Below are 114844 nucleotides of genomic sequence, written 5' to 3'. Positions count from 1 at the left end.
CCTTCTGGAGGATGTGGAGATCTCTAGCTCACAGAATGCTGGGGCTGGCTTACCTGGAGGCATACGTCATCTGGAAATACAGTGCTTCCTGTGTTGGCTAACACCTTGAGCCACAACACACAGGACCCCTGCAGGAGTCACACCTGGTAAGGGGCCTTTTTCCAGGGCTAACTTAAACAGTTTGGAGCCATGCAGCATCTGCTGCCCAGAGGTCAGGGGGATAGAAAGAAGATTGATTTGGATTGTGGGAGAGTCTCGATTGCTAGAGGTGCACAGACTTTCATTAAGAAAAGGCCTGGCTCATTTTCTGAGCAGTTGCAGATGAGTGAGTGCACCCAGCTAAGGGCAAAAAAGCTAGAAAATGGAAGCTCAGCAAGGATGGGTGAGAAAGATAATGGTGTAATAAGGGCTTGCCCTTCTCTCAGGTCCTCCATAAGGAGATTTCAAAGGGCATTTATGGCCCTGACCAAATTAAACTTCCCGCCATCTTAGGGAAGTAGGGATCACCCCTGTATTGGAGACAGAAGCTGAGGCATAAGAAGGTGAAGGGACTTGACAAAAGAGCCTGTGCCCAGAGAAGACAATGCAGCACAACCCATCCCAGTACCAGACTGTGCCCAAAGCTATTAAAACACTGTCTTGAAGACTAGTGCCTTAGCAGTGCTCAGGTGAAGGAGCCTAGCCGGGTACCAACCAATCACCTGATTGGCAGGCCCACCTGGTTGGTTAGATGGAGCCTACAGTGCTTCATCTGAACTCTGCAACAGCAGACCCCTGGCAGCTTAGTGCTTCTAGCTCTATTTGCTGCTGTGCCTTGGTTAGGTCAGTCAGCTCCCTTGCTTGCTGCCTGATTCCAGTCTGAGCTTTGGCCCTGGTTCCTGGCTTCTCACTCTGACCTCAAAGTGTGACCACCCATCACCAGTGTCTGTAACAGCTCTAAGCGCTCCCCCATTGTCACAGACCTATTGCTCAGCAGAGAGCAAGGCCTGCTGGGGAGTTAGTTCTGACCTGGAGTTTTCCCTTTACCCCAAAGCTACTCAATTCTGAGCAGGTATCAGGCTCTGCTGTTTGCAAAACTTCTCTTCAATCAGTAACAACCACAGTGTTGTGGCCCATAAATCCAGCACTAAGACGAAGGCTGCTGCTTGGAAGCTTTCAGAGCCCCAAGATAGGGGCACTTCTAAGCCAGATTTCAGGGGTGGCGAGGGAGGAGAAGGCAGATGCATCGATCAATAACTGATGCATAGGAGCCTTCTCCATGACCCTGGCACAGAACAAACTGGGCTCTGTGGTTGGCTGTTTAAAGGGGTCACCAGTTATGCAAGTCCTTCTGCACCCTGATATAAAAGGGGAAGGAGCAGGCTGCTCTGGCTGCCACAGAGAGGCAGAGCAGAAACTGCCAGGGAGACTGTGAAAGAAAAAGACGTGAACTGTCTATACAGAATAAAGCCAGCAACAAATCATTTGTTTGTGCACTAGGCTAGTGCCAGAAAGCAGAGCGAGGCCAGTTAACAGTCCCCACCCCAAGCCAGACAGAGCTGTTTGGGGCTGGGAGAGGGACAGTTTGCTCTATCAAGGCTAACTGCTTTTTCTGCTGGGCTGGCATGACTTTGCCATTGCTCAGCCCACTCTGCACTCGTCTTGCCAACTCTAGAAACAAACATCTGGCCAAGGGGCGGGAAACAGGGTTAGGAGACAAACTGGGGCTGTCCCATCAAGCTCATCACCTGATAAACAATATTGCTAGTCTTTAAGGTGCTACAGGACCAGTTTTTTTTGTTCCACGTGGCTGGACGTTTTAATGAGAACGATGCAGATAATGGGCCACGACCAGGGCTTGCAGCTACCATTGCAATATGCATCGTGATTAAATAGTAATCTATAACCATTTTATGCTAATAGGGAGACTTCACACTGTTCCAGCAGCAGCTCATTCACCAGTTGTGTTCCCCGCCTCCACTCCTAGCCCCCCTCCTCACTCTTTTGGAGTCCTCTGCTTTGTTCAAACACATTCCTCCCCAGGGTGTTAATACCACCTTAGATTATTCCCACACAAACAAGTGAGACTAGTTCATTTGCTTTATACAGATGTGGTTTAGTGGTTTTGCACTTGGCTTAGTTGCGGGGTGGGGGTTTGGAAATGCCCAGGGTCACATCAGGGCTAACCCACTGGCATGGGGCTGTGGTGTGCGTTGGTTGGGGGGCCCCATTGTGGGTTCAGTGGCACATGGCTGCTAAGTTAAACTCCTCTCCTCTCCCACCTGCATCCCCAACACACATGGCTTTTGGCCCCTGGTAGCCTGGGGTCTCTGAGTCGCAGCCCTGCTCAAGGAGATGAGTAGCAAGTAGGCACTTCCCTCCCTCATTACTCAGTTGTTATCTCTGAAAGAGGATTTTTTTTATGCCTGACTCCTAAAGGACCAGAGTCCTACCCTCTTCCTGGAGAATCAAGTCCCCCCCACCCCCTGCCTTGGGAATGCATCTGATTGCACAACAGTACGTGTGCCAGCTGATTTCCAGGTCATGTTCTCCTCCACTGGGCTTCGTTCCCCATCTCCTTCAGTCAGCCTCTACCTGGTGCCCAACCCTCAGGCATCTGTGTTTGTTGGTTGTGATTCTTGGGTGGCAGAATTGAAGTCACTTCTGTCAGATTTGGGTGGTGGTTCAACTCCTAAGGGAATTCCTTACTTCTCAGAATTCAGCTGAACCCCCCTATAAATAACTGATTTCGAGAGATGGGGGGCCAATGTTCTCTCTCACTGTTTATGTACACAGTAAATTTTGTTATACACACTGAAATGTGCAGATTTACACCACCAGAGGAAACACATGCTGTCAGGTGCAGGGCACTCTGCTAACCAGCTGGGTGGCTGCTCAAATTCTCAGCTTACAGGTAACACTGAGTGGGTCCATGTCTGACTGGCCAGAGCACATTGCAGGAGCTCTGTGTCATAGGTTGGAGGGCAGGCTCCTTGAAATAGGTACAGCCCCCCTATACCAGAGCTGGGCTCCCTGTTCAACAAGTTGACGGCATGGAATCTGCAGCAGGGCTATAAAAGGTCAGTTGGAGCTCAGAACTTAAAAGGGAATGGCAGAGTAAAGCTGCAAGGAAAATGGATTGCCTGCCGTGGTCCTGGAAGAAACCTGGGGACGGGTGCAGAGGTGAGGCTGAAAATGGTCTTTTCTTTGGGGAGAAGGCAAAGAGCATGAACCAGGCCTTGCTTCTCCTCAGGCAGCAGAGAGAAAGGCTGGAGGGGCTTCTATTAGGGCAGAAGATTTGAGCTGTGATAATAAAGAAACCAGACCCCACAGATGAGCCAGACTGGGCAGTTTGGGTTAGGGAGCCCTGCAGAAGAGGAAAACAGGGCATGGGCACTGCAGAGGCACCTCTGGCAGCCAGAAGGTGTTTGGGGTTGGTAAATGTTACACTGTGCTTGTGCCTGTTGCAGATGGCCCTAATACAGGGCCAGCAATTATTAATTATATCACAGTGGTGACTAGAGGCCCCAACAGGGGCAAGGTGCTGTATCGAGTAAGCAACAGGCAACACAATTATCCTGCCCATTTTACAGATGGGGAACTGAGGCACTGAATGACTAGGTGACTTGGCCAAGGTCACACAGGGAGTAAGTGGCAGAGCCAGGAACTGTGGCCTGATCTCCTCTCTTCCCACCCTCTGTCTTGCACACAAGCCACCCTTCCTTTTAATCATTTGGTGCTGATGCTAACCCCCCCACCCCTCCCACACATACCCCATGTCCTGTTTCAGTTCTGCTGGCTCTTTCTCCCTGAGTGCCCTGCACCAGGCAGCCCAGGAAACCCTGGTTAGACCAGCCTCCCAAGGGGGATTGATAGTGTTCCCAGGCCCATGTCAGGAAGAAGGTGTTTCCTGGTCAGCCTTGGGTGGTTTCACACGAACTACTGGTGACCCTCGGCTGTGCGGCTGGCCTGAGTGTGGAAGGCGTCTGTGCCCTGCAAGCAAGCAGCTGAGAACAAAGAGCGTCTGCGGTTTGCCTTCACTCAGTCCCAGAAGGAGGAAGGGGCGGAGGCCAGGGGAGGAATATTATGGCTCAGGTCTGGGTCTGTGCTTGCTCTGTGCTGCAGTCAGACAAGTCGCTGTTGAGGAGCTGTTCCCGCAACTGCTCCTGCCTCCCTCCCCCAGCTCTGTCTATAAAACCAAACTGTCGGCGTGAAGCACCTTTTGAAAACAACATTTTTTCCCCTCCATAAATGTTGTCAGGGACCTGCTCAGAAAGGGAGAACAAATACCAGCCTGGCCAGCGGCACAAAGGGTTGGCTGTGGAGGACAGGGCTGCAGGCTTTCCCAGCTGGGGAGCTCAGCCTCTGAAATGCAAGTGACAGGGAGGCTGGATTCTGCTCTCTGGGAGGCCAGTGTAAATCCTGAGCCACAGCAATTGGCAGAGGTGCTCCAGATTTCCTCTGGTGTCATTTTTGGTTGGATGGCTCCAATGACAATGGCTAAACTTCTTCCCAGTAGGTGGCACCATTAGGCAGAGCTGTCCCAAGGGGGAGCAGCACCTGGGGCAAAACAACCTTCTGGTCCTGCCCCTTCCCTGCTCTACCCCCACCCTATCCCTTTGCCTTCTCTGCCAGTAACATGGGTTTGGGGTTGTGCGTAGCAGAAGCATCAGGGGGACACTTGCGCCAGTAGCTCCCCGGTCTGGCCCAGACCCCAGATAATCTTCCCCCTCCCATCCATAGGACAGCTGGGGCAGTCACTGGAGGGGCCCCCAAAAGCTATGGGCCTTGGGGGCCACTCCACTTCATCCTATGGAAGGGCTGACTCTGCCATTAGGGACAGCAGCAAGATGGGACAGATTCAGGGCTTGCTCTGTAGGAAGTCGGTGAAGGGATTCAGCGACACTGGCCAGTCTCTGCAGGACTCCTTGTTGTTTTTATGGGCCAGGAGTTGCAGTAGCAGGAGAAAGGCAATTTCCAAGGTGCAGGAAGCCCAGGGGGAGCAAGAGCTGTGGTGACTCCCACCAGAAAGCCTTTTCTCCTGAGCCTTGCCGATTTCCTTTGCAGACTCGGCAGATTTGGAGAACCAGGGGGCTGACTAGAGGCAGCCTCTGAATCTCACTGAAGATCACCTCATTAGTTATGACTCCCCGGGGATGGCGAGGGGCAGAGCGAGGCCATTGGTAGAGCAAACTGATCATACGTGCAGGTGCTGCAGCTCGGCTGGGTGGAGGGTATTGGGAAATGCATTTGGGAGAGGGGAGAAAGGAACAAATTCTTCGGGCTCCCCTTAACAGACCTGGGTTCTCGCCTGTGCCAGGTGATGGGATCCCATCTGAATAATCCCGTTTTCTTGTGCCACAGCTGGAATTTTCAGGACTAGCATCACCAGTGGAGAAGGTGCTTCCAACGTGCTGCCCAGGCTGCTGGGACCTCGGCCCAGTGCCAAAGAAAGGCCAAGACCATGACTAGGGCCAGGTAATTGAGTAGCAGACTAACTTGGTTTAAACCCTTGTATTCCAAGTGGAGCATCGGTTATCTCCAAGTCTCCTTCACATCACTTTGTCTCAGGACAAAACTTGTAGCTGACCCCAGAAGCACCCCAGCGGTTGTCCTTCAGTCTCAGTAGATTTCTCCTTGTTGTCTGAGGTCTTCCTCTTTTGCGTTTTCCTTGCGGGTTCCATTTGAGGCTTGGCAGACTATGCTGGGTGATGGCTGTCTGAGTGTACGGCTGTAGATAGTATCTGTAATCCCTGTTACTATTGTCCCTCCCTCCTTGTGGCCCCTTGGATCTGTCTAGACTCTGTTCCCCCTTCTCCAGTGCAGGGTTCACCTTTCACAGCTTAAGATCCATCCGCTGGGGACAGAATAAAACTGGCTCCTCTAACGTGGGATTCTCCTGCTCTTTTGCTCCCCAGACATCATTTCTTCTGCCTCCGCCTCCCTCCTAACACCCCTGGCTTTCACAGCCCTGAGCTGCTGCAGGCGCTGGGGGTAAAGGGATTCTATTCAGCCCCTGACAGTTATTGATGACTCCCCTTTATTCTGGGCCTTTCATTCCAAAAACTGATTTGCCAACCCACAGCCAGATTTTGTTTTCACTGAAGTCAATGGCCACTCTGCTATAGGGCTGGCCAAGATGTGGTAATACTCTCCTCTGGGGTTCTCTGGTCCTCTGACGAGCCTGCTGCACTCAACAGGAGTAAAGGGTGCTCAGCACCTTTGGCAGAATTGAGCTCCGAAAGAAAGAGAGAAATCCCCAGGAATAGGTGTTTTGAAGCAGGTAAAAACAACTTCAGCATTCTGCTTGCAAGTAGTCACCATTGCAGGCAAATTCACGCCCCCTGGAACGTCCCCATTGTTTTTTTGGGAAATGTAACAAGATGCCAGTGTTGGGAACCCCAAACCCAAGACTTGTTGCTACGTGGTATTGCTAAGGGAGCAAAATGGCCTTTGTGACCGAGCAGAAAAGCTGTATGCTATTTCCTGTTGCTAACAGGCTTGGTGTGAAAGGAAAGCAAGACAAAGAGAGAAAAGCCGGAAAAGAAATTGTCCTGGATGACTTGCTGGTGAAATCTCAGTCAAAATGTTATACCTGAATCTAATCCATCCCTCTCTACATGATTCCTTCTTTTGTTTGTTCCTCTTTCTCTTAGGCCATGCAATGACAAAGGAAATTTACACCAGTGTCTGTATATTGAGAGCAAACCCCATAAGGTAGATCCCCTGCACCAGCCCAATGAAAACACCATGTTACACTGGTGCAGTGCATCTGTACTGAGCCCGAAGTTACGTCCATTGTACACTGCCCTGGTGTAGCTACACCAGTGCAAAATATTAGGGCCTCTGAAGACAAAGTAGCCTGACAGTCTGTTACTTGGCTCTTCTGGGATTTGTTCCCTTATTGTTTTAGTCCAATTTGAAAGTTCCTGCAGGACCCATGTCAGGAGCATGAGCAACAGCAGTAAAAATAGCTTCCCGGTCACAATTCTGCTTGGTCCATATTATGCCAATTTTGATCTTGAAAGAGGGGAGTTGGCAGAAGTCGTTCATTTAGCTGGAGTTACTATGTCAAGTTGCATACCATATTACTCTGGAATATCCTGCTGTTCAGTGTAAACCCTTGGTGTTTTTAGAAAAATAGGTTTTTTTCCTGGGGAAAAAAGAGTGGGGTAAAAGTACAGACAAGCCCAGTGACCATTCACTGGTTTTTAGACAGGCAATGAGCAATAGCAGATGGTAAGGGGTGCAGTTTTGGTTGAGCAGTGAGATTGCCAAGGGCCGGAGGTATGTGGCAAGCAATGTAGGCCAAGACAAGTGCCTGCCACTTACCTGGGACGTCTGGGTGGCCCTTTCCAGCAGCAGCTCTTCAGACTTGACCTGTTATTGCCTTTATGAAACACTTGGCATGGGAATCTGGTGAAGGGCACCAGATGGGCAGCCCTGGGGACTATAATATTCACCCAGTGTGGCAGGCCACTGATGCACCTGACATGGGTACATATGTCTGTGCCAGGTCTCTGCGCAGGGCTGACCTCCACCTGTCCAGTGCAGCGTGGGCCACATCAGTGCATCTATATATGAGGTTGTCTGTGTCCATTTGAACCATGACCCTTTCCCTGCAGACTAGCCACTAGGACTGGATAATGATGCGCTCTCTGAGGTGGATATCTGTCCAGCATCCTCTTTTACTTGGATCATGGACAGCAGATGTCACCATCCCAGCCACCTTCCTAGAGGTGAAAGGCTCTGCTTCCAATTGCCAGCCAGCCATAGCCTTCCTTTGGCTTTTTGCCTGGCTCATTTAGTAAGAGACAGCATATCTAATGGACAGGCACGCGCCCCTTGTCTCCATGGTCTGCGAGTGACCCAGAGCCACCTGGGAGCAGGTTGGAAGATGGAACAAAGGATTGAGGAGAGATCTGCTCCTTGTGCATCCATGGCACAACCAAGCCTGTCTTCTGTTTAGTGTTGTGAGGCAGGACAGGACCTGCCTGTCGCTGGGTGAATTCCAACCTGTGGACAGGCCTATGCACTGGGCTTCTTCTGCTTACGTTCCCAAAGCAAGACCAAAGAGGTGCCCAAGCCTCATGTTGCTGTCTGCATAGAGCCACGTTTCACCCAGACGGTTCCTCCTGAGTTGACATGGCCGAAGGCCGCTTGTTGGAAACTCTGGGAGCGATTAGCGTGTTGCAAACTGCCTGCATGCTGACAAGCCAAACAGGCATGAGGCATTCTGGTGCTGAGGGCCAGACTCTGCCCTTCTCTGAAGCCCCGTTCATTTCAGGGTGAATGGAGCTCGGGCAAGCAGCTACCCAAGCACCTTTCTCCCAGCGAATGAGTGAACTCACAAACTCCTGCCACTTCCACCACCTTCAGACCCTGATGGAGCTGGGACTGAGGGAATCTGGGTCCAGTTCACCTTGGACCCGTTTCTGCATCTGTCTGTGCCCCATCTGGAAAATGGGGATAACGACCTTTTCTCCCATGACTGGTTTATTTTGTCTAATCGGGCCATATCCACTGTATGTTGAATAGTAACAGAGAGGAAGTCGTGCTCGTCTACGCACTATCAAAACAGAAAGCAGTCAAGCAGCACTTTAAAGACTAGCAAAATAGTTTATTAGGTGAGCTTTTGTGGTCTGAAGAAGTGGGTCTGTCCCACCAAAGCTCACCTAATAAACTATTTTGCTAGTCTTTAAAGTGCTACTTGACTGCTTTTTGTTTTCATATCCACCGTGTGTGTGTGCAGCACCTAGCACCATGCAGCCCTGATATTCACTGACTCCTCTGTGAAGAGTTCCCTGTAAGCTGAGTGCTTGGGCGGCCACCCAGGAGAGAGTCCAGGTCTGCCCAGCTGATTAGCAGAGCGCCCACAGCTAGGTTTTGTGTTTCTACTGGTGGTGTACATTCAAATATGCGCTAGTGCGCACAAAAACTTATTCTGCACCTGGAGGGAAAAGATCAGAGAGAACATTGCCTCTGCACATGATCATTATATCAATAATAGCTGATGATCATTTTAAAATGAATGACACCAGCAAAGCCAGTGCTTTGGCCTTACACCCACAGGTTGAAATAGTTTTGGTCGGCCTGGTTGAGAAGTGCGGGGGGCTAATATTTTCACTAGGGATAAGAGGACATAACAGTAGGAAGGAGAAAGCTAGCTCTCTCCCTTTCTCCTTCTCTCTTCTTTGACACACCTAGCAATTACTGTACTTGCATCAGGAGTGGAATTTCCAGACAGCGAAAAAGAGACTTCAGCCTGCAGTTGGCCCCAGGCTGCTGACTGGGAGGTGAATCACACACCTTTGAAGTGCCTCTTGTATCCTCTTGTGTAGAAGACCCTGGCTTGGTGGTGTTCTGTATGTGGACCAGTGAGTGTCTGAGACAGTACTGAGTGGCTGTGGGTAAGAATGTGGGGAGGGAGGGGGTTTGTACAGAGGACAAGGTGTGTGTGTGTGTGTGTGTGTGTGTGTGTGTGTGTGTGTGTGCGCGAGGGTGGCTGTGTATGTTGTGTGGGTGGGTGGACATGAATCCCCATTTACTGAGGTAACCTAACTTCTGTCAACCAATGCTGCATCCTGCCTGTAACTTTTCTGTCAACATTCCTAGCTAAGGCGACGCTGGCGTTTTACAGCACAATAATTTCTGGCTCAGGGGTGTGAAAAACACACCGCTTCCCAGCACACAAGTGACAGGGCTATGAAGTGCCTATGTGAACCAGGCTACAGCACAAGCACTATTACTACTCCCCTCCAGGGTTCCTTCTCACTTTTTTTTTTTCTTCCACAGGCAGAATAAATTTTGTGTGTACCAACACACATGGGGATGTGCACCACCAGTAGAAACAAATGCTGCTGGCTGTGAGTACTTGCTAATCAGCTCGGCAGCACCTGCTGCAAGGCTGCCTAAGCATTCAGCTTACAGGGAACACTGTGCCCCCTCATGGAGGTGGTTTACAGGCAGTGACATGTGCCGCGGCCACACTTTCAGCTTAAAGTGCTCTAGAAGTATAAATAAAGCCATTGTTAGATATAAAAAACCACATCACATAGGTGCCAGCTAAACCAAAACATTTAGGAGTGGCTGCAACAACTGAACCAGCTTGTTCCCATCAGTCAGCCAAGGACACGTTCTGATTCTAGTACAATGAGAACTGGCAGTAGGACCTCACAGTCTGTCTCACTGCTGAGTGACTTCTCCACAATGCCCATGGGCATGGAATGTACTTAAGAAGTTGATTTGTCTCCTTCTCTTAAAAACAGAGCCCAGGTAAATGGAGTAGTAGAAAATGCCCCAGGATTTCTCTCACATTGGTAGTTCTTTATCCTGCCACTGTGTTCCAGTCCATTGTCATGAACTCTTAAATCGTTCAGACTGAGCAACATGAACTATTATTAAATCCTCGTTTTTTTTCCCCCCCACCAGGGTTTATGATTTAGCACTTACATGTTTTGTGTCTGGCTGACACACAGTAGACCTGGAGGCAAATCTATTTTTAAGACACCATGTAGTAATTTTTGCCCAGAACAACAAAGTTTTGAGTGTGTTGCTTTTAGTGTGCTATTTTTTTTTTGAAGGTGGGCTTCCTGTATTCCCTGTTTGATTATTATCTTCCTTTGGAGATCTAATGCTGAGGCACTCCCCCATGAAGTGGGAGAATTTTCCAATGGCACATTGCTACAGCCTAGAGCTCTGACGGGGAAATAAGAGGTGTGTAGTGAAATGTTAAGGAAGGTAGAGAATGTGGTTGAGGTCTTACAGACCCCACTGACCAAAGACGTCACTCAGAGCCTGTTTGGTGACTGTGTGAAATGATTCACCTCAGGTCGCTGGGGCTTGCTGACCGCAAGGAACCATGCTCGTTACTGGTAGCCTCGGCAGAGGACAACATAAGTCACGCATTTGCACTGCCCTGGGTTATGTTCCTACTGGCTTAGAGCTGAGGCAGATTGTCATGGTGTAGGGTGGAGAAGCTTTGCATTGCTGCTACCTCTACTGTCCCTGCTGAAACTAACAGAAGACCTCACGCTCCAGGCCTGTCGGTCTGGGGCCTTTTCTGTCCGCACCTAGGCAGAGCTCCTCTAGGTGGGGTGAGTCCCCTGGCTCCTTTGGAGGAACGGTGGCCTCTGCCCAGGACTCTCTCCTAAGGGCCTCCGTTTGTTTCACACCTTTAATGCCCTGCTCCCCTTGCTGTGTTGTCTTTTGTGGTCACACTTGTTTGATTGCTTCGTGGCTGTGTGGCCTCTTCCCTGTTTGAGGGGGGCAAGCCTACATTCCCTTCGTCTCTGCCCATCCTTCCAGAATGCAGGCTGAGGCCTCCTCTTTGCACACATCTGAGTAGAGTTCCTCTGAGAGTCATTCACACCCTCCTGCAACAGCTGGCTGTTGTCCAGGGTTTTCTGTTCGGTAACCCCCAAGCATCTCCCTCACTTTGACCTGCTTTCTATGGCTGTCTTTTCTCTTTGTCCCCATAATCTGGGTTCTGTGGCCTGTCCCTCCCTTCAGCACATAGGCCATTGACAGTGGGACACTAAGGGCCTGCCCTCTAGCTCACTGCAGTCAGTCCCACCAACTGCTAAGGGTTTGGATCACGTCCTAGAAGAGAGGGACTTGCTGAATTCTCATCCCTGGAAGGCCTCTCCTTCATCCAAGAGCTCCCGTTGGTTGCTGGCCACTGCCTCTCCTGACTGTGACCAGCTCTCCTCTCCAAAGAGATTCAGCCTACGCTTATGTATCTTTGGTACTGCTGGGACAGCGAGATCGCCACCTGAAGAGATGGGTCTTGTTCATGCAGCTTACCTTCTCCAGGGCAAATGTCTGTTTCTGTCTTATCTGGAAGAACTGACGTAGGATCTAAGAGTCCTATGAACGTGTCTGGACTGTGGTCAGAAGGACCAGATGTGTCCCATTTTGTTCTTCATAAAGACAAATGGTGGGGGGGGGGTGTGGGATGAGTGGGAGAGTGGTTTGTTGATTTCAATTATTATTTTTTTCATTAGCTGTGAAAAGAATCACAATGTCTGGAGCAAAACCAGTCAGCAGATTAAGGCCCGGTGAGTGAAGGACTTATGAACGCTCCTAGGGCATGGGGGAAAAGGGAAACATACAGCTATAGATGTATGCTGATACACACCCCAACTGAGTCTGCCTGAGGCTGTTGTTGTTGGCCGGGGTACTCAGTCATAGAGGGCAGGCTGCAAAAGAGGAAACTGTGGGAAGGTCTCTAAAACTGCCAGGAGAAGGAAAGGAGGAAGATTAGGGAGAGAGCATTCGATTCTACTAGAACTGCCTGTGCACTGACCTAATGGGATCATATCCCCTAACTGGTTGGATTGCTCTCCAGTCTTCCCCATCTAGAACACCCAGACACATCTATGAATCTATCTAGTGCTCTGTCAGGTCCTCCCTCACCAGTGTTCCCTGTGAGCTGGGTGCTGGTATGGCTGCTCAGGAGCAATTCAAAAGATTAGCAGAGCGCCCAATGTTAGGTTTGTGTTTCTCCAGGTGGTGCACATCTGTACATGCCTTGGTATATATAATAAAATTTATTTCACAGGTGGATTGGAAAAAAATTTGCCCCTGGATGGCAAAGATTCCCCGGAACATTGCTCTCCAGCATGATATTGGAGTGCCAACAGCCGTGAGGCTGTCTAGGAAATTCTTGGGGGAAATCTCTACTTCTTTGAATTTAAGTGCCTGCAGTTAAAGAATTGTGATATTATACACTCACCAAAGCACATCCTGTTCATCGCAACCCACCGCTTTCGGAGCCTAGGCTGAGACCAGGCACAATGACATGGATAACTCCCATAGCGAAACAAAAATTCCTTGTGCTTCTCAGACATTTCTCATGTCTTCTGGGCACACAAGGCAATACATAAATTTTGACAGATCATCATGTTAAAACAAACACTGCACAATCAGAGCCAGACACATTTGCGAGACTGAATAGTGGGATGCTCAGTAACCTCATTCTCGACAGCTTCAGGCTACCAGCTGTTATCACCTGGCAGAGACAGAGATGTGAACTGATTTAACACAGGATGTGTGTCGTTCCCAAATGCTGTCTCACTGCCAGATGGCTGAACTGGGCCCACCCATTCGCACCAGACTAAGCTTCCCTGCCAGACTACAGGCTGGTCTCTGGAGGGGAAAGAGTGAGATACAAAGAATGGGCTGTGATTTCACACGGGGCATCCCTGGCTTGCCCATTGCTGTGTGTTCCCAAGCAGGCAATGCCATGAAGCAGTTGTGCTGGCAACTGCCTGTTTTATGTGTGGATGCAAGTTTTGTCAGTATAATGGCGGCAACAGGCAATGCTGCTGCAGCCAGCAGGATACCCACGCTTGCAAACTTGCTTTCAAGTATCATTACTGTGAGGCTTATTCCAGCGTGTGTGCAAACATTACAGATGATCAGTGCTATTTTTTGTACAAAAAGAGATGCTGGTACTCAGCCAGCTACCCGCCCCACACCTCAGCCAGCCCTGTGGCTGGAGCTACCAAGGTGCCCGTACTAGTATCAGCACTAAAAAAAAAAGCACCACAAATGGATAATAATCTGTGAGGCAGCTGTCATTCCCTTCATTTTGTAGCCAGGGAAATTAGAGGCCATGGAGACCATGCACGGATTTTTCAAAAGTATAGGTGCCTAGTAAGATTGTCAAAACTGGTGCCTAAACCCCATATACACCAATGGGAGTTAGGCACCTAACCTCCTTAGGTGCCTTCAAAGATGTCATGAGGCATTGTGACCTTTGTGGCAGACACTTCTCTGCATTCTTAGGTGCCTGAATATCGGGTCCTTGGGAACTTGCTCAAAATCAGTGTGTCGATAGCAGATCTGAGATTCCAGTCCCCTGTGACGAACACTAGGTCTGTGGTACCCAAAATGCTAGCCATCAGGGTTCCCTATAATTTTTTTGATCCATGGATGGAATAAATTTTGTGCGCATCAAGGCATGTGCCGATGTGCACCAACAATAGCAACACGTGCTGCCTGCTCTGGGTGCTGTGCGAATCAGCTGAACGGCATTGGAATCTCTGCCAGGGGCCCAGCCGAGCGCTCAGTTTACAGGGAACGCTGCTAGCCACATGAGGCTATCGGGCCAGTTGAATGTGGCTGGTTAGCTTGAACAATAAATATATTTTCAGAATAATGTGGCTAATTAGCTAGAGTAGTAGTCAGTGCTGCATCAGAACTGGTTGGACACCATGGCCCTAGGCTATACTTATCCCAGAGTCAGGAATAGGAGCCCTCTGTCAGCCTCAGTCTCTTGTACTAGCTACTGGACCACAAAACAGATAATGCAGCATGTTGCAGTTCTGCAAACATCCTAGGCTACACTGTGCGCTGTCTTGTTCTCTTTGCAGGCTTGGGGGAGCTTTGCACTGGTGTAATTCACAGCGAAATGTGACCCTGTAGGTACACACTTCTCAGCCTTGTTTCTTGTGGTTGTTACTTCCATGATGACGAACCGGGGTCAGCTGAAATGCATATTTAGCTTATCGATCCAGTTTGCTGGGTTTACAACTCCTCAGAGCTGCAGCCTAGTGGTTGGAGTCAGTTTGCATCATGCATGTGCAAGCACTCTTTAGAACTTACTAGGCATGCAAGCTGCAGCACTTCAGGCCCAGGCTGCTACACTGCATTGTTTACTGCACCCCAGGGTCTTGAAATCTGAACAAACAGCTGATCTGCTGTAGTCTCAGATACAAAGGACCTGATTCTGTCCCCTCCAGCCTTGTTTTACATCCCCATTGACTTCAGTCATGAGCTTTTGTGGGTAAAACCCACTGTATCAAATGAAGATTATCCCACAAAAGCTCATTACCTAATAAATGTGTTAGTCTCTAAGTGCCACAGGACTGCTTGTTATTTGTGAAGCTACAGACTAACACAGCAACCCCTCTGAGAGCATTGACTCCAGTTGCCTTACTCCTGTCCTCCTGCATCAGAAGATTAGAAGGATGATGGATGTAGCTTGGATGTGCAAGAGGCTAGATAAAGAATTGTTGAAACCAAATGCACACCATATGGCTCCTAGGCTGTCTGAGTCAGGGATGTGTCGTGACTCGACCTTCAGACTAGCCACCTGGTCTCTCAGCAGAGCTGCATCCCCCATTGCCTAAAGGTAGAATTCTAGCAGTTTGTAACCAAACTGTAACACTCCAGCAATTTGCTTACATGCCCTGATTATATCCATCAGCAGTCACCTGCCTGCCTGAGGCTCCCCCTGGGAGAGACCAGGTCCTTTCCTCTTCTCTACCCAGGCTATTTTAAGGCTTGAGTAGTGTCAGCCATGGTAGAGGTCAGGGAAGTTCAGCTGATTGAAAAATAGACATCCAAAAATCAGGGGGCACTGGGAGAGAAACAGTATCTCAAGGCCTACTTTAGCTAGAGACAGTGAAGGGGAAGTTTAATCTTTGGTGTAACTAGTTCCACCAAAATGATCCTTGGCCAGTGATCTTCATTGGCAGTAGGCTCTTCCTCTATGATAGAAATCCAGAAAGAAGGCACAAACTCAGGAGCAATGTCAAATGAGCTAGGTATATGGTTTCTCTGGTCAGCTCCATTGAGAGATCCACTATATCTGGAAAACTCTGTTTAGAAAATCGGTGTCTCGTGCACAAATTCAGAAGGTGGAGAGAAGGAATTCTGTCACCAAGAGTTGTAATAGCAGGAGAGCAGGAGAAAATGTGGAGGAGGGAAACATCTCTTAACTCCCCCTTCTGCTTGGTTGGTCAAATGAAAGCTTCCCCTTTGGTTTCAGTCTACAGGTTAAACCTCTCTACTCTGGCATTCTCCTGTCCAGCAACATCTGTGGTCTGGCATGATTTTAGTTAACTGGACAACCGCTTATCATAGGTGTGGCCAAGCTTTCCGCGGTCCCATAAAGTTTGTTTCCAGCCACAAGGCCTGGCTCTCAGTGTTCTGTGCTGTTCTTTAGCTGTAATTGACCCCAAAATGTCTCCTAAGAGCCCAGTAAGCCATGGAAGTGTTGGTAATGCTGCTAGATGATATTGACCTGATGTGGTGCTGCAAATTCTCTCGTTTGGCACCAGTCTGGTCTCAAAGGTGCCAGATTAGGGAGGTTCAGCCTGCACTATAATCACTGCTATAGAGCATGAAATGTGGCGTGTGATCTTTCTCCCATGTCCACCTACAGAGGCAATCCCATTTACTATGTCAATATGGAGAAGTGAGATTTGTAGATTTGAAGGCCAGAAGGGACGAATATGTTCATCTTGTCTGTCCTCCTGCAGAACGGAGGCTAGAGTATTTCACCCAGCCATTCCTGCATGAAGCCCATAAGTTCTAAATGCGCAGAACATCTCTATTGGAAAGACATCTGGTCTTGCATTCAGGATCATCAGTGATAAAAACAATTGTCCCTTTGAGCATGAACGTGGTTCCTGAGAGCAGCTTCTCCAAATCTTTTCTGTCCTTACTAGAAATGCCAGAAGGTTCAAATCAGGCAAAAATATGAGACCTGAGCTGTAGAAGAAGCACAAATGTTGGCTCTGTAAAAATGGCACGAGTCGTTTGTTTGCAATATAAATCCCACTGCAGTTCAGAGAGTCTGCAGCCCCTCTTGGGAGTTCTGATCACTAATCCCCATCTCATTCATGCTCTGTTGCAGCAGTCAGTCCAGGCAGTAATTTTTTATGCTCCTGCTGCAATAACCTTTCCCTGATTGATGCCAGAATCAACAACGCTTCAGTTCTGCATATGCAACACAGCTAAAGAAGGTTTGCCAAGGGAAAGTCATCCTACACCTTGTTAGGGTTTTGATTCTACATTCCTGCTTCAGTTGTGCTTTAATGCCACAGATCTTTATTTTGGCCATGTATGTAACATTGGGAAAGAAAGAAAAAGATCAGGCACTGTTATTGCCAGACATAGAAAAATCTTTGCCGGAGTTAGAAGTATTGGGGCCTGATTCCATCCCAGAGACAACTCCTTTGGACTGGGAGCAGAAGCCTAGACTGTCCATGGTAAATGTTTGTGGTACCAGTAGCTGGGAACCATGGGAATTTGTAGAAAGAAACTCTTCACTGGATTTTCATGGCTGCCTAAAAAAGAATCGAGGAAGCGATTTACAAATACCTGTTCCTGTGAGGAAAGTGCTGGTTTGACCCCCAGGCCTCTGCTCATCACTGCTGAGTTGCTTTTGTACATCATTAGACTGAATCCTAGGCAGCCTTCCCAGAATCCACTCCCCCAAGACTTGGGAGCATGGTAGAATCCAAGGCTTGCACATGCTCCAGAGTCTTACAGAAGCATCTCTGGCTGCCCCATGCGCCTGGGGCAGGTGAACCAGAGGAGCCTACAGAGTCAGGCCTGAGTGTGAGATGCCACAGTGTTGGCTCTGCATCTCCACAGAGTCCGCTGGTCCAGGGTTCCATGCCGTGACTGTCCTCTCGCACCCATCCCTATGTAAGGCACACCCCTTGCTGCCTTCGTTTGGCCCCACACTGGCAATAGAGCTGTTAGAATGCTGTGTCATTAGCCAGCAGTTGCACATTGTAATTAGGTGGAATTGCACCATTCATGATCATGCCTGGGTTTGGACTTGATGCAGCTTCCCCGAGTGGTGTTTCCATTTAGCATTTCACTTAATTTGTCAAGGAATCAACTGAGTCGTGTATACAATTATGCTTGACGCTGGTTTAACTGAATTGGCTTAGAAACTGGGGTTGCCAGGACTCCAGGATTCTCCTGAAGTCTCCAGGAATTAAATTATTTTAAAGATTATTTTGAAATCTCCAGAAATGCGTGCAATCAAACCTGGCAACCCAGTGAAGACCAAATTTAGTTAGAAACAGTTCAAGTGTTGTAAATTAGTGTCACTTAAGTCTAAATGACATGACTTACAGCAATAAGAACACGGGCATGCATTTAACTAAGCAGTTTAAAATCCCACTTTTTGTAAAATTGGCACAATTTTGCATGTGGACAAGGCCAGGCTCAATAATTTTCAGGGCCTGATCATCCATTATTCTAAGCCAGCCTTCAGCTGCATTATGGGTGTCCCCAGGGGGTTTTGCATCAGTGGAGCTGCACTGGTTATTAAACAGATGGAGCTGGTGCGATTCTGAATACAGGACAGGCATGCTTCCTGTGTGCGTTCTTTCCTTCCATGCTTCCACACCTCAGCCTGTTGCTCTCGCTGGAAAAGCGAGGGACAGTCAGAAAGCAGGTGGTGGTGGTAGCAGGTGAGAGAGCCTTGCGCTCATATGCTCCATCTCACCATACAGGCCGTTTGGCAGATTATAAACAAGTCCTGGTGGAGCTCACCAAGTTGCATGACCAATTATTTTCCTAATCTTATCTTGCTGTCTTTGCCCTGCTTTCACTTGCATGCTCCCAACCTCTCCTTGACTTTCCCTCCTTCTCTCACTGGTACTTTGTACCCTTCTGACAATAACAATTCTCGCTCTGCCAGTAATTTCCTTTCATCTCAGGAAGAAGCAATTGATCCTCCTTATCTCAGTTGTGGTAGAGACATTCCTGGCATTGGCTTTAATTAAATTCCAATGCGTGTTCTTCTACAAGCATTTTTTAGTCCCTCCCCCTCCCCAGACTCAAGTTTATTTTTAAAGGTGCAACTAAATTATTATGTTTGTCAGGAGAAATAACAGGAACCAGCTGTCCCCAAGGTTTCATTTTTGAGTTTCCCTGAGATGCAAGCAATTGACTCTGGGCATTGCTTCACAATCCTCACCCTGCTGTATTGTCTGCCCCTATGAAGCCAAACAAGATATTCTGCTGCAAGAAACCATTTCCAGACAGATGCTTCCAAAGGCATTCGAGCCAATAGTCCATTATTTGAAATGGGAAGAGCCTGTGCAGTTGATAATCTTACCTATGTATCTATTCCTTCCCAGACTCACCCATCTCTGTAGTAACTAAGCACTGAATACAACAGGATTTGCAAAGCATTTGCCATCCAGGATAAATGGTTATCCGTAAATGTCCCCCGCCATGTCTGGGCTAGAGTTGCCTCTAACTTTTTCTTTTGACACAATAAATTTTATGTGCATCAAGGCATGTGCAGATGTGCACCCCCAATAGAAACACACACTGCTGGGTGTGAATGGCCTGTGTTATGTGAGGTGAGGCGAAGAAGACTGTATTGGTTCCCTATGGATTTAAAATCTCTCTGTAGGCTTTCGTGCTCTGATCATCACCAGCATTCCCTGTAAGCTGAGCACTTGAGCAGCCACCAGGGAGAGATTCAGGGGGCGCCCAGCTGATTAGCAGAGCTGGCAGTGTGTGTTTCTATTGGTGGTTCACATCTGCACATGCTTTGGTGCACACAACATTTATTCTGCGCATCAACAAAAAATGTCAGAGGGAACAGTGATCAGCACCCTGGAACACGGGACGGCTATCACCTTTTCAGGACACCGGCGCTCCCACACAATGGTGAAGAATAACCCTCTGTGGGATACTGAGCCACTGAATGACTAGAGCAGAGGATTCATGAGTCAGTTTCCCTTCTCCAGTGCTTCCCCTCCCTATTTTTCTCTCATCTCAGCCAGGGGGCTGCTTCTGCTTTCCTTATCTCACAAGTGTTATGAAGGGCTTTGGCTGCGTGGTTGAATGAAGCGGTGTTGCAATGCAGAAGCGGCCCACACAGGGTGTTGAGCTCAGAAGGGAAGACACACAGGGTAGATCTGCTAGTTTCCCTTTTCCAAGTTCCTGCCCTGCCCTCCTCTCTCTGCAACTTTGAGCACCAGGGATTACAAACAGAGAATGACACATTGCTCTAAGAACAGGCTGGAGCAGAACATGAAAGCACCCTGGCGATGACATACCCCTGTCTCATCACTTCCCCAGCCAGCAGAACCTGCTCCTGTCGCCTTTCCTTCCTCCACTAGCAGACTTGATTCACACACAGATCTCGGTGTCATGCCTGGACATTTCCCTTTTGGGCAAAGCTAGCTCCATTTCCCTTCCCTCTAGCCTGGACGAACCAGGACTCTTAGGAAACACTCTGTGGTGTCTGCATACAGCCTTGCTTTCTGAGAACTAATCCATACCACCCCCTGCTTCATTTCCCCCACTAGATGCACTCTGTGCATCTCTGTCAACATCCCTTGATTTATCCCTGATTTACACTGGTCTGACTGAAAGGAGACTCAGGCCTAGTAAAGAGAATGGGCCTGATTTCCTGGCTCCTATACATGGGTATGAATGAAGTGTAATCCATTGAAATACACAGTATAAGCATAGGTTGACACTCCCTTGTCCAGCAACATCCCTCACCCGGCATGACAAAGCATGTAGCTGGACAAGAGAGCACCAGGACCAGAAAGCTGCAGCTGTGCAGGGCACAAGAGTACCCTGATGGTGGCAGGGAGCCTCGCTGGCAGCCTGCTCTGGAAACCCCAGGAGCAGCCCCAGAGCTGGGCGACAGGTCGGAGAACCCCACTATGGAAAGCTGGGCTGGGGTTGGGAAGCCCCACTGTGGGGAGCCCAGCCCCAGTGGGGAGCCAGGGGGCACAAGACAGCAAGGCTGTGTGAGCCCAGCCAGCAGTCTCAAAGCACCAGGGACCCCTGCCACACTGGGGGAGCCCCACAGCCCTGAGGGGGAGCCCTGCAGAAGTGGGGGGGTCTCCTTCAGGCAGCCGGCCTGACCGCCCCTAGTCCAGCAAATCACCTTATTCAGGACCAGTCAGCTCCTGAGAGTGCTGGACAAGGGAGGTACCTCCTATAAAGCGAATAGAGCCAAACCTTCTCCCTCCTAAGACTTGATTCCACAGGACTTGGATTCATGGCTCCAAGCAGTGCTCGAATACAGCCACCTAGGCGAATGGCTACAGCCAGTCAAATCCTTCAACTTTCAAGCCTATGAGGATAGGCTGAGGGATTTGGGCTTGTTTAGTTTACAGAAGAGAAGACTGAGGGGTGATTTATTAGCAGCCTTCCACTTCCTGAAGGGGAGCTCTAAAGAGGAGGGTGAGAAACTGTTCTCAGTGGTGTCAGATGGCAGAACAAGGATTAATGGTCAGAAGTTGAAGAGGGAAAGGTGTAGGTTAGATATTAGGAAAAACTACTTCACCAGGAGGCTGGTGAAGCACTGGAATGTGTTGCCTAGAGAGGTGGTGGATTCTCCATCCCTTGAGGTTTTTAAGTCCCAGCTTGACAAGGTCCTGGGTGGGATGACTTAGTGGGGGTTGATCCTGCCTTAGGCAGGGGGCTGGACTAGGTGACCTCCCGAGGTCCCTTCCAGCCCTGGGCTTCTATGATTCTATAAGCCTCCCTCTCTGGCCAAGAAGCAGGTGAGTTTCCTATGTTGCCCTACAAGGTTCTTAGTTCAGTAGATGAAAAAGGAAGGATGTGTGGTGCAGTGGTCAGAGCACTACCCTGGCACTTGGGAGATGTGGCTTGGCCCCCCCCCTGCTCTACCACTGGCTCCCTCTGTCCTTAGGCAAGTCACCTAACGGCTCAGTGCCCCAGTTTCCTTCCCTGTAAAATGGCAGTAAGGGCACAGGGAGGATAAATACATGAAAGATGGTGAGACACTCAGCTGCCATGGTAAAAGGAGCCAGGCAAGTACCGAAGGCAGCTTCTTCTCCAAGGAGATGCTTGTGTATGAATGGACCCCAGCGGGGCTGGCTATGCTGGTGGCACCGGGACTCCATCCAGTTATGTGGCTATGCCTGTGTCAGTTCCCAGACAGTGCGAGCTTTCCTTCCCTGGCAGGGAAGAGCAGCATTGGGTCCTGGGGTTGGCTGTGAGGGGGTTAAGCTCTTCCGGAGGGCAGAAGGACAGTGCATTTCTAACAGCCGGCACGCGCAGGCATCTGTCTTATTAAAACACAGAGTCACAGGAGCACCTTGTGTGCTGTGCTAAGACACACATGCCTGATGCGCTCTGACGTGCCTTTTGTGTTGGCAGATCTACTCAGAGAGTTCGTGCTCGTCCTAGTTAATGCTGCAGAAAGCCCTTCTGTGACCATGAGCATCTGCCTTGGAGAGAGAAGGAGAGATGAAAGAGTTGGTTGTCTACCTGCCCCGCGACTCACACCCCCAGGCTCACACCAGAGGCTGGGTATGGAAGTGTGAAACAGCCCAGTCCCCCAGTTCCTCCTTTCCTCTAATGAGGGAGGTGGATACACAGCTAAACCACATCAAGCTGGGAAGAGTCTGAACAGCTGGATCAGCTGCAGGCTTTGTTTTTTTCCAAGACAGCCAAGCCCTGCTTGAATCCTCTTCACCTTCTGCCCCAGTGTGCTGCCCAGTGCATAAGAAGGCAGTGAATACACAGGTGTGTGTGTGTGAGCCCAGCCAGCAGTCCCAAAGTGGCAGGGACCCCTGTTGCGCTGGGGGAGCCCCAGAGCCCTGTGGGGGAGCCCTGCAGAAGTGGGGGTTTCCTTCAGGCAGCCGGCCTGACCTTCCCTAGTCCAGCAAATCCCGTGTGTGTGTGTGTGTGTGTGTGCGCGCGCGCACACCCATGCACCACAAATTCAAAGGTGCTAGCCCCACATAGCCTTCAAACAAGAGGCAGTTTGTAAAGCTCCAGGCTGTGGGGTTTACTGAAGCAGATTGGGGTTGCTGAGTCCTTGGCAGCGATCGCTGGAGCGGTTTAGATGCTGGACATCCCAGCTGGGCAGGGATCTGATGCAATAGCAAAAAGTAGACTCGGGGCCCCAGAGTGAGAGGGCCTATGCCGTCCACCTGCAGCAAAGTGAAATAAGACGAAAGGCCTGGAAAATGGACAATACCAATAGAACCACCAAAGCAAAAAAAGCAGTCCAGTAGCACTTTAAAGACAAACAAAATAATTTATTAGGTGATGAGCTTTCATAGGACAGAACCACTCCACCAAATAAATTATTTTGTTAAAGTGCTATTGGACTGCTTTTTTGTTTTGATAGTATATCGACTAGCACGGCTTTCTCTCTGTTACAATAGAACCACAAAGCAGTTGCAGCGTGGGCAGGCTCAACCAAGCCCGACAGCCCAGCCCGAAGCCCTCCAGTGTCCCTCCCACTCCTCCGCTGCTTTGTCCTGGAACGTTTTCACTCCGCAGCCAGCCAGGTAGGGCTTTTGGTTTGTTCTAGGAATGGCTGCATGGCCTAATGGCTAAGGGACAGGCTGGCAGTTAATGCTTTAGCCCCAGTAAGTCAAATGAAGTGTAGCTGATGAGGCATTTACTGACACCCCAGCATAAATCGGCCATAACCCCACAGGGTGCTAATTCCCCTGTCTCTCAAGCCCTGCTCCACTCCACTGGGTTCTGCCAGAGAGCAAAGTGACATCCAGGCAGAGCTTCTTTGGCTTCAGCAGGGCTTTGGCAGCTCATACCAGCTATGACTGACACCCTGTGCAGTTGTGGGGCCCAGCTCTTGTTTGACTGCTCTGCCAGCATTAGGGTTATCCACCAGTGCTCTAGATCAGCTCCCTCCATTGCTCGGCTAGGCACTGCAGCCTTGGCACAGACCTGTCAGGACAGCCTCCAGTCAGAGGTTAGATACTCCATGGGGTTCCCCCTTCTTCCTCCTTCAGGGCTGGCAGTTGAAAGGGCTTTCCATGCTTACCAAAGCTCCTACAAAGAGCGCAGGTGCGCGCCCAACCTTGGAGAGGAATGTGGGCTGCCTGCGAGAGGGGAGTGCAGGAGAGCGGCGGGCTTTCCCTTTGTGTAGGGTTTGTTTTGGATCCCCCTTGCCCACTGTGCAGGTGCGAGCCATCAATCAGGTAGGCTGGAAGGACGGAGAAGAGGGAAAACTAGCCCAGAATTCAAGGACAGGAAGTTCAATGCATAGGGCTTTGTATGGTTATTCTCCCTTTTTGTTGCAGCAGAAAAGCGAGGGGAAATTGCTCCAGGGAAAACACAGAGAGGCCCCTATCTCCTCCCCACTCAAGAGCAGCAGGAAGAAGCCAAGAAGAGTAGAAAGGCAGTTCCAGAAAGAATTATATTTGCATGTGTGTCCTGCTGAATTGGAGTTTGAAGAAAGGTGTTGCAACGCCCAGAGACCAGATGGCAAAGGACCACAGACCTGATGGCCAGCCTGTGAATGGGAATCCTTCCAAGGGCTTTGCATCAGACCCCTAAAAGCTTCTCTTTCTCCTACATGCCCCTGTGAAAGCTTCTCCCCCCTGACCTGGTAGTGCCCTGGCCTGTAGCCTTTACTCACAGGGAGGGCTGGACTTTGTCTCTCACCAGCTCCCTCTTATTGGCTGATGTTTTCCATTGCACTGTTTCCTTCTCTCCTTCCCCAGAAATAACTTGCCATCTCCCATTTCTCTGCCCCATGCCCCCCCAGACTGCATTTAACACATCCCTGGGCAGGCCTAGCTAGAGGTATCCCCTCTTTGGGGTTTGTTGGGTCAAGACCAGGCCAGGTGAACTGACCCTGGCCCAGACCTGGATGCTGACTGGGGCTCAGCTCTGACTCCATTCAGCCTTTCCGCTAGGAATTTTTTCCTTCAATTGCCTTCCCTCTGGCAATTTTCATGCAGATCAGTCAAAATTCCCCTGGAGACAGCAGTGGAATGCGAAGCATGTTATCCTTGGTACCAGCTCTCGCTTTTTACTAAGCTCGCCCAAGCTGGCAGGGTGGGGCAGGATTCCTTCACGTCTGGGGTCTCAGTCTTGCTCATTGGTGCAGTCTGTCCTGAGCTGTCAGCCCAACCACACACATGCAGCCCCCTCCCCACGCTGCCTCCATCCGCCCAGTGCTTCTTGGGAAGTGCAGATTGCTGAGCTAGGAAAGGGAAAAAGACCCTCCCTTTTGCTGGGAAAGTTACAAGTTTCTTATCACTAAGTATCAGAGAGGTAGCCCTGTTAGTCTGCAGCTTTGAGAACAACAAAAAGTCTTGTGGCATTTTACAGACTAACAGATATTTTGGAGCATAAGCTTTCGGGGCCAAAGACCCGCTTCATCAGTCTGTTAGTCTATAAGGTGCCACAAGACTTTTGTTATTATCACTAAGGTGTCTCCTGGGTAAACAGGTCAAGGTCTCAGGCCTCCTCCCCCCACTCACTGGTGGTACAAGTGCCTGTCTCAACAATTAACCCCAAACAGGCTCCTCCGCAGCCTTGCACCCTGCTGGGATTTGTCAGCGTTCCCAGACCACAAGGGCCCACTCTGGGTGGTGGCGATGTTTTTGCACAAAAGTGGGGAGGCAGGGGAGATTCAGGCCCAGTGTGTTTCCCCTGGGGGCAAGGCACAGCTCTCAAGAGCCACAGAGAGGAGAGAGAGCCTAAATGACAAAAATAAGAACATCTACACTGGGTCAGACCCAAGGTCCATCTAACTCAGTGTCCTGTCTTCCGACAGAGGCCAATGCCTGGTGTCCCACAAGAAAGAACAAAACAGGGACTCATCCAGTGATCCCTCTGCTCTTGCCCATTCCCATCCTCTGACAAACAGGCTAGTGACACCATCCCTTCCATCCTGGCTAACAACCATTGATGGACCTAACCTCCATGAATTTATTTAGCTCTTTTTTTGAAACCTGTTAACAGCCTGGTCTTGACAGCTTCCTCTGGCAAGGAGTTCCACAGCGTTCAACATATGGATCCCCCAGTCAGGTCAGCGGACAGGATGACATGCATCAGAAGGTGGGTGGTACCATTGGTCCCCTTCCAACAGTGCTCCATGAAGACACCATGACATCTGAGTGGATCTGGAAACCCTGCCGAGGGCTGGCAGCTTGTCACCAGGGAACCAATGGTACTGGCTTGGATGCCTCTGAAGAGCCCTCTGATTCTGCTGAAAGAGCTGATGGTGCCCTATTGCTTTCTAACCCAGGGTCTTTTCTTGCTGGGTAGCTAGACCTTCTGGGCTTTGGCCTGGCTTTTGGCTACAGGTGTATACAGTGCCTAGCACAACAGGGTTTGGACTGGGTCCTCCAGGTACAACTGTAATACCAGGGAGCATTACCAGGAATAATTAAGCCCTGTCCTGGTGAGCACATGGCTATCCCATTGTTTATCAATGAAAGTGGCCTGGCTCCCCAATAAATGAAAGGCTTATCACCTGCCCAGCCTGCAAGGCTGCACAAGGAGCTGTTGATAATGGGTTCATTAAAAGGCACACAGAGGTGGTTCTCTGGAGCTTCCGGGTCACTGCAGCTTCTGCAAGTAAACAGTGTCCTGGGTGCAGGGTGCCACAGCGGATACCTACGCATGCACTCAGTCGCGCTGGGATGCGTGGAGACAGCGCTCCGCTGTGCGAGGATGCGCAGGACAAGGCTGATGGTGGTAGGACTGTTACACAAGTGGGAAAAGGATTGAAATCCAGGGGGGAGCGTCACTACCAGATGGCAATTGCCCTGCGTGAGGATCCCCTCCAAGGCTACTGTTCCAGCTGTCTTTTGCATTCCCCACTTTCCCCTGTCTCTGTTTCACCCCTGGCCCGTTTCTATGGCTCTTCCCACCTCCTCTGCCTTTGTCCCCCTTTTCTCTCCTTCCCCTGAGCCAGCGTCAATTCCCATCTCAGCCCAGAACTCGCTCCTTTGTGCTGAGACGGTGGCAGGCATCTGTCTGGCTTCACCCACTGAGAGTGCTTTGAATGCTCATGTTTCCTCTCAACAGCAGGGGGAAAGGTCCCTGGGAACTACCTGGCAGTGGCAGCCCTTCGTGGAGGCGTCCTCTGTCAACAACTGTGCACAATAGTCTCCCAATGGGCAGGGAGCGCAGGGGCCACAGGAGCAGCAGCCCTCTTGTCTGTGGCCTGCACAGGCCTCCAGTGTGGGGTTCCATGTGTCACCACCTGCGGCTGCCGCTATTTGGGCACTTGTCTAGAGATGGCCTCTGCGGACTTTTCCAGCTGCCTTGGCCCCGTCCCAGGACCCTGATGCTGTTGCGCAGTCCCTAAGCCCCTGCCCTTTGTGGTTCCCCTGGTCCCCACCCCTCCTTGATGTGGCTCTGCAGAAGCCCTTGATGCCCTTCTCCGGAGCTGCATTCTTGCAGGCTGCAGCACTGCCCTGAGAGCCCCGTCTCTCCAACTTACGCTGCTTTCAGTAGAGGAATGGGCCCCCAGCGGCCACTATTACATAAGGTGCAATTAGCAACACAAGCCAGGGAGGTTTGAAAGGCTTGAAGGAATTCTACCCAGGATGACGTCAAAGCCTCCACTCTCCCGCTGCTGTCAGGACAAAGGGGGCCGTTATGAGCCAGCCTGGACCCTCAGCGCGACCACAGCCGTGGAGAATGCAAGTCATTAGGAAGCTGGGAGCAGCACAGGCAGAAGCAGATGAGTTGTTCTGGGGGACGAGCTACTTAAAACAATGGACACATCAGCTCTCCACAAGGGTTGATCCATCAGGGCCAGCACCCCATGCCCCAGCTGTGCATATTCAGAATGTCATTGGTCATTGTCAGTCAGCGGCTGGGGGTTTGTTGGTGGGATTTTAGTCTTGCAGCTGGTGGACAGGTGTTCGCATTGCAGGCAGGGCCCTTGGGTGGCTGAATGGACCCAGGGCACTGAGTTCCACCTTTCAGCCCTCTGGGTCAAGTGGGAGGCACTTTGGTGAGGGGAGGTGTCCCTTGCTGCCAACTCCGCTGGCTGAGCAGCGGCCTTCTGACTCTATGCAGTGTCAGCCTGTGCCCTTCACACAGCTCCAGTAAAGCACTTAAGTGCTTAGTTCCTATAGCTGGGGGGGGGGCTGTCTCAAAGGGCTGAAGTGAATCCTACCTCGCTGCTGCTTTTTGCCTGTTAAGTCTTGAAGGATTTTACAAAACAGAATAGTCTCCTTATCCCCATTTTACAGATGGGGAAACTGAGGTACAGAGAGAAGTGACATTTCCAAGGTCACCCAGCAGGCCAGTGGCAGAGCTTGGATTACAGCTCAGGTCCTCTGAGCTCTGGCCTGTACTTTATAACATGCCTGCAACGTCATAGTTTGCATGTAAGCACATTGGTTAGTGCTTTGTTGGGCTGGGGCTAAATTAACACTATTACTTAAAAACAAAACCAAAAAAACCAAAAAACAAACAAAGAACCCAACCAACCAACCATCCAAACAAGCAAACAAAAAATAATAAACGGAGCAGCTGCTGCAGCTTCACTTGCCCTGGCTGGTGCAAAGAGAAAGGCGTTTCAGGTCTTCCAGAGCTCCCCCAGAGGAGGTCAGCAACAAATTCCCACCTGTGGCATAGCCTTGCACGACAGAGTGCATTCTGGAAGCATTGCCCTGAAACAGCCCCCAGCTCCAGTCCCACTGTTCTAACTCCAAGGCTGGAAATACTGCAAGGAAACCACTAGGAATTCTGAGAGCCTGAGAGCTACGGGGAATGGTAAGGAACCAGCCCATTGGAGGCTCTTGAGATGCCAAGGATGCTGGAGAGCCCACTGGTAGAGGTGAACCTGAGGCTGGCCTGGAAAACATGCAAGAGTGAGACAAGTTTGGGAAACAGGTGGGTATCAGGGGACTGGGAATGCATGTTGGGCCTGGTGCTGATGGATAATCACGGACTTCTCAGCATTAGAATTATTTCATTACCGTAGCGCCTATGAGGCCTGTTAATGGACCAGGAGCCCTCTGTGCAAGGCTCTGTACAAACCCAGACCAAAAACCCACTGGCCTCTCAGCACATGCAATAACGCGCTCTCTCTCCTAAAGCACCGTTTGTCTGAAACACTACCCAGTGAGAAACATTCATCCCTGCCCCCTGCATGCCTGGCTCTATCTTTATTGAAAGTAATCATGCACCCTGTTGTTTGGCTGCCAAGTTGCCCTCACATGCTACTGGGATTGCTCAATGTTTTACCACCCACACCAGCTACTCTGCACTTGAGATTTCTTCCACTCAGAGCCTGCGTTGTATGATTCTCTACCTTCATTCTGCTACCACCTGAACTTGAAGGGATCATCTCGGTATTTTCTCCTTCTGCCCAAGGTTCCACGAGAAGAGAAGCAAGATCCACTGGTGATGCCCCCTGTCTCCCAGAGGAAGGACCTGGATGGTGTAAGATATATGCAACCCAGGGTCCTGAATCCCTGCTGCAGCGGCATACAAGCAACCCAGCCTCCCCCAGCAGGAAGTCTAGTGATCGCTTCTCCCTTTGCCACGTGCTCCTGAGTCACCAGGGTTAACAGCTTTGTGTGATTTCACAGCATTATAGAATCTACAGGTATTATTAGGGTCCATCTAGTCTCTCACCCAGTGCAGAACGGGGCTCTACAGTCCTGTCTGTTCCCGAGAACATTATCCAAATCTGTTTGTAATGTCCCAAGTGACGCAGCTCCCAAATTTTCTCATGAACCTCACAGTAGGCAGAGCCTCGCTGAGGCCTGGGGCACTGGTCCCTCCCCCCGCACTCAGCTTCCCCTACCACTGTTGGCCCATCCATCAGCACCTCACCACCCCTGGGCTCCACTCACCGAAGGGGGTGCTGTGAGAAGGGGGGGTCCCACGAGCAAAGACAAGTTGCTAGCTCCAGTTCTGCCCCTCTCTCTGACACAGCGTCCCTGCCAGGCATGACCTTACCCATGTCTTCTGGAGAGGAAACAAGTCTTATGAGCATATTCTCCTGCCCACACCCCCAACGCTAACAAAGAGACCGTGCAGACGCCATGGGCACGCTCACTGCTGGGGCTCACTCTGTTGCCATGCTAGTTCCTCGCACCACCAGCCACGGGAGAGCACACCAGGAGGGGAGCCAGCACTCCCCTATTATATTAGAAGTCCCTTATTTAAATCAAACATGGCCCATCTCCTACTCCATCGCGCTGGGGCCCCTTCTATCCCACGTCACGCCACTCAGATGTGGCCTGACCACCGCTCCATCCTGCCAGAGGCTCTGGCATAGCTCCCTGCACTTGCACAGAACCTGAACCAGAGCTCAAGTGGCTTCCCAGCCTCGCACTGGTGCCCTCATTTCTGTGCAGTGCCCAGGGCTGGGGTGAGAGCTTCCCTAGAACCGAGAGGGGCTGCAAAGGGCCTCATCCTCCCACCCCCAGGGTTTAAGTGGAGACATGAGATGTCTGTCCGCTCCATGTTTGAAATACACTGCAAGCCACCATAGGCAGCAGAAGCTGGTGCACAGTCTCCAAAGGGCAACCTGTCAGGCCAGTGTGTTGCAGATCTTGGTACATCGATGGGCCCTCCCAAAAATGCACTGGGGTTAACACACCCGCGCATGGAGAGAGCGTGAGGGGCATCACTGCCACTGCCAGCACACAAGGGGAATATTTCCTCTGAGCCACCAAGCCAAACACAAGCCTCCCGCCCCAGACGGAGCTTATAAGAGACAGAGCTTTCCAAGAGGCCAGCCCTGTGCCTCAAGGGCCAGGAGTGTCTCTGGACACGGCTGTTCTGCTGGATTAGATATTCAAAGGTGGAAGGTTGGAGCCCTCTAGTGGTTACTGCTGAGGCACTTCTGAAAAGGACCCTTTTTTAAAACCTACCTGAGCCGCCAGGCCCGTAAGAAACTAATCCCTCTCCTTACAGGCTTGGGGGCGGGCGGGGCGTGCGGCGTGGATGCTGGCTCACCAGGCTGGCTTTCCAGGGAGCTGGCCTCAGTGCCCTCCTCTGCTGTGCCCTCTCCCTTCATGCTGCCTCCCTGACATCAGGGCAGCTGGCAAAAGCGGCCAGAGGGTGGCCCAGCCCCTGAGGAGGGCACTGTGTGTATTCCCCCAGCAGGCACAGCCTGCTTCCCACACTGCTGCCCTTGTGTGAACCACAGGGAGCCCTTCTGGGCCAAGTGGGGGGTTGAGGCTCACTGGCCAGGTGGAAGTAGGGAGGCAGAATGGTATTGACCTGCTGGCCATATGGGCAGATGCTGAGAGTAGCCCCTTCTCTTCTCTCCCCAACCCCAACCCCCACTGTTCATGTCCCAAGATCTTCACTCCCATTGCAGGGCTGGCCCTTGGTTTTACATCTCCCTTGCAACAGGCACTGCCTAGCAATGCCCTGGGCATTCACTCAGTACTGGCTCCAAGGGATGAGTGCAGCCAGCAGCCTTGGAGATGCTCTTCTAGAGCCCAGAGCTACAGGTAGCGACAGAAGATGCTCTAGTGTAGACGAGGCGCCACTGTTTTGTTCCCACCCTCGGGGCACAGCTAGATGACATGGTGCAAAGAACAGAAGGGGAAGTGGAGGAGGAAGCTCAGGTCAGGCAAGGTCTAAGGCACTCTGCTACTCTAGCAATGTACCATGCTAAGCTAGGCCAGATTCTCACCCACAGAATTGAATTGCGATATCATCCTTCAATGTGGCAATCCCGCTAGCTTTATATCGTCCTCCTTGTTCTTAGCCTTCCTCCTGGGTGACACGCAACACAACTGAAGACATGAGCATCCCGTGAGTTCCCACCCACACTGCTCCTTATTGGCTCACATTCCCTCCCCGCAGGCCCAGCTGTCTGTACTCATCTGTTGTCTCAGGCCTGCTTCTTGTATGGGAAGGTCTTTGGTGCACAGATCCATTGTACAGCTCTTAGCTCAAAGGGGTGGTCAGAGTTGTGCGGGGAGGAGGGCTTAGTCCATGCCTAGATGCAACCTCAAGACAACTAAACAAAATCATAAACATAAGAGCTCCTTATAGGTTTGAACTCGGGCTTGGCTGGTGAAGAGCTGGTCTGCACGGGGTGAACATCAGCCTCCCCAAAAGGAATTGTGTTCAATTAATCCACAACAAATCAAGGGCCAAGGACTCTCGTTTTAGAGATTTCAAACTTTGAAAGTTTATTTAATTTTTTTTTTTACAGCTATTTAATGGCATAAAAATCTGACAGTGGCACAGACACTCGGCAACCACTCTTTTAAGCCTGCGGAGCAGACTGAGGCAGGTGCCTGCTGCCATGTTATCAGCATTCCCGAATGGGAACAGGGGAACCCAAATTGGGGAGGGAACAATGTGGGGGAAGAATTCCATGCTGAGAGCCAGCGACAGCCTGCAGAGAAGACTAAAAAGCTTCGGCTCATGTTGGATGCACAGAAAGCACACGCAGCAGAAATATAAATGCTGTACAAGTGGGGTGAACGTAACTAAAAATTCTTAGTGGTACTGTCCTTTTGCAACAGAGGTCCCTGCCAGCTCTTTCAAGAGCTCCCCACTGGCTTTTGCTGCAACTCAGCCAGCACGTGCCAGAGCTGTGCACCAGGGCGCACCCTGCTATCTTTCACCTCTGCATGTGCTGCATCCAACTCTGCCGCCCAGGGGTGGCGTATAAAGGACTGGATCCTTGGCTGCTATAAACCAGCACAGGGTAACTTCAGTGGAACTGATTTGCACCAGCTGAGAAGCTGGCCTGAGGATGATGCTGTGCAGGGCTGGGGGGGCAGCGGTTCCTGTGTTCATCCACCCTTCTTGTTGGGGTTGTGCAGTGTGGCATTGTCTGCCTGGGTGTTTGCCCCTCTCAGCTTCACCCCCCCCATTCTGGCTTATTCTGTAGGCAGCTGCTGCCCGCTTCCCTTCATTCAAGGGCCCCCTCTCTTCTTCTTTGCCCCCTTCACTGCTTGCCCTGCCTCCAACCTCTCTCTGTTGCCTTGTGTTGGGCCTGCATTTCAGCGTGAGCACATGGGAGCCACCACTTTGCCCTGGCTTGACCTCATGTCATGCCCCCTGTGCTCCCAGGCTCAGTACACGCCTTCTAGCCAGCACACAGTCCCTTGCTGCCGACCAAGTGGCAAAGATGAGCTCTGGGAGACAGGCACAGGGGAACAAGTCCTCCTATGCCCTTGGGGAATAAAAGGACGCTAGCGTGCCCTGCCCCACAGACATGCTAGGAGAGACACGTTCGGGGCATGGGCAGGGTCACATGTGCAGAGGAGGCGGCTGTCCATTCAGGCCCTGAACTGCAAGGGCAGCCCAGGCACAGAGACAGACCCTTGCCAGTTAGTTTCTCACCATTCTGTTGCTCTGAGCAGTGGGGGCTCAGGCGAACACAGAAAAGTGGCCTTCTCCACCCCAGGCCCCTGACGAGAGCAACTCCACATGGAGCCCCGGCTCCTTAGCTGGTGCAAAGCAATGTAGCACTGCCTACTCTGCCAGAGTCAGCAAAGCTCCATTCAGATCAATGCAGGGGTTCTGATTTCTACCAGCCACTGTAGCACAAAGGGAACCCATCATGCTCAAGCAGCAAATTTAAGTCTAGGCTGCACTGGACTGGCTCCCTTGCCCAGGTGGCGCCTTGTATTCTGCCCTGTCACCTCACCCTCCTTTGGCTGGCTCGGAGTGGAAACACTCCTGAGGGTGGGGTGGGGGGTGTGTGTGATAAAATCGCATCTGGAGCCCACTTGACAACTCTCCTGTGTCCTCCTCACCAGCCAAGCTGATTTCATATACAAGCAGCCTGGTAGGGAGAGGTCCTGCCCAGTCACAACCCCCACCAGGGCTCTCACAGAGGCTCAGGACCTGCCACAGGCAGAGCAAATGACTGCTTGTCTGCCCCACCCCCCGAGATTTCAAACGCAAGAGCCCGGCTGATGTGCTTCTCCAGCAATGGGTGGGGCACGGGGGAGTACCTCCCTATCTGATTTCCCTCTTCAGCCACAGGATCGGGCTGCAGGGTGGAGCGTGCCACTCAATCACCCTTTCCAGTAATGGATATGGAGGCAACACATTCTCTACTCCAGCGCTGTCCGTAGAATGGACAGGGAGAGGGCAGCAAGGAACAGGGACCAGTGCACCCTCCCCATCAGCTAAGCCAATGGCTTGCTTTGAACCACGAGGCCCCAAATCCCCAGTCTTGTTTGCTCAGCTGCTATTTCAGATGGCTTCAGTACCTTTCTAGCTCAAGGCAGGCTGCTGAAATCCAGCCTAAGCTGTGGCTACCTTATCACTTTCCACTGCTGCTTCATAAATAGCATAGGGTCCCACAGCAGCCGAGGACTCAAACAGATCCAGTATGCTGGATCACTGCTCCTCCACGTGCACAGAGCAGAACATGGCCAGAGACCCTGGCTGGTTATGAACACAATCCCCTTGGATCCAGCCAACAACCTGAGGGGCTTTTTCTCAGTGCAAAAAAAAAAACAAAAAAACCCTTTAAATGCAGTCATCCAAATCCCTGAAAAACCCTATCAAAGCCTTCACTCATGTCCAACCTCAGATGGTGTAAAAGAACAGTCCCACAGGGCCTTGGATGTAGCCTTGCTAAACCAGAAACACCAGGGTCTGTAAGAGAACGGCAAAGGGTAGCTTTCCCTTCCCACACACCTTACTCCATCCTTTTAAACATTTCCTCATTCTCTTGTCTGCTGTCCTCGCCTTTCTGCTTTTCAGAATTGCAGTCAGAGGGATTTAATTGCAGGCTTTGTTTTGAAAAGTACTTGCCGTTTTCACACAATCTTTTGGATTGGTTGGTTGTTTTCTTACACCTTTATTGGAAAAAGTCAAGGAACAAAAACCAAAATAAATAGCAAGATGAAATCATAGCTTCCCGGGCCTGGCCCTGCTGAGGGGAAAGAGCCAGCACACACAATAAACACAACCACCAGAACAGCTCATAGTGTCAAGGGTATTCATGCTTCTTTCAGGGCTCAGCAGCAAGGCCCTGATCCTGAGGATGCTTGCACATGTTTAAGCTACTGAATAGCTCTCACTGACTTCAGCTGGATTTTCAAAAGGCCCAAGAAGTATGACATTCTCGCCTTATATTCAGAGGAAGGGCCAGCTTTGTAACAGTGCAGGAAGGCACCTAGTGGAATTTACAACAAAGCTTCAGCGGAGTATAAAGGTTGAACCTCTCTAATCTGGCACTCTCTGGTCCAGCAACATCCATGGTATGGCATGATTTTAGTTAGCTGGTTGTCCACTTATCAGCGGTGTGACCAAGTTTCGTGGTCCCATAAAGTTTGCTTACAGCCACCAGTCCTGGCTGTCAATGATTTATGCTGTTATTTAGCTCAAGTTTACCCCCAAGTGTCTTCCAAGTGCCCAATAAGCAGTGGAAGTGTTGGTAATGCTACTAGACAATATTGACCTCCCACGGTCCAGCAAATTCTCTGGTTCAGCACCAGTCAGGTCCCCAGGGTGATGAACAAGAGAGGTTCAACCTGCACTAAGAGGAGAGCTTGAAATGTAAGCCCATGTATCACAGGCCTGATATAAGAGCTAAGGCCCCAGCCTCGATGCTCAAGCCTTTGTTAATATAAAGCCAAGTTAAAGCTGTGAGCAAGCAAAGTCTTGACTACTGCAGCCCAGGCCTGTGATACCTGGGCTTATGTTTTAGGCCCTCTTCTTACTACCTAGCTTAGAAATCAATGGGCGTGAGGTAGCTAGCTCACACACACTTTTGCAAACCACACCAGATCTCTAGATGCATCTTTGGGCACCTGAAAAGCTGGCCTCAAGCTCTTGGTGCAGGCCCCATCTTTTCCTATGTATCTGGACAACACCTATTGCACTGGGACACTGCTGATGAACGGGGCCCGTAAGTAAAATTGTAACGAAAATAATAAATAGTTAATAACTAACACATTAATGACACTTCAGTGGGGGGTGCTTAACTTCTCAGAAAACCACAGCCTTCAGTGGGATTCCTGGCAGAAGTAAAGCTACTGTGGGGCCTGTCTGGGTATAGGCTCAGGGCCTTCCTTTCTTCTTGCTCTGTGGCATTGGCGCAGCCGTTGTGTGGGTGATAAAGGAGGGCCAGTGCAGTTCTGTGCACCAAGCTGATGATAAACCTTGCAGTTTGTTCACTGTGCGGCTGAAGTCCCTAGTGCAAAACGTGCAATTAATGAGAATTTTGGTATAATAGTTTCAGGGCTGATGCCGCGAACAATGACCAGCTGTGACGCAGTCTGTTCCCTCAACAATGACTGCGGTGGATTTTGAATCAAGACCATTGTGATGATCACCATGAGCTTGTAATGGCTGGATGAAACCATCATAGTTGTAACACTGACGACTAAGCTATCCAGCTATCATAAACCCTACAAATCACTGAAGCACCACAATTTAAACCCTATTTTGAGGTTCTGAATGGTGACTTGGCCTTGTGCTGGGGTGAATTTCACCCTTTGTTCCCTGCTGCAAGATGACAAATAAAAATGATTTAAAGAAGCAACAAAAGAGCAATTTCCTCATCATTAACCTCCTCTCCCTGTGAGACACTTAGTTCTGAAACCTTTTTTATAAGCTAAGTGGACTTTTTGCCATTTTCAGAGTTTGTTTACTTTTTGCACTTGGCTCCTTTTGCACAATGGAGACAGACTGGTAAATTTAAACTGCTGGGTTTTTTGTTTTTATTTTTGTTAGTTTCAGTTCCTAGTTCTGAGTTTGGATTGCAAAAACTGCTGGAACCTTTGAAATCCTTCAGCAAAAATCTGTTGTAGAAAACATAAGCAAAACCAGGAAACATTTCTGTAAAACCTGAAACAACATCTAAACTTGGACACTGAACCTCCCTTGCAGAAAGAATATTTCTGAACTTGTAGGCCCCAATCCTACAAATACGTAGGCACTGCCGAATGTTACTCATGTAAATTGCTCTGTTGAGGTTAATGGGAACTATTCACGAGTACAGTTACCTGTGTGCATGTCTGCAAGGAAGGGGCCACAGTCCCTGAAGGACAAGGACATAAAACTGCCGCATAATATCTATTAAAATCCTTTCTAACATTTCAAAAGTTCTCAATTTTTCATAAAATAAACCATCTCCCCACTTTGAGAAATAACTGCACCTCTTGCAGAATGAAATCAAGCCAAATATGCCATGAAAATCCAATGGACTCAGAGACTCTGACACTGCCCTGACATGTGACCATGGGAATGGCAGTTTGCACTCTCTGTGCCTGTTTCGCTTTGTCTATTTACATCATAACCTCTCTGAGGCCAGCTCCATCTCTCACTAAGGGTGTGCACAGCATCTAACCCCAGGGGTCCTGATCTCAGTTGGCTGATACCATAATGCAAATAATAATGGATGATAAAACAGACAGTGACTGTGATGGGGGGTGCTACCTCTTTAAGGGACAACCTGGTCTGGAATTCACAGACAAGCTGGGCTGGGCACAATCAAGGAGCACCTGTCTCCCAGCCCCACCCTTTCAGCTTGGCTATATAAGCAGGAAAAGGCGGCAGCATGCCTGCTAAGAGGAAGATGGAGGGGTTATGGTCAGCAGTGATGTTGGTTGCTGGAGCTCGCTAGCCTGTCTTAGGCCCTGGCAACTGAGCTGTTTCTGACTGAAGTGTGGTTGCTTGGAAGTCAGGGTCATGATCTGGGTTAAGCAGTTCCTGCCTGGATGTGGTGTTGGGAAAAGGAAGAAAGCTGACCTGCTTCCTACAACGTTAAGGGTATGTCCATATTTGAGCTACTCTGGTGTTGCTGGTCTAGTGTGAAGTGTTGTACCTACACTGGGGATAGGCTGACCTAACAGTGGTGCTTAGGGCTGTGCAGTTTTTTATAGCTTATTGCTTGGCTGACCTGTGGGCTAGGAACTCTGATGACTTGTAATGATCTGGAGGCTTTTTTAAAAGAGACTTCTTTTATGAGCTTGGTTTTGGCCTCCCCTCAATTCTGGACTCCTGTGCAGCCCTGAGAAGATAGATTTGCTCAAACCAGCTGTGACTTCTCCTTCTAAAACAGACTTTAGTGACTAAGGGGGAAACTGGTTAGCCAAACCAAACTCGAGAAGTTCTACAGTGCAGCCTGATGGGCAGCCCCAGGTTAGTGCCCTCCTGGTCTAGCTAGCCAATATTTTCCATTTTAGGGCTGTGTCTGAAGTTTAGCTGGAAAGAGCTAATGGCTGTATGACCATAAGGGAGAGCATGGGGCTTGATTCTGTTTTTTTATATGGGTGTGAATTACAAGCAAGCCAGGGACAAGTATGTAAGAGGAGAATTACAGCTAGCTAATCAATTCATGGGGCTGATGCTACCCTGTACCTTTGCACAATTTGCACTCATGCAAAGTGGGTGTAACATACTTGTTCTGGTTGGGTGGTGCTCCCTACTTCCTTGGCATGAGTGTAAATGAGATGTGGTGCAGGGCAAGGGTGAATCAGGCTCTAAATCCCGAACTCTAATCTCCATGATATGTCTCTTTCAAAACTTCCTCCTGTAGATAGCCACATGTTCCATCCCAGATGTAGTTCTGCCCTCTCCATGCAGCAGGTGTTGTGTGTGGGTGGGGGGGGGGCTGTCAGCTCTCTTAATGTTGGACACCAAGTCTTGGAAAACAAATTGTGCTAGTGAAAGACGCAGCTATGAAAATCCACATGATGCCTGGTCTACTTATTCGGTGTCTGTGGCGGCTGACTGGCAGTGCTGTGTGCGGCATTAGCTGAGCTTTAACTAGGGTGGCCCTTGGGGGGGAGGGGGAGTGGGTTTGGAGGGTAGTTTGGAAATCTTCCTTGGAGTTCTCATGACTCGGGACAGCTTGTAATGCAGGGGACAAAGGGTGACTGTGTGGAAGCAGTCAGACCTCAGTGATCTTGCAGCCTGTACAATAATGGTGGTGATGGTCAGCTTAGGGATGGGCAAGCAGGAAGGTCCCACAGATCTCCATCCATTGGGCAGCAGGAGAGTAGCTGATGATAGGGAAATGCCTTGTGCTCTAACTGCAAGAGACAGGAATGAGGCCAGCATGAGGGATTTGAGGCACCAGAAAATGGTGTAATGAAAAGGGACCAAAACTTAATGGAGAGTTTAAATGGCCCTGGCTGCTGCTACTCACTCCTGGTGCAGCACCTGTGACCTTAGCAGCAACAACCAGTATTGCAGCCTGAGGTTCAACCCAGAAGTGAGTGGGAGTCTCTACTGAAGGGATGTTCCCTCAGCACTGTTGCAGACTATGATCTCAAACTGGATTTGCACATGTAAAGTCCTGCTCAAGGGGAGGCCTGGTCCAATGGGTAGGACATTGGGGCAAGAAACTTGGTTTCCCAGCTGCATCTGCCTTGTGTGACCTTAAGCAAATCATTTCACTTCTGCCTCCCTTCTATTTACACTGTAAGCTCGTTGGGGGCAGGGCCACCCTTACTAAGTGTCTGGCCCTTGATTTGGGGCCTTTAGGTATTACTGAAATACCAACAAAAATACTCGCCTAATGGGGTGGGGCGGGGGAGAGGGGGAGTTGAGGCTTACTTCTAATTTACACAAGCATGAAAAAAGCAGCTTCTGCCTGCCCAAGGAGCTAAACTCTTTACCAAGATAACCAGACCCCCATCCCCATTACAAAAGGCTGAGTGGTCAGTGCTGTGGAAAGGCATGCAGCCCATTCACTAGACTTTTTGAACCACAGTTTGACATAAAAGAATTTAGTTTGCTGCCTACTCCAGGTGGCATGCTCTGCTGAAACTGTGGTGCTACACTTAATGAAAGTGAACCCCGTACCTTGATTTTCAGGCTGTGATGCATGGAAGCATTTAAAACATATGCTTAGGATTTCCCTTCTGCAGGTCAGCACTTATGGATGGGTTTAAAGCCTGTAAACTTCAAGAAGATGTTAGCAAGTACATAAAGTTGAGCACCTTGCCAGGTGTTGTCTTGAAGCAGGCTATTTTCCTGATTCTGGGTTATAAGTTGTAGCCTTTTGAAATTACCAGTGTATTAAGATTTCTGTCCCTTGGGCCTTAGACTAACAAACCTGATGTGAATACATATATTAGCTTGCCACTTCCAGCAGAATCCTAGCATCCTTGGATTTCTGATAAAACCAGGAATGTTAACTCCAGGTAAGTCCTTACAAAAATACAAAATAGATAGATTTACAAGAGAAAGATTGGGGCTTATGCCCTCTGGCCCCAGTCTGAATAAGACAGCTTGTCGTTCATTTCACAACAGCTTTTAGAACAGGGTTCTCTACGGTAGACAGCTGATCATTTTGAAAAGCAGTCCTCAGCATCCAACTCCAAAGCCAAACAGGGTGAGGTATTATTGCAGAGGTGCCCTCTCCCTCTGCCAGATTCTAGCTCCAGCTCCTAACCAGGGTTCATCTAATCAGGTCCATTGATGTGCAGAATAAATTTTATGTGCACTGAGGCACATGCAGACATGCACCACCATTAGAAACACATGCTGCCGGCTGTGAGCACTTGGGTGACATTTGAATATCTCCTGGGTGGCTGCCCAAGAACTCAACTGAAGGGAACTCTGGTCCTAGCCAAGAGTACTTGAGTCAAATGGACACTGGAGGTTCCTGGATGCAGGTCTAGGTGCTGGTATAAGCAGTAGCAATGCAGGAGCCTAGCTCATGTGCCCTCCCCATGTGTCACCCTCCATAACTGGCACATGAAAAGGCAGAAGGAGGTTTTGAGCTTTTTAACGGGCGTTTGCAAGCCTCTTACAGGAAGGATTGCTGTGTCAAGGGAAGCAACCTGTCAGCTATGGAACTCCTGGTGTCTGATTCTCCACCCCATTACATTGTGTGCTGCCCTTTGCATTGCTACTGCACCACAGCAGAATGGGGCTGGTTCACACCTGTTTTGCACAAATGTGACTGCATAATGTAGAAGGAATTGGGCCCAGTTCTTCTTCCTCCCACTCTATCCAACCTCTGGTCACTCATTCTTTATCCTGTGCTGACTCTGGCAAAGTTGCAAGGATCATATATGGACAAAGATCTGGACTGGCACATGCAAGTATGTCTTATAAGCCGTGTTTCTTCCATATGGTTCACAACAACCCTTTAGGTGACCTTTGTATCATACAAATGTGATCCTTGCACTGCTGCCAATAGGAGCAGTAGCCTACAAAATGCTGAAGTCAATGAAGTTACACCAGGAATGAATTTTCTGGTTAGATCATTACATGCCAAACTCACAGCCCATCTCCAGTACTCAGCTGAACAACAAAGAGAGGCTGAACAAGCCTCTACACCCATTTGGAGTCAAAGCCTAAGAAACAAGGGGTGAGAGGACAAAGGTAGTTTTCCTTTCATGGACGGACAGAGGTGACTGGCTGCTCAGCCTCTACGACTATCCTTCCTTGCAAGGACTCAATCCTGCACTCCATGCACACGACACAACCCTTGAATTCTGCAGTATATCACAAGCATTTGTAGAAGTGCCAGCTGTGTCAGGAAAGCAGAAATGAGCCACTGAAATCATTGGAACTGCTTGCAACAGAAGAGGACATAGATACACACTCATAGATGAACTCATTCAAGTAACTTTCAAGACAACATGCTCTTTTTTAGAGACATGGAGGCTGTGAAAACAGCTGTTTTACTCAGTTTGATTCACAAATGGGACTTCAAAATAAATTAAAATGCAGGCACAACACTGCGTAGATTGTACAGTTCATGGGCATGATGTTGGAAGGTCCGTGTATCCCTGAAGAAATCAAACAAAAGCCAAAGGAGAGAAAAAACAAGCCAATGTATTTCATCAGCGTTAGAAGTATGTGTTTTCTGATCGGAACCAGAACAGGTGTCCACCAGCCACAAACCAACCATCAGCTGAGTAAAGGAAGCCGTCAGAACAATAAAACAACCCCAGTTCTCCATTCGGCCATTTCATAACAATGGGAGTGAAGGGTGTGTGGTTTGGAGAAGCTGGTGTGATGTGAACATTCTGCTTCTTCAAATACGCAAGCTCTCCCGGGAGCAGAAACATTAGGTTATTCGCCTTGAGCGCCACTCCTTCCTTTGGCTGTTGATTTCTTTATTGCATTCCAGGCATGAGCTTCCTGCCAGCCTTGTCTTTGGGGGTGGTGGTGGGGGAACCTTCTTTATCTAGAGACAGTTTCCCAGTGGCTGGGTTTAAAGGCAAACTCTGATCTGGATCCAAAACTTTCAAATTTCAGGCCCGGTGGTGGCTGGGATGTGAAGAGAGCCTCACTCCCAGAGACTAACAGTAGTTTCAGGCTTCTTTCAAACTCTCCTTTGCTCTCCCCATCCTCATGTCCCAGGATTTCCTGGAGGAGTGAACAATCCTGGCTCAACAGCTCATGCTCCTGGCTGCAAGGAGGAGGTGGGATGTGAAAATGGATGGGTGCCAGAGTAGGAAACCAGATTGAACCAAATGAATGAAGACATATCACAGAAGGCTCCAGTTCCCTGATCCTTCCATCCCCATTTCCTCAGTAGGAAAACAGAATTCTGCCCCAGGGCACTGGCAGCTGGCCAGGGAATCAGCTGGGGAGCAACACATGCTCCAGGAAGTAGGTGATGGAGTCCCAGTGCTTCCAGAGGAAGAAGAGGAAGAGGAGCAGCAGGGCTGTGCTGAGGATACGCATGCGGGTCTTCATGAGGGGCGTGATGAAGTTGGCGATGGTGGAGACGAAGACGAGCAGCACAGCCATGAGGGCCAGGATGACGTTGATAAACTTGCCCAGCAGGGCTCGGGCATTGGCGTTCTCCACCCCTTCCAGCTGCACCACTTGCTGCTGCTGCTGCTGGAGCTCCAGCTTGGTGACACGGGTGAGACACGACTCCACTGCTTCCTGCAGAGGTACATGTAAGCCAGCGTTAGTTGGGCCATTGGGTGAGAGGGACACCACTGCATAGCCCCCACATCTGGGCCTCACGTTTTAGGAGAGATGTAGAGAAATTGGAGAAGGTCCAGAGAAGAGCAACTAAAATGACGACAGGTCTAGAAAATAGGCCCAATGAGAGAGAATTAAAAGAACTGGGTCTGTTTAGTTTGGAAAAGAGAGGGCTGACAGGGGACATGATCACAGCTTTTAAGTACCTAAAAGGGTGTTACAAGGAGGAGGGAGGAAAATTATTTTCCCTAGCCTCTGAAAGTTGGATAAGAAGCAATGGACTTAAATTGCAGCAAGCAAGGCTTAGATTGGCTATTAAGAAAAACTTCCTGTCGGGGTGGTTAATTATTGGGATAAATTGCTTTGTGTGGTGGTAGAATCTCCATCACTGGCAATATGTAAAACAGGATGGATAAATATCTACCAGGGATGATTTAGCTGGTGTGTGGTCTTGCCACGAGGGCAGGGGACTGGACTTGATGACCTCTTGAGATCCCTTCCAGTTCTATTGTTCCATGATTCTATGTGGCAGATGGCACTGTCTTGTGGTTAGACACAGGCCTCCTGGGTTCTGTGCCTCTCTCCCTGAGGGAGGGGAAGCTGGTGGGTTAGAGCAGAGGCTGAGGAGCCAGGTTGCCTGGGTTCTGAACTCAACACAGGGAGAGCACAGCTCCTTGTTTTTGTTGCTGTCCATGACATGGTGGGACAAGATGCTGTGTGCCTCTGTGTACCCATCTGGAATGGAGGAATGTTATTTGCCTACCTCTGGTAGGCTGTCAGACTCAATTAACATTCTCAAAGTGCTTTGAGAGCTGCTGCTGATGGTGCAAAGATCTATCACAATGCACAGTTGGATGATTATCCAAAGTTCTGATGTTTCAGCCTCATGCCACTGAAAGCATCACCCTGAAGAGCCCTAAAGTGAAGGTGCATGAGTCAGAAAACCATGAGCATGATGGCAAGAGTCCATTTTGGGACCCTGGCTGATGTGACTCTGTGCACTGGGCAAAATACTCCTTTCTAAAAACCTTCCTCACCTGCATCCGTGTGAACCTGCTAATTCTAAGTGTTAGAGCAAGAAGGAGGCTCTAGTATGTACAATGTAGTAGGGAGAGTAGATGTATCTAAAGGCATGTGGGTGGAGTGCATGTAAGGAAAGCTCAGAGCTCTTCCATTGCTTTGCAGGATAGCAAGTTATTGGTTTGTTCTCAATGTATTTGCTTGCATGATGTATGTCCTATTTTATCCAAACCTGAGCATCAAATAGTTCCACTGAAAAGTTCCTAGAATAACCACGTGGGGGCAGAAATGTCTCCTGCAGACTGTGCTGAACAGCTACAGTCAAAACCACTCCCTGGGGGCCTCTGACCCAGGGGCTGCATATTATTGACACAGGAAAGGTGACACTGCAAAGGGCAGTATGATGAGAGAGTCCTAATCAAGCATTTCTGGTAAGTACCTACATGAGTAGGTGCAGTACAAAAACCTTGATGGAATACTCTAACAAAGCCACAGATTTCAATGGCCTACCTGATGCTGTCTGTGAGACCACAGCAGCTCTTGTTTCAGAGGTGCTCCAGAGAGCAGCTGCAGCAGAGTGCCCATGAAAACTGGGCTCAAGTTGGGAGCAGCAGAGTCTCCCATGGATTTCTAAAGGGAATGTTGTACATGAGACATGGGGTTGATGGAGCAGTCAAGTGGCACTTTAAAGACTAGCAAAATAGTTTCTTAGGTGAGCTTTTGTGGGACAGACCCACTTCTTCAGACCACAGCCAGACCAGATGGTCTGAAGAAGTGGGTCTGTCCCACGAAAGCTCACTTAATAAACTATTTTGCTAGTCTTTAAAGTGCCACTTGACTGCTTTTTGTTTTGACGAGACACGGGGTGTAACTATCCCATTCTCCTTGGCAATGGTGAGCCTCAGCTGGGGTACTGAGTCCAGGTCTGGGTGCCAAGATTCAAGAAAGATTGGGAAAAACTGGAGGAGAGCAGCAAAAATGATCTCTGGTTTAGAAGGGTAGGGAACCTTTGAGTGGGGGGCCACTGATCTATCTATAGAAAAATCAGTCAGAGGCCATACAAATGAGACAACCCCCCTTCTTCCACAAAAGACCCCAACCCTCACTGATGTGGTCCCCTACTGAGACCCCGCACTGCCCTGGTGCTCCAGCCCCACGGTGGGGCATGGGGAGAGGAGACTGGGAGGACTAAGCTTCAGGGCTTCCCCCGTGCCAGATTAATTCTTTTGAGGTCCCAGGGTTAGACTGAGCCCTCTCAGCCTCTAGGGTGAGGGCAAACTGAGGGGTTTAGTGTGCAGCGGGCTGCCAGGGAGTGCCATAGGAATGGGGGTGAGCGTGGTGGTCGAGGTGGGAGGTGGGCTTGGAGTAGTCTGGGCAGGAGGAAGGATGGGGTGCCTGGGAGGGTGCAGCAGTGACCAGGGGCGGGGTGTCTGGCCAGGATGGAGGGTGCAAGAAAGGACTGAAGGTGGGAAGTCAGGAAGGCTGGGATGGTGCAGCAGCAGGTTGGAGGTGCTCCTTCCCTATCCCATTGCTAAAAGAAGTACCACTTCAGCTGAGTAAGGACAGCAGCATGGGCTTTCTGAGTTGACCTACCTGGATGTCCCTGGCTCTCTCATAAGACTGATAGGCCACCTTCTCCTCCATGCTGGCCAGCTCTTGCTTCAGGTTGGTCATTTCATTCTGGTGGAGCTCTGTCAGGTCGTTCAGCTGCTCTTCCAAGCGCTCATACCTGTGGGTGGGGAGAAAGTGTGAATGCTGGCCAGCCTGTTATCACCTGACTCATCTCTCCTTCAAATTCAGATTCTGTGAATGCCAGCTCCCTCCCACCCAGTCCAAACGTCACTGGCATCTCACATACAGAGGCGACTTGGATGGTGTGGAGGTGACTTTGGGTGACTGAGACATTCCACATCGGAATGGCTCCCCGGCACCTCAAACAGAGGCTCCAGGGTGGCCTAGAGTCACCAGACGGACAGTTCAAAGTATGCAGATTCCAAGCAGAGAATGATAACGTAAAACTTATTTAATCTCCCTTCTCTTCTGTCTCTAGGTGCCGGGTGTGTGCTGCAGTCCCCAGGGAACCAGCCTCATCTTTGGGAGCAGCAGCTTTGGATTCTCCAGCACTCCCTCTCCTGTGGATGGAACTCAAATGGCCTGAAGCCAGAGGTCAGTGGAACTTAAGGGTCTCTAGGGTGTGTAGCTATAAGCATCTCCTGTCCTCTCCGCTCTGAGACGAAATGAGTGGGACGGGGACCTTGTGTTTAATGGGTGGGGGAAGCAAACCATCTACACTCCCTTGTCCTCAGAACAGGCATAGCACAAGAAGGAGCAGTACCAGTGGAGCTGAGGGCCTTAACCCTGATTCCTAAGGGTGAGAGAGCCGATCAGCTGCCACTGCCAACTGTTCAGTGCTCGCACTGTCAACATGGCCATCCAAGTGCCCACCAGAGGGGCAGCTGCCACTTGAGCTGCCCTCCCACCTTCCTGCAGAGCCATAGGACGACAGCCTACAGAACCTGCATCCCTAGGCCGCATTCAAACCAGCAAGCTCAGCTAGATGGGAAAGGCCCTTTTGAGCCTTTACCACCCCAACAAAAGGGACTGGGAGCTGGGGGAGGAAGGAGGGCACGGGAGTTTCTCTGGCCACTTAGGACTCTCTCTGCATTTGGAAACAGGGTGTTTTTATTTCCATTTCCTCTCTTGCCGGCTGATCTATTTTGGGACACTTTTCCAGCTCCTGAGAAGCCACTTCAGAGAGCACGGCTGGGGAAGGAAAGGAACCCCAGTGAAGTCACAAGCCTGGCTGTCAGTGCACTCCCAGCTGAAGATGTATTTTTAAACAGTGTTTTAGTCAAAAATCTCTAAAGAGTGCCCAAGCCAGCCAATGCCTCCTTTGGAAGCTGGCCCTTGTTTCCCATTCCCAGACATGAGAGGTCTGGTCCTGCCTGTCTAGCAAGATGATGCATTTCCTCTTTCCCTGTTATAAATAGCAAATAGCCTTTTTTCCCCCCAGGCTGCTGGGCAGAGGGCAAGTGTCACAGGATCCCTTCTCAGCTCAGAGCTGCTGGTTCCTTGCTCTGATGGGAACCGGTCCCCAGGATTTCACTTCTCCTGGAGAACAGAAGGCTTGCTCACTGGAATGAGTACAGAGCCCTTCACTGGTAGATTTACCCTTGTGATTGGCTTGGTATTATATCTCATTCCCTAAGCCAGTGGGTCTCAGTCTTTTCTTGGTCTGTGACCAACTGCTCTGGCCCCAGAGCAAGTCTGGGAGGGGGGCACTGATCTTTGCCTTTGCAAGGGGCAGGGCCTAGGGCAGAAGGGGCGTGGCTGAAGCTAGGCAGCCCTGAGTGCAGTTCAGAGAGTGCCACGTCTGCCCCAAACAGTCCTCAGTGCTGCCCAACCACAGTGTGGTGCCTTGGCAACAATTTAAAGGACCTGGGGCTCCGGCTGCTGCTGCCACAGTAGTGGTGACAGCAGCTCGGAGCTCTGGGATCTTTTGTATCACCAGGCCCTGTCTGTGACCTACTAAGTGGCCAATAGACCAAGTTTACCCCATTATCCTCTGTAGCTGGCTTGTGGGTTTAAACACTAGTTCCTTCTGCTTAGCAAAACAAATGGGAATTTACATCCCCCTGAAAAGCCAAGTGTGTCCGTAACGGGCAATTTTTGCATCAAAGAAGCCTTCAAGAACTTGGCATCACAGTTGTGAATTGGTTACTTTCCATACCGGGAAGCTTGAAATGTGAATCTACTTTTGTACCCATTATCTTCATCTTCTGTGCATGCACATTTGTTGTTGAAGAGCACACCATGGTTTCTCATTGTAGGGTTGCTTTTGGGGGGCCCGGCTGCATAGATGGCTTTGTTACTGTAAAACTGCAAAAGTTCTCTAAAGCCGTGCACTCTTATTGCAGGGTTGCTCAGGTGCGCGGTGGCAGTGGGCACTGAAGGAGTTTGCTTTAAGTGAACAGCTCTGCACAACGAATTACAGAGAACGACCATATGAAATAAAAGTGCTATGAAGGGCCAACAGAGATGCAGGCATATGGGTGGGAGCCACATAGGGGCAGCGAGATGGCACCCAGGCACACCCCCACACACACCTGTGCTCAGGTGGTTCCTACCTGTACCGCTCCTCTTGCAAGCATTGTGTCATGTAGGTATAGTCCCTTTGCAGCTGTGCCTTGAGATCCTCCATCGAGTCCTCCAGGTGTGACTGACTGTCCTTAATCTCCCGGAGCTCCTCCAGGATGGTGTCAAAGTTATTGTGGTGACTGTCTAAGGTATTGGACTTGGGGCTGCCCAATCCGCCAGGCCCTGCACCTGAGTTGCTGCCCCCTGCCGATCCCGAGGTGGCACTGGAACACTCATCGTCGCTGCCGTACTTGGGGCTGGACACCAGGGTGGCACTGCCACTCAGAGTCCTGGAGGCTTCCTCGGGGTGCCCGTCATCCAGCGTGTCCTTCAGGTGGGCAATGTTGTCGGCACTGCCAAACTTGTTACGGATCAGGCTGGCAAATTCTCGGGGCTTAGAGACCACTGCTGTGTGGGTGGCCTGCGACAAACCCGACAGGCTTCCCTTGACACCTTCTACCACCCCGCCTCCGAAGCCACTGATGCTGGACCGGACGTTGGCTCCCACATCCTTGAGGCCCTGGTGCATGTCCCTGAAGACATCCTTGGGCTGTCGCGAAAGCCCATTGTGTTCGATTTCCTTTAGCTTCTTGTGGTAGTGCTCCAGCTTTTTATGGAGCTGGGCGATAGTCTGAGCTGACTTCTGGTTCTTTTTCTCAAAGACCTGCTTGATGCGGGAGGCCTGCTGCTTGTCCGCATTGTTGGCCAGCTTCAGGTACTCAGCAACATTGTCGTCCCGAGCCTCCTGCTCAATCTTGATCTGCTCAGTGATCTTGAGGATCTTCTGGTGCAGGTGGTCGATAGCAGCTTTTGTCCGGTGTGGGTCTGGGGTGCCATCCGGGACGTCCAAGCAGATGTTGCCATCAGAGTCGCCGTGGCTGGTGTTGGAAGGCAAGCTAAGGGTGCTCACGTCCCCTTTGTCCAGCTGGGAGTAAAAAGAAAGTAGAAATCTAAACAGTGGAGTTTTAAAACAATATACACAGGGAATGGGAGTATGCTCAGACATAGCAATGGACAAACAGAGGCAGAGAGAATCATACAAGATTACGTTTGCAAGAGACCTCTGCAAGGCATCTAATCCAACTCCCTGTTCAAAGCAGGACCAATCTCGACTAAAACATTCCAGCCAGGGCTTTCTCAATCCCAGACTTAAAACCTCTAGGGACGGAGATGCTACCACTTTTCTAGGTAGCACATTCCAGGGCCTCATCACCTCCTACTGAAATAGATTCTCGCTGTAGTGAATAGTTTTTTCCTAATATCCAATCTAGACCTCCCCCACTGCAACTTGAGCCATTGCTCTTTTTTCTGTCATCTGCCACCACTGAACAGCCTGGCTCCATCCTCTTTGGAATCCCCTTCAGGTAGTTCAAGACTGTTATCAAACCCCGCTTCATTTTTCTCTTAAGCAGACTAAATAAACCCAGTTACCTTAACTTCTCATAAGTCATTTGCCCTTTGCTGGACTCTCTCCAATTTTTCCACATCCTTTCTACAGGCATAGAGTAGTGGTGTGTTTGTACATACTTACTGTAAATCAAAAACACAAGTACTTGTGCAAAAAAAAACCAGATCTACTTTCAAGCTGCAGTCACTTCTGTGAGTGGTCTCACTGGTGTCAACTCCTAACTGGACACAGTTCCCCACATGTGGCCCCACCAGTGCCAAGCAGATGTGAATCATCAGAGACAAAAGTAGCTTGAATCCTGGTAGATGTTTCCCATCAGTAACTCCATTATTACCACCATATGTAGAAGACAGTAAGAAGATGCAGCAACAAAATTGTTGCACTGAATACCCTTAGAGCAGGTAGGCTATTCTTTGAGTAAGTTTCTGCTCTAAAATCACTGGCACAGGGGAGCTTGTCTCTGATCTTTTTCCCCTTGTTCAGTGCAAGGATACCATGCAAGATGTTTCGGTGTTTTGCTGGACATACAAATCCAAACTCTTTGGGGAAATAGGCCAGCTAACTGGGGTGCAGGGAAGGGGCAATTTAAGTCATCACTAGAGCGCTGCATGTGGTGCTCTGGTTGGCTCTCAGGCTCTGTGGGCGGAGGAGTGGGCACAGCGAGCTCTAGGGTGGCACTGGGGACCAGCTGCCCCAGCCACACCCCTTCCACCTAAGGCCCCACCATTTCCAGGAGCATGGAACTAGATCCGCCCTCGGCATCCCACCTTGCCCAGAGGCCCAGCAAGACTTAGTTCCCTTCTGAGGAAATATAGTTAGAAAGTTACAGGTTGAACCTTTCTCATCCAGCCTCTTTTAGGACATGAACGAGAGAATTTGCTGGACCATGGGAAGCATTACCAACACTTTTACTGCTTACTGAGCTCCCAGAAGACATTTACGGGTAAATTAGAGTTAAATAACAGCACAGAAAACAGAGCCAGGACTCATGGCTGGAAACAAATTTTATAGGACCACAAGAAACTTGGCCGTGCCCATGGACATCCAGCTAATGAAAATCACGCCAGACTATGGACATTGCTGGACCTGAGAGGTTCAACCTGTACAAGCGTGGAAGGACTTCAGGTTCTAATAGTTTTGAACTCAGGATTTATCTCATCTCATCACAGAGAAGTTACTTAGCAGAACAAAGCTGAGCACACAGCTGGGGAAAGGGCATTTTGCTCACTTTACAATTGTAGTCTTTAAGGTGCCACAGGACTGCTTGTTTGTGAAGCTACAGACTAACATGGCAACCCCTCTGGCTGTTCACTGAGTCAGTGTTCCCTCTGTAGCAATGGCCACTGTCAAAAGACAGGATACTCTGACCTAATATGACCATTCTCATGTTCTTAGCTGAAGCAGTACAAATTTGCATTTGTCACATTTGCTGAATCAGGCTGTGCGGGGAAGACCAGGAAGCTGAAACCAATGGTCAAAACAGGAGCATGTGCAGAGATTAAGGAACCAGATTGTATTTTGGCCTGTGGTTTTTATTTATTTTTTGTTCCTTTCAGGCTTTAGTTTCTAACAATGTAGATTAACTCTGGATTTCACAAACAGGAAAGAAACCCAAGAGTGACCTGGACTTACAAATGGGGAAGAAACTTCCTTCTAATGTTGCAATATCAGAAGGCCAAAGACACATTAACTGGCTGCCCCATCCCAGTGACACCTTCTGTAAGAGAATTCCAGAACACATTACAAACATTCTCACCCCCCATGTACTCCTGGAAGGAAGGGAGCTCTTCAACTTATACTTTTATAGACAGACAACCTGAGGCACAAAGCGGGAAATGACTGGCCACACAGGCCATGAAAAAGTCACTGGTTGAACCAGGAATAGAAACCAGACCTTTCTTGTGTTTGAAAACCACAAATCTTCCAGTGGCTGAAGTCTTCTATGCAAATTGTTACACAAATTTAGGTGAAGCCTAAACAGTTCACTTCTTCCAATGAAGAGTTGGAAAGTGAAAGTGTTGGCAGGCATGGCTGGATTTCTAATTTCTATCCTGTTTTCAGGGAATGAATTTATAATGCAGTATAATGAGTATAATGACGCTATAAAGACAAGAGGGAGTCTATTCTTGGGCAGTGGCAGATTAACAGAGTGGCAAAAGGGGCAGTTGCCCCTGGGCACCCAGGTGTGACGTACCCCAAGCTCCATAACTCCACTTTGTTTAAACAATTCACTTGAATGGAAGAAAAGAGGAGTCATGTCATTTTTATTTTAAAATGAAGTGTAATTTTATTATGCATCTTGAATAGTAAATCTCAGTTTTTATAGCATAAATAATAGTGTTACATTATTTTTTAAATATGCTGTGTGGGGCCCTTGTGACTGTCATCTCAGGGCCCCACCTGTTCTTAATTTGCCCCTGGTCTTGGGTAGAACACCCACTGACATCAGTGGAAGTTCAGCAAGCAGAAGGGCTGGGAGGGGGCCCTCATCTTCCAGGAAGTGTCTGGTAAGTTCTCTGACCACCCTGGATGGCTGGAACCAGGGCTGGGGCCATGGCACAGCTGCTCAGCTGCTGTGGGAGGGCTGGGATCAGAGCCACGGCTGCCTGGGAGCCCATAGAGAACTAGGTCTCAGGACAAAGCTTCAGGCTGCCCAGGGAGGGTGGGTGCTGTGGCCCACCAGGAAGGATTGGGTCACCATCCGCTAGGATGGGAGACACTAAGGGGTCTGGGGATTGTCAGGGTTGGGGGCTGGGCTTGGCTGTGTGTGTGTGTGCATGAGGCCTCAGGTGGAAGGGTGGGGTTGGGACCTGCCTTCCCCAGCTGAGTATTTTACTCATGTCCCCAGGCTCTCCTTAGGACATTCGAAGGCCCTAAATGGTGCCAAGTTTAAGACGCCCCACGGCACTACCATAAAAAGTGCATAATTCTGACAAAAGAGAAATAAGTTTTGTATTTGCAGATCTACTAGTACACAGACAGGATGCACTAAAACGGAGGGTTTTTTGTATTTTAGAGAGCCCTCATCATGGGGCTCTGAGCGCTGTGTGTCTTGGCTCGTGCGGCAATCGGCTTCTGCCTGAGAAGCGATGATGTGCACTGCTTCACTGGATGTCCTTGCTCCCCAGGCTGCAGCCGTTCACCCCGGCAGTGACCAGCCAGGCCTTGACAGCTCCATGCACAAACCCTGATGGCCAGTGCTACTAGGTAAAGGTAACTGGGGCTTGTTACGGGACCTGCAGCTGGTAGAGACTCTTAGGGAACTCGGTGAGCTTTTCGAGACAGTGGTACAGGGAACACGTTAAGGGCCAGTCCATGCTGGGGCGAGCTGTAGCAGTGTAGTAGCTACGCCAGGGCTCATGCATTGTCAAATTCATGGCTTGCACTAGTGCAGATTACCATATATAACCCTGGTGCAGCGCCCCCAAACGGGACCTTTGCCCCCAGGACGGACAGACTTTACTTTGAGGATTGAGATGACCTTTGACTATATGTGGAAGTAAAAAGTTTCCCTAAGATCAGACATGCTGCTTCAGCCTGTGCTCCCATCCATGGGTGGGGGGAAGATTACGAGTGGATGGAGAGAAGGTGAAATGAGTGTCCCATTTTGGGGCTGTTATAAAGACCTCGGTTTCTGAAGAAACTTAGCTTCTGTGCCAGGCTTTGAGGATATACGGAGAGCCTGTCTCCCTGGCTGACAGGTTTTGCCAAGTGCTGGCACTCAGCCAGTAACAACATCATGCCATAATTGTTATATATGGTAATAGACTAAAAGCAAGAGAGTCTGAGTTACACACTGTTTGCAAAGAACTGAAAGTCACCCGCTGCAGTACACACCGGACGGAGTTTTACTGCTGCTTTTGAAAATTTCTAGGTGCAATCCTAGCCCCTGTGCATTCAGTGGGAGTTTTGCTGCCTACATCCCCGGGGCCAGGATTTCATTCTTTGCCTTTCTTTTTCACAATGAGCCTTTCCAAGTCCCAGTAGGCTGACCAGCTGTGTAACCCTTTCCAGCGTTCCCTGTATGCTGAACGCTTGGGAGGCTGCCTGGGAGAGATTCAGGTTCTGCTCAGCCAATCAGCAGAGCACCCACAGCCAGCAGCATGTTTTTCCATGGGTGGTGCACATGCCACAGTGCACATAACAAAATTCACTCTACTCATGGATGGAAAACATTGAAGGGGACACTGTCCCTTATTTGCATTCGGCTCAGATGACAAGACCTCAACCCAAGTGGGGGCCTTGTTGTGCTAGGTGTTGTACAGGCACAAAACAAGAAGCAGCTCTGCCCAACAAAACTATCAGGATTGTTACCTCATTTCACAGACAAGAGAACTGACACACAGGCAAGAGATTAAGTAACTAGAACAAAGACCCACATGGAGTCTGTGGCAGAGCCATGAATTAAAAGGAGGACTCTAGTCTAGTGCCTTAACCTCAAACCATTCTTCTGTGTCTCACTTTGCTCCCAGCCATCCTCCACCATATGCAGAATACACAGCTGTGCAGGGGATCCAAAAAATGTGGGACACCCTTGGGTCTTAATGTCCACCCATCTGTCTCTTCCTATGCCTGTTCTGGGGCTCTGCTTCCTCTGTAGAGGAGCTAATTAAATTAAAAGTGAAAAAGCCGGCCAGAGCTATTAGCTGAACCTGGGAAACAGCCATTCAAGTGGTAACGGGGGAAAAAACAAGCAGTCCTGTAGTACCTTAAAGAGTAACAATTTTATTTATTAGGTAATGAGCTTGCATGGGTAAGGCCCACTTCAGCAGACGAATCTTTGGTTTTTGTGAACTGCTTGTTTTTTTGGTGAAGCTACAGACTAACACAGCTACCCCTCTAAGACTATTTACCAAACAAGTGGTGGTAAAGCCATTGAACAGGTATTTGCCAGCCTCAGGCATATGCTGTCACTTTCTGAATTTATGGTAAACAAGCAGTCCTGGACCACCTTAAAGACTAGCCAATGTATTTAAGTAAGAGCTTTTGTGAGTAAGATCCCTCCCCTCCAAAAGCTCATTACCTAATAAATACATTGGTTAGTCTTTATGGTGCTACAGGCCTCTTGTTTTTTGTGAAGCTACAGCCTACCAGGGCCTCCCTTTAAATAGTGTTAATTGACAGGAGCTTAGTTTAAAATTCCTTTAAACTATTTCAACAGTGTTGCTGAAAATAATAAAATTGTATTGCTAAAAATTGTTCCTCCCTGTTGCTCCAGCTGCCAGGGGGCACAGGGGCACCAGTTAACAGTACTATATAGGGCCCCACAAATCCCTGGGGCTCCAGAAATTCTAGAGGTGGCCCTGCTCCATCCTTGCAAATAGGCTAAGAAACCTGTGCCTATGCCTGGCCCTTAGAGCACTGGCTCCCAATGTTTCTAGACTACTTTACCCCTTTCGGCAGTCTGATTTATCTTGCATCCCACTCAAGTTTTACCTCACCTAAAAACAACTTGTTTATAAAAATCAGTTGTAAACCTATGAAAGGGTCACAGCGCACTAGTACTGGAAAAATTGCTTAGGTTCTTGTTTTTTGCCATGCAACTATAAAATCAAATGGCATATAAATATTGTATTTACAGTTCAGGAGGTCATTTCTACAGCAGTATAAACAAGTCACTGTCCACATGAACTCTTAGTTTGTCCACACATTGCTAGTGCTTTTCATATGGCCTTGTTGTAAAACTAGGCAAATCTCTAGTTGTGCTGCTATGCCCCCTGCCCTCCTGGGAAGCTCATTGCATACCCAAAGAGGTATGTGTACCCCCAGTTGAAAACCACTGCTGGGCACTTAGTACATCTCAAGCTTATACTCTGCCCCGCCCCCCCCATCCTTTGCTGCCGGCAGTAACCAATGGTTTCTCAGTTCAATCCAGCCAGGTTGGCCTTTAAACGGTACCTTCCATTTTTCGTCTGGCTCCGCCACTTTCTTCCTTCTCATGGTACTTTAATCCTCATCGCTGATCAGCGAGGAAAATCCAGGTAAGCAAGAACTGGGAAAGGAATAGACCGCCGGAGGTCTGAGTGATGCTCCCGTCTCTTGTTATTGTTCTGCTTCTGATGCCTTACTGTACACTGGGCGGGGTAAGAAAGCCACAGGAACAAAATGCAACCCTGGAGAGAACTACAAACTTGCTTCACCCTTTTTTAGATCAGCAAATTTAAAAACAAAACCAAACCTTGCAGACCTTACAAACTGCTCCTGCCAGGCTATTCTTAGGCATTGGGTTTCTCTGGTCCTTTTCCAGGCCCAGCGCTCAGGGAAGGTTTCACCCTTGCCTCTTATCGGCTGGCAGGAATTGGAAGTTGCAGGAAATAGATTTTTTTTTTGGACTGTTCATTTCTAGGCACACTAAAGGATAAAAGCCATTTGAAAAGAGAGAAAACAGCCCAAGATAGCAGCTCCAATGAAAGCTGAAAGGGGAAACTTGACTCGGCCAATTAGCAAGAATAGTTGCTCAACTATGTTTCAATGAAATGCATAATTAGGCCAGAGACTGGGTCATTTAGTTCCCCTTTTTGTCAAGTACGCAGCCTGTGCTGTGACAGGGAAGTGGTCACTAGAAGTTACTCCATGGATTTAGAAACCAGACCACCAGCACAACAAACCTATGTCGGTGGGAGGTGGGCTTGAAGAGCCACTGGTGTCTAGCGTCCAGTAGGTGGGACATAGATCTTGTGTAGCAGAGGGGGGTCATTAACAGGAGAGCCCCAAACTTCTGGATTGGATTAATTCAGTGGAGTGATGTTAACTTATCCCAGTCAATGTGGTCAGCTAAGGGACAGATCAATGCTCAGGGGAAATCAGAGGCTGTAACAAGAGCAAATGAAGGGAAAATATCCTATGTCTCAGATTTTTAAAGGGACTTAGGCACTGCTACACTGTGTTGAAACTCCTTATTTAGGAGCTTACATGTGAAATTCAGGTACTTAAACAAATCTCTTGACTGTCAATGGGAATTTGGCTCCTAAATCTCTTTTGGAATGAGATTTATCCTCTGAAATCAGTTAGGCATTGCAAGGTTCAGCTCACTCCAGGTTGAACCTCTCTTGTCTGGCACCTTCAGGACCTGGCCTGTGCCACATGAGAATTTGCCAGACCAGCAGAGGTCAATATTGTCTAGCAGCATTACTGTCACTTTCACTACTTGCTGGGTTTTTAAAAGGCACGTAGGGCCCAGTAAATCAGAGCTAAATAACAGCACAGAACACTGAGAGCCAGGACTAGTGACGAACAAAATTTTATGGGACCACAGGAAACTTGGCCATACCCATGCTAAGTGCTTGTCTGGCTAACTAAAAATCATTCCAGATTATGGATGTTGCGGGACAAGTGTGTTCTGGATTAGAGAGGTTCAACCTCTATCACCTTCAGAAAAATCTGGATCGAGGTCCCTAAGCAGTTTCAAAGGGAGGTGCCCTAAATTAGATGTTTAGAGTTACATCTGGGTTCCCAAAGCACTCGCCTCTGTGGAAGCTGTTCTTTAAATGCACAAACTTGGACAAACAGGGCTGGCCAGGGTTTGCACCTGTTGAACTAATCAGGATTTATTAATTACAAATAAGGTTGCATCTTGACTAGCCCAGTCAGTTTTTAAAAAAAACAAACAAACAAACAAAACCCTGAACTTCATTGCCCTAGAGGCACAGTTACACTGACTGCTGTATGAGGGTTATTCCTAAGTGTAGGAAAGGCCAACCAGCTCCTGTGGCATTATCCAGGATAAAAGGCACTTGTTTAGAATTCTCTTTCCACATGCATGTATGTTCACCCCAGATGTATGTGCAAGAGAGCCTGCACCCCCAGGAAAAGTTCAGGATACAAAGATTAAGGGTTTGGAACAGCTGCCCTATGACAGGAGATTAAAAAGATTGGGAGTTCTCATCTTAAAGAGGAGACTGAGGGGGGGCGGGGATGGGGCTACAACAGGTTTATAAGATCCTGACTGCTGTCGAGAAAGTAAATAAAGAAAAGTTGTTGTTTACTTGTTCCCATAACAAGAACTAGGGGTCACCAAAAGAAATTAATAGGTAGCAGGTTTAAAACAAACACAAGGAAGTACTGATGCAAAGCACAGTCTACCTGTGGAACTCCTTGTCAGGATGTTGTGAAGACTGACAAAAACTGCCCCATGCTCCTCAACAGCTGCCAACACTTGCCATGGCTCCAGAATTGGGCTGGTCATCCAGCAATGGACTCACAAATAGGAGGGTGACCCAGGAAGATGTCCCACATATTAAGTGACCACTAAGTAAGCAGTGTGTGAAGAGCAGGACTTTAACAAGGGTCAAAAAAGAGCTAGATAAATTCATGATGGATAGGCCCTTCAATGGCTGTCAGCCAGAATGGGTAGGAATGGTGCTCTAGCCTCTGTTTGGATGACAGGGGAGGGACCACTTGATTCCCTGTTCTATTTAGTCTTGTGGGACACCGGGCATTGGCCACTGTTGCAAGAGAGGGTACTGAGCTAGATGGCCCTTTTGGTCTGATGCAGTATGGCTGTTCTTATGTTTGAACTACCCACTCTAGGGGAGACCTACCACTACGCACACATGCTCCTGAAGACAATGCAACACCACTCACCATCGGATGGGGAAATGAAACAGCATCATGGAGCCACGAAAGCCACATGGCACTTACTGCTAAACAGCATGGTTAATGCTCACTTTTCAGAGAGAGGTCCCTGGACTCCAGCTGCACATCAAAAAAGGCAGGGGTATGGATGAAAGGGGGATTAAAGGAGACCCCCCCCACACATGGAAGTGGCATGTATTATTCAAGCTTCCTGTTCTTTTCAGAAAGAGCAGGGCACATCCCACTGGACAAGATTCCATCAGGGTCATGGCTCCAAAGTCAGTGGGTTTCTATGTTGATTGTTTAATAAGCAAAACCATCTCGTGCTGCTTGGTTAAATTAGGTTGGGCATCTGGATTTCCAATGCAACTGAGTCAACTAATAAAGGCTACATGGAAATGAGGCAGAGCCAGACAGTGCAAAGTCACTTTAAAGCAGCACGAAGGGGAGCACTTTGCTGTGGCAAGGGGAAAGAGTTGCAAAGAAATCACCATCTCTTGGAAGCAGGAGGGTAGCCTTTCTGTCTGACTGTGCCCCTACCTCTGACTGTACACAGTCCTGCAGGTTACAGACTTAAAACTGCGAGGCTGGCATGGCTGAAATGCTTCATGCAGGCAGTTGGCCACCTTTGGGTGGGTGTGTGAGAGGAAAAGATAAATGCTGCATGTGATGTAATTGGATGAAATGGACTAATAATCAGGTTAAAAATAAAACAGCAGCAGGACCAGCTTTTCGGGGTAGAGCTGCTTTAAAATCATAATGATCAACCACATCAGAGGAGCAAGTTTGCTTTTCATTTATAGACAATAAGTATCCTAATAAGTCTACTCTGCCATGGGCGTTTGATCCAAAGCCCTTCAACGTCAATAGGAAGGGGGAGGCGTAGTGCCTCTGAAAAATCACTCCATTTCTAATCACATGCACAGCTCTGGGAAGCTTTGGGGCTGGCCCTTGACACCTGAGCATCTCCTTTTCTTTGCCTGGTGCTCTTGTTGTGCGGTTCTGTTCCATTCCGTATCGCTTCTTATACTGTGGTAAGACCTGAGTGCCTTCTGGTTGCACAGGAAGCAAAGTTACTGGTATCTGTCACATTGTTTGTTCTCTCGCACTCTTCCAATGGCAGCAGGGTACATGATATCTTCCCTCCTAGTCTACCAGGTCAGCTGGCTCTTCGGGAATGTCTGTGAAATGGATTCAAGCCAACACTTTTGGAAAGGAGGTCTATCACCTTAGCTCTATCACTGGCCCTGATCCTGTTTCACAGGGAGGGTATGTCTATGCTGAAACTAGAAACCCACAGCTGGTCCTTGCCAGCTGACGGGCTCAGCGTATGGGACTGTTTTGAGGTATAGACAATTGGGTATGGGCTGGAGGTCTTGTGTGGCAACCCAAGGCTGAAATAATGAGTGTCTTGGCCCTGCAAGCCTACATGAGTTGGCACAGGTCAGCCAAGTGTGTATGCAGCCCGAGTGCCCTCAACTCCAGCTACAGTCAATGAGAGTGAGGCCCTGAGACACTTCACAGCCCAGGGCCTACCTTCAGTGCTAGCTGACCCTACTGCTGGCAGACCCAGCAGACAAAATGGTGTCTGGTGGAGGTGGAAACTGAAGTTCTCCCTCCTGAGAGGGCTTCTCCCAGCCAGGGCTAAAACACAGCAGCTGGGGGACTCTGGGAGTCATGCACCCTCCTTCTACCCACAACACAACTTGTCCTGAGGCCAGAGGATTTTAGTCTCCATGGCTGTCTGCCCAGCCCCTCTCAGTGAATGCAGGTTGCAATCACAAAGCTCTGTTCTGTCTCAGGTACCTAACAACTCAGCAGTAAAATCAACCTGGCTATTGCTTCCTAAGCAAAAGTCCAGTACGGCTTTCAGCTGTATTAAGAGGCCATACCATGTAAATCCCAGCAAGCCTAAAGGACGGCACAGTGGATTTAACAGAGGGATTAATGAAAGCTGCCTTTCCCATGCACGGGGAAAACCTTTCCAAAGTCAAAGCAAAATTAAACATCCCTTTCATTCCCACCTTTTCTCTTCCGGGGGGAGAAGGGCAGGTGAGAATGTGGTACGGAGGAAGAAAAATGATTGTTATAAATACAGTTTGAACCAGGCAAACTGAATTCTGCCCAAGGCTACATCTAATAAGCTGAGCAAACATTCCTTTAAGCAGAGTTATGCAATGGGGGTTTACTATCACTACTCCACTATTAATGCAGTTGGATGTGGGAAAGCTAGGAGGGTAGAGGTGGGGTAGGTTGCTAAGAGAGCTGTTAAAAGAGCTGGGAACTTCCCCGGGTTTTGTGCTGCCCTGCTCTGTCGCCTGCCTGGCACAATGGCTTGGGTCCCTCAGTGTGCAGAGGGTGCATGTATGAATAGTTTACACAGCATTTTAATGAATGGTCAATCTGCAGAAAGGCCTCAGTAGCATTTGTAGTGGCCCAGAGCTGTGCAAAGGGGGTTATAAACTGGTCATCATCCTGATCCAGTAGCACAGCAGGGCCATATGCCATTGGCATGATCAAGTGGTTTTGATGATAACATCAATGTACAACAGGGTCTTAGCTTGTGCATAGAGGGAACTAGGATGAACCTTTGAGGCCCTTCACTCTCAACTTAGCAGCTCCAAAGCATGCAAAAATTACCGTTGCTATGGCCTGCACATCCTGTAGTCGATGCTGCTTTACTCTTCCATGGCTCCTTTCATCTGAGGGTCTCAGAGCACTTCACAAATGTTGTTAATACCACCAGCAACCTTGTAAGTTAGCTTATTATAATTAGTCCTGTATCAAGATAGGTGGCCTGCAGCACAGAGATTTGCCCAGGACAAAGGAGATGAATGGGGAATAGAAGCCACGGGTCCTGACCAATAGTCTTTCTATTTTTTTCCATACAGGTGCAGAATACTTTTTATGTGCATGGAAGCAGGCCTGAATGTGCACCACTGGCAGGAGCAAAAAAGCCTAGTTGTGGGCACTCTTGCTCAGGTGGGTGGCACGGGAACCTCTTGAGAGGCTGCACATGTGCACAGCTGACAGGGAACACGGGTCCTAACCTGCAGGCTCAACAGCTCTGACCAGGGGTGACTGGTGAGGCAGAGCACAGTGAGCCATTGGCCACATGCTTGCAGCCCCTGCTGCCTGGAGAAGGGCTGGGACAAGCCCTCTCTACCCCAGGCCTTGTTTCTCCACACCTGAGCTAAGTCCTATGCCTCCCTTCTTCCTCGCCCTTGCTCCACCGCCCCGCCCAAGCAATGCAGCCTGGGAACCTAGTGGGACTGTGGGTCTGGCACCTGCAACAGGGGGCTGCCTCCCCATCCACTGGCAGTGACAGGGGATGTGGATTCAAAGCACTTCAAAATGTGCTCTGCTTCCCCCTTCCCCCGCATGGTGCTCCACTTCCTGCCAATGAGCGCAGGGGCAGTCCTATCCCCTCCCCCAAGCGAGGCTCCAGGACAACAGAGTGAACTGGGGCTGTGCAGCTTCGCTTCCACTGCCACTGAGTTGGGGGGCAGACTCCTGCTGTGGGCACCAGGGCCTCTGCTTGTCCCTGCCCAACGCCCAGAGGCTCTGACTCTGCTGGCCTCTGGCCCATCCTGTGTCGGAGAGCTCATGACCCCTCGTGCCATCCGTACGCATGGCTCCCAGTGCTAACCATTTCTACCACGTTCACCTCACAAAGCAGACAACAAACTCCACTCCTGATTCCTGGTTCCTCACTCTCCTTCTGGGGCCAGGTGACCCCACTGCCTTCCCTCTTGTGCTCTGACTACCTCAGCTAATGACCACAACTTTGCCTAGCCTACAAAAGCAAGCACTGGAGAAAAGTTAACAAATTTGATAGTAGCAGATTCCCCTGCCAATTCACACACCTGAGATTATTTCTCTGATTTAATCCAGGGAGAGTTTCAGCAGAAATCAGAGCTTTCTGCACAGTCAGAGCTGCCTTGAAATCTAATATGCCAGCCAATTTTATTTATTCATGGAAGCCAGTATCTGTTCTGCAGCAAGCATCAGAAATGTAATGACTGATTGCCCTGCAAATCCATGTCCCTTTGATAAAGCTCCTTCTCTCTCCCCACTGCAGTAAGGTCCACCATTGCCAAGACCTACCTCCATCTCAGGAAGGACACAGGAAGCCAAAGGTCAGTCCACATGAGCTGTTCTCCTGCTCCCCTTAGGCAAGCTGAACTGGAGAGTGATGTGCCAGTGTAAAGCTGATACATCGCCCTGCTAACAGCTCTGCCTGCCACGCTGGGAAATGCCAGCTCGGGGAACATGCCCATCCAATGACCTGTGAAGTTCATAAGAGAGGGAAGGAGCTAGGGGTACAACTACATCAAAGCCTCTACATCCACACAGCGCCGTCATGGCCATGGCGCAGTGCAGGTGCTTCCTGCATTGACAGAAACAATTTTTCGCTTTCTCTTTGAGAGGTGAGAGCGAGGTCAACAGAAGCGTTCCTCCGTCAACACAGCCCTGTCTACAGAGAGGGTGAGAGCAACCTAGCTACAACGCACAGGATGCAAAATGTTTCACATTCAGCTAGGTGAATCTGACCAGAAAAAGCAACGAGGAGTCATCTTAGCCACAAATTTCTTTGGGCATTGGCTTTCGTGGGCTGGGTTAGACTTTAAGGTGCCACAGAACTCCTTGCTTTTGCTGAAACAGACCAACATGGCTGCCCCCTCTGAGTCGAATCAGACTGACTCCAGATGGAACTGAAGAATACAGGTTCCATTCTGCAGTTCCAATGCGTTTGAGATCCCATTTACTTCCTTGAGAGTAGGGACTACAGGGTTGGAGCCTGGGTGTCTGGCCAGAGTCAGCACTGCTGCATCAGTACATCTATTCCATCAATGCTGTTGGAAAGCCCAACCATTGTCATAGCTACCCACTTAGAGAGGTGCAGCAGCTACCTGTCTGCCTACACTGCCTCTCTATTGCAATACTACTTGAGCACTTAACACAGCTGTGACCATTACATGCCTAGGGTCCTGAATGAGTATGTGCTCAAGGTGGCTAGCCCATCCCACCCCTCGTGCTGCCACACAGCTTCATTCTATTTTTAGTGCTCTAGCTCATATGCAGCTAGTGTGTGTACACCTCCTGGAGCAGACAGCCGGAAGTGTGAACCTACCCACCCTCTGACACTGGTGCGACTCCACTGAATTCTGTGGGACTTACTCCAGATTGACCCTAAGAGCCAAAGCTGAGCCAGCTCCTTGTCACTCTTCCAACAGTTGACTTCATTGCTTTTTTCCACAGTCAATCAGGACAAGACGCAGCCAATAAGGGATGAAAGGAGGGAGAAAATGCCTCTGCCACTCTCAGAAGCCAAGTGTGCTTGTTTCAGGCATAGCTCATGGGCACCCGAGCCGGTCTCTGAAGTCACTAGGTTTGTGCTTTGCCAAATGAACCCTTTGACGTTTCTTCAGCATACAAACCTCAGTTATTGCCCAATGCACAGAGCAGCAAAGACAGTAACTAGTCCTGACACAAGGGGCTGGGGTTGGGTATTTTTCTGATGTCACGTTGCTATGGTTGGTTTGGCGTTTCTCAGGCTGAATTTTGTTTTCTAAGCAAGGGAACACATGAGATGCTGGAGCGCTTGGGCGTACGCTGCTTGCAGAATCACTGTGCCTCTTTCTGCCCAGTTGCCGAATTATGTCTCCTCAGAGCCGTGATCCCCCCACGTCAAGCACTGATGGGCCCCGAGTCAGACCAATAGTTAAAGATGGCCAATATGGCCAAAGTGGCTAATGATTACAGAATAACAAGCAGTCCAGTAGCATCTTTGAGACTAACACATTTATTAGGTCACAAGCCTTCGTGGGTAAGACTCACTTCTCTGTCTTTGGATGACAACCTTGAGATGTCTGAACTTCTGAGGGTGGGCGCTGAGAATGTCCTGTAAGTAAGGCCATTTTAAGGAGTCTCGGGTTGGACACCAACAATCACTAGCCCCTTTGATAATCTAGGCTTAGATTTGAACATCCCCAAACCTTAAGGGAGTTTGGAATGTAAAACCAGCTCTTTACTGAGCCAAGCCTAACCTGTTAGTGTCAAAGCCCTCAGCTGTGGGTTGTCCAAAAATCCTGATCAACAGAGTACAAAATATTAGATGCTTCTATACACGCTTATTGTGCAAGCAACAGAAGGCACAGGGTCATTTCTTGTTCTCCATTAATCCCCTCCCAAAGCTACTAGAGACAACAGCTTCCAGGATGTAATTTTCAATGCAATTTATTGTTCAGGCCAAAATGGTAAGCTGCTTTTGTCGCAGATGTGCGCTCGACAGGGAAGACCAAGTAGATTCCCACAGAGCTGATGCAAACAGACATGCCAGGAGCAGCTCAAACTCACACCTCATGACCATCGCTTCAGCTGTCATGTGATCTTTATTTGATCATGACGCTAAAACTGTTCTATTCAGCATGGATTTTTGTCCTGCTGCCTCAACAGCAGGAAGCAGCAGCCAAGGTGGAAAGTCTAACAGTTCCTTATTATTATGTTTATTACAACAGTGCCTAAGCATCAATCAAGAAAGGGTCCCAATGTGTTAGGTGCTGTATAGAGTGCCTGGCCCAAAGAGCTTACAATTTAAAGAGACAAGAGAGACCCAAGGTGTGAGGATAGGGTATAAAACGCAAGCAGATTGAACAATGTAAAGGCAGCACATGACCAGTTAGTGCCTCTTTTTTAGAGGTGAGAGAGTAAGGAAAATATCAGCTACATGGAAAGAAAAACATAGGAGAAATTGCTTAACCGTCAGAGCGGCTTGCGTATTGAAGACTAAACATATTTCCTGATGTTTATACCACAATGGGTTAAAAATGTGTTCTAGAAGATGAGGTAGCCAAATGGGTAGGGTGGAAGACACACAGGAAACCTAGGGTCTATTCCCAGCTGCAGTGTCAGTTGGCTGTGTGCCCCTGGAGACAACACTCTCCTTCCTGTGCTTCAGTTTCCCCATCTGTAAAATGGTGATAATGATAGCTTGACCCACTTTTGAGAAGTGCTCAGCCCAACTCCATTCATGATCACCCAGGGATGACAAGAGGCAAGTTCTAGCCAGCCAACACTCTCACCCTGGAAAAGCTGATGAGCTGCCACAACATTTGTTCAGTTTGCTTGTGTTTTATATCCTGTTCCATACCTTGGGCCTCTCTTGTCTGTTTAGATTGTAAGTTCTTTGGGGCAGGAACTCTGGCCGCTCCTCCCTATGTCTACACAAGGGTGTGGATCCTGATCTGCTTTAGCTGTAAGTGCTAGCAACATAAAATGACCCTCTGCACTGATAGCACTCAAGACCTATATCTATCCTTCCCACACATGCCCTGAACCCAAATCCCCATCCCTCCACATGCTGGGATTGCGTGCACCCCAAATCCTGCCTCCACCCACCCCGCACAACAAAAACACTTAGATTCCTAAAAAAAGAGGCTGACCCCTTTAAGAGGGAGAGGCATTAACTCACTTTACTACCTGCTTCCCAGGTGTCCGGGTCAGAGCAAGGGGAAAGAGACAGGCAAGGTGTGAGCTGCTTTGAACAGAGAAGAGACTGAAGGAGCAGTGGTGTTACTCAAGGAGAAGAGCTGCAAGGAACCAGGAGAGCTGTAACTGTGAGTGACTGGGTTTTTGGGGAAATCTGATGAAGCTCTAGCTAGAATGGGGGAACCCTGCCCAGTTGCAAGAAGGCCGAGGAAAAAGTAAAGGGCCAGGGTGGGCTCTGACAGCCAAGAGCCAGCAGCAAGGGGCTGACTCTGCAGGGAGGTTCCCCAGGAGCAAGGCTGAAACTCAAAGGCTAAGAGGCCTTGGGAGTGAAACACTCCAGGGAGCCCTTCTGACTCGGAGCTACAGAAGAAGCGGGTCTTGGAGCTCTCAGGGAGATGGTGTGGAGAGCGGGGTCCTTGAACAGGGGCCAGATTGGCTAATGGCTCTCATGTCAGTAACCTTGTCATAGTGACCACTGAATGGGACCAAAGAGCTGCTGCGTTGTCACCCTGTTTCATTCTGGTGTTCGGGGAGAACCTGTTTTAATGATGAGCCATCTGCTGACTGTGGAACTTGGCATGTATGAATTAACTGCTTAAGAAAGGCAGTTATCCTTTGCATGGGCTATGCAAAGGGAAAACTGAGGCAGGTGTTTGGTGTAATGAGTTTATCAGGACTGCGGTGAGAGCTGTTTGCAGACAATAGGGAATTGTTTGCCAATGCGTGCCTCTGGTACATCTGCTGCAGTACAGCTCTCTGGGCAGAGACTGCCCTTTGACAAACAAAGAGGGAACATTTTGCTTTTAAGAAGTATACGTCCACTGGAAGTTCTGAGGACAGGTCCATGCACTACATTATTTAATGGCAGGAATGCCTGCAATTTGCAGATAAGCTAACCCCTGTGAAAGGAGGAAATAACCACAAAAGCAGCAGGCCTGTTGTCAGGCTCCACAGACACCATTGGCTGTCTGCCACCAGCCTGTCTGCAGCTGACAGAGCCACTTCTTTCCTCCTGCTATAGGTACCCTTATGAGTTCTGACACTCTGTAGGCATCAGGTCCTCCAGAACCTGCATATTTTGAAAGGGAGTAACGCATCTTTAGATTGCCAGTCCTTGCAAAAAATTGCCTGTGCAGAGGATCCTGGGTTTCAATTCTGCTTGCTCACTGGAGCTAATGCACTCCAGCCAGCAGGGGATGCGCACGTCTCTGCTTTCCCAGGATAGCCACTATAGTCCTGATTCAGAGCTGAGAGTCTACATTCACAGCCCTGCTGTGAATTCTTACGCTCTCAGGAGCCAGCTCTCACAGAACACACTCACTTGCCATGTCACCTGCAAGGCTCTTTTGGCTCGGTTTAAGAAAGACGAAAGACACAGATCTTCCCCCACTTCGAACAATGCCAATAAAAGCCCCAGCACTCAGGATCACATCCTACATTCAGTCTACACCTGGCGGAACCCAAACAGCTCACAGAAAGAGGGAAACAAAGTAAGAAAAAATAACCTGCCCCCCCATCACTCTCCCTATAGAGGGAAGCTGACCCCAACGATACTCCCAGCAGTCAGCAGTTACCACTTTCCTGACAGATCAGAACAGTTGGGTTTTCATTTACACTCCAAAACACACTGCTACCCCACAAGGTTGGGCAGGAGTATAAATATAAGGGAAGTACTCCTCCCCATGCATATCTGGTTTGCGCCTGCTTGTTCGAAATAAGAGTCCTATAGCACTAACGTGCTTAAAAGTAGTTTAAGTTAGTTCATATAATATGCAAAGTAATGCATGCTGGAAAGTGTAATCCCAACAATACATACAAAATGCTGGGGATTAAATTAGCTGCTTCCACTCAAGAGAGAGATCTTGGAGTCCTTGTGGCTAGTTCTCTCAAAACACCAACAAAGCAAACAGAATGTTAGGAATCATTAAGAAAGGGACAGAGAATATCTTACAGCCTTCATATAAATCCATAGTATGCCCACAATTTTAATCTGCATGTAGATGTACTGGCCTCATCTCCAAAATGATATCTTGGCATAGGAAAAAGTTCAGAAAAAGGCAACAAAAATGAGTAGAGATACAGAATGGGTGCCGCACAAGGAGAGATTATGAAAACTGCGACTTTTCAGTATGGAAAAGAGACAACTAAGGGGGAACTATAATAGAGGTCTATAAAATCTTGACTGGTGTGGGAAAAGGTAAGAAAGAAGAGTTATTTACTCCTACCCATAACACAAGAGCTAGGGGTCACTAAATGATATTAACAGGTTTTAAACAAGCAAAAAGAAGCTCTTAACACAATGCACAGTCAGCCTGTGGAACTCCTTGCCAGAGGGTGTTGTGAAGTCCATAACAGGACTATACAAGACTATAACAGGGTTCAAAAAAGAACTAGCTCAATTCATGGAGGATAGGTGCATCAATGGCTATTAGCCAGGATGAGCAGGAATGGTGTTTCTAACCTCTGCTTGTCAGGGGAGGGATCACCTGCTGATTACTTGTTCTGTTCGCTCCCTCTGGGGCAGCTGGCATTAACCACTGTCAGAAGACAGGATGCTGAGCTAGATGGACCTTTGGTCTGACCCGGTGTGGCCATTCTGATGTTTGCCTCAGGATCTCAAAGCATGTAATCATTATGACCCACATTCCTTGGAAGAAACTGACACAGTGAGAGATGTTCTGATTTGCCCGCACTGGGCCTATGGCAGACATAGAAATAAAATCCTGCAGCTCTGAAACAGCACTGACTGCTCTAACCACTAGGAAACATTCCCTAACAGGTTCCATGGCCAAACCTCTCTGGGAGGCAAATCATACACACTGGCACCAGGCACTGACGTGAGACAAGAATCCTAGACCTCAGTGACACAAAACATACCAGCTTTGGATCCCTAGAGGGACACTGTCACTCTAGCCCTGCCCTCTTTCTTATGACCGTGCGTCAGCCTGGGCAGCAGGGGCTAGGAAGTGGCTGACGTAGGAACTAGCTAAGTCCACTTTATGCCCCACAGGGACTTACCCATCATGGGGAATTCTGCCAGTTAGTTACCTTGGGCTTTCCAGCCCCATTGAAACTTAATTTTAAAAGACAGTTCAGTCCTCTCCTCTTTTGGCATGTAGCTTAAGAGCAGGGAGAAGGCTGACCAGATAAAACCACATGAATCAGCAGAGCTCATAAGAATAAGAGAAGGGGCAGAGGTACAAATCTCAGATGACAAAGGCTGGCGATGTTCAGCTGTATCAGACACCGAAAGCAAAACTCACAGGCATTCAAATATACGTCTGTGGATTGGCAGCTTGCTCAGTGACAGAACAATTACAAACCTGTTTGACACAGACTGAAAACCCACTGCCAGGAATCCAGCACCTCAGTAAATCAAAAGCCCCAGTTAACAGGACGATTAAATGTTTTGATTTTAATTCCACTTTTGGGTTTGCCCCTTCAGATAGAACAGAAGTGCTGACCCAAATCTCCCTACCTTATTCAATTCCCAGCAGGCTAGAAAGAAAATCCCCCATCACCTGAAACATGTAGGGAATACCCGCTCCCTGCCACATGCTGAATTTCCCCTTCCTCTTTCTGGGGAAACCCTGAATTAAATTCTGCTCTCGCTCACTGGAGCTCATGCACTACAGTCAGCAGGGGATGCATGCCATCTGCTTTTACAGGATGGTGATTACAACCCTGATTCAGAGCTGAGATTCTCAGTTCAAGGCCCTGCTGGTAATTCTGATGCTATCTGCTGCCCCTTAGCCAGTTTCTATGGTGCATGCGCGTGCGTGAACACACACACACATATCTATCCCATGTCATCTGCCAGGCCCTTCTGGCTCTGTCTAGGAGAGACTGAGACACGCAGACCCTCCCCCAGAACATTTGTGCAACACTCAGAAAAGCCCCAGACCTCAGGATCACATCCTTCTTTGTCTATGGGAACTTGGAATGCAGCTTTATGTATTCACTGATGGTCCCAGTCTGTTTTGATATGCCCATCACAAAGGAGGTCAGTGGCTAACAGCCCAGATATCCTGTCTGGAACATACACAAATGGTGTCTCTTAACATTCCAACACCTCCAGGGTTAGGAGGCGTTAAAGGGTGTGCCAAATGTAATGCTAATGTTGTCCAGCGTTGGCCACAAAGGGGACCGTGTGCACTTCTCATGCATTCATGCACTTAGCCTCATAACCTCCCTATGGTGAATTACTACCCTCCTCTGGTACAGAGATCATACAGTGCACCAACACCAGGGCTAGGACTGGGATGTCCTGAATACACAGCCTCTGCTCTAGCCACTGTGCAACACTCCTATCTCAAAACACCTTATTGAGCTGCTTCTTACATGGCCCCACAGGGAAAGTGACTGGAAATCCCAGCAGACAGGACAGAGAAAGTAGGTTTTTCACCAGGGCATTGCCCTTGCTGGTAGGCTCCCCTGCACCTTTAGCCCTGGCTGCTCACTAGCAAATTTAATCAAATGCAAGACCTATGTAGGTTTTTTCAGGCCCCGCTAAGAAGAGGCAGATTTTTCTGGAAAGTTCAGGTCTCCTTTAGGCACCTAAAGAATTTGCTGGATTTTCAGAAGCATGGCACACATTGGGCGCTGACCTCTGCAAAATCTGACCCTGACATTTTTTGAACCCCTGGCCCCAAGCATCCACAATAACCAAAGGGTCACCTAGCAATACAATGCATACACGTCCAGCAGCTTTTACTCCCTCCATCTGAACCCTGTCCATGTCAGCACTAGCAAGAAATCTGGTGTGTGCACAGCGTTGCTTTCAGCAGCACCCAGCCATGCTGCCAGAAGACCTTCCTCCAAGCTGTCATGTGCTGTAGCAGAGAGACCTGAGATTCTCAGTGTAGATCAGAGCAGCTTCCAAACCAATGCGCACCATTTTAGAAGTCAACACCACCTGAGCTCTGCAGCAGGGTGAAAGCCAAGTTACTCTGCCAGAAAAGATGAGAAAACTCTCTCCTTAAAGAGACGAGTTCACTGAAACCTACTGATATATGCAGATCTGCAAGTTGACCCATTCCTATTTTTCACTCCATAGCTGGGATTGTTATGGACCTGAGAGGCAGCTGCTTAGCAGCCTGCACTTCTCTACTTAATATATACAGGTAGTTCCCAGGCTGGTGCCCACCATTCATCCCTGAAAGTCTTTTCTTTATCCAAGCCCAGAAGCAGGATGGCGGAGAGGGGTGTACTTACAAAGGCTCCCACTAGGGAGTTTAATAGCAATATCCTTCTCCCCGGACATGAATGAGAAGAGTGCATTTCTGGCATGAGGATGCTCTAGTGGCTCCTGCAGAGCGTTGGGCCAGTAAACCTTGAGCTGGCCAATTCTTCTCCCTCTGTCATGGCTGAAGTTAAGGACTAGAAGGGTGTGCAGTGACAGCTGTATGTCTACTATGTATTTGAGAGAGTTTTTCTGTCTGTGCGTGAGTCTATCTGCATCTGTCATTTTGTTCAAGAACTCCTCCTAAGTGGTAAGAGTTAAGACCACCAAATCTGGTATGCAGCTTCTTCTTACCATAACATAAGGCAACATTGGGGTTTGGTTGTGCCAGGACAGTGGGATGTGTCTGGAATGTGACCGTTTCTCAGAACATGGAAAGGAAGGGCTCTGGTAGCAGGGACTGTTTTACTGTATAATGACCACATGGGGGCAGCAAGGGGCCAGAGCTGGGGACCAGGACAACTTGAACCCCACAGGGGCAGCAAGGGACGGAGGAAGGGACAGCTATCTAGTATGTCTTTGAAAGAGTTTGTCTGTCCCCGCTACTGGGGGATAATCACCCTTCCCCTGGCAGTGCCTGCTGAACCTGCAATGGCCACAGACAGGCCCTTCTCACCTGCCCCTCCCCACTGCTATTGTGAGAGATGCTGTCCTGTCTCCCCTGGGCAACCTGCACACCAAATCCTTCATCCTCAACCCCACCCCACAGCAATGCTTTAAATGGAGAGAGCAAAAATTAATAGAGTTCAGTTCCTGAGCAACACCAAGTAAATCTTCTAGTCTGTAATAAAAGAAAGCCATGTGTGCCGTGACCATTGTACGGGGGAACTGAGGCTTCTATCTTAGCAGCCAAGAACAACTAGCACAGGCTGGTGCCAGTGAGAACAGAGGGAGCCGGGAGGATGGGTACCAGAGGGAACGCTCTCTCTCTCTTGCACCGGCTTTTCCAAGGTGTTCTGAGATTAGTTCGATCAAGCTGCCCTTTTCCCATGAGAGGCAGCTTAAGAAATAACAAACACACAAACAAAATTAATGATGTTTAACAGTGCAACGTCCAGAGATATGATAGGCTATCCACATGGGGCCAGCAGTAATAGCTATCTGCCAGCATTCCAAGGACAGCCAAGTAAGAGTTCTCTCTTATGTGGCATTCTTCAAAGAGGGATTCATCAGGCCAGGCAGCCTGAGAGGAAGGGTGGTATTGTGGCTAGGTCAGTGGGCTAAAATATGAACTTTGGGCAGCGAATTCCATGCTCTGCTACAGACTCCTGGTGTGGCATGGGGGCGAATCACTTCATCCACATTGTGCCTCAGCCTCCCATATGTAAAATGGAGATAAATGCCTCACTTCTCCCACATGATGTCCATTTAAATGACGAGCTCTTCAAAACACAGACTGTTTTTTACTACATATGAATTCTGCCTCTGGCACAATAGGCTTATCTCCTTTGGTGCCAGGGACACTAATGCAATAATAGCAATAATGGGAAGTGTTACCATTCCCCTTTTGAGAGACCGGAGCGGTGGGGAGGTGGGGGGAGAGGAGGGCAGGGCAGAATCACAGCTTTAAATCGCTGCAGGATTGATTTCCATCTTTTCATTTGGGCAAAATCCCATGGGCTCCAAGGGAAGGTCTGCCTCAGAAAGGGCCTCAGGATTTGAGTGACCGTGAAGCATGGGCTCAAATGCCAGTGGAGCTCTTCCTGTGGAGAGAGTGGGGATGAGGGATTGGGTTAAACTCAACTCAACCAGGCGAGTCGGTTGCAGTAAATTGGGCCTGTTACTGCAGGAGGAGTCAAATATGATCCCTTAAGTGTGGGATTTGCTACTCCCTGGGCAAGTCTCAGGGTGATGCTATTTAAGGCCCTGCTGAGACTAGAGGAACTTCTGGAAAATTTCCCACAATTGCTAAAAACCTGGCGAGCGCTGCCAGAGAGAATGTTGGCAGCTTTATGGCTGGCGGTGTTAAAAGCATCTAAGAAATCAGGCCTGCTCTGAGCAGTGTTAAATTACCTGGTTTGGCCCAGTAGCCCAAAGCCCAGCTCTTCTAGGAGTCCCAGTACCACTAACAGTGGCGCAGGTGAGTTGGTGTTAACTATGGAGGAGGATTTTTAGAACTTTTCGTAGTGTAGCCACAAAACAGGATGAAGCTGGATAGACAGCCTATGAATGTAATTCTCTCCCTTTTTTTTTCCATCCATTTGCAGCATAAATTTTGTTATGTGCAGCAAGGCATGTGCAGATGTACACTGCAAACAAAAACACACGTTGCCGACTGCGGGCCCTAGGAGTGCTTTGCTAATCAGTGGGTGGCATATGAATCTCCTCTGGGCATCTGCCCAAGTACTCAGCTTGGAGGGAACATTGGGTGCATTATATTTTTTTTTCATGGACCCTCTGCAATATCTTTGCAGATCCCCAGGTGTCTACAGACTCCAAGCTGGGAATCACTGCACTAGGACTATAGGTGCCCTGATTTATCCAGGGTTGCTAGGGGAACAGTGAATAAATTGCAGCATTCCGTTCAGCATTTCCCAGTCGCTGGCGCTAACTACTCTACCACCCTTCATTTCTAAAGGGAATAGATCCCAGAGGTCTGGACTAGCTAACTCATGCTCTAATCACTAGACTGCACGCCCACTCAAAAACGGCTAGAGCCGTGCCTGTACATTCCATTTAAATTCACAGCTGCGGCACTCTTGAACCAAAGAGAAAACATGCCCGGTAACTTCAGAAACAAATCACAAAGCAGGCACACATGACAGAGTGATCGTTCCATTCCCAGGGTGGAGGAACGGAAGAATAGTCCATGCCGTGGTTATTGTATCTATAATGTATTCACTTGCCCTGCTTTGCTTTGATTTCCTCGCAACACTGGTCTGATTCATGTTTATTAAATATCTGGAAGATGTCACTGGAGTAGAGTTGTTCACCAACTTCAGCATGAAATACCCCTGAACTCTGCAGCTGTTATGAAATCATAAGGCAGGCATGTGGCAGGAATTCCCTAGGTCTGGCTAACACTGCTGCTGTAATCAGTTTGCATTTCCCAGCTAAGGGGTGGGAACAGGAATCAGAGGCTGGGAAGGAACATGTAACGGGCAGGGAAGAATGGGAAGGCAGATTATGCAGTAAAATTCCTTTAAACTGGCATCCAATGATTAGGAAATCCTGATAGTCTGGCATCTGGCAAAAATAGTCCCATTTACAGAGATAATCCAGTAAAAATTTGATGGTCTGGCATATTCGGCATCAATCCACCATGAGGCTCACTCACTAGCTGCTCAGGGAGCATGTTGTGATGAGTTTTGATAGGGGAGTGGGCAGAGTGACCGTACCTGACTACTAAGGCTCGGCTGCTAGCTGCATTGGTGAGTTTTGTGATTTCTCTCGGTAGCAGACTGTCGGGAGTGAGTTTACAGCATCATCGTGGTCTATTTGCCATCTTCCCGCGGTGCCGTTCAAAATTGTTCAAAGTTTGTTTTGCTTATTGCAATATATTTGGACTTTAATTAGCTCATCTACCATTTATAATGGCTTCTAAGGCTAGCAAAGTGAAGAAAGTTGGTAAAGGCACAAAAAGGAAGCATATTACGTTAACGATCCCTCAAAAATTGGAAATAATATGGCAACTTGAAAGCAGTGAAAACAGAAATGTGATAATGCAGCAATACCATATTGGATTGTCTACGATATACAATATCAAGAAACAAAAGGACCAGTTGCTATCCTTTGTAGCTGCATCAGATAACCTCAAAAGTGCTGAAAAACGAAAAACATTCAAAATGCCTAAATCAGTTAAATTAGATAGTGTTTTGTAAAAGTGGCTTAGGGCTACATGTTCGTCAGGAAAGCCAATAACAATACCTATGTTAATTGAAAAGGCTAAACTTTTTGATAATGACATTAAAATTACTGAAAAGTGCTCGTTCTCTGATGGCTGGCTATGTAATTTCAAAGAACATTGTGGTATTCGTAAGCTTGATGTTTGTGGTGAAGCGTTGTCTGCCGATAACAAAGCAGCTGAGAAATACAGTGAGTTCTTCCGAGATTTAGTCGAGCAGCATAATTTGTCACCTGCCCAGATTTACAATGCTGATGAAACAGCCTTTTTTGGCACTGTTTGCTAACAGCACCTTAGCTGGTACAAGTGAAAACAGTGTTCATGGCTTCAAATTACATAAGGATAGGCTTATGGTTCTTGTGTGTACTAATAATGATGGTAGTCATAAATTGAAACTTTTTTGCTTTTGACAAATTCTAAAAATCAAGGGCTTTCAAAAATGCTACACAGCTTCCTGTTATTTATGATGCTCAGTCAAATTGTTGGATGACTACAGAGCTTTTCAAAGACTGCTACTACACTGCTGCAGAAGTAATGAATCTGCACATTATACTCATTTCTTTTTTATAAGAAAAAATCAGCATCAATGAAACAAGCAGGTCTCGAAGACATGTTTGAGGGCATCAAAGAAAATCACTTCTACAGCCCCTGTTCCATCAACTTCAGCTGCAGTTACGGATGTACCCTTTGAAGATGAATCTGCTGACATCCATGCTGAAGATAATCTTTGCTGTGATGACCCAGATGTTGCCAAGAGGCCTCATCCTGATGACCCTGAACCTACAGCTGAAGAAGCTACAATGGAATATTTATCATGTTAGTTGTGCAGCTACAGCATCTACAGTAGTTTTAAGTGATCTTTTTCAATAAATAAGCGAATCTTCGTTGCATTAAGAAAGGAAAATTTTCTTTAAATTACAATTAGTAAATATAGTGCTGTATAAAGTTTAAGTTTCTGATAAAGAAAATTACAGCATTACATTGTGAATTCAAAATTGTATTTGAGTCTATAGTATAATTTAGTGTATTTAAGTGTAAAAGCTGTGCTGCACACTAATCTCCTGCTATGGGGACTTCACTTTTTGAATCATCTCAGTGTTGGTGAGTACAGTACAGTAGTATTCTATAGTGTAATAAATGTGGTGTACTGTAGTAAATAACAGTGTCAAAATAGTGTATCACACGTACATTAGTGAAATTAGAATATCTTAGGGTATTATTATGGTAACATCCAATAGTCCAGAAAATTTGGTAATCCAGCACCTGTCCAGTCCTGGACATGGCAGATTAAAGGAATTTTACTGTATCATCTTTACCCCGTTTCCTTTTCTCAAGGATAGTTCAGCTCTTAGCCCCTATCTCAGTGCCTTTTAAAACACTAACATTTTCTGAAGGCCCTAGGGTGACCTACCCTTCATCTCTTTTGAGCACCTCCTACTTGGTAAGGGATTAAGATGTATCAACAATCATCCACATTTTACAGATGGGGGAAGAAATTAGGTGCGCAGTCCCAAGGTCCCTGAGGAAGGTTGAGCCCTGGTTAGAAGCCAAGTCCACATTTAGGTACCTATGTGAATTAGGTCTGATTTAGAAGGCAGTGTTGCCTAGAGGACAGAGCACAAGACTGGGACTCAGGAGACCTACACACTCTATCCCTGATTAAATCACTGACCTGCTAAGTGATCTTGGACAACTCATTTCCCTTCTCTGTGCCTCATTTTCCCCACCTGCGGGGACAATGATGCCAACTTCCTTTGTAAAGCGCTTTTGAGATCTATGGAGGACAATGGCGTGGTGCTATTATTTTTTAAGCATTCAGTGGTGCTGAGCACCCTAGTTCCAAATGGCTTCAGTACAATTTGTAGGTGCTTTACCCCCTCCCCCCAAAAAACAAGGTGCTTGCTTACATGCAAAATATAGACTTAGATGTTTAATTTTAGCCTCCTTCCTATGTTGGCTCTGGATCCCATTCCTACAGCCATCCTTTCTCCTAGCAAAAACAGTCTTTTAAAGGTGAAACAAAACTGCACCGGGAAGGGTCCATCTGTCCAAACAAGGTCACAAACTGAAGGTGGGCACTCACTGCTGATTTCACTACGATCAACCACCACACAAATGAGCCCAAGCGGGAGTCAGACTTTCATACTCTATTTTTTTAAATAATTTTAAAGCATGCTCTGAAGACACAATATACTGACACCTCCTTCTGTTCATCCATTCATGTCCCAGGCTGTGTTAATCTATCCAACTGCTGTGATGTTTTTACTCCTAAATCAGACCAAACCAACACAGTAGATCCTTGCTAATTTGCTCTTTGCTAACCCACCATCCTGATCAATCTCACTGCAAAAGCAAAGGTCTCCTCATCCCACTGCTGAATGAAGATTTAACAGCTAAGAGCACAGCAGTGAGTTCTTGTGGCTCAAGGACTTCACGGCCCGAATTCAACCCTGAAGTAACTCCACTGGCTTCTAGGAGCTACACCAGGAAATAACCAGGCACCATTCCTTAACAAAGGGACGCTTATGATTACACTATCAAAGACCATAAATAATAGATCCTTAGCTGGTATAATTCAACATTGTTCTAGGGAGGATCTGGCCCTTAAAATTAACCCGTACTTCTCAGACTCCCTCAGCAATGCAACATCATGGGATTCAGCACCCTGAAAAAATACATATATTTAAATCAGGTTTGCTAGCCCACCGGAGTTCAGAAACCACACAATTTACTTTGGGTCTCCCAGCAATTTGCATGACTAAATGAAGCTAGTCTGTTAGAGGGTCCATCCAATATTGAGCCCGTTTCGATCTGAGTCAGCTGGCTTACTCTTTCCTCCTATTTCTTCCTTCCCAGTTATAAGCAATAGCAAAGGATACTTCAGGGGTGCTGCAGAATGACCCTGAATTCCTGGGATCCCCTGCTCGTCACCTCACAGGTCAGAGGTATTTCTGTTCATTCTTCGCAAGCAAAACAGTCTCCTAGAGATAAAGTCCCATTCACCATCTTCTTAGCTTCTTCGGCTCCCGAATATGCTGGGAGTTTGGACGGTGGGGGAGTCACTACCTGACACGCAGACCCACTGGCTCTCTGCAGCAGTGTCTTTCGCTGGACATCTGTTAATTCTGACAAGTTCTAGGTAACCTGATCCTTAAAAGGGGGAAAGCTCCCCCCTCCCTCCTTGAAACATAACTCCATCCAATGCCAGCTGGCTCTGAGGAAGGAGCCAGTGGTGTGCCCAGTCCCATCACGGCCAGCAAGAACGCGCCTTGTCCAAATCGATGAACTCTGACTGACTTTACTGAGCTCTCCCCCCCCTTGGCCACACTCCAGCCGGCTGACCTAGCTGCTCTGACAACATCTCAGGACTTTCAAGGCTGAGAAAGAGCCAGTCCTCAATGTTACAGCGGCCAGTCTGGAGTTTTCCATTGTACCATCCCTATAGAAGACAGCGAAGAACTGGAGCAAAGTTTGTGACTTAATATCTGGAGAACGTTTCTTCCCAGGTGGTCTCTACAGAATGCAGTCTCGGAATTAAAGGGTTTGAGCCAATGAAATGCTCCCATTGAGTTCAGGGAGCTTTTTTTATGAGGTCCGAGAGGTGAAGTCCTAACTCTGGGTCTTCGCAGAATTTCTGGGCTCAGCGTTCTAGGAGTGAACGTAGCCCCAGGAGCACAAAAAGGACTGGGTAGAATTCAGCCCATAACATGCAGCCTGGGGCAGCCGGTTCAAGCAAACTGAGACTCAGAACAAACCCTGCTATGGAATCCCACCGGAGCAGCCAAGGAAGAAGGAGAAGGCCACAGTAAAATATGTGAAGGACGGGGCCCCTGAATACTCCTTTTAAATCAGAGAGGGAATAGAAATTGGGGCACCACCTGGCCTCTTTTCTCAATCCAGCTTTGCTAGACTTATTGTCACTGAGCCTTTAATATGGACAACACAAAGGACCTGGGTTTGTAAGGTTTCATAGTCAAGGCCTGCCACATTGGAAACCACGAGGAACACACAGGGCAGCTGGTGATCCCTCGATCCCTTAAAACTGCCCAAACACTGAGAACCCTCAGGCAGGAAATACCAGTTACACAGGGCTCATGGCACAAAGAGAGCAGTTGGATGGGAGGGTGTGGAGATGGAGTAGGAAGAAGAAAAGACAATAGTGAAGCTAATGGTTTCCCTTTGTTACATCTGAAGCGCCATGAACAGGGCACGAGTGTAAGTAATAACGGGGAACACCAAAGTCAGGAGGAGAATATTGAGAATGTCACAGAGCTGTCCTATTTTTGTGAACATAAACACAGAATGCAATTTCATCCTCCTGCGTGCTGTTTACTGCAACCAAAATACGGCACCCTGCTTCACCCCAGAGGTGATTGCATTTCAGTGCTGGACCAAGTCTCTCTTGTGTACAGTCACTGTATCTGTCTGTGACACATTGGGAGCACTTCTGTACTGAAAGGGCCTGGTATAAACTCATTGGGTCAAATTCCTCCCCACCCCCACAACATAATGCTAATGATGGCCACGTACATACACCGGGGATAATGCTGACTCGATACACTCCGAAGTGGATCTCTCCCTCTTTCCTCAGAAACCGATCTGAGGTAACAGCCTCTGCCTCTCTGCTATGCCTAATGACTGAAGTATCTGGAAAGCATGAAAGTATGGCTGCTGGAGGGAGGGAGGAGGAGAAAAGAGACCACAGCTGGTGCTGTCATTAGTTACTGTAATTTTATCCTGTCAAGAGCGCCAAAGGCAGCCGTGCAGGGAACCTGACTGAAGCATTTCAGTGTGCTGGCAAAAAAGTCAGTGATGCTGTTACTGAGACTAGCTGCTGCCCCGTGGCTCTACAGGCCCCCACGTTATTTATTTCCTATGTTAGCACAGCTACCTCCAGCTATCCAAGTCCATCTGGCCAGCCTGCCTCAGGACACCCATTTATGTATTCTCATGATTATCTGCATTGCAGTGGAACCTAGATGTTGCACCTAAGGATGGAGGCCTCTTGGGATGAACTTACAGGTCAAATTCCCATGCCCTCCCCTGCCCCAGCATAATTCTATTGATGGCCACATTCTTACACCGGGCACAATACATTCATAGGCAAGGCCTGCCACATAGGAGACCGTGAGGAACTCCCAGGAGAGACCATGACCCTTAGATCCCCTAAAACTGCCCAAACGCTCAGGCAGGAAATACCAGCTGTTAAAGTCAGGGTAGAGAGAAGAGAAGACACTAGGACATCATGAAAAAAGCCTCCTGAACTTGATGGGAGAATTTCGTTGGCTCAAACCCTTTAATTCAGAGATGGTGTTCTGCAGAGACCCCCTTGCAGAGTCATACACAGCTAACAAAGAAGGTCCCTTCACAGTGGGCTTAAAGCCCAAGTGTACAACGAAGCTCTTTCTCTGGGTCTTCTCTCTAGCTCCTGCGGTTTTTGTTGGCAGGAAGATTTACCCTAGAGAGGGATGGACCTCAGTCATAGTGGGGTCAGTCAGGAGTTCCTGTCTGCAGCACCCAACCAGGGGACTACAGGGATGCTCCCAGGGCGTGAGGGGGCATTCAGAGAAAAGCAGAGACAGTGCCAGCCTCCTGGTCATCTCTGGGTTGTTTCCTCCCAGCATTTCCACTCCCTCATTTCCCTTCAGCCGCTGTCTCTTCCTCATCACTCTGTTGCCTCCCCATGATGGAGAAGAGCCATCTACAAAGCCAACGTCAATGTGTTCTCTTCTCTCTGGACAACAAGGAAACACACCTTGTCCATGCAGGCAGACTTCGTGCAAGTCCTTCACCCAGCTCTGCCGACACACCGTGGCCCCCCACCTGAAAGAACCCCTGCTTTTCCAGGAGTAGACTCCTGGGACAGCACTGCTGAGGCTCCTCAGTCCTGACCTGCAATGCTTCCTACTAGTTCCCCACCCACACAGCTGTGCCTGCGCACCTTGATCATGACCCAAAGCACCATATCCTACTCCTGCCCTGGGCTCCATCTGTACTCTGTCACTCCTCTTCAGCCCTGACCTGCAATGCTGCTACTCCTGTCTCGCCTCTCACGCCTACCACTGCACCTCACTTCTGACCTGCAGCCACCTCCCCACAGCCCACTGCTGTTATTCCAGGTGTTCATAGCAGGTGTCAACCTGATCAGACTGTACTCTGCTTTTGCAAGGAGGTGAGGAACTACAAGTCCTCACATTCATTTGTGATTTCAGTCCAGACCGGAACCTTATGTAACCAGCAGGTTCTTCATTTTACAGCCTGCTCCTTATGCACACACATACACAGACAAAGAGAATTCCCTGCAGTATCTTAATTGCTAGTTTAAATTCTGCTAAAACAACTGAATTAAGAAGCCTCCCACATAGCCTCCTAGGAGCCCCGATGCAATGCAGTAACGATGCCATCTAATGACCAAAAGAGTGGCTGACAACTGGTGCTGAAACTGCTTTTGGAGAGTAGTAGTTCAGTCCAGCCCCTGGGCCCTTGAAACTGTTGCATGGATTTCAGACAGCTAATTCTCTGTGCCCTCTGCTGAGAATGCACTTGCCCATATTAGAGGAGAGTGGCTCAAATCTGCTCAGCTCTGACTTTGTTTCCAGGCTGGATGCAAAACTGGAAGAGACTGACTTTCCACAGCTAAGAGTCTACAGGCCCAGAAATGGGAGTGAGGCACCGAAGTACCTTTAACAATCCAGGCCTCAGTTATGGTGTTGATGAGAGCGCCGTAAACAGACAGGTTGGACCAAGAAGCAACCCAGGATGGGAGAAACGTCACATGAGCAGCTCAAGGAGGAACACTCGAGACTGATGGTGGAAGCTCCCACAATGCTCAGCAGCAGCTCCAAGACACAATTAAGAGGTAGTAACAGGCTTACCAAGAGGACCCAGCCAGCTATGTCCAGACTTGCTATGATGGAGGCTAGTAATGCGGAAGAACCCTCTGGTGGAGTGGCAATGGACTCCACAGGCTGAGGCAGGGAGCAAAGGAGAAGTAATACATATACTGAAGATGGGAAGCTGAGGCTCTCCTGCTCTTGCCAAATAACTCCGTAAAGAACAGAAGCAGAAGATGCCACTGCCCCACTCACTCTCAGACCCTCCAGCAGGGTTCCCTCTATTTTTTATCACCCAGGGCAGAATAAATTTGGTTGTGTGCACTGAGGCATGTGCAGCTGTGCACCACCAAATGCAAACTCCTAGCGCCCACTGTGGGTGGCTGTGGTTGCTCTGCTAATTAGCTGGGCAGCACCTGAAGCTCTCCTGGGCAGCCACCTTAGTGCTCAGCTTACAGGGAACACTCTCCATTCCGTGGTTACCCCCTGGTAGGATCTGATTTGTGCAGCTTTCCATCAGGAAGATCAGCCAGACCTACCCCCGCTTCCCCGCACTGAAAGATCTCTCCTGACTTCAGCAAGCGAAATGTCTCCTGCACTGTGCACATGATGAGACATCCATGGGAATATCCGTCCACTAGCAACAGGGCTGAGTGTGGTCCCACAGCCTCCGGACAGCAACAGCTGCTGGGGGCGGGGTTTGAATCAGCAACCTAGCCCCAAAAGGCTTCTCAGCCCCTATCGAATCCTTCCTTCTCTAAGGCGCCCATTCTTTGGTTGCCTGTTCCACTGCACTCCATTCCCTCTGCCCTGCAGCACGTTGCCCAGGGCGTAGTTAGACAGCAGGCTACCCAACACAGAGGCTCTGAGAGCACCCGCTTGGGCTGGGGCTCTCTGCTTCCCTCGCCAGGCTGGGTGTGTGTGGAAGGCGTCAGAGACGAAGGCACTCACCTGCACGTGGACCATCTTGTAGCTTCAGGCTGGTAGCAGCATCTCAGGTGGCCTTGTGCTCAGCTCTCCGGCAGCACCATGTGCAAAGCTGGCTTGGCTCCCTTGTCCTGCAATTCCTTGTGGGGAGGGGCAATGCGTCCTCAACTGTACTCAGAGGCTGCAGCCCTGCAGGGCACCACCTGCCTGCATCAGCGGTACTGTTTAATCTGACAGTGGCTGCAAACCGTCCCAGGTGAGCCAGGGCCAGGGAGGGTTTCGCCTGCAAGCAGAATACTGATGCTTCCCATCCCTCCCTCCCAACTGCGCAGCCCAATGGGGCTGTGCTGTGTGGGCCTCAGCCGCCAACTCAGCAGGATAATAATACCCTTCTGCTGGCCGCTCCCAAGAAGGCCTGGCGGGTCACCAAGGGGAGATTAGTGAGATAATGAAAAAGCTCCTCGGAGCCGCCATGGCCTGCCTGCCTGCCTGCCCTCCCCTGCCACAGGGCCTGTGCTGCTACTCCCATCACCAGCACTTTGACAAGTGCTGGGCTGTGCAGATGGTAAATCCTCCTCTCTCCCAGGGCTTTGAAAGTAGCACATCAATGTGCTTCCCACAGGCTGCAGCAACACCTGCTGGCCTCATCCAGACACGCCACCCTCTGGGGGACCGCGGCCCAGGGTGCAGTACAGAAACCACCCCCATCAGCACAGGAGCAGGCACAGGCGCCTGCTGCTGTCCAGCCACCCTCCTCTCCATCTGCAGATGGGCTGCCAAGGCTCAGAGGAGGTTTCCCCGCTTGCGGAGCTGCACAGTGGGTGAGGTGCATTAACAGGGGATTTACACCTTCCTCTCAAACCATAGGGATGGGCTGCCATCTGAGGCAGGGTATCTGATTTCAGAGACCCATGATCTGAACCTCTGCTGCTAATCCTATGTTTGCACGTGTGCATGTGTGTGCATGCATGCACGCGCACGCACATGCACACGCACAGGTGCAGGGAATATGCAAGAGTATCTTGACCAAGACACAACCTTTGCATTTAACATTGAATAATGGATCCTCGCATCAACCATGCATAATCCTTGTACTTTGGTCTTATGACCATGCAACACACCCAAATCTTCACACGCAGTACCCCACACCCACATTCCACATGCATACAGTCATGTCATAAAAAGACCACACATTAAGCACCTATAAGTCATGTGAACACCCATCCCACAAAAAGCGAGTGAACTCAGTGGAGTTCTACTGACATCAAAATGAGCATGCACGTCCCTGCTCACCCAAAACCCACACATACATGTGCCATGTATGCCCCACACTCTCATACTCCACAAATGTACGCACACAGATGCCAGACACACCTCATGTGTACACACACCAACAAACGTTCAACCAAATGCCTCACATATGCACACTCACCTTCCAGGCCATGCAGGTGAGCGTGAGAAGCACAGAGGTGTGGCAGATAAGGCTGCCACAGACCCTGACATAACTGAAACCAACACAACAGTCATGACACACAAGCCTGCCAGTTCCGAACTTCATAAGTAATGGGCAGTGACATGGCAGCCCCCGCCTAAGGGCTCCATGTACATGTACTCTGGGGACTGCTGGTTCTCAGCAGAGTAACTAGGTGCAGCTCTGTGCAGGAGACTCCGCGGGTGAACCCACACTCATCTCGCCTGTTTCACTGCCCACGGAAGCATACCCAGTGATCGCAGCACAATAGCTGTGCCACTCCTGAAAGGACTTCTCCAACCTCCAGTCCCCCAGAGGGCCTGCCTGGCCTCGAGCACTAACTCCTCTGCCCCATTTCGCACCACTGTAACCAAATCACAATCAGGAGCAGCTAAGTGCTGGCCTTCAACGAGGCCTCTTTGCACTATTCCAACAGCACAGAGTTGTTGTAATAGCATCCTGGGGCATATCCCAGCCCAAGGGCAGCAGCTCCAATGCAGCCCTTGACATAGGCGCCTGCTGGTGTGGAGGCTGTGGGGGTAAGGAGGGGGTGGGTCTCTCACACTCCAGGGATTCTGGGCAACAGGGAAGCCCTCCAGAAGCTACGCGATCCTGCTGTAGGATTGAACTGATCTAACATGCTGGGAGGTCATCTCAGCCTTGCAGCAGCCCAGAATTACAACGATGCTCTTGTAGCATCCTTTGCCCCCACCTCCCACCCCAGGCTGCACTGTGTCTCAGGAGAGGTGCAGCTCAGAATCAGGGCCGGGCCAGTCCCTTAAAAAACAACAACACCAGCACAAGTGGCTGCAGTGCCTCTGGTCCAGACTCTTCTGCTTCTGACCTCATGGGGAACTTGAGAAGGATACATGGTGAAAAGTCTGTGTCTGCATCCAAACTGCCCCATGGCCTGGTGCGCTGGCATCTGGGGCTTAGTCTGAGCTAGCTCTGTGTAGGAGGCTAAATACTCTTCTGTACAGCCCTGGATGGGGACCATAAAAAAAGGAAGAGGGTGCAAAGGGGCATCCGGCTGACAGCTCAGAGCAAAGTTGACCGAACACTGGGAGGAACAGGAAGTAAAACACTCTGGCCCACCACTGGTGGGAAACAAAGTTGAGATCCTGGCTTACATTATAAGTTAAAAGTTGTCCAGTTTCAACCTAGCATCCACTGCAACATCTGCGAGCATCATAAAGCCAGCATAGTGGCTGAAAGCAGAAGAAGAAAGTGGAACACGCAGCTGCTGCTGGTCAGATCAACTATGAGGTTCTAAGTCACCCACCATGGATTAAACAAATCTATATCAAACACGAGAAAGTCTAATGTAATCTCTTGAATTAGAAAAGAATCACAGAACACTAGAGCTGGAAGGGACCTCAAGAGGTCATCGAGTCCAGTCCTTGGCCCTCACAGCGAGACCAAGCATCATCTAGACCATCCCTGACAGATGTCTGTCTAACCTGCTCTTAAATATCTCCAGTGATGGAGAGTCCACCACCTCCCTGGGCATTTTATTTCAGTGCTTCACCACCCTGACAATTAGGAAGTTTTTCCTCATGTCCAACCTAAACCTCCCTTGCTGCAGTTTAAACCCACGGCTCCTTGCCCTTGAAATCTGACTGAGTCACAAGATGCTCATAAGTACACCAAAGGCCTTTGCATTCCAGGAGAAAACAGCTGAACGGAAGGGAAGGGGAACTGAATTATAAATTGGCAGATAAAGACTCTCACTTCCTGCCTGGCAGATAAGAACTTGTCTTGCAGTACAGTAGTGTGCAGAATCACTGGTATCCTCAGTGCAGTGGGAAATAGGAGCACATCAGAAGTTGTTTGCCATCATCCAGCCAGAGAGCAAGCATGCCCTATCTCATCCCATAATTATCCCACCCGTAATACTAGCCTGCTTTTCTAGAAGACACAAAACAATAGTGAATGCAGAGCAAGCAAAGCATCCAGGGAGGAGGACTAGGGAAGCTGCTCTCACATTTTTTCCATCTCTGATTTCAGGAATTCATAATAGAAAACAAAGATTTGTGCTAATGCTAAGATATTCATTTCCCAGGGAGTGAAGGCTCAAGTGTCAGATAATGAATTACATTATGAGCTGTCATCTCCAGGTGGCTGGTTTAGAATACAGATCATGTCCACACTGATCGCAGCTTGTTGCCTCCTGAAGGCTCTTTGATCATCTCAATTTGGTTGTGAAGAGACAAAGTTCAGGGTCACAAACCTGGCCTCGGATGCAGATAAACATGATCCAGTTTGACAAAAGCGCACAATGACTCACAGAGAGCGTTAAGTGACTTGACTAATATCACATGACACGTCAGAATTAGAAACAGAATCCAAGAGGGCTGCATCCCAATTCTTTGCCCTACCCATGAAAACCCCATTGTACCAATTAACTGAGGTAGGAACACCCCACTCCTGCAGGCTTCACGGGCTAGGATGGGGCTTTTTATCACTTGTAAAACATAGATTTAGATCAGTCATGGGCAATGTGCAGCCCAAGGGCCATGCATGGCCCATTGGTGTTCTATGTATGTCCCGTGAGACATTTTGTCATTGCTCACACACAGGGTTGCCAGAGTCTGTTGGTTTCCCTGCAATAATTTTTTTCCTGCCAGTATTAAGTGGCATGCATGAAAAACAAGGGCATATGAAGTGAGGTGCGTGGTAAATGCACATAACAGTGACTCTGAGAGCCATGTCCTCCCTCTGCAGCCAATCATAGCACTGCCACGGTTCACTTGGTGCATCCTCCAAATTGTAAGTGAGCACCTTTAGCAAAACTACCTGGCCTAGGAGACTGTCTGGGTTATGACAATCTTTTGGCCCACTGAGATGAAGGAGGGCCACTCATGCAGCTCCCCTCCTTGCTTAGGCTGCCCGTTGCTGTCCTAGATCCTTTGAGAACACAGCTGACTATCAGCTCAGCCCTGACTCCTATTTCTTTCCTTCCAGACAACAACATAGGCTTTGTCCTCACTCAATACATTAAAGCACTGTCGTGGCAGCGTGGTCACTGCTCCAATGCTCTAGGCCAGCAGCGTACAATAGGAATACAAAGATCGTTGTCATCTTTCCATATTTGCCACACTATGGTATACAAAACTTTATGGAGACAGGCACTCCCAGCCTCCCCTCCAAATAAATGTCTTCTCCTTTACCAGAGTCAGGCACTTCCTGCCCTCCCCCCCGCCAATCTAATTCAATGCCGGCGACTCACCAGAGACTCAGTCACTGCCAGGGCCGCTGCTGCCGCCACACACTTCTCCACCGAGCAGTGGGGCACGTGCACGGAACGGGTGGCTCTCCCTGTGTGTGGCTCTCAGGAGGAGCCGCATTTAAAGGCTCCAAGAGCTGCATGTGGCTCGTCAGCCACAGATTGGCCACCCCCAAATTCGCCACAACCCAGTTCCTATGTGCCACATGTGGTGAGTGGCGAGTGCACTGGATGCCCCTACTCTAGACAGTGCTTTTCTTGTGCCTGTACTGAGTACCGTCACCTTAGCAGCCCCAGCTGCAGGATTGGCTGCAGGGGGTAGAGTGGGGAGCCAGCTGAGTACGGGCTCCTCCTTTTTTTTTTTTTGTCCCTAAAAAAGCACTGGCTTTAGGTAAACCACCTTCACGAAGTGCTTAGCTAACAGCGCTGGGAGCTTTACTTACATTGGAGCTTTACAGCGCTGTAACTGTTGCAACTGTAACTTGCTGCTCCTTGAGTGCCAACCTCACAGAGCAGCGACTTGCTGGTGCAGAATTGCAGAAAATCAGGTGGTGCAAACAATTTTGTCACCAGTAGAGGGGGTTCTGGATCAAAAGAGGTAGGCTGAAGGAAAATCGGCAGAGAGATCTTGAAAACGGATGAAATTAAGTTGGGTATGGCGGAGTGCAGGGACCTAATTAAAAAAACGTCAATGACTGCTTGAGAGCACTTGCTAAGGCTGAGCAATGATGGAAGAGATTAATCCAGCTTTTATGCTTAAACTGTTATGCAATGAACTCAACATTCAACATGAAATGGGTGAAAAGTTTATTCTTATTAATGCTGCACGTCAGCATTGCCATCTGCAACACAGCTTGGGCTACACAGGGTTGGGGTCAGCTATCAAGACCCACGTGGGCCTGTGCCAGGGCTGATTCAGAAAGCCAATCAGAGTCCAGCACACAGGCAGCTTGCAAGATTCATCTTTTTGGCACCACTGGGAAATGCACAACCTTTTAGGAGCAGAATGAACATCTGCAAGTTGGAAAGGTCAGGGCATGTCATGCCTCAGTTTCCCCATCTGTAAAGGAGGATTACAGGACTGACTTGCCTGACATAAAGGTGCAGGGAAAATCAGAATTGGTGGGCACCTAGTCAAAGTGATGTGCGTTGAGGGGGTCTCCGTATTCCCAGAAGGGGCAGGGCCTTAGGGAGAAAGCGCGGAGCTTGGGACTAGTCCTCCTGGCCAGCCTTTCAGTGCCACCCTGAGTGTGTCACCCAGGGTTCTGGCACTAGTTTAAAGGGCCTGGGGCTCCAGTTGCCTCAACAGCGGTGATGGCGGTCAGGAGCTCCAGGCCCCTTTGAATGGCTGGGCCCCAGGACCATTGCCCTCTTTGCCTCCCTCTGTCAGCAAGCCTGGCTGTACATCTACGAACGCTGGTTAGGGACCAATCCCCATTGCACTGAGCACTGTACAAACAAGTGACAAAGACCTCTTTGCCCCGAACTGCTCACACTCTGAGATCTGCAATATACAACAGGGCCCAATCAAACACAACACTTAGTTCCCAGTAAGATGAGTACTTGGGCATTCACCCAGGGGAGATTCTGGTGCCTTCCAGCTGATTAACAGAAACCCCACGGCCTCCCACAGCTGGCAGGATAGTTTCTATGGGTGGTGCACAGATGCACATCTTGGTGCACATAACTAACTTTATTCCACACATTGATGGAAAAAATTAGAGGGAATGCTGCTACCCTGGATTAACTTCAGTGGGAGGCTTTATTTTTTTCCCCAGGGCCATGGACAAATAATACAGCATCAGACAGCTAATATTACACAACTCTTGTCTTTCTAGAATATGCTTATTGTTTCCATTGTCCTACGAAGGTCTCTCGGTCACGGTCTCGCCTCTAATCTTATTTTTCCTTGTCTCTCCTGTGTTAAATTATTCATCTGCCTTTCTTGTGCTCGTTTAGGTTGCCTTATCAGCTGACATGAACTCCGTTTTGTTTTCGAATTCTGATCTGTATGTCTGAAATACCCTGATATGAAACTCGGATGGTAGGCAAACAGTGACCAAGGAGTATGGGCGGGGCAGCAAAGGCCAATCCGAGACCATAGGAAAAAAAGCCAAAAGCAAAGTGAAACATCTAACATAAGGGACCAGAACGGATTCCCATGTTCAGGAAGGTCCTTTTGACATTGTTCAGGCACCGCAAAGGAGCCTTCAGGAGGGAGTGAATTCACACACAACGTTTATTTTAAAGGAAGGGTGTATGTACACAGCTTAGTGCACCTCGAAGGCTCTGTCTACACTTCTCAGTTTAAAGCAGAGCTGTGGCATCAGCTCTCCCAGTTCCTGTGTAAACCACCTCCATAAGGGGAGTAGCTAATGTGTCGGGTGCCTGTTTGCCCTGGCATTTTACAGCACTCTAACTTGCTGTGCTGGGGAGGGTTCCCGCCTTTCCGCAAGTAAGTTGGAGTGCAGAGAACTTTAGAATCACAGGGTTTGAAGAGACTTCAGGAGGTCATCCAGTCCAACCCCCTGCTCGTAGCAGGACCAATCCCAGCTAAATCATCCCAAGCGCAAGAGCATGCCTGTGCCGTAGCAAGTCCATGTGTGTTAATGGGTGAGCAAGTTCGTGACCATGGGCTAGTGAGTGCTCTATGTCTCTGTGTGTATTTGTAAGACTGTGTTGGAATGGGTCTGACCTGCAGGCACCTGAGGCTGTCTGTCTCTGTGTGCACACGGGTGTCTTTGTGTGTGCGTTTTATTGGTGTGCGGAACTCTATGCGCATCAGGGTGCATTTGTGGATGTGGGTAACTGCCTCCAGGTCTATTCACGTATGGGTCTGTGCTTTCATCTCAAAGGACAGAAACAGAAAAAGTGAAATGCAGATTGCCAAAAAGGAAAAAAAAAGCCTCCTGTTGTTATTGTTTCCATAGCCTCATCAGGCATCAAAAGGGTCCAGGTCATATTTCATTCCTCAAAGATTCAGTGTAGCACAGAGAGAAGTTCATTTCAAACACTAAAGGAACAACCATGGCCTGCCAACATCCATCTGTCCTGCTACCCTGGATCCCCTTCTTCTCTCTACAAATCATGTTGTCAGAAGGCAGCTGAATGGTATCGGCTTGGAACAAGAGGCTGTCACTTGAAACCTCAACCTCCCATCCGATCAGGTAAAGCTGTATCTCCGTCCATCAGAACAGGGATATGGGCCATAAAAAGGAACACAACGCTGAGGACTGGAGCCAGGGAATGAGTTTTCCCCCCTTCTTTGGGGCCCTGCCAGGCCTTTGGTGATGTGAGTGCAAGGATCTGCTGTAAGGGCCTTTTTATTGTTTGGTGTGAATTTTACCTGTGAGTTTTGTGCCTTGCTGAAACAGAAGGGCAACTCCGCACAGAGCTAGACATAGTACAAAGGGCTTACGCTGAAGCTAACGCACATTCACCCCGCCACGCTATCCCATGCCCTCCCCACTGCTCTGTCAGTGCATCTGGAACCCTTCCTGCAGTTCCCTGATCATTTCATCCATCCTAACATACTGCAATCCTTGATAGTCCAACTTTGCCCTCCCCCCACGCACCCCAGTCACTATTCCCTGTAAGCTGAGTGGTTAGGCGGCCACCCAGCAGAGACTGAGGTGCTGCCCAGCTGATTAGCAGAGCACCTCCTGCCAGTAGCCTGTGTTTCTATTGGTGGTGCACATCTGCACATACCTCTGTGCACACAGAAAAATTTGTTCTGAACATGGATGCAAAAAATTAGGGGGAACACTGAGCCCATCCCTGACCTTAAACTTACCTGAGCTCTGCCAATGCCCATGAATCCAAACCTGTATCACCATCACCCCTTTTCTATTCCAGGCCTCTCCTCCACTTCACCTCTGTCCATGCACCTCCATCCAGACCTGCAAACCTGGGACCCTCACCTCTGCCTGGCTACAGTCTCATCTTCAAATCCTGGCCCACCCCTGAGAACTCTGCTCATTCACTCCCATCCTGACCACCTTTTGTTCCTCTAGTTTTGAGCCCGCAGAGTATTCACATACCCAGCTCTGCTCAAGTATCTACCCAGGGCTGCTCTTCTAGTTCCTGACTTTTTACAGTGTTGCCAACACTTGTGACTTTATTACAAGCTGAGCAATAGTATTAAAAGTCCCAGCTCCTGGAGTCTTGTACAGAATGAGAATCTCAGCTTTCCTCTAAAGCAAAAGTTAAGTTTCCACCTTCCTGACTGCAGAGAAAAGCTTTAAGCAAAGCAAGCCTAAAGGCTGAAAGCTCAGAACGCAAGTCAAAAGTGTGTTATTTTTAAGCCACGTTCCTGATTTCTGAAGGCCAGACTTGTGAATTTCAGGGTTGGTGATGCTGCTGTCTGAGCAGGTGGTATTTCAGTCACATCTGTCAAGTGTGCTGCTGAGACCGTGAATCAGCTTAGAACCACGGCTCCATGGGACACTGGGGGTACTGCACGTAACCACACCCAACTGCTCAGCTCACAGGTGCACTCAGCCACTACACCAGAGAAGGAGGTGAACTACAAACTTGGCTTCTTCTCCAAGTCACTGAGAGGCAACAAAGATGGAAGCTGCTCCCCAGTAACGAGCATGTGTCTTTTCCCAGGCTGGCTGAACTTCGTCCTCAGAGTGCTGTGTTAATTGGCACAGTTTCATAATTAAGATAGCTAAATGCTGGATGGAAATATCATCCTCTCTATCAGCTACACGCCAAGTAATTTAAAAACCACTTCGGACAGTCCTAATTTTCAGGCATTTACCCGGTCTGCAAATTTCTGTTGTTCATCTTTATTGCCAATACTGGAGGAAAACCTTCAGGAAATCTTGGCTAACAGATGCCTGAGCTTTGGAGGTAGAAGGCTCAAACCTTTATCCTGAGTGCTTGATCCTGTACCATGTAGGCAGGGAATGCTCCATGCACAGTGTGCCACAGACCACGGGCATGTGGAGAACCTGGATATTTTATTAATGAGATGCCACCATCAGAGCAAGAGGGAGGCCTGAGATAGGAGCAGGGAATTAATGTCCTTTAAGCAGGACATGGGTCCCCTCGAACCCGTTTCTTGAGACACACCCCAGCCCCTTTTTTAACCCTTCCATGTAAGAATCTGGGCATGCAAGGGGCAAGCGTGCTCAGTGCACAGTGCTACAGGTTGAACCTCTCTCATCTGGCAACATATGTAACCTGATACGATTTTCGTTAGCTGGATGACCACTTATCATGGCTGTGGCCAAGTTTCCCATGGTCCCATAAAGCTTGTTTGCAGCCGCCAGTCTCAGCTCTCCATGTTCTATGCTGTTCTTTAGCTGTCATTTACCCCTGAATGTCTTCGAAGAGCCCAGCCAGCAGTGGAACTGTCGGAAATGCTGCTAGACAATATTGACCTCTTGTGGTCTAGCAAATTCTCCTGTTCAGCACTGGACAGGTCTTGAGGGTGTCAGAGGAGAGAGGTTCAACCTATACCTTACACAGCCTCTGCTCATGCATCCCCAGGCGTACAATGCCCTGAGCTCCCTCTTGAGGCTGGTGTTTGGACTTCCAGGATCAAAGCCAAGCAAACTCAAGGCTGTAAGGTCTCTGGGATTTATTAAGTGTGCACCCCACTCAAAAGCTCATGCCTGGTGGGGTGCCTCATAATTAAAATTACTAATTGCATAATAAGGACTAATGATTAAAAGGATCTGAAGGGTTGTGACACAACAGGCAAACAGAAATAATCATCACCTGGCAGGTCTATAGCATTTTCCTCTCCTCCCTTGCACAGCCAGGAGGGAACAGGTGCTGTTTCTCCTTTCTCTGCACTATTTCTGGATACTGGTGGGGTCACAGAGTTCAATGCCAGAGGTTCCAATGCATCTGCTCAGCCCTCCCCTCCCAAACCCTGTTGTTACCAGTAGGAAACACTCTCCTGACAAGTAAATTCCTTGGAACAGAGATTTTTGGTATAGTGCCCACGAAAAGATGGCCCCAGTTGGTGTTCCTTCTAATTTTTCCATCCCTCGGTGGAACAAATTTTATGTGCACTAAGGCATGCACAGAGGCATACCACCACTAGAAACATATGCTGCCAACCATGGTGCTCTGGGCGACTGCTCAAGAGCTCATCTTACAAGGAACGCTGGCCCCAGTCCTGACTGGGTGTTGCTGGAATAAAAAAACTATATATATCTGTGCTCTCTTACTGGGATCCAGAATGTCATCTTTACAACAATTAGCTGTTAATGCAGCCCTTGTTTTTCCGGGTCCCTTACAGGCAGATAAACAAGCTGGAGGCCTTGATGTCTTTCCAAGCTCAGGCTCATTGTACTAAAAGCAAGCAGCTCTCTAGGTATTTTGCACCAAGCAGACCCAGCTGTTTGTTTACAGTACAAGACAGGGAAAGTAAAGACTGGATGCAAGTGTCAGAATTTCCAGGTTTTGTTTCCAATTCTGAAGGGAACGTGATGTCTGGTAGTTACAACAGGGACCAGGAGCCAGGATTCCGGGATCTTATACCTTTGTGTGGGAGTCAGTGTGATTTGGTGGTTAACACAGATTAGGAGGCAGCAGTCCTGTGCTCCGTTGTCAGAGCTCAGGAATGGGAGTCAGGGCGCATTGATTTGTCAAGCACAAATCATGCTCAACCAACTTGATCTCCTTCTTTGACAGGGTTCTTGACGTAGTGGAAAAGGAAGGAGCGGTAGATAGGGTATATCTTGATTTTGACACTGTCCTAACATGACATTCTCATAAACAAACTCAAAGAAAGTGCTATAGATTAAATTACCATATGGTGGGTGTAAAACTGGTTGCAGGATCATACTCAAAGGGTAGTTCTCAATGGTTCTCTCGCCACCTTGGAAGACATACATAATGTGTGTAGGAGGGGTTAGTCCTGAGTCCAGTACTATTCAAAATGATCACTGATGACTTGGATAACAGAGGGAGACTATGATTATATCATCTGTGGAGGACACCGAGTTGGGAGGAGAGGCAAGCGCTTTGGGGGACAGGATTAGAATTTAAAATGACCTTAACCAACTGAAGAATTGGTCTGAAATGAACAAGAAGAAATTAAAGAAAATTAAGTGCAAAATAATCTCAGAAGAGTAGCTGTGTTAGTCTGTAGCTTCACAAAAACAAGCAATCCCGTAGCACCTTAAGGACTAGTAATAGGCATCCTTCAGTCTGCATAGACTATGCATCGCACCCTTTATAGTTTCAATTGAGGACTTCATTTACAGTGTCTACTGTGACTATGAAGACCCACACGAGAATGACAGTCCTTGCTGCATCTCTTGCAGATGTGGTGGGCGTCTGGCAAGTCCTTAGTGTGCTTTCTGTGCGCTCGCTTCTCCTCTGCTAGCTGTCTGATCCTCATCTTGCCCTTCTGAAGGTCCTTGTGTAACCCCTGCCTCCATCTGCTGCGGTCGTCTGCTAGTTCTTCCCAGTTGTCCAGCTCGATGTCTACCTCTCTGAGGTCTCTCTTGCAGACATCTTTGTAGCGCAACTGGGGGCGTCCAGGAGGTCTTTTGCCAGAGGCTAGCTCGCCATACAGGATGTCTTTTGGAATCCTTCCATCATTCATCCTCTGGACGTGGCCAAGCCAGCGGAGCCGACGCTGCCTGAGGAGGGTGTACATGCTTGGGATTCCAGCTTGCTTGAGGACGGCGGTGTTGGTCACTCTGTCCTTCCATGATATTCCAAGGATACGCCTGAGGCAGCACAAGTGGAAGACGTTCAGCCTCATTTCCTGGCGGGCATACAGGGTCCAAGTCTCGCTGCCGTAAAGGAGGGTGCTGAGGATGCAGGCTCTGTAGACTTGCATTTTGGTGTGAGTGTACAGCTTGTTGTTATTCCATTAAGGACTAGCAAATTTATTTATTAGGTCATGAGTTTTCATGGCTAAGACTCATTTCTGTCTTAACCATGAAAGCTTATTACCTAATAAATAAATGCGTTAGTCTTTAAGGTGCTCCGAGACTGCTTGTTTTTTGTAAGTGCAAAGTATTGCATGTAGGAAGGAAAAATTGAAAAGCACAGTCTCAAAAGGGGGCTAGCTGGTTAGGCAGTAGGATTGCTGAAAAGGTTCTAGGGCTTATAGTGGAACGCAACTTGAAAATGTGTTAACAAGGTGATGCAATTGCTAAAAAGGCTAGAATAGTTCTTGATGTGTTAGCAGGAGTGTTGCACAAAAGACACAGGGGGTAACTGTCCTATTCTAGTCACTGCTGACGAGACCTCGGCCAAAGTAGTGTGTCCAGTTCTGGACACCTCACTTTAAGGAAGATGTGGACAAACTGGATAAAGTCCACTCGAGAGTCACAAAAATTTGACCTACAAAGAAAGTTTAAAAAAAAAAAAAAAGCCAGGCACATCCAGTTCTGAGCAAAGAAGACTGATAAGTCTCTAATTTTAAGGGGCTGTTACAAAGAGGATGGTGAACAACTCTTCCCCATGGCCTCTGAAGGTAAGACAAGACATGACTGGTTTAATCTGTAGCAGGGGAGATTTAGGTTAGTTACTGAGAAATATTTTCTATCTATAACAATAGCAGCATAAGCAACATAAGAGCTCGGTATTATTATGGCATGGACACTACAAACACATGGAGCGAGACACAGTCCCACTGCAATGAGTTTACAACCTAAAGAGACAACAGACTGGATGGGAAATTGAGGCACATAGTGGCAACATGACTGCCCAGGTCATAAGCAGAGCTGGGAATAGAGGCCCAGTCTTCTGAGTCCCAGTCCAGTGCTCTACTCTGTCCTTCCCAGTCTTCATCATTGGGCTATAACTGGTCACTGCAGCTGTTTAATTCCTCTTCTCTATCATGAGGGTATCTCTTCCTCCTGGAGGCATTTAACAGGCATTCTCCATCTATGAGCCTATGGTAAATAACTGTACCTCTGACCTCTGCTACCTTCCCTGCTGCAGATATTTCATGGGAAAACTAAATCATGGAACCACAGGCAGCGTTTTAGAAAAAGCCAGCGGGGCAGAGGGTTTCGCAGTTAAGCGATGCAGTGCGCCTTGGGAGAAACAACCACGCAGCCCACAGCTGTGTGCCTCTTACAAGCTGAAGTCCTTATGTACACAGCTCTCTGCAAGATCCCCTTCTCCCTCCCAAAACAACCCATTCCTCACCTTCATTTCACCCAGAGACACACCGAAACAGCCAGGGAGCTGCTTGGTGAGCCTTAGAATTCACCTCACCCACCGGGATAATTACAGCAGCTTTTCCCTCGGCAGAGAAGCATCCTCTTTCCCAAGGTGCTTGCGCTGCTCTGCTTTGCAGCGGAGCCCTGGTCAATGTGTGCACTTTGAAGCTGCTGACAGGGTGGGAGAGGCAGTGGGTAGGTCAGTGATGCACTGCCTGACCTCATCAGCTCATTCAGTATTGCTGCTGTGGAGGAGGGAAGGCGAGTTATACACAACCTTAAACCTGTTCCCACTGGAGCTATTGGGAGCAGGGTTAGAAATGGTCTCGGAGGAGCACACAAACCTACCTCAGCCTCATCTCGCTCTGCTCTAGAGGAACTAATGGCCTGACGACACTCTCTATTGAAGCGGTTTTTACATCAGCAACCCTTATTGCCAATGGTTAGTCCCTTTGGCACTCTGTGCGTGGATGAAAAGGTTCGCTCTACCTAGCAACCCATCTGCGTGCACCCACGGCTGGAGTCTTGGTGCCAGGTTAGAGACCAGGACAACATCCCTCTCAGAAATACCTCAGACAGGAATAAAACAAATCTCTGCCTAAGAGTGTCCATCTGACACAGATGCTGCTTCAAATCCACTCCCCTTAGGATCCAGTCCTTCAAGATGACTGAGTCTTTAGTTCTGGCTAGAGAAAGTGCACGTTCAGGCTCTATGCATGGCTAGATCTCTCTTGAAAATAGATGAAAAACCCTATGAAGCAGAATCTCATTCCTGGCACCGATGTTCCCCTTATTTTTGTCCATGTGTCAAATAAATTTTATGTGCATGAGGCATGTGCGGATGTGCACCACCAGCAGAGAGAGACACACACACACGCCGTTGGCTCAGGGTACTGTGGGCACTCTGCTAATCAGCTGGAAAGCATTTGAATCTCTCCTGGGTGGCTGACCAAGTGCACCACCTGCAGGGAACACTGCCGGACACCTAAAGGCCATGAGTGGCAGAGCAAGCAGAGAAACAAGGCTGGGGCTGAAGATGGCCAACTGGATATAAGGTGACAGTAAATAGCCACTGGAACAATTTACTCAGGGTCGCAATGGAGTCTGCAACACTGACAATTTTCACATTAAGTGGAGGTTTTTCCAAACACTCCAGGGATTCTTTTGGGGCAGGTCTTGGGTCTGTATTACACAGGAGGTCAGACTGGATGATCACAGTGGTCCCTTCTGGCCTTGGAATCTGTGCATTTTCACCCTCTGAGTCAGCCTGCGGACATCAGGCTGCAGAGCTAGCGCCAAAGCCCATCTCAGTTACAGCCATGCCATCCCCAAAGGGGTTCGCGTGGCAGTAAGTCGGTGCAGAACAGTGTCCTGGAACGAAATGCCCAGCCAAATAAGACCAGGACTGTCCAGCATGCCAGCGCATGAGTTCATTAAATCAAAATGACTACAGCGGTGGGGGTGTGTGAATTGTGAGTTAAAAATAGGCATGGAGGCGAACCCGAGGAGGAAGAGAAGAAGATACTGAGCACATGATATTCTCTTTACAAGCTAACAGATTCCTGCCCAGAGACTAAAGGAATTAAGCGGGTGCCCACAGTCTGACCTCAGCTGAGAGGCTTCCATGTGAGCAATGAGTAGCGGCTGGTTATGGTGCATGAGACTTTCTGGATAATGCATCAACCTGGGCATGCTTCTGCAGAAAAGCTGCAACCACTGAAAGCGGAGAGGGAGACGAGCACATTCTCTCCCACCAAATCTCTTTACTTTTCTTCTGATATCCTCGGTAGGACTGCAGGACTCGTGCATTTTCCCTTCTGGCTCCATCCCTCCCGCAGACACCACCCCAAAGTCCTGCTCCACTGACTCGGTGCTGATTGGCAGCAAGCTGGTTGGATCACACTCTTCCTGGCTACCCTGTTGCCTGGGAATCCCCATGCCTGAAATCACTCCCCAGGGACTACTGGCAGCTATGCTCCATGAAGGGGCTTTCCCAAAACAGCAACTCTGAGAGCGGCTGCTGCGGAGTCCAGAAACTAACCACATCTGGACACAACTTCTGTGAGGGTGTGTGCATGGGGCATGCCTTCTGGAAGACTATCTCAACACTTCCCACAAAGCAAGCAATGGTGCAGCAGGGTCAGACAAAGCGTATGCAGGGGCAGCACAGGCTGAGAACCTCTCTACTGGACACTGAATATGACCCCACTCTATACGCTTCATGCTGTAGGCTCTTGGGCCCAGGGTCCTCTTGAGACGAGACTCTATCAATCCCCTAGTTCCCCTTCTGTGTATGAACAACCTCCACATCAAAGACAGGGCCTAGTAAGGGTCCAAGCTGATGCTACAGGATGCTGGCAATTGCAATCAGGTAATCGCTTATCTCCTAGCATTAATGCCCCATACAATGAGAGTCCTACTGGCAACCTGCCTGGAGCGTGAGGAATGCACCTCATTTGCTTAAAATGGAGCCTCTTTAACCTGTGGAGGTCGAAGGTAGCACAATGCAGCCTGGCTGCTTGGCTCAGTAAACACCACTGCATGGTGAGAGTGGCCTCTGTGTTAAAGGTGAGGCCACAACATGGTCGAACTGTGAAGGCCTCCTTTCATCTCCCATGGTGAGAAATGTCTCTCCACGGCTCCACCTTACCTTGTCGGCGAGACACTCTGACTCTTCGGAGAGGAGGTACACAGCCCCGCTTTCAGCCAGCAGAATGGTGGTGTCTGTAGCAGATGAAGATCTTGGCCGGCCCTGGTGCTGATGCAGTATGGCTGTGAGGCTACTATCCTGAGGAGCCTTCCGGACCAGATGTGGGCTGCCTTTCTGGGGATCAAGGGAGCTGCTTTTGGTCCGGCGGCTGCCACTGTGCAAGCTGCTTCCTCTCTTGATGGACGGGCGGGAGCGGATCTGCTGCAGCACCCTGTTGAAGGCAGTTGGGCGTGTGGGGAGGTCATGGAGGGACACAGCGTAGGAGACACGGTGCATCTCTGGTGAGCGTTCCTTCTCGTCAGGGGAGTCGTGGTCAGACATCCCGTAGTGCTGTGACAGAGAGTCCTGGGAGTTCTGGTGCTCCCGTTCCCGCGACCGGCGGCGACTGTGGAAAAGGTGCTTCAGGCCATGGCCAAACATGGAGCCTTCTGAGAGCTGTTGTATTTTCTATGACACAGGACAGAAAACAAAGCACACAAACCACTGTTGTTATACCCTGGATTGTATGTCACCACTCTTAATCAAGCCACATATGGCAGCTAGATAGTACACTGATGGCATGACAGATGAAAATATCCTTTAATAACATGACAGTCCTGAGGCCAAACTGTTTAGTGGTGTAAAGCAGTACAGCTTCAGTGAAATCCACCCCATAACATGGCGTTCCTGCAAAGCTAGGTCTGAATTGTCCCTGGGCATGTCTGCACGTGCTTCAGAAAAACCTCATGCTGCTGATGCAGTGCGCCGACACAATGAGGTGAATGAAGCCTGGGGTGGCCGCCATTACCGGACATTCTCAGGTCTGTGTTCTTGCCATGCAGGGTTTTCTTTTACTTGTCACTTTCTCCTCTCTGTGTTTTTGCAAATCTTTGCCCCCTTTGCATTTTGGTAAAGATTCCCCTCCTTCCCATCATGGGATGCCGAACCAACCAGTTCCTACTGTTACTGCCTTTCCCTGCTATTCCCAGATCTGAAGAAGTGGGTCTGCCCCTCAAAAGCTCATCATCTAATAAATTATTTTGTTAGTCTTTGAAGTGCCACATGACAGCTTTTTTGTTTTGTGAAGATACAGACAAACATGGCTACCTCTCTGTAACTATTTGCCTTTCCCTTTGTCCATTTCCCCTCTGCAGCCCTGAATCACTCCTCCTTTGACTCAAACAGTGCCATTGCCTCTCATTTGGAGGTCTTGCTGCTTATCTCTGCTGTCAGAAGAAACCACCTGCTCTTCAATGTGCAGCAGCAATCCAAACAGCAAACAAAGTAAGGAATCATTTTAAAAGGGACAGAGAATAAGGCAAAGAATATCATACTGCCTCTAACTAAATCCATGGTGCCCCCACATCTTGAATACTGCATGCAGATATGGTCCCCTCATCTCAAAAAAGACGTCTTGGCATTGGAAAAAAGAGTTCAAAACAGAGCAAAAAAAATGATTAGGGTTACAGAACTGCTGCCATAAGAGGAGAGATTAATAAATCTGGGACTTTTCAGCTTAGAAAAGATGACTAATGGGGGAATATGATAAAAATCTATAAAATCATGACTGGCACAGAAAAAGCAAATAAGGAAAAGTTATTTACGTGTTCCCTTAACAGAAGAACTAAAGGTCACCCAATGGGATTAATAGGTAGGTAGCAGGTTTTAAACGAACACAAGCAGTCAACCTGTGGAACTGTTTACCAGAGGATGTTGTGAAGACTGGGAATTTGACAGGGTTAAAAAAAGAGCTAGATAAATGCATGGAGGTTAGGTCCGTGAATGGCTATTAGCCCGGATGCGCAGGAATGGTGTCCGTGTTTGTCAGCAGCTGTAAATGGATGACAGGAGTGGGATCACTTGATGATTCCCTGTTCCGTTCCTTCCCTTGGGGGCACCTGGTGTTGGCCGCTGTCGGCAGACAGGATACCGAGCTAGACAGACCTTTGGTCTGACCCAGTGTGGCCGTTCTTTTGTTCCTGAAGCCAGAGAACAGGCACAAAGTTCCACAGACCTGAGAAAAGAATATGCCAGAGCCCCACGAACAGCAGGACATACTGCTGCTAGTGCCAAGCCTCCTGACCAGGCTTCAGATATTTAAGCCAAACCTAGCTGTGATACACTCTGCAGGGGGTCGGGGAGGAGTTTACTCCTCCACGTATCACACACAACACTGCCCCACGACAGGCCTTGTGGGCTGAGGGGTTCTCCTTCCTTTGAAGCCTGATTGACCTTGACAGATGGAAGGCCCCATGCTCTTACGCAACAGCACCAATAGGCCAGGAGGGTGGCACAGCGATAGCACCTGCCAGTGACAGGTCAGTGGGCTTTGCTCTCCGAGAAAGGATCCTGTTACAATTTGACATGAGGCCCGGTTATGGAAGAAGCCAGCCCAGAAACCATCTGGCATCTGGTATAAAGGTGACAATGGCGAGTCGCTGCTCTGCTCAGCAGTAAACGGCTTCCATATGACATTCATGTCTTCTTAGCATCACAGTTCCATGGCTCCATGCAACAGCTGTTCCTTCACTCTCTCCAGTGAAACACTAGTCAAGGCGGTGCAGTGTGCAGAGGTGTAATACTAAGAGCTGGCACATACCCAGTGCCTTATGAATGTCTCCTCAGTTAGCCTCAAGCACATTGCTGAAGCATTAATCCCATTTCACAGGAAGGGTGAGTGAGATGGAGAGAGGCTACCTGGCTTTCCAAAGCAACAGAGGGAATAAGGAGCAAAGGTAGGATTAGCACTCCACAGTCCCAAGATCCCAGGCTGTATGTTCTGGTATAAGGCTGTGATTTATTTCCACTCCATGTGTAAGACTGTGGCTGCTCCGAAAAACCTCACTGAGGTTCCCCCACTGGGTCTGTGCATACTGCCCTGGAGCAGAGTCCACTGGTCCCTTCAGGAAAGATGTGGACAATCTGGAAAAAGTCAAACGAAGACCAATCAAAATGATTAAAGGTCTAAAAACCATGACCTGTGAGGGAAGATTGAAAGAACCGGGTTTGTTTAGTCTGCAAAAGGGACCACTGAGCAGGGCACATGATAGCAGCTTTCAAGTACAAGAAGGAGGGAGAAAAAATATTCCCCCTTAGCCACAGACTATAGGACAAGAAGCAGTGGGCTTCAATGGCAGCAAGGGAGGCTAAGCTTGGACATTAGGAAAACCTTCCTGTCAGATTAACAGTTAAGCAGTGGAATAAATTGCCCAGAGAGGTTGTGGAATCTACATCATTGGAGATTTTTTAAGAGCAGGTTAAACAAACACCTGTCGGGGTGGTCTCGATGGTGCTTGGTCCCACCACGCATGCAGGGGACTGGACTTGATGACCTTTTGAGCTTCCTTCCAGCTTTGTTATTCTATGGCTCAGAGTAGAAGGGCCCAGAAATGAACAGGGGCCTGGGAAATGGTATGGCTGTTCTAGAGAATTAGGAGTTGGATGGCGAGGTAGGACCAAGGCACATTGTTCCTTTCAGGGCTTGGGATCATCTGCCCTGTAGTGAAGGGTGGGGTAGGACTTCCCTCCCTTTGAGTCAATTAGCAGGAGCTCACTGGATGAGGGCAGTATATAATTTGTCTTCTCCAGCAGAACGGGGGAGCTGCTGACACTGAGATTATCAGACACCAGTGATGAGAGGTGACCTGTGCAGAACAGGCTGTGGCAGAAGAGCTCAGTGCAGAGCCAGAGATAAGTGTGACTGTTTGGTTTTCAGTGTTGGACTTTGTTGGTGGGAATGTTTTGAATGGCTGGGGGCTACTATGCCAGCCCCAGGCCAAGGGTTATGGGGCTTATAAGAAAGGTGGGGGGAGGAGAGGTTATTAGATGCCCTAGAGAGGAAGGTTGCTGAATAGGGGAATTCTGGCCAGGAGGGTCTACTCAGTAAGCAGCAACAATTCTTCAGGTTCAGCTACGCAAGGTCGCCGACTTCAAGGGTAGTGCAGAGTGGAAAGTTTGACCCATTGGCTGTAATTTAGCTGAGCTAAGAAGCGGAGAAAAGTCTGCTCCGTGGTGAGGAAAGAACAGGTTGGGATATGCAGCACTTTGTTTTGTAAATAAATCTTAGAGCCAATGTGAAAACTTCTCACAGCTCTGTAAGGGTTCTCTCTCCAGCACAAGCCCCAGTAAGAAGAATCAGGCTGTTTTACTTAATGATTTCTGATGAGCAGACATACCCTTGGCAGGATTGCCACTGATGGGCCTGATCCTGCACAGGAGAGCCCTGTGGCATGCTAGTGAAATCAGTAGCAACCCGTTCAGTGCCAGGGCTGCAGCACTGGACTCTGACTCATCTCTCCTAGGATCCATCTGGTAAACCCACTTTTTAAGCAGCATCTTCTCACACGATGTCTAAGCTTGTAGAAAACTCATCTACCTCCCTCTACAACCACTGGCAGGCATGCACTAATAAATTACAGATTAACTTCTGCCAACCCTACTCAGGCAAAACTCTGGGTGAAGTTGGTTGCTTTCCAGAAGAAGTGCTTTTTCGGTGGTCCACTTACTCATTTTGGAGCAGATCCTCCACTGATGTTAAGTAGCAGAGCCCCATAGAAGTCAATGGAGCTATGACAGCTCACACCAATGGAAGATTTACCGCCTTCAACAGGACCTTGAGTCTGAGTGGTTCCATTGACATCAACAGGAATACTCGTGAAGTAAAGTGTTACCTGCCATGAAAGAGAATATCTGGTCTTCACTGCTTGCTTACGTAAATAAACTCCAGTGGAAGCCAATAGAAGTTTTCTCAGATAAGGGCTGAGGGTAAAACCAACCAAGGACATCAGGAATTGGCCCAAAAGCTCATGCAATCAGTGAAATATTCCCTGTATGACTGCAACATAAAATATGAGCCCAATTCTTTCCCCAGCCAGTGGGTGTTTTTTTAACTTAGCTGCCAATGCATGACAAAACCCCACCTGTCCTGATCAACATGCTCCAGAAATTAAACAGCTGACATTTTCCCAAAGTGATCTTCCACTTTCTTCTGGAAAGCTGACTGCACTTGCCCATGCCTAGTGAGATTCAGCTGCAGCTTGTGGTCCAGGTAGATGAGGTAACCGACATCCTGCATGCTGTGAAAGCTCATCACGCTGTGCACACCAGATTGCTCTAAGACATTCCTTTGGTGCACCCCATAATTTGTGCTCAAAGATGCAGGCCCTGCAATGGGTGCTCAATTTCTGATATTAACTGGGTAGCTACTATATGAACTAATTAAAGTTGGTGCCTTTCTGCATGAGACCATTTTGGTCATGCATGGCTTGGACATTAGATAAGGCTACAGAAAAGAACTGGTACTAGGATATAGCAGGTGAGAGTCTGATCTTGCAGTTTGTTAACAGGGGTGGAGGGTGGTTTTCCAGAATGATTATTCCCAATTAACTCCGTACATGCATGTGGTTATTGCAGAACAAGAGTGTCTTATTTGGAATTAAAGTAGGTTTGAAGTCCACTTCCAAATTCATACTCTACTTTATTTTGGACTAATTTTCAGGGGTAGAAAACTCCATGGTTGTGCTAGTATAACACCCAGATTTTAATCTGTTGTTGAAATGAGATCAGTATTTGGCTGATAGCTTTCAACCTCTCTGCAGACGAGTCACAGGCAGGTAGGGACTGCAGGCAGTTACCATTGGAGGGCTGCTCAGTGGCATCTGTGAAATCAGCTTGGCATGTTTCACTCCAGTTCCTGGTAGAACAGATGATCCCATCTCTCAACCCTCCGTTCTCACTGGATGTGCACTGAATGGATGATGGTGAATAGAATCCTCTCATCCCTTGGACAGCCTGTCCCTTTCAACCCTTGTCAGCAGGACAATGAGAGGGAAACCTGCTCTGCTCTCCTCCTTTTATGATTAATTTGAGCAGGACTGAAATCCTTATCCTATGGAAGGCAATGGGAACCTGACGGGCGAATCTCTAATCCAGAATTCTCTCAACTGGCAGCATCCGTAATCAGGCATTATTTTAATTAGCTGGATGACCACTTATCATGGCTGTGGCCAAGTTCCTGTGGCCCCATAAAGTTTGTTTGCAGCCACCAATCCTGGGTCTCCATGTTCTGTGCTGTTATTTAGCTGTAATTTATGCCTGAATGTCTCCTAAGAACCCAGGTAGCAGTGCAAGTGTTGGTAATGCTGCTAGACAATATTGACCTCCCATTGTCCAGCAAATTTTTTTATCTGGCATCAGTCAGGTCTTGAGGGTGCTGAACTAGAGAGGTTCAACCTGTAATTACTTCAGTCAGTGAGGCCAGGATTTTACCCTAAGAATGCTCATGAGTCACCTTTTGCCACCACTCACATCTTCTCCTGCTAGACGAGATGACGTAATGGGGGCTCAGAATTAAGAGCTGCTTTTAGCCCAAGTGGTCAGTCCGCAAAGACACTGAATTCTGAAAAGGCAGCTGTGTTTGCAATATAGGTCCTGCAGGAACTTGCAGAAGACTACAATATTGCATGGCTGGCCAAAAATCTCTCCACCCCCTCAAAAAAATAGAAAACTGTTTATAAACCACTATCTCAGTCCATAGTGATTTTGCTTCTGATATTTACAAGGACTGAGGATGATACCTAGAGCTATATAATTAGCCACTAGGGCAAAAACTTTAATAAGCGCCATCCTTATAGTTTATGGTGCCCTTTGTGGAAGTCGGGGGGAGGAGGAGCGGCCGTTCCAAGGGGTGAGGGCTGCACTCAGTTCTGTGGGGAGTGGAGCAGGAGCTGGGCAAGAAGACATACGCATGGGAAGTAGGCAGTGGTACACCACATGCATATTTCATGCAGGATCCCACCTGTCAAGAGCCTCATTCCCAGGCATTCCAGCTGCTGTCTGGGGCTCTGGTGCTGGCCTTGCACTCAGGGTCCCAGCTGCCACCTGGGGTCCTGCATATTCAGCCTGCAGCTGCCTAGCCCACCACCAAATTTGGGGCACATGGTGCCCTACACAGCTGCGTATTCTGGTTATGCCTAAGGACAGCCCTGCTCTCGTTATCCAGGCAAAATGCAGATGCTGTCCCTGAAATTCTAACAGAGAAAAACATAACAAACCCGCTGTGCTGTCTCTCTACTTCAAGAAATCGTGATCTAAAGTTTATTCTATTTAAAGTCTCTATGGAAACAGAGACAGCAATAGCTAATAATCCTAAACCCACAGATTTTTAATATTAGGGTACCAGCTAAGTTTAGATTCTTTGTTTGCCCTTTAGAAGCTCCCTGGGAAAAGAAATGACCCATGCACATGCTGTCAGAGTAATACTGTAAAAATAAAATAAACAGAGGCTTTCGTGTGGGAGGAGTAAAAGAATAAATGAAAAAGGGAACTTTCCCAGCCTCTGTGAGTTCAGGTTTTGTCAATTTCTTCACGGGATACACAAGGCCCATACCTTCCACCAAGGAACACTGGGATAGCTGTGAAGATTCAATGGATTTGCACCATGTGCCTCACATAAGGATGCCAGTGGAATCCTCAATGTCACTGGTCGACAAACAATATAGCAAGAAGAGCCATTTTTTCCAAGTCGGTAAAAAACTCAATAATTCAAGAGCCACCATGCATGTGAGAATATCTGACGGTCCTAATAAATAACATCAAACCAGACTTTGTGTAACTCCTATTTTAAGAGCAGCGCGCACCCAATGATTTGTAATGTGATGCGTGTTTACTGCAGGATGTTCACAAACTTTTCACATATTCTATTTTCTCACACTTTACGCGTACCACTGTCTCCCTGACTTTCACTCCAGAACCTTCTCTGTCTCTGGAGGATGCTTGGCGGGAGTTATTCAACATTTTGAGATCACGTATTGTTTACTATTTAGATAGGAGTTGTTCATTTTGGGGCTTTTAGACATTCACCATTTACCAAAAATAATCAGGAGGTTTCTTTTTTTATTTTGCAATTATAGCATTGGGAGTCACAAAGAAGTCCTTAGAGAGCTGCATGCAGCTCTGGAGCCGCAGGTTGCAGATCCCTGGTCTATATGCTCCAACAGGAATTTTGCCATTGATTTCAGTGAGGTAGGATTTCACTCCTGGCCTATAGTTTTTCAGTAGGTTTTAGGCATAACAAATTGTTCTGGCCTAAAACTTATCTTAACAAAATGTGATCACCAGGATGAGAGAGTCCCAAATTTCTAAGGGGCTCTACCCACAAAACACTCAAGGGAATTTAAGGGAAATCTGCATGCAGAGAAGATCAGGCTCATAGTATTCTAGTGCTGGTTGGGCAGATTCAGTGCTACAGTGAAGTACTGTAAAAATAAAGGAATCTGCAAGGAAATTGACCAAAAGTAGCGCTTGCTAAATCAGTAACAAATCCGTCTTTTAAATGTGTTCTGCCAGTGCTTTGAGTCCTCCTTAAGTTTTTATTGAGTTCTTATTCAGTTAATACTTCCACATTTCCGGTACGAGTTTTGTTTATGAACTTAAAGGTTTGGCCCTATAGCCTTTAATCTGAAAGGAACAGAAAAGAGTAAAGAAATTGTTTACTAGATTGTTGTTCAGCAGTAGGTTGGGAAATGATTGGTGCTCATATATCAGAAAACAGCTTTGTTTTCTAAATGTTGTAGATGGCTAGCCCAGAAAGTGAAATAAGCCAATTTAACAAACAAAAACAGCCCTCAAAAAGTTAGCAATGTAGGCTGAGATCGTGGGTGTCCAAAACGTCTTTGAAAATTTCAGTCATCAGTACTTGTAGACTATGGTGACTTTACAGTTTTTCATTAAGGGATTAACATTCTGAAGTTTTCATACTGCAGTTTTATAGTTTGCTAAGAGGAACATCATCCAAGATACCTATGAATCAAATCCAAAAACTATCTGGAAACTCTGTTCTTTTTTTTTAAAGCCACTGTTTCAAAAAGAGACTCATTTACAAATCTCCACTCCACATCTCTTAGTCTTCAAAGATCTATCATCTATTCTCTGGGCTTTTTTTTCCCCAATACAAAGGCTCTCTCACTTACTCCATCATCATCATTAACAACAACAACGACAACCATGGGCTCAGTGCCTGTTAGTGTCCAATGCCTCTCACTTACACTAGCTTGAGTCTATTGACTTCAGGAGAAGTACTCCTGGTTCACAGCAGTGTGTGTACAAAATAAGAATGGGGTCTGAATTGTTACCAGCTTTGTCAAAGTTAAAACAAATGTTCTCACCTTGTTTTGAAAACTATTTTGGATTAAAAATGGCTGTTCACTCCATTTCCCTGTTAACTACGTAAATACTGATACAACTCATTGTTGAAGTGTTATCATACACAAATGCGTGAACAGAAGGAATTCTGTAAATACTAAAAGAGAGTTGGAAGGTCAGATATCTTAATCGATCATCATCTGAACCTCTTTGCCTATCCAAATCTCTCTCACGAGATTTGTTACAGTGGCCCAAAGCAAAACCTTCATACACCATGTAAGTCCCACTTGATTACTTTAAGGTCATGCTCCTTTCTCCTGCCCTGTGCGTAAAAACAGCTAGAGAGGTGTATCCAGGAGTGCATTTACTCCCAACCCATGAGTATTTCACTTGCTCCTGTCACCTGTTTTTTAACTGACTCCAAAGACATCAAGAACCAGGCACCTGTATTTTCATTGTTCGCCGGCAGAAGCAGGTCAACTGCCCTTGCTGTCTGGCAGAATGCAGCCGCTATTATTAAATGTAACAGCCATATCTAGAACTCTGTCGGCTTTAACAGAATGTTACTCATGGAGAAGGCTGACTTCCTGCACTGTAGCAGACGTCAAAGTGGGCAGCAGCAGGGGACATATGATTGATGGTACTAAACTAAACCTCACCATGTGGGAGGAAATTCTTCTCTGTGCAGCCCAGAGACAGTCTTGGACACCACACCCCTGTGCCCTTGATGGAAGGCTCATGAGGATTTTAGTGGCACACAGGTTTCGGTGACAGTTCTTGGCACAGGAGCGAACTTCATCTTATGTGAGGTAGGGTGCATGAAAAGAGAACATGTTGACAAGCCCAAGAGATCCCATGGAAGGTTCAGTTAACACAGGACATCCTCTGCATGAGGCAGGTAGATGCATTTTGCCAGCAAGTCCATGAGACACCTTAGCAATGGAGCTTGGAAATGTGAATGCCCATGAAGATGAGATGCAGATACTTGCACATTGCTTCCTCTAATTGCCATTCAGTCAGTGCATCACCAGGGAAATGAAACAGGACTTCCCTCAGCAGAGAACGTAGCAGCTCAATACAAGGTGCTTTGATATGAGGCTGAGACCACCCAAACTCATGTCACTTGTGATGTGATTTACATTTGAACCCAGAGCCTCAAGTTGTACCAGACTTGGGGAATTAATGTGGATGCACCAGTCTACTCCATGCCTTCTCACCCACGAATAGCAAAACTTTAATTAACTAGAGTGTGGTCAGTTGATTACAGCAGGGAACTGAGAGTCAAGATGTCTGGGTCCTATTCCTGGACTTGCTGTGTGACTTTAGGCAAAATGTTTCCCATGTCAGTGTCCCCATCTATAAAATGGGAACAATGATGATCCTCCCCAAGCTGTGTGAGAACAAATTATTAACAGTCATAAAGGGATTTGAGATCCTTGGTTGAAACCTGAATGCTGCTGATCTGATTATTAACTAACTGCCTGGAGTTCTTGCCTCCGAGCAATTGTTAGAGAACCAACTCACACCCCCACATTTCTGAAATGGTGGTTGACATGAGCCGGAGTCATGTAGCACTTGGTGTGCATGTGAGAGAGGCAAAGGGAACTGGAGGGAGATGAGCTTTTCCAGTGATCAAGGTGTTTCTGTTCAGGCTATTTGAACACAGGGACATTCAGGTAACTGAAGGAACCTAACACATCTTGGGGCAGGTCTACACTAGAGAGAGAGGCTGAATTAAGGTATGCCATTCTAGCTACATTAATTATGTACCTGGAGTTGACATACCTTAATCTGGGCTTCCACACCATCTCCACAACTTCCCTTACTCCTAATGGGGGCAGACGTACCATGGTTGACAGGGGCACCCTGTACATTCAACTTAGCACATCCCTACTAGGTGGCGAAATCGAGCTCAGGAAGATTGATTGTGGCAGGATCGACCTTCCCCGTAGCAGTGATGTACCCTTCAGAGCATCCTTTGAAACCAAAAAAAGCATGTAAATGTCTGGTGCAAGGGAGTGAATTCCAATATACATATGTAGGGGTGGTGGCTTTTGTGGGGGAGGAAGGAAAAAGTGACTTATCTTCTCCTGAGGGCAGCCTAGGGGTCAAAAGCAACAATTGTCTCTGGCTGGAACTGCAATGAGGGGTCTTGAAAGGTTCTCTAGGAGGGGGATCTAGAAAGGGAAGCGAGGGACTTTCCGCACATCCCTTTGCACCCCAAAAATACAGACCCACATGAATGGGGAATAGAGAGCAAGAGTAACAGCTGAGTAAGGAGTTCAGGGTTTGGCTCTGATGAGAGGTTTTTCCCAGTAAGGTCTAGGTTCAAACTGAGTTTAGCTTTTAGGGTTTGGCTTCATGGACTTGATCCAATGCCAATGAAGCCATTGTAAGTCTTTTCACTGACTACAGTATGCTTTTGATCAGACTCCATGTTTGCAAGGGGTCTGACCCCAGTCTCATTCTCAGACCAAACTGTCTCATCAACTACAGCCAGGGACTTTGCCACTGATTCCACCAGGAGTTGCACCCAGGGGAACAGGAGCAAGGGCTTTGGCCTAAGATGAAAAATTCAATCTTCAAACCACGCTGCTACAAAGTCGTGTCAAGTGGACAGCACTAAACTGCTGCCCATGCCACAGGGAATAAGACCGGCCTATGAAATCCTGCTTCCAAAGTCAGTCACGCTGCCAGGGAAAGTCTGGAGAAAAAACACCATGTCCCCGATGCCAATAAAGTAACCAAGGTGGAGGAGGCAAGTACCAAAGTCTGGGACCCCCTCCAGCCCAGCTGGCTATGGCTTCCAAGGACTTCCAGGAGACCTTAAAGCACAGTGTACTCTGGCCGCTCCCATTGCCCCAGGATGGGTGTGAGTCAGGAACTGTCTCCAGTGGCTCTGCACCTGCTTGGAACTCCCCTATAGAGAAGTGGGAATGAGCAGAGGGGATCTGGTTGCTTTCCACTCCCTTTGCATACAGGAGCAGCTCAGAGGGGACCTAGTCTAGGGCTCACGGAAGGGAATGGGAGGCTTCCCCCACCACTTCCACAGCCTTGAGATCCGATCTGGGTTGAGGGGTGGAGCTCAGATGAGGCCTTCAGCTTCCCAGTTGCTCTTCATTTCCAAGGTCAAATACAAGGGGAGAAGAGGAGAACATGAAGATGGAGCTGATTTTTAGATCAAAATCATTGCGGTTTCCAACTTTCAGCCCCTGGTTTCTGTAGCCATCAAATTCATCCAATTATGAAAGAAGGGAGAGAAAATTGTACTCCGATCACAGCTGCCTGGGGAAGGCAGAAATGAGATCTAAGGGGCAAAATGCCTTTATGATGTATCTGTCACAAGATACCCAGCCTACCGCCTTCTACAGTAAAAGACCGGAATGCTTTCTTTTGCAGTATTTTGCTGCAGAGTGCAGAAATATCTGCCACCCAACATATTTTTAAGCCCAGTTATGTGTCACACATCTGCTCTGCTTCTTGCCAGGATTGTTCTGTGTTTTTTTTTCTTTTTCAGTCTTGGGAAGCTTGCTCATACCAAAAGAATGGGAGTAGTGCTTGTAAAAGAGGAGAAATGGCCATGCGTTTGCAGTGAGGGCGACCAGAGAAGCCAGGGCTTTGGAGAGAACAGAAGGGAGCCTTTTGTTCTTCGGTTGCCAGCACAAATCCAGTGTAAGGGCACTGATGACCGAGAGCGGTTAACATCTGATCAGTATCCTCTGTGGTTGGAGGCCCGGGGGTCTCAGTGCACAACTGTGCACAGCATGAAGCCACCAGAATTACCACTACAGCGAGCAGGCTTGGTATGGGAGCCAAGGAGTACATAAGCCATTGAGTTTGGACTCCACTCTCAGTGGCTACTCCAGTTCAGGATGAGCGGTACTAGCAGGGAATGGTAGGGGCTACCTTGCCCTGCTGTCTCTCCCTGTTGGATCTGTGCTCTCATCTGCTCTTGCCTCCCATAACTACTCTCCATCCTTTCTTCTCCAGCCTGTCCCCTCCCTGGCTCTCTTTGGAGGGGTCCTGCTCACTTCACCCTCTGCTCTGTTTTCCCGGTACCTCCTCCTCCATTTCCATCTCTCCTCATGTTTTTCTGTCCCTACTTCTGGCCCAACAGCATGAACCTCACTCTCTGCAGGCCCAGTTGGAACAGTTGAGCCATTGGCTCAGGTGTGCAAAGAGCTGCTGAAATGGCCATGTGAGCAGAAGACCATCAAAGGAGTCAGCTAGCAAGAGCCACTTTGGAAGAGCTCAGGGTGAGGGAGCCTGAGTACCAAGTGAACATGCTTCTAAAAGCATACCACTGGGGACGCTGGACATGTGTCCCACACGTCACGCTGAGCAGCTCATTTATTGCTCTTTATAGAGCAGCCGTGACAGGTGCAGGTCTTTTCAATAACTCCGAAAGCACACCAGCGGATGGAAAGAGCCCATAATAGAGAAGCAGAGAGCTCCACAACTCCAAGAAAGAGACAGCAACACGCTTAACATTACACAGCCTAATGGACATTTTTGATTTACATCTGCCTTTGGGTAACTGGTGACATTGGCAAATGGGGATGAAGCACTGGACTGAAAGCCATGATACTAGCTACCATTTGTGTAGCTAGTCACTGTGTGAACTTGGCCAAATTGTTTAAACTCTCTGGGCCTCTGATCAGCAGGTATAAACCACCTCTGGAGCCAGTAAAACAATGACTTATGCAACTTGGGTATTCTGCCTCAGTTTCCATCTGCATCTAATCACAGGTGCCTTTTTGTAAAGAACATTGAAACCTATCAATAAGAAGCACTATAAATCAATGTTGACTACTGATAGAGAGATAACTGTGTTAGTCTACATTCTATCAAAACAAAAAACAGTCATTTAGCACTTTAAAGACTAACAAAATAATTTATTAGGTGATGAGCTTTTGTGGGACAGATCCACTTCTTCAGATCATAGCCTTACCTGTTAGCATCACCTAATAAATTATTTTGTTAGTCTTTAAAGTGCTACATGACTGCTTTTTTGTTTTACTATAAATCAAGGATTACAATAATGAATGTATTGTTTTAGCAAGTAAGGCGAGAATGTGGTTTAGATAAAGGGATGTGTACTGTACTCCCTGCAGAATTGGAGGTGCAGTTACAGTCAGCATATTAGTCTCTGCAACAATAAAGCAAGTTAGATTTCCTAGTCATCCCCCTTTCCTAATGACTCCTGATTAGTTCTGCTCACTTTTCAGATCAAAGGGGGACCTCCAGCCCTTTGGGCCTCTGTCATTGACAAATAGGAACCAATTAGCCAGCAGCTCTGATGGTCATGTATATGGCAAAATAGAACCCAGCTCTTTCTCTCCCACCACTGTACTTGTACAGCAGGACCAGTCAAAACATACTGCTGTCAGGTGTATGTAGGTGTGACCCATAGACAGCAGTGCTACGGGTGAAAAGGGGGTACTTTTGCATACTCACTTTTCTGACTGCTGCTGCACTTTAATCAAAGCAGACAAGATGTGTGTGATCTCTGGTTAGCTCCTCCATACCTGCTGCCAGGGGTTTTATTTAATGTGATGGTCTGGGCTCTTCTGCAGAACACAGGCCCTACCACAGTCCCTGATCCTGCGAGAAAGGCCCACCTTAACCCCAGCTGCAGATCAGGTTCAGCTGCAAAAATTCCAGATTCTGAGCTCAGCGATACCTGTATAACCCAATTTGAACCAAGAGAGTTCCTCTGAATTTATGCCAGTGTAAATGTCATTGGAAGATGGGGTCTGACTGTTCTTCAGCACTGACTCTCTAACATTATTTTATGAACTCATAATGGATGTTCCTTTGTTCTTTGTGTCCCATGAGCCCGCGCCTTTCTATCATCTGTGTAGTACCCACAAGCCACAATCAAAACCAAGGCTCTCCTTATGCCAGCACAAATGTATATTAGAGTCAGTCCCTGGCTTAAAGAATTTATCTAATTATAACAGTGATACCTGGCTGTTATCATACCACATTTATCAGCCACAGGTTGCAAAGTGCTTGACAAAAGAGGCATGTTTCAGTTTCCTCATTTTACAGAAGGGAAAAGAGAGGCACAGAAAAGCAAAGTCACTCAGCACCCTTGTGACAGAGCTGTGAAGAGACTTCAGCTCTTGCGAGTCCTAGCTCAGGGCTCAACATACTGCTCCATGCTCTCTTGCAAGCACTATCCAGCCTCTGTGGCAAAATCCATCTGAGGATTTTTCGCCAGTACCATTTCTGAGCTGACCACATTGAATCATAGGGTTGGAAAAGACCTCAGGAGGTCATCAAGTCCAACCCCCAGCTCAAAGCAGGACCAATCCCAACTAAATTACCCCAGTTGTCATCTCCACAAAGCTGCACCCAATAGCAAGCTCCCCTTTTACTCTTTTAAAAATCAAGATTTTGATGACTAGGTTTAAAAACACATAAAATACCTATACGCACATATCTGGGGGAGGGTACAATCGGGAAGCCCTGAAAGGAAGTACTGCAGTCATCTCCTGTGATGTCCATCACACCTACTCCTGAACTAGACAGTCAAGATCCCATGCAAATAATAAACCGCGTAAGAACCTGTGGATGGAACTTGAGTGCCAGGGGCTGGCAGGAAACACCCAAGCACCACCATGGTGGCCCTGGAGACTTACCTTTAAATCAGGAGGCTTGCTCCGGGGAACAGGATGGGGAGCAGGGTTTGGGTTAGCAGCAGTGCCCGAATCAGACAGGGCAGAAGTACCATCCCCGGGTTTTGCATCCATGGCTGCTGGGTTGGGAGCATCTTCCGCCCCAGCACCATCCTCCTCGGGCTGCTGCAGCTCATCCGATTTGCACCTCTTCATGCTGACGAGGTGGGGTGGGCGGGCAAGGCTGCACTTCCACTGCTTGGAGGAATTGCGGAGACATGCAGAGGAGAAAGCAGGGAAGGGGGAGGAGGGGAACCAGAGGAGCCTTGGTCAGTGCCTGGAGAAGTTCACTGCACCTGTAAGATGCAGGCAGGCCACAGCCAGGGGCTGGGGAGGAAGATCCTTTATCCAAACTCATTGCTTTGGGTGGGGGTGTGCAGGGGTGGGTGAGGAAAAGCCGTGTCCGCTGTGTGCTGAGCACTTAGGTGGCAGCCCAGGAGAGATTCATGTGCTGCCCAGTGACTTCGGACAGTGCCCAGAGCCGACAGCCTGTGTTTCAGTAGGTGGTGCACATCTGTACATTCCTGAGTGCACATTACAAAATTTATTCTGCCCAAGGGTCGAAAAAATTAGAGGGAACCCTGGAGGGAAGGACAGTTCCTCACCCTCCCTCCCCAGCTTTCCCCTCTACTTCAGGACAACTGGGGGGCAGTACGGGTATTGGGGCGGTGGGGGGCTGCCCCTT

At 48.6% G+C, this 114844-nt stretch overlaps 1 protein-coding gene across 3 annotated transcripts; it reads right to left on the bottom strand.

Moving 5' to 3' along the window:
- Positions 1–41036: 41036 nt before the first annotated feature.
- TMCC2 (transmembrane and coiled-coil domain family 2) lies at positions 41037–114347 on the bottom strand. Of its 3 annotated transcripts, XM_074977474.1 has the most exons (6): positions 76920–77083; positions 66906–66983; positions 54788–54963; positions 47472–48406; positions 44938–45073; positions 41037–42282 (listed from the first exon to the last, which is right to left on the bottom strand). In XM_074977474.1, the coding sequence occupies exons 3-6, from the start codon at positions 54827–54829 to the stop codon at positions 41971–41973; spliced, it is 1425 nt and encodes a 474-aa protein (XP_074833575.1). In that variant the 5' UTR covers positions 54830–54963; positions 66906–66983; positions 76920–77083; the 3' UTR covers positions 41037–41970. The 3 variants fall into 3 exon arrangements, with proteins under 3 accessions (XP_074833575.1, XP_074833573.1, XP_074833574.1); XM_074977472.1 differs by lacking the exons at positions 54788–54963; positions 66906–66983; positions 76920–77083 and adding exons at positions 98297–98803; positions 114124–114347; XM_074977473.1 differs by lacking the exons at positions 54788–54963; positions 66906–66983; positions 76920–77083 and adding exons at positions 98297–98803; positions 102841–102889.
- Positions 114348–114844: the final 497 nt, after the last annotated feature.

The sequence above is a fragment of the Carettochelys insculpta genome, chromosome 26 (assembly GCF_033958435.1).
Source record: "Carettochelys insculpta isolate YL-2023 chromosome 26, ASM3395843v1, whole genome shotgun sequence".
Classification (NCBI taxonomy): Eukaryota; Metazoa; Chordata; order Testudines; family Carettochelyidae; genus Carettochelys; species Carettochelys insculpta.
This window is presented reverse-complemented; position numbering and strand designations above follow the sequence as displayed.

What these genes read in the sequence shown, in the direction of transcription:
- TMCC2 (XM_074977472.1), bottom strand. Translation starts at nt 114,315, where the DNA reads ATGAAGAGGTGCAAATCGGATGAGCTGCAGCAGCCCGAGGAGGATGGT. An exon ending in CAGAGTGTCTCGCCGACAAG is followed by an intron (nt 48,407 to 98,296) that starts GTAAGGTGGAGC and finishes TTTTACTCCCAG; the next exon opens with CTGGACAAAGGGGACGTGAG. An exon ending in AGAGAGCCAGGGACATCCAG is followed by an intron (nt 42,283 to 44,937) that starts GTAGGTCAACTC and finishes GTACCTCTGCAG; the next exon opens with GAAGCAGTGGAGTCGTGTCT.